The sequence below is a fragment of the Emys orbicularis genome, chromosome 8 (assembly GCF_028017835.1).
Source record: "Emys orbicularis isolate rEmyOrb1 chromosome 8, rEmyOrb1.hap1, whole genome shotgun sequence".
Taxonomy (NCBI): Eukaryota; Metazoa; Chordata; order Testudines; family Emydidae; genus Emys; species Emys orbicularis.
This window is the reverse complement of record NC_088690.1, coordinates 19,214,784-19,358,962: the sequence shown is the minus strand read 5'-3', so window position 1 is coordinate 19,358,962 and position 144,179 is coordinate 19,214,784. Positions and strand designations below refer to the sequence as shown.

Below are 144,179 nucleotides of genomic sequence, written 5' to 3'. Positions count from 1 at the left end.
TATGTCAGGCAGAAGATTGTTTTAACTGAATTACAAGCTAATACACACACACACACACACACACACACACACAGGCAAAAGATAGGCCTGCCTGAAGCCAGAAGGGACTTCTTGTGCATGTAGTGCAAGTTGGTGGCTGTACTGGAGAAAATTCTTGGACTAGAGGGCAAGAGGAGATGCTACTGAGAATCGGAGAGGCTGAGGAGTTCCTAGACAGCCAGGTTCAGGAAACACCAGTTCAAGGAAGAAAGGAGCTGGCAATAAAGGAGTCAGAGAGAGAAGAAGTCAGAGGAGAGGCCTGGCAATTCATAATGACCAGAGGCAAGAGGTGAAGGTGGCATCCTACACCGCTGGAGAAAGACAAGGTGGCCATGAGAGAGAAAAGGACAAGGAAGAATTTCACAGAAGATTTACAAAAGTTTACAAAAGATATCAGGTCCTCAACATGTAAACTGAAGAAGAGACTTCTCAAGATCCAGCCAAAGAAATGGAGAGATGTACACCTGTCGATGGCAGCTCAGCCCAACTGTAAGAAAATCAAGCTTGTGCACAAAGAGTTCTCCAAGCATCCAAGGAAAACAGACTATCTTTGTGGAGATTCAATACTCAGGAGAATCATAAGAGCATTCTGCAAAAGACAGGCACATGGTGTGCTGCCTTCCCAGAGTGAAGACATGAGCCATCACTCTAAGACTGGTTTTGAAGTTGATGTGAAAGGATGCACTGCTGATGGTTCATATCAGCATTAAAAACACTGTGCCACAGGATATCTCACAGATAGTTGATGACTTCAGGGAACTCCGAAGCATGCTGAAGAAAAATGTCCAAGTGATCTTCTCAAAGATTCTTCCTGTCCCACAAGCAGAGACAGACAGGAAGTGAACCACTGGCTAGGTAACTGGTGCAGGATGGAGGGTTTTAGTTTTGTGGACCATCAGTCCCACCTTCTAGGGGGCTGTATAGTTTGGAACTCCTCTACTTCAGTAGGAGGGGGGGGACCCAATCTTCTCAGGTAAACTTACTCAAGCTGGGTAAACTAATAACAAAAGGGGAGGATAAACCCAAGGAAGTTATGATCACTCAGCACAAAATAAAGATGTTGAGAACAAAATTAATCAAGGAACTAAAGGACTTGAAGAGAAGCAATTCTTTAGTTGCCTATACACCAGTGCTAGGAGCCTGCGCAACATACCAGAGGAACTGGAATTGCTCATCCATGAGCATAAATTTGATGTAGTTAGTACTACTAAAACCTAGTGGGATGATTGCCCTGATTGTAAGGTTAAAATCAATGGTTATTATAATCTATTTAGGAAGGATCAAGTGGGCAAAATGGGAGGAGTGGCACTCTATGTCAAAAATTGCATTGCCTGTTAACACTGAAGAAAATGATCTTGAAGGCTTACAGATCAATGCCCTAACAGATAAAGCGCAAGATGGGCACAAGTTGGTGTCTGCTACAGACCACCAAATCACACTAGGGAACACAATGACTGTCTCCTTAAGCACTTACCTATAATGTGTAGAAAAAAAAGATGCATGATAATGGGGTACTTCAATTTGTGTGACATATTCTGGAGGTCTCATGCTGCCAGTACTAAAACATACTTGGAATTTCTAAATATTCTAAAAGTTGCGCCCTTCTCCCCCAAAATTGAGGCACTTAAAATCACTAGTAACTTTTGAAAATTTAGATCTATATTTTCTGAAGTCTGTAAGTTTATAAAATAAAAGGGTTAAATTCTTAATGACTACACATGATGTTGTATTGGAGACTGTGGAAAAAAGAACCCACCAGCCACAGGGTGCAAAAAAACAACAACATGTAAATAATCCATAGATCACAGCGGGACTCATTATGGAGGCATACACCAAGGAAGCCTGACCCAGGTACCCTCAGAAGGAAAAGAATATTTGAAAAGAATCTTTCTTAAAAACAAAAGATTTAGAAACCTTAAAGTAAAAAGAATCTGATAATTCCACAGTACACTAAAATACACCACCACATTTTTCCTAATACATGAAGAATAAATGTAGTTGAATGTAACTAATTGCTACTGACCACATGTAAGCATATCCAAGAAAGAGGCCAAATGAGTCAAAAGATAATGTTAGGCCAAAAAAAAAAAAAAATTTTTTTTTTTTTTATTAAAAAGAGCAATTGTATCACATATAGATTCTGAAAATGTGTTATATTACCATTCTGCAGAGACTATAGGTAATCATACACCACAAGACAATAAGGAGATGTTTTGGAATTCCTGCCTTTCATGATTACCTTGGTGAAAAGCTGAACAGCAGGTGTGTTTCAGTGATACAACAATTATATTCATTAACTAGTTGGGTTTTACAACAAAGGATTACTCTCTGGATACCCAAAGGAAGATGTCAACAACTTCAATCTTACAATGTAAGTATAATGCAGAAAAAAATTGGGCATTAGTGTATCACTTTAATTTTATTCATTACCAGCACTATATTAGTCAAAGAATTCCACTTTGCACCAGTAACAGATATTCAAAAAATTTCCTTGTGGCCCCTAACGCAGTTGTACACTCATCCATAATTTCTGTGCAGATTAGTGTATGTGGACTTATTTTCCATGAGAGTAATAAGTATTTCTGTTGGATAGATGGAGCAACGGGTCATCATACTAGCCTTTAATTGCTAATGGTTGAAATGTGAAATTTGGATAACAAATTAAAGTATTTGGATAGTCTCAATTTTGTTCACAATGAACACTTGTTTATATTGGGAGAATATTACACAACCCTGGCAATTTAGCTAGAGATGGCACAAGATTAGGAAAGCTGATAATCAAGCCAGAGTTTTAAAATGCACTCTGAAGAGCTCATACTATGATTGTCCACACTTTGCACAATTTTAGTACCATTAGACTTTCACTTGTTTAAGAATTTAAAAAACAAAATCACCAAATTCTTACATAAAATTAAGTTACAAACCTTTTCAAAATTCATACTTTCGGCCAAGCAAAATGTAACAAACAGTTAATCACAGTCGAAATATTCTAAGAGGATAGTAAATTATTACTCCAAGGTTTATATCATGTTGCTGTGGTACTAACTGATTCATTGTCGCTTAGTTGTTCCAAATGTGGAAGCTATATCACGAAAATCACCACACAAAACCGCTCTTTCAAAAGGTTAATGACTAAATTCTGAACCCAGAATTACAAATTACAAATTACCAGATGGCAATGCTAACCAACATCCAACAAATACAATAGGCAAAAAAGTTGTGTGTGTGTGTGTGTGTGTGTGAGTGTGTGTGAGAGAGAGAGAGAAAGAGAGAGAGAGAGAGAGAGATCTATGCTAGTTGCAGTCTTGTTTTCCTGAAAAATATTCGGTGCACATAATTTAAAAAATAAATAAAAACCAACCCCAGCCTTTCTAATGCACACACATCTTTTTAAAAAGAAACTTGGTTGAAGAAAGTTATGCATCAATTTTTTCTTAACTGGAAACAGAACTAAAACCACCATGTGCCTCTGACAATGCACACAAGACGAGAAAAAAAGAGCCTGAAAGTTCTGTGGTTTGAAAGCTACAGAAATCTCAACAGCTGCTCCCTGCCTGGAGGAGGATGCCAAGGATGTGGTCCCATTGTCCTAGAGTGCAAGAATCCATAGCTCCATCACTGCACTTCCTGGGGCATTTGTTCAGAAAGTCAACACTCTGTCTGGCAGCTGCTACCACGGCTGCTTACCTTGACTGAGCTCTACCCACCAGCTCCAAGGTGGGTAGGAGACACAGAGTGGGAGTACATGCTGCAATGATAAGCATTAATTTCTTTGCAGATTTGCACCTGGAAAACCACTATTTTATAGCAAACATTGTGCATCGAACTGCTGGTCCATGGGTCTGTCCCTCTCCAGCATGACAACTTTTTCCTAAACTTGAAGAGCGACATCACCATGCAATGTTCATAAATAAGAACTTCCCTGGGCGTATATGCAGGTGATGGGGTGACAAGAGGAGGGCATGCAGTGTTGTCACTGTTCCCCATTCCACTGTTTTCAGAGCCTCTCCCCTACTTTAGGCTCACTTGTACCCTTCCACACGGCACAGCTGACTGAAGCTTGCAGCCCATGCATTTTAAATGCAAGCATCTCAGTTGCTATAACAACTTAATGGATTTATTCCTGGTGTTATTAATTACCTCTGGTGTAGTCAATTCACATCATCATGTTCTTGAGGAGACACTATGGGATACTTTCTCATCTCTTTTCAAAAGCATCTGCACTCAACTCCCACTGACATGAAAATGTTACCCACGTAAATCCCCATGCCTTGAGATAAGAACATACACATTCCTATTCTTTGAGAGCTGAGTGTATAAGGGAGTGAACATTTCTAAATCCTAACAAAGATTTCTATAATTGAATCGGTGAAGCATACACCTTCATTTCAGCTGCAACCTGGTCAAGAAGGCATTTGTAAGACATTTGAAATAGGGAGAAATCTCCTCAATGCATGTGACTACAAGTCTAATTACGATTATTAAGAGTTATACTTGTCTGGCAGGGCCAGCTAGGTTATTAATGATTCAGAGGTTCTGCAAGTGTCCTGAAGGAGGTCAGAAACTAACATTCCACCCAAAATTTTATGTGAATGCTCTTAATTATTTTCCCAACATAAGTTAAATAGTAGTTGGGACAATTAAAATTCTACTCATGATGGTTTCTAATCTTCTTGCTGGAAAATTATGACAGTAAGAAACTAAAGGTCAAATCCTGAGGTCTTGGTGCATATTTTACTCCATTACTTGACCAAAATGCATATTAACTGCAATGGCAATTTTTCCTGCATAAGGATAGGATAAGAACTGGGTAAGAGCCTGGAGCCAAATCCTACAGGAGAAAATCCTGTCCTTTCATCTGTGGGCCAGGAAGGGCCTCTGGAAGCAGAACTCTTAGGAGCATGTGGGAGAGGAAGAGTGAGGATACGGATAGGTCAGCATTTCCCAGAGAGGTTGTAAAGGAGGGCTCAAGAATATTGCAGACAGGCAAACCTCCACTTTGAAAAATTGCGAGGAACACAAGGGAGGGACAGATCAACAGTCCCAGGCTCAGAAGAGCTGCAGTAGCTCTAGCTCACTTCCCTTTCTCTCTCTGGTTAGAGATAATGCCATCCAGCAGCACAGAGACAACAGCACCCTAAGGCTATGTCTACACTACAAAATTAGGTCGGATTTATAGAAGCCGGTTTTATAGAAACCGGTTGTATGCAGCCGATTGTGTGTGTCCCCACATAAAATGCTCTAAGTGCATGAAGTCGGCGGACCGCGTCCACAGTACCGAGGCTAGCGTCGACTTCCGGCGCATTGCACTATGGGTACCTATCCCACAGTTACCGCAGTCTCCGGCGTCCATTGGAATTATGGGTTGAGATCGCAATGCCCGAATGATGCAAAACAGTGCCACGGGGGGTTCTGGGTACATTGCGTCAGGCCCCTCCCCCGCCGTCACAGCAACGGCAGACAATAGATTCGCGCCTTTTTACCTGGGTTACCTGTGCAGACAACATACCACGCCAAGCATGGAGCCCGCTCAGCTCAGCTCACCGTCACCATATGTCTTCTGGGTGCCGGCAGACGTGGGACTGCATTGCTACACAGCAGCAGCAGATAACTGCCTTTTGGCGGTAGACGGTGCAGCATGAGTGGTAGCCTTCATCGGCGATCGGGATGCTGGTAGCTGTGGGGCTGGCAGCCGTAGGGCTGCATTGCACCAGCCCCTTGCCTTTTGGCAGTAGATGGTTTATTACGACTGGTAACCGTCCTCGTCGGACAATCATGGATATCAGTCATAGTATATTATTTTCTGCCAAGTATTGTCTGCTGAGCACCCAGAAGAGGCCGAGGGCGATCTGGGTGCTGGCAGACATATGGCTGGCACACGTGGGGCTACATTGCTACACAGCAGCAACCCCTTGCCTTTAACCGTCCTCGTTGGACAATGATGGCTACCAGTCGTAGTATACTATTGTCTGCCAAGTATTGTCTGCTAAGCACCCAGAAAAGGCCGAGGGCGATCTGGGTGCTGGCAGAGATGTGGCTGGCACACGTAGGGTTACATTGCTACACAGCAGCAACCCCTTGCCTTTTGGCAATAAATAGTATATTATGATTGGTATCCATCATCATCATACTGGTACGCGCCCAGTATTTGCTGCCAAGCACCCAGAAAATGCCGAGGGCTATCAGTCATGCTGCACTGTCGTCTTAAGATGTAAAAAAATAGATTTGTTCTGTATTCATTTCCTTCCCCCCTCCCTCCGTCAAATCAACGGCCCGCTAAACCCAGGCTTAGGAGTTCAATCTCTGGGGGGTGCATTCTGTGTGACAGTTGTTTGTATTTCTCCCTGATGCACAGCCACCTTTCTTGATTTTAATTCCCTGTACCTGTACGCCATGTCGTCACTCGCCCCTCCCTCCCTCCCTTCTTCCCCTGGTCTTTAGATACTAGTTTCGCGCCTTTTTTCAGACCAGACGCCATAGCTATCACTGGGATCATGGATCCCGCTCAAATCACCGCGGCAATTATGAGCACTATGAACACCACGTGCATTGTCCTGGAGTATATGCAGAGCCTGGACATGCCAAAGCAAAACCAGGACCAGCTGAGGAGGAGGCGATTGCAGCGCGGCGACGATAGTGATGAGGAAATTGACATGGACCTCTCACAAGGCACAGGCCCCAGCAATGTGGAAATCATGGTGTTACTGGGGCAGGTTCATGCCGTGGAACGCCGATTCTGGGCCCGGGAAACAAGCACCGACTGGTGGGACCGCATCGTGTTGCAGGTCTGGGACGATGCCCAGTGGCTGCGAAACTTTCGCATGCGTAAGGGCACTTTCATGGAACTTTGTGACTTGCTTTCCCCTGCCCTGAAGCGCCAGAATACCAGGATGAGAGCAGCCCTCACAGTTGAGAAGCGAGTGGCGATAGCCCTGTGGAAGCTTGCAACGCCAGACAGCTACCGGTCAGTCGGGAATCAATTTGGAGTGGGCAAATCTACTGTGGGGGCTGCTGTGATCCAAGTTGCCAGGGCAATGAGAGACCTGGTGATATCAAGGGTAGTGACTCTGGGAAACGTGCAGGACATAGTGGATGGCTTTGCTGCAATGGGATTCCCAAACTGTGGTGGGGCGATAGACGGAACCCATATCCCTATCTTGGCACCGGCGCACCAAGCCACCGAGTACATAAACCGCAAGGGGTACTTTTCAATGCTGCTGCAAGCCCTGGTGGATCACAAGGGATGTTTCACCGACATCAACGTGGGCTGGCCGGGAAGGGTACATGATGCTCGCGTCTTCAGGCACTCTGTTCTGTTTCGAAAGCTGGAGGAAGGGACTTTCTTCCCGGACCAGAAAATAACCGTTGGGGATGTTGAAATGCCTATCGTGATCCTTGGGGACCCAGCCTACCCCTTAATGCCATGGCTCATGAAGCCGTACACAGGCAGCCTGGACAGGAGTCAGGACCTGTTCAACTACAGGCTGAGCAAGTGCCGAATGGTGATGGAATGTGCATTTGGGCGTTTAAAAGCGCGCTGGCGCAGCTTACTGACTCGCTCAGACCTTAGCGAAAAGAATATCCCCATTGTTATTGCTGCTTGCTGTGCGCTCCACAATATCTGTGAGAGTAAGGGGGAGACATTTATGGCGGGGTGGGAGGTAGAGGCAAATCGCCTGGCCGCTGATTACGCGCAGCCAGACACCAGGTCGGTTAGAGCAGCACAGCAGGGCGCGGTGCGCATCAGAGAAGCTTTGAAAACTAGTTTTGTGACTGGCCAGGCTACGGTGTGAAACTTCTGTTTGTTTCTCCTTGATGAAATCGCCAACCCCCCACCCACCCGGTTAACTCTACTTCCCTGTAAACCAAGCACCCCACCCTCCCCTACCCTACCCTCTTCAAGCACCACTTGCAGAGGCAATAAAGTCATTGTTACTTCACATTCATGCATTCTTTATTAATTCAGCACACAACTAGGGGGATAATTGCAAAGGTAGCCCGGGATGGGTGGGGGAGGAGGGAAGGAAAAGGACACACTGCACTTTAAAACTTTAAAACTTTAAAACTTATTGCTGTGGAAATCATCTAGGGTGGAGTGATTGGGTGGCCGGAGGCCCCCCCACCGTGTTCTTGGGCGTCTGGGTGAGGAGGCAATGGGACTTGGGGAGGAGGGCTGTTGGTTACAGAGGGGCTGTAGCGGCGGTCTCTGCTCCTGCTGCCTTTCCTGCAGCTCAACCATACGCAGGAGCACATCAGTTTGATGCTCCAGCAGCCGGAGCATCGACTCTTGCTTTCTGAGTACAAGCTGACGCCACTTCTCCTCTTCAGCCCGCGTTTCAGCACGCAACCTCTCCTCTTCAGCCCGCGATTCAGCACGCCACCTTTCCTCTCGCTCATATTGGGCTTTTTTAAGATCAGTCATTGACTGCCTCCACGCATTCTGCTGTGCTCTGTCAGCGTGGGAGGCAGTCTGTAGTTCAGTGAACATTTCGTCACGCGTCCTTCGCTTCCTTCTTTGAATATTCACTAGCCTCTGTGAAGGTGAAACATTTGCAGCTGGTGGAGGAGAAGGGAGAGGTGGTTAAAAAAAGATACATTTTAGAGAACAATGGGTACACTCTTTCACGTTAGATTTTGCTGTTCACATCACACAGCACATGTGCTTTCGTTACAAGGTCGCATTTTTCCTCTTATATTGAGGGCCTGCCGGTTTGGTGTGAGAGATCACTCACGCAGTGCCAGGCCACAGATTTCAGCTTGCAGGCAGCCATGGTAAGACACAGTCTTTTGGCTTTTTTAACCTTGTTAACAAGTGGGGATGGTTTAAAACAGTACTGCTCTCATTAACCATACCAAGCACCCGTTGGGTTGGCCATTTAAAATGGGTTTGCAATGTAAAAGGAGGGGCTGCGGTTTCAGGTTTAACATGCAGCACAAACCCAACTAACTCCCCTCCCCCACACACCCAATTCTCTGGGATGGTCACTTCACCCTTCCCCCCCACCACGTGGTTAACAGCGGGGAATATTTCTGTTCAGCAGAGCAGGAAGGGGCACCTCTGAATGTCCCCTTAATGAAATCGCCCCATTTCAACCAGGTGACCGCGAATGATATCACTCTCCTGAGGATAACAAAGAGCGATAAGGAATGGATGTTGTCTGCATGCCAGCAAACACCGGGACCATACGCTGCCATGCTTTGTTATGCAATGATTCCAGACTACCTGCTACTGGCCTGGCGTGGTAAAGTGTCCTACCATGGCGGACGGGATAAGGCAGCCCTCCCCAGAAACCTTTTGCAAAGGCTTTGGGAGTACATGAAGGAGAGCTTTCTGGAGATGTCCCTGGAGGATTTCCGCTCCATCCCCATACACGTTAACAGACTTTTCCAGTAGCTGTACTGGCCGCGATTGCCAGGGCAAATTAATCATTAATCATTAAACACGTTTGTTTTTAAACCATGTGTAATATTTACAAAGGTACACTCACCAGAGGTCCCCTGTGTGCCCACAGGGTCTTGGGTGAGTTCGGGGGTTACTGGTTCCAGGTCCAGGGTGATAAACATATCCTGGCTGTTGGGGAAACCGGTTTCTCCGCTTCCTTGCTGCTGTGAGCTATCTATGTTCTCTCCATCCTCATCTTCCTCGTCCGCCGAACCCGCTTCCCTGTGTTTTTCTCCAGTGAGGGACTCATAGCACACGCTTGGGGTAGTGGTGGCTGCACCCCCTAGAATGGCATGCAGCTCCGCGTAGAAGCGGCATGTTTGCGGCTCAGCCCCGGACCTTCCGTTTGCTTCTCTGGATTTGTGGTAGGCTTGCCTTAGCTCCTTAATTTTCACGCGGCACTGCTGTGCGTCCCTGTTATGGCCTCTGTCCTTCATGGCCTTGGAGACCTTTTCTAATATTTTGCCATTTCTTTTACTGCTTCGGAGTTCGGCCAGCACTGATTCATCTCCCCAGATGGCGAGCAGATCCCGTACCTCCCGTTCGGTCCAGGCTGGAGCTCTTTTGCGATCCTGGGACTGGGACTCCATCACGGTTACCTATGCTGATGAGCTCTGCATGGTCACCTGTGCTCTCCACGCTGAGCAAACAGGAAATGAAATTCAAACGTTCGCGGGGCTTTTCCTGTCTACCTGGCCAGTGCATCTGAGTTGAGAGTGCTGTCCAGAGCGGTCACAATGAAGCACTGTGGGATAGCTCCCGGAGGCCAATAACGTCGAATTCCGTCCACACTAACCCAATTCCGACCCCCTAAGGCCGATTTTATCGCTAATCCCCTCGTCGGAGGTGGTGTAAAGAAACCGGTTTAAAGGGCCCTTTAAGTCGAAAGAAAGGGCTTCGTCGTGTAAACGTGTCCAGGCTTAATTCGATTTAACGTGGCTAAAGGCGACCTAACCTCGTAGTGTAGACCAGGCCTAAGATGATGGGGGAAGCCAGAGGCCAGCTTCCTTCCTGATGGCTGCACACCAAGAAGGAAGTTCTGGTTCCTCAATATGGGGGACTAGGTGGAGGAGGGAAAAGACACCTGCTAGCTCCCTCCCAATGAAGGGGACTAAAAGCAGTGTTGTGATGGGAAGAGACCTCCACTACAGAGCAGCAAATCAGCAGCACCAACCTCCCCCATTGTTAGATATGCAACCCATATGATTAGTCTGTCATCGAAATCCCATAATCCTTTATCTCTACAAGCATTCCTGGGATATGTTAGGCCACAATATAATTCTGTGGGATGTGGACCACAAAAGGTTTAGAACTCAGGGGCTGGCTGTACAGGATGTGTGCACCCCTTGCCAAAGAAATAACGGCCAGCTCTGCATGGACCACACCTGGAAGGGCTAGCAGGCAGGTCTGATTGGGGGATGGGGGTGGGGGAAGGAAGAGGGGACAACTGTACTGGAGCCCTGAGCCCTCATCTCCTTTCAAAAGCATCTGCGGTCACATCTCACTCCGACATGAAAATGTTACCCACATAAATCCCCATGCATTCGAGAGCTCAGAGAATAGGTGTGTTAACTTTTCTAAATTCTAATAAAGAGAGGGGCAGCAAATATGATGTACAAGGGCTCCAGGTTTCTCTGGATGAGCCTGCTAACAGGCTGTCGTGTCTTCTACAGTAAGGATGCTCCAGTTGCTCCTCCTTTGCAAAAGCCACCAAAGAAATTCTACCAGTCTATTTCTCTTATTGCAGGGCCTTGATGGAAAGAGGGAGGATTCCTTCCCCTATCCCACCCTCATGCAGATATTTCCCAGCACTCAACTGAGTTACTTGGCCTTTGGAGCGGATTTGTGCCTAAATGGAGAAGCTGATTGGTTCAACAGTTTGGAATAGAGGTTTTAAAAATCCTTAAGTACCTAACTTGTTACTAAAAATAAAAAATCACAATGTAATTTTGATACAAGTCTCTTTCAAAAATTTGTCCCACTGCTACTTACTTTTAAAAAGGCGAGCTTGCAGCTGCTGGCCCACACAGGCAACAGCATGCTCCTGTAGGAGCCCATGGAGAGATTGTCCTTCCTACAACAAAATCTCTTCCCATCCACCACAACTAGCCTAGTGCAGAGGTGCAGCAGAGGCAGAGCCATACTTCATTCAGAGTAAGTTTTACCTCCACAGGTGCATAGAGGGGGCTCCTTTGACTTTCCTTTGCAGAAATTCCAAAAATCTGATCCTAAAAGACACCATAAACCTCCTACAGAAGATAAAATCTTCTACTGAGGATAACATAAATCAGTAGAGTGATGGGAACAACATTACTAATGAACCGTTCATACTTACTGTGCAAAAAATGTGCACTATAATATAATCATTGAGTAGCAGTATTCATTAACCCTAAAATTAGCAACAACAGAAATTAAGTCACTCAGAATATTTGTTTCAAATTGCTAGTATCTGTGCTGAATACAAAGGCTCAAAGTACTGTTTTTCCAAAATTCATTTGTTATACAACTCCAACCAATATCTTTTTTTTTTTAAATCTTCCAAGGATTTTCAAAATATGGTTGCGACCACACAAGACTGTCCTAAAGAATAAATGGTATATCTTGCAATATGACTGCATTTCTCAACAGCATTAATTTTTGGGTAATTTGTTTGCTCCCAAAATACAATACCCTCTAGGCACCTGTGGGGGGGAGGGGCTGGTCTCCTCAGTCTCATTAGCTTTCATCAGCAGATCCCTGCTTTATGTGTGACAGTAATAAAGTGGGAGGTGTGCCTTAAAGAATGAGAATTTGTCATGTGCTGCGGAACTATAGACTAACCCAGGAAACGGTCACCAAAAGGATACTAACATATATACATTTAAAATGGAAATAATAGGGGTGATAGACTATGTTGTGACTCTGAGGGTATATCTACATGGGGATAAAAAAAAACCACCACTGGCCTGGGTCAGCTGACTTGGGCTCACTGGTCTTGGGCACCAGGGTTGAAAAAGTGCCATGTAGATCTTTGGGCTTGGACCGGAACCCGATCTCTGGGATGCTGTGAGGGTGCAGGGTCCCAGAGCTTGGGTGCCAGCCACAGAAATTTTTCAGTCCCATAGCCTGAGCCCACAAGCCCGAGTCAGCTGACCTGGGCCAGCTACAGCTGTGCCGTGGGTCTTTTATCCCCATGCAGACATACTGTAAGAGACACAACACAGAACTCGCAGCTCAGAGAGAGATGGGCACTAAAGTTGCTTTAAGCAACTGTATAATGATTTGTGTTAGTCAAGTATATAAACTAGAGGGGGGGGAATATAAAGGAGTTTTTGCATTTTGTATGTGTCTCTGCTGAAGTGGCATTTCAGAACTAGCAGAAATAGCTTCAAGATTGTGTGAAATCTAGTTTCTATGTCTTAGTTTCTAAAACCTTAGTCTGTGTAAATAGCAGGGTGAAACAGAGAGGGTCATGAGGGAATTGTTAACTTCAGGTGTCCCCCCATAGCCTGCCTCAATACAAGCTTACAAGCAAACACCCAAGGCCACAAAAACACACCAATAAGATAAAACCTACTGGATGGAGCCAGTGGGATTGATAGCAAAGAATAGACAACAGAAGTAATTTTTAGCAGGATGAGCAAAAATGTATTGTTTAGGTTACTTATTGTGATTTATGCATAAAAATGTTTTAGACAGGGGTTCAGAAGGCATAGGTACATTGATAAGGTAACTGAGTCCACATAAAGTTATAGAACAGAGGATAAAAAATAGGTGATTGACAACAGGGAAGTGGAGAAGAACAGAAGAACACAGCAGAGACCAGAGATTTGAAAAAAAGTCATCTTGTCGTCAGAAGACGTAACTTGATCAATTACTTTTTTTGCCGTATCTATTTTTGTATGTCTTAAAACATACAAAATAAAGGATACACGAAACTGTTTAAACCTATATTGGAGCTGTCATAACTATAAAGGGAAGGGTAACACCCTCCTGTGTACAATACTATAAAATCCCTCCTGGCCAGAGACACCAAAATCCTTTTACCTGTAAAGGGTTAAGAAGCTCAGATAACCTGGCTGACACCTGACCCAAAGGACCAATAAGGGAACAAGATACTTTCAAAGCTTGGGGTGGGGGAAGGCTTTTGTTTGTGCTCTTTGTTTTGGGGGTTGTTCACTCTTGGGACTAAGAGGGACCGGACATCAACCCATGTTCTCCAAATCTTTCTGCACAAGTCTCTCATATTTCAAACTTGTAAGTAACAGCCAGGCAAGGCGTGTTAGTTTTAGCTTTGATTTCTCAACTTGTAAATGTTCCTTTTGCTAGAGGGTTTACCTCTGTTTCCTGTAACTTTGAACCTAAGGCTAGAGGGGGTTCCTCTGGGCTCTTTGAATCTGATTACCCTGTAAAGTTATTTTCCATCCTGATTTTACAGAGATGATTTTTACCTTTTTCTGTAATTAAAAATTCTTCTTTTAAGAACCTGATTGATTTTTCATTGTTTGAAGATCTAAAGTTTTTGGATCTGTGTTCACCAGGACTAATTGGTGAGGGTATACTCTCAAGCCTACCCAGGAAAAGGGGGGTAAGGACTTGGGGGGGGAGGAATTAGTCTCAAATCTGCCCAGGAAAGGGGGGGTTAGAGACTTGGGAAATATTTGAGGGAAAGGCAGAGTTCCAAGTGGCTCTCCCCTAAGATTTGGTGGTGGCAGCTTACTGTTAACCTAAGCTGGTAATTAAGTTTAGGGGGCTTTCATGCAGGTCCTCACATCTGTACCCTAAAGTTCAGAGTGGGGAGGGAACCTTGACAGGAGCATTTGTCACTGAACAGCACCTTTGCAATTCTGGGCTGCTCTGGGGGCTGGAGAGGCCCCTGGTGTTACTTAGACGACTCACAGGACCAGAGTAACTTAGGGCAGCCTTTCTTAACTGCCCTATAGACTGCAGCACTACAGACCGCAGCTCCGCCCTTGACATACCCTACCAGACCCCAGCCCTGCCCCTGACATGCCACCTACTCCAGGACTTTAAAGGGATCCTTCAGAGGTAATCTTATAGCTGTCTCCTGCATTGCCTCTGCCAAGGAATCCTCCCTCAGCCAGATACATAGCAGCCCTAAAAATTGTTCCAGCTCTTAATGCAGAAAACTCAATTGGTTCAAACACAAGCAGTAACAAGAGTTCTGAGAAACTGTTGTCCAGTGGATCTAGTGCAAGAAGAGTAGGACCCAGATTTGACAAAGGTAATGCCTGGCCCCAAAACAGCTTATCTATGATGTAGACTAGAGCTTCCAGCTCCAGGACACTAATAGTGATAGCTTATACTGTTATGCTGAAAAGGTGCTGGTGGCTACCCCCAGGCTTCTCTTTAATCTGCAGGCAAGCATGCATCTCATTGAAGCCAGTGGGCATCCCTTCATTCAGGATAAATATCAGGGGCAATTAAGCTCCTTTATGGATAGCTGAAACAATAGAACACACCACCTAAGGGACCAAATTACATGCCAGGCCAATCAAAAGGTGAGCTATGAGGCAGAGTGGATTTCCTTGGGAGCTGATCACAAATAGAGGCTGTCTGTGAAAGCAGGGGACAAGAAGAACAGCCCTGTGAAGAAGCAGAGAGAGAGAGAGAGATTCTTTTTGGCAGAGTGCTAGCTAGAAATAAGTTGGGAATTGTGAGTAAGGATCCTGTTTGCTCCTACTGTATTCAGGGAAACAGGACTTTGTGTACATTCTTTGTAAACAAACAGTATTGTACCTAAGACATACCTGATTTTTAACATCAATTTCTCCTCTTAATGGAAAGAGCCCTCAAGACCCCAAATTTTGGCTAACTGCTTGGGCCAAAAGGGAGAAGGCTGGTGTTTAGTAATGGGATAGAGTTTCCACAGACAAACTGTGACCTGATATTCCAGTTGAATCAAGCTGGAACAAATAATAGAGACGCTTCCAGAAATTAAAGACTGGCAAAAGAAATTTAAACAAGGCCTAAAACAAGTCCTGGAGACTTCTTTTTGAAGATAAAAATCTTTGTTGGGGTAGCAGCTACAAAGCATCCAGAAAGACTGGAAAGCCAATTCTGGACTTATGAGACAATGAGGTGAACAACAACCTGACTGACACGGACCAGAAGGTTTCCCACAAAATAGGGGCAGCCATGAAAGCTTTGGCCAACTTGGAACTTGTTAACAGAGATGAGCTGCAGCAAGGACTTAAGGACCATGAAGAAAAAAAAAAGTCAGCTACAGAAGAAAAGTTAAGGGACAAAGACTACAGTGGATATGGAATTAGGACAGCCACAGGACTTGGGTATGACTGTCCTATGTATTCAGTTTTCTACCGTGTCTATAATTCACATAGGGGAGAGGCTAGGCTGTCGCAGTTCAAACAATGCAAAAGTCTAGTATTTTTGAGGGGAAAACTCCCTGGGAGATTTATTTGGCTCAGTTCAATACCATAGCCCAAAGGAAATGGTGGGGAAGATGAGCAGAAAGACAAGTTTCTAGCATCCAGCTTGAGTGGACCAGCTCTGATGGTGCTGCAGAACTTACCCCAGAAAAAGGGACTGAGTTATCCAGACCTGGTACGAGCCCTTGATAGCATTTTGGAGCTAGACATCAATCTGAGCTGGCCAGGGCACAGCTGAGAGCTGGGGGAGGGAAGAGAGATTCCAACTGAATTGGCAAAGGACCTGGTATATCCAGATAGCAATGAAGACCTCCATGATAAATTGGCAATGAAGCAATTTATACAGCTGGACTTGGACTTCCAGATCACGTTCAGCAAACAGAGGCCCTCAGAGAGGCTATGGAATTTGAATCTTTCCTTGCAGCAGTGCACCAGAATAGAAAACAGCTACTGGGGAAGATGGAAGCTGATCACCATGAGCCCTGTAAGTACAGCTCTGAGCCTAGTATGTATGTTGGAACAGGGGATTCTGATCTGGTTCATGACTGTTTTGAATTATTAGAAAAAGTGTTCACTGGTTTTGTAAAACAAGAGAAATTGGCAATAATGCAAAAACTAAGGGAAGCGGTTTTGTTAAATGTTAGTGCTATTAAAAAAAAAAAAAACCCAAAACTGGCCACAATAAAAGGAATGTTATAAATATAAAGTTGGCCAGGACAGAGCATCTCAAGAGCGCAGTGAAAGTCCTTCACCCAGTTTGGGCGGGGGGGAGAAGGGGGAGAAAGAGGGGAAAGGATACCAAGCTGAAGGGGCAAAGCTTGGAGGTACAGTAGAACCTCAGAGTTACAAACTGACTGGTGAACCCCACACACCCCCTTTGGAACTAGAAGTATACAATTAGGCAGCAGCAGAGACAAAACAAGTACAGTACAGTATTGTCTTAAATGTAAACTACCCCAAAAAAAAAAAAAAAAAAAAAAAAGAGAGTGTGTTAAAAAATATTTGTCAAGATAAGGAAACTGTTTCTTTGCTTGTTTCATTTAAATTAAGTCGATTAAAAGCAGCTCTTTTCTTCTGCATGGCAAAGTTTCAAACCTGTATTAAGTCAATGTTCAGTTGCAAACTTTTGAAAGAACAACCATAATGTTCTGTTCTGAGTTACAAACAACCTCCATTCCCGAGGTGTCCGTAACTCGGAAGTTCTACTGTATACAGCTCAACCCTACAATTTTTGTTTAGATCTGGGCAGTTAAACAACAAATATGTTAAGGATGTGGCCCAGGTGAGATGAATGTTTTGTAGGCAATTGGTTTACAGTGAGCATGTTGTCTTACCTTTAGGATCAGGAACCATAACAACAGTTACATGCTGTGGTACTTTCCAGCAAAGGAAAAATAGGAGTAGTAAAGATCTGCTTTGAGGTCTCCCCCTCTTCTTTCTTTCCACTTCCCTAGTCAGGTTTGGCGACTTTTATAGCCTTCTTCCAAACTCAGGATTTTACACCTGGTTGTTGTGCAAATTAGTCTCTCTAAGGTCCACTGATATCCAGTCCATATATTGAGTCTTTGGCCTCCTACTTGGGGCATCTTCCATCCATGATCATACCAAGGGCCATCCTACCAATATAACTCTCAGGTTTCCACTGGACATGTCCATATCAATGTAGCCTTGTCTCCCTCAAACTTGTCTTCGATTGGGGAAACCTGCATTAGGTCCCTCATAACCTCATTTCATTTCCTATCCTGGAGTGTCCAACTATTTGACCACCTCAACATCTTCATTTCCATGGTGCAGAGCATGTTGATTTCTTTTCTTGTGACTGGCCAAGTCTTTTCTGAACATTAGGATGGGTTGAATTACAGTTTTATATATTCTGGTTCCACAATCTTATAAGAAAGAAGAGTAGGAGACCTATACAGTGCTGACACAAATAAATGAAGTAGAATATAGGATACAGCTCAGTTCCAGGAATAAACCCAAAGTTATCCATTAGGACTATCTACGGAAGTATCAGAGGACAGGACTTCAATGTGGCTTCCCCCAGAAACAGAGGCTATACCTGCGCAAGCGGAGTCTGGGTGAGTTGTGACAGTAATGAATTCATCAGAACAAAAATGGGCAGAGGCTGTCTCAGCCAGCAACTCCACAGAAACAACAGATGCTTGTCAGAAGCCTGTTGAAAGCAGTCCCTCCCAGTTGGGTGAAAGGAAATTAGGCAGGGAGAAAAAACTCCAAGAAGATTTGGATGGGAGTAAATCAGATTTAGGCTAATGATTTGAAATATCCTGACAGACAGATACTACATAAATAGTTAAGATTGTATAATTCAATTCAATATCTGGGATGGGTCATACAGGGAGTCATCAGGATGATGGCAGAGCTGCGATGGGTTTTTTAGGCTTGGGCATCGGTGGCTACCAGTTGGCAAGACATTGATCTAAATTAAGCAGCTCAACTCCTTAATGGAAGAAGATAGCTGAAACAAAAAAAAGATACCACTGAAGGGACTCGGCCATGTGCAAGGCTGATCAGAAGCAGAGCTATGTGGACAGAAGAGCTTTCCCTTGGGGCAGATTGAAAACATGGGGATTGTGTGTGAGAAGCACAAAAGCCAAGGGAGAAGCCTGAAAGCAGGACACAGTGAGAAAAGCATGATTAGCGTGGCCTTGGGAGGAAGCCAAGAGAGAGCTTCTTTTAGTCAGAGTACTGGCTAGAATGAAGCAAAGAATTTTGAACATGGAAAGTATCTCCTGTTTTTTTATTCCTACTGTATTCAGACAAACAGGACTTTGTGTACATTCTTAGTAAAGAAACAGGACTGCACCCAAGAAATACCTGATTCTATCATTAATTTCTCCTCCGAACAGGCACAAGCTGCAAAGCTCTGAATATAGGCTAACCGCTGGACAAAGAGGGAACAATACTAATACAGTGCCTTTCATTGCAAAAGATTAAAAAAGACTTCACAAGCTATATTTATAAGCAAGTAGGATTTTGTTTTCTGCCCAAATCCGTTCTTTTACTGAAACACCTCTCCACTTTAGTCTAAATTAAAATTAAATATACATTATGGCTTGTTTAATTATCCAATATTTTTAATTTGTGCTGCATGTAGCGGAACTCTGGAATTGCAGTGATGAATACAGACAGTGATTAATATCAGATGCTTCTTCAGAAGATACAAGAAATCCCATAACGGACAATTAGGGAACTTCTCCATAAGGGAAGTTTCTTCCTACCCTCAGTCAGGTAGTGATTTGCCTATAGTCTGAAACAAGATAGTTTATATTCACTGAAATAAAATAAAATGTTTATCCTGCGTACATGTCCATAAGTTCCAGTGGGAAAGTATGCTCTGTGTAAACAAATATTTTTAAATAGCTTTTAAATTTTATTTCCTTTAAATTCCATTGGATGACTCATTATTATAGTTGTGAAAAAAGCTTTAGAGGAATGTTCGATTCCAATATTTGATTTGTTTGGGTTGTGACCCACACACACTGTCTAAAAAATTGTCCCAGGACCCAAAGGAATTATTTAAATAAATGAATTAAAATATAAATATTTATGAATAAATGAATGAATGAATAAAAATATCACCAACACACTGACTCCTTTCAGCCACAACAGAGGTAAAATCTTAGTAGGCCAATAACATATGCCATTAAAGACTTGATTCTACGGCCTGATTTCAGGGACATCAAAACATTCTGCTTATGCCAACAGCAAATTGAAAACACAGAATAAGAAAAAGGTTACTGAGACTTCAAATAGCTCTGGGAAAATATCAGACCTGCAGTGATCCGGTTTCTTTCAAACGTTTCTCCTCCGTTAATGAGCTGTAGCTGGAGGGGGTTCAACTAGCCTTTCCTAATCACATGCTCAGAATTCACTGTGAGGAAGCAGGGACTAGGAATTCTCATTTCAGAGGCTTCTTCTGATTTAAGAATGGACATAAATAAAATAGTCCAAAAACTGGACTGGAAGGGGACAAAGGGAGCAGGGGGGAAAAAACAACACCTCAGCTATATTCACTTGTACAGAGTTTCACCTCAAATGGGAGAAGGTTTTAGGACTTCTAAGGGGAAGAGGTCTTCCTACCCTATGAGATTCCAGAAATCTGTGGGGAAGGATGAGAACCGTGAATGCAAAGAAGCCCCTATAGAGGACTGCCTTCTATATGATGCCCTGTTGTCTGGTCCCAACTCCATGGTAACAGATCCTTGGGGAGAGGTCTTAACAGGAGTTCCTAATGAAAGTTCTCAGGGTTAGTAGGGGAGGATGATGCTACGGGTAGTTGGTCTTCTGCTCTACCTCCTCCCACAGCTCTCAGCCATCTCTCTAAAACTCCAAGGAGCTCCAAAACAAAAGCTTCCATGGTACCAAGGGTGGGGACAATGGAATGAGTCTGCAGCTCTCTTCTTAAGTCCCCCAGGAGAGAGGCACTCCCTGATATTGGTAACCATTCTTATATGAGAAACTGAAACGAAACCAGGAAACACTGGACAAAAAAGACGAATAATGAATTTCATGCCATTTCAGTGGTCTTTTTGCAGATTCCTGTACTGACTGAATATTTCACACATGAATGCCTCCCCGTGGCCCCCATGGCCGCCCTTATTCCTGGCCAGAATAGATAATTTTGGGCTCTGTTCTATACTTTTCAATACACACATGGGTACTGTGGATTATGCTTAGAATTCCTAATCATGCCATGTGTTGTTATGACATGATTCTCTTTGTACATAATGCCACGTTTTTGCTTTTTCTTTTGAACATCCATGTAGGATTATTCTCTTGAGCTCTCGATCATTTTGTTTCTCTCATTTGAGCTTCTAAAATTTAGTTTCAGCAATGGATAATACTTGAGTGTTATTTACTTCAGATTCCTCTCTTCCTGAAGCTCCTGTTTTCACTATTTATAGGCACTCTTGAAAGCATGCCTATTGCAAGAAGCTCCTTAACAGACCTATCTTTCACATTTAACAAGTACTTATGCTTCTTCTGCAATAATCGGAATCTTTTTTGTAATATTTATTCCAGTGGTATATGGTCTATTTCTTTCTCAGCCAATTTCTGACTAGAAATATCTTCATGAAACCGCTCAATCAAAATCAATTGCCAGAATTTTTTTGATTGCAATGTGTTATGTTTAGTCAATGCTTTGGAAGCATACCTCACTGGGTGACCATCTCACAGAAGGAAAGCCCCCAGTGAATTTAAGCTTGTGCAACTGAGATTTTAGGGTCATTGTTAAATCGTAAAATATTTCTGTGCTGGTGCATCTATGATTTTGTTTGTTTGTTGTTTTAAAATTTCCAGAAACTTTTCTCATGTCTCATCTCAGGCCATTCTGTGTTGTTCTCAAGAAGCATTCGGGGGCAAGGGGAGGAGCACTTAATTGTGACAAATCAGGCATGAATTTGCCTAGCTATTTTAACGTGCCAATGAATCTCTGTAAGCCCTCATTGGTTGAGGGATTTTCCTTTTGTACAATTGCCTCTACCTTTCTAACTCCCAAGGTCACTGAATACGAGTTTTACATAACTATTTGCATTCAGCTTCATCTGGCATTTACTCCTCCTTAAATTAAGGTCCTTTTCATTGGCCTGTTGGTTACTTCTAAAGAAAATGTGGCTTTCGCAAGCAACATTCTTGCCTGAATCAAAGTATTCTTGAGTGACTTCACCTAACAGTTTGCACTCCCCATTCTCTCACTGAAATGTACTATAAATCATTCAGTGCCTTGCAGCCTGCCATATGCAGTATGGTGAAGGATTTAGCCTTCTCCCATTTATCTTGAACACTACTTGCTTCTAGGAAACTTAAAGCACTGCAGTCACCTCCTCCAGCTCTCTTGCGGTCGAAGAGATTCAGGTTACTTCAATTGCTCCATTGTTGTAAGAGATTCATTTTACTTAAAATAAAAGGTGTGACATACAGAAGTACTGGAAAGGAATAGATCTCTGTTTCCTTGTTCCAGTGTCTGACATGGGTCTGGGTTACAAAAGGGTATAGTCAGTATCCATGGACACCAGTAATTGCTGTTATAGTCATAGTGTATTATGATATACGAGGAATAAGGAGTTCCTGATCTCCCTCTCCATACCATTCATTATGTATACTTTTACCACATGCCCTCTTATTTATTCTTCTTCTGTCTAAAGCAGTAACAAAAATAGTTTATATCATATTATTGCATAATTTGAGAAATAGTATGTGATCATATACTTAAAGCCTGTGAGTAAATGAAAGTCAGGGGAGTTTTACCACCATAAAATTGATGTAACGGAACAGAAAATCAAATCCTATCTTTGCACATGTGTATAGGGAGCAGAGCTAAAGGGATACTGTCAGCTTCAATTTGGTCAAAAGATTATTCTTTTGTAAAAACAATCTTTATAAGATCAATAGAAATATTTTCATAATGTTTAATTCAATTATGCTTATATAATAAACTGTTTTAACTTCTTCCCCTGCAGTGCCTCACCCCCAATCACTGAAAGTGACTATGAAACTCACTAAAATTATATTGGTCTAAACTGAGCAATAAACAAAAAAGGAAACATCATGAACAACGACAAATAAATTAGATTAATATTCTCTTGCTTTTGTAATATAAGGTGTTATTTGATAATTTAGTTAAATAAATGTTTGCTTACAATATACTTCATTTTGTTAAATCTACATTAATTTCATTGTCATACTTATTCCAATATCTCTACTGATTTAATCACTAATCCTGCAAACATTTACTTTGCAGTGTTACATACTTCTAAGTATACCTGGCAATTATTTGTTGGCTAACTTATTACAGGCTTCCTGGTAGAGAAGTAGGACTCTTGATCAGGGATTTGAATGCTGAATGGGTAGGGAAGGGTGTTCCATGTATAAGGGGTGGTGGCATGAAAGAACATGCAAAGGTGGTTGAGACAGAAAAAAATAAACTGGGAAACACACTGGCATCAATGGAGATACGGCAGGTATAAGGAGCAACATGAAAAGAAATAGTCAGATAAGCAGGGAAAGGTAGAGTTACGTAGAGCTTTGTAGATACCTGATGTGGTGGTGAGGGGGAAGCAGCAGAAAGATTCAAAGTTGACCTGGACATGATCAGATCAACTGGTTAGGTAGATGATCTTAGTAGCTGAGTTTTGTATTGATTAAGGAAGGTTAGAGCGGGAGGGGAGCACAAACATCGGTGTCAGAGCGCCCAGTGAGAAAGAGGTTGCAGTAATCATTGCAAGAAAATACAAAAATTGGATGAGAGTTTTTGCTGTGTAGACAGAAAGAAGAGGTCAGATACTGACTGTGGTCTGATAATCAGGTACAGAAAGTCAGAGATGGGCCTAAGCTACAAATTTCATCAAAATTCAAGGGGAGGTGGATTTAGTCTGCTAGTTAAGCCCACTAAAGACAAAAGTCTAAGCTACAATTTCTGTAACTGGAGTGGATTCAACCTCTCCCAGTGTGTTCTTTGGGAGGCAAAAGAGCCTAAGGGAGAATGGATTCAGTATTTCAATTCAGGCCTAAGTCTAAGCAAGATAGAAACAAAAAGGATTCTGTTAGAATGGCTCACCAGAATCTAAAAAAGAAATAGATGGGAATAAAAAAAGAAATAGATGTGCTTGGATATTCCTATAATAGGCACATTAAAATAGATAAGATGACAAGGGAAAAAGGCAGGTAATTGCTATGAATGGCTTGTTTAGTGCAGACGGTATACTTGGTGCTACAGAAAAAAACCAAAGGGAAGGCTTGGTCTCTACCCAAAGGAGTTTACAATCTAGATGATTTATTATGAACTAGTCACTTATTTACAATTTAGCTACCATATCTGGAGATGACAGTGGAGAAAAAAATAAATTAGAGTGTGTCAAATCAGCACAGTGCATGTCTTATTTCATTATGAATGCAAAACATGACATAAAAGTGCAATTCTAATTTGATATGCAAATCCCTCTACACTAACCTTGACTGAATGACAGCAGTAAAGTGACAACATTCTCTAAAATTCACACCTTAATTCTGTATTACTGCTTTTCTTGCATGTTAGTAAAATTTTGAAAAATGAAACAAAGAATTATGACAGCTCTAGTTAAGAGAAAACACGAATATAGCAAAGGGATTTCTCTTCAGTGCGGGTGGCCTCTTGAAATATTTTACATTGCAGCAGATGGTGTACACCACACAAAGCAACTTCTCCCTTCAGTAGTTGCAATTAATTACAAGAATTTTAGTATCTCGTTGCCTATCTAGGCTGATTTATCATGTCTCAGCCTTCACATCAAGAAGGCAACCATCTCTGCTATCATGGTAACTAATGCTTCATGGTTCTGAAGGTACCTGTTGCACACAGAACTAAACTACATCTCTTATTAACACAAATACACCCCGAAGTATCTTCTCCATAACACAGGAATGTTAAATCCCCAAACCACTCCTAAACTCACATCTCCTATATGGCACTGAACTGAAAAAAGGTAGCTTTAGAAAAACAAATGGACTCAAACCACACGTTAATGAATATGATGCACAGCAGTAAAACAAATGAAAAAATGTACCACAAAAATGCTATAATCCGATTTAGCTTGATCAAAAAGTTACAGGAGCTACACCTCCAATACTTCAATATCACATTGCATTATTGACTAGACGCACAGTGAGTGGGTTTCAGTGGGTCTCAAACATTAAGCATAGGTACTGCAGGAAATAGAACACTGGACTAAATGGGCCAATGGCCTGCTCTAGCATATCAACTCCTATTTTCTTAGGTACGTACTAACAACAAATTAAAAAGAATGATAAATCAAGTAAACAAACAAAAAATAATCACAACATAAACACAAACTGAAAGAATATGTATTTTTCCATTGTAATTGCATTAAAAATAAATACATTTCAGATAGAACTGGAAAAAGTAACTGAAAAAAAAAAACCCCAATCACAAAAGTTATTCAAACCAGTGAAATAAATAAATGGGTAAGCCATTACAACCAGGATTTCTTGTGAAACTAAATCAACCAACGGGCAAGAAATGCGCTGAAGACCTATTAAGACAGCACAGAATATAGAATACATAAAATGTAACCATCTTTTTGTTTTACAACCTAACTCAAACAAGCAGCATAATTCTCAATCACTTCACCTCCTTCTGAACTATAATTTAAAAGCAACACCACTAACATTATTTAAATAATCTTCGTTTTACCTTTAAAAATAACTCTCAATTATGCACACCTGCATCTCCACTTCCCATGAATTTGCTTCAAAGCTTCTTTTTTACTGCCAGGTTTGGAATGGGTTTCTTGGGGACTTAAAAATTCATGAGGCGATCACAAAGGCTACCTTGGCTCACCTGTGCTCTGAGAGCGAGTGACCCAGGCAGGCTAATCTCAACATCTCAATTGTAAGAAGAGCGAGAGACACCCTTCCTTCTAAAAGTTCCTGAACGTGCCTCTTGGTGTGTCTGTATTCACACTGTCAGTCTTGGCAGGACCATCCTGGGATGGATGGAGATACTCAGCTAGGGAGCACTGCACGTCCCTGCTTGCCACATACTCCTCTCCCTCTCCAATACCGCATAGTTGGAGCCAATCAATCACTATTTGTATTTGAAGCCATTAGTGCAGCTCTACATTTCCCTGTAGCCCTGATCTCTCCTCGGGGCACAGTGTCCCTATGGCTTTGTCCCTCTCTCCCCGCCGGGGTCCCGCTTTGCATAAAGCCCCAGCCCAGGGCAGCTCCGACCGTTCCCCCGCTGGCAGAGGCTGGGGAAGGGAGAGGGGCACCGGGGCGGCTCAGCTCTGCGGGCTGCCGCCCTCTCCAGCCGCCAGCGCACGAGGGGAGCGCGGACCAGCGGGCGCCCGAGCTGTGGGAAGCGCTTACCTTTGCCAACGCACCCGCGTCCTCTTCCTCCGCCGGGCCGCCGCGCGAGGCTCTTTTGTTCTCCTGGGGAGGGGGGGTGCACGCGCTCTCCGGGCCCCCCGCTGGGGCTGAGCGTGGAGGCTGAGCCGAGGCAGCCGCCCGTTTCCTCGCCAAGCCCTGCCACCGCCACTGCCACCGCCGGGCTCGTCGGCGCTACGCGGAGCTCTGCCCAGCCGCTGGCGCCCCGGCAATGACAATGGAGCATTTGCATGGAGCGGCGGCTTCGCCTGCGCTGGGAATCGGAGGGCCGCCACCTGTCAGCGCGCCGCGGGCAGCCCAGGCCGCGCCAGCCTGACGCGCGCAGCGCCCCGGCGGGCCCCGCTCTGGGGCTCCCGCCACACCGCGGGCCCCCATTCCCTGAGGGGGGTGGGAGGAAGAGGGGCACCCAGGGCAAGCTGGGTGGGGGAGGGGAGGGGAAAGGAGCTGCCCGGGGCCGGTGGCGGGGGATAGCAGCGGCCCGGGAGCCCCGGCTTCTGGGGAGCAGAGAGAAAGAGACGCCCGGGGAGCCGGGGTAAGAGTGGAAGCAGGAGCCGCCCTGGTGACTGGGATTGGAGCCGATCCGTAGGCCTACACCTGCCTTGACGCCCCCCCTCCTGCTCCCTGTGCGGAGGACTCATCCCCTGGTTGTTTCCTCCCAGAGAAGGGTGCCCCGTGATGGGGACACAGCCTGACCCCCATAGCCGCGATGCTTCCTCCGCGCCTGCAGGCCCTGCGGTGAGAAGCGTCGTGTTCAGCTGCCAGCCCCACTTCTCTAGGCCGGGGCTGGCCAAAGAAATAAGGGCACCGTTCAATAGTGTTAGCCTCTTTAGTCGGTAACTTTCCTCCTGTGGCATCCCAAAGTGTTTAAGCGGCTCTACAAAGTAAGCACTTCAGTCACCTTGAAATGCAGCCACCTCTGCAGTGAAGCACAGCAGCCGTTTACAGTGTTGCAACTCTCCTGATTTTATTGCAAGTCTCTAGTTGGTGGTTTTTTTTTAAGCCCCAACTACTGCAGTCAAGTCAGCATGTTGGAATCTCAGCTTTAATTTTTAAGAGAAAGTTTATAGGCCTCACCGTTGCAAAGAAAATCATAAAAATCTGATCCCCATTGTACACCCAGTGGTTAAAATAGAAATGACAAATAAAAAGGACCCAGAATTTATTTTTAAAAGCTCATTGTTCTGGGGCTGACTCATAGTTTTTTAACACTTGGGGTTGGCAGTACTAACACTGCACCTCTATTGAACATGGCAGTGTAGAACATGAAGTGAAGAATACCCAAGTAAAGAACTAAAACTGCCAGTCAGCTGTATGTTTTAACAGCTTCATTTCCTAGAGGTTCACTGTCAGTCTAAAGAAGTCATATGGGTGGAATGTTGTTAAGTTGATGTGGGATAGCCCAGCCATGCTGAAATGAATTAATGGATGCCTAACTTCTCACATCCAACCCTGGACAAAAAGTTTGCCATCATTCCCCTCATCTTGCTACTTGGCCAGACCAAATTCAATCCACAGAGGAGTGAAGGATTCGTTTCATGTAGCTTTTCTGCCAATAGGAGGATTTTCTGGCTCATCTGAACAATGTTACCAACTCTTGAGTTATTTGATATTTTCCTAAAGACCCCAGCTCTTGCAGTAATGTAATTATGTGAGAATTTGAGCTCTCATTTTAAAAGAAAAGTATGTTCCTAATCTTCATCGTTGAGGAGAAAAGCTTGAAAACATGACCTAGCTCTGTCTGAAAGGATCGAAAACTAGAAGGCAAATAAAGAGAACTCAAAATGTTTTGTTTTTAAATCTCATGATTGATTGATTTTTGGTGGGGGAAGGTAGATTTATGATTTTTTGACGCTTATGATTAGCAATAATGCTGTATTTGTACATTGAAAGGTGAACACAAGGCTGCTATTTGTTAATTCTTACTCAAACACCATCCCATAAAGCCCCATCCTTCAGATTTACATGGTAGTTAAGCCATCTCCTGATTAGGTGGTGCTGTATAAAGATCTACCTATAAGAACAATATTGATAAAAAAGTTCCTAAACCATGTTGCCATAGAGAGGGGAAAAAGTAAATTTGGGGAGTAAATTCCCAAATTAAATAACTAGATTTACATAAAATACTTTAAAAGTACTTTTTACCAGAAGAAAAATATATTGCTTGCTACTGATCAATAAAAGTTGCATTTATCCCCTTTATCCTCTTGAAAAAGTCAAACTAATTTCCGCATATGGGGTAACGGTGTGTCATTTTGTTAAGTTATGATTCAGATGATAATTTCAGATACAGAATCATCTTTTTGTTAGGACAGCTTTCATGCAGGTGTCTGGAAGAATGACAGCCTATGGGAAAGTATTATTCTATAATGTCATTTAAAACAGCTTAAATGCATTTTATACTCTTATCCTAGAAGTGGTTATTCAGTTCCCTGCCAGGGAAGGTCTGATCCCTACAGTACATTTTCTAGTGCTATATAATGACGTTTTAAAAGTCCAAGGAAGACATTTGTCTTGGGAGAGTACTCCTGACATCTGTCGATGTTTTTAGCCTGCTTTTTTCCTTTCTTAATTTCATTCCATTGATCCTAGTTACCCTTTTGTGTGCCACTCTAAATAACTCTGCTCTATCCTGGGTGTTTGCCACTTTAAAATATGTGTACATGTATCAAACTTGAGTTTCCTCTCACCTACACTGGTGTAAGTCAGGAGTAAGCTAATTGAAGTTACATCAATTTTAGACTAGCGTAAGCAAGAGGAGACAGCCTATCACATCCATCTCCTAATCATCTCTTAGCTGAGAGGTCTGTAACTGAGCTGTGTCCCCTAGCCAGCACAGGTAGCAAGTAGCTCCAGACTCCTTCTTTTATTGAGGAGTTGATCAGTGAGGCAAGATTTGGTGTCTGCTAACTAGTGACCATACACTAAAATACACTGAACTAGAGCTGTGGAAAACTCTGGGATCAGTTCACAAGGAGTTCAGCAAACTTGATTTTGGTTTCTATCCACACAGGCTCTTTCACAGGGCTCTTCTATCACGACCCGGTGTTCTTCACTGCCTCGCCAGTTTATGTGGTCTCAAGATCACAAACACACACCGTGTTGTTACCCTTTCATCAAGTGTGTATTTATTCATTATAAGGCTCTATGGTGCAATACAGGCCTATAGATAGAGACGACATCCCCACAGCCTTCACTCTTCAGCCTAGGCTCACTTCCTGCTGAGGCTTGCTTCCTGTTCCTCCCAATTACATTGTTTGCCTAGTGATTACCACCCAGGTGCTTATAATCCCCCAACAGAGAAGGTTTGATTGCTCATAGCTGAACCTGCAGTCTTCTTCATGCTGTGGCAACTTCAGTGACCAGGGTGCTGCTCATCATGCCCTGTCACACAATCTCACTGTTTCAAGTTCAAATGAACCTCTGCACCTCCTTGCAAAACTGCCAAGTTTCACATGGTTTGTACCTGAAGGAAGTGAATCAGGAACTTTTCCTCCCCCTATGCCCATTTTCACCCCAACAGGCCTGGTCTTACATCCTTACCATATGTTGCCTCAGGCAGGGCCAGCTCCAGGCACCAGCAAAGGAAGCAGGTACCTGGGGCGGTCAATAGAAAGGGGCAGCACATCCAGGTCTTCGGCGGCGGGTCCTTCACTCCCTCTCTTCACTCGTCGGCGGCACTTCAGTGGCAGCACAATCGGCTTTTCTTTTTTTCCCTTCGCTTCTTGGGGCGGCAAAAAAGCTGGAGCCAGCCCTGGCCTCAGGGCATGGGTCTGGTGGCCTCATTTCCAATATCTGATTGGCCTATTCCATCTTTGGTCTGAGTCAGAGGTTGTGGGGACAGGATAGAGGGCAGACATCCATTCTCATCCTCCTAGACCTCTCTGCAGCATTTGACACTGTCAGCCATCAAATACTACTCTCTCATCTGAGAGAGGTGGCAGTAGTCCAGAATAATGTGCTGAAATGGTTTGAATCATTCCTGGAGAGATGCACCCTCTGAGTAGTGATGGAAAGCTGCACCTCAGGAGTGCAAGTAGGGCACTACCCTCCAGTGCGCAGTATCAGCAAGAGATTTTTAGTGGGTACGGGGTACCAGAAAGACTTGGGGCTAGCCCCCACTCTGGCGGGGGGGCTGTGCTCTGCTCCTTAAAGGAGGAGAACACAGCTAGGGAGGGCATTCATTCTTTAAATGGCTTTAACAGCACAATACATTTGCTAGCAAACTTAAACAAAGGCTTTGTTTAAGTTTGTTAGCATATGTATTCTGCTGTTACTTTGGTCAGGAGTCCTCAAGAGGGGAAAGGTGGTGGGGGACGAAAGGTGTTTAAACAGTGTTTTAGATTCTGTTTCTCTCCATTGGTCTGAATTATCCATGACATTCATACGGCATCACATCAAGTCCAAATCATTAGAGGAATGTCTCTGCTTGCACTGACCAGAGGATGTTTGGATTTGGATGTCAGCCCAGTTCTGCAGCCTTACAGGAATCAGGTGTTCTCAGTGTACACAGAATTCTTCTTTACAGCCAAACTAGTCTAACATGCATTTTGTTAACTGGAACAGCAAAACAAAGAAAACAAATGCCTCATTTTCCAGCTTTGTGGGTGAGAGAACTATAAGTGAAGATTATAATGCTGGACACTGATGGCCTTAAACCAGCTGCCTCAGGAATCTGCCAAGAACTTTGCTGAAAATATGTTCCTCATCTTAGCAACGGTACTAAGACTTATCACACATCTGCCCACCTTTATTCAAATGAAGCTCCTTCTGATCTGACAGCTCAGGCATTGTCAGTTTCATCCAGAACAATTTACAAACTTGGAACCTAATCCTGTAAATCCTTAATCATTTGATCAATCCCATTGAAGACAATGGGAGTATTTGCATGATTATGGACCACTTTTGTGGACTGGTAAGAGTTTCAGGAGTCTGTTCCTATAAAGGAAGTTGAATCCCCCATTGAAATGCAATGTTTAGGTACAATACCATAAAAGCAGTTTAGGATACAGTTCTATTTAAAATTTGACTTTTAATAAGTCATATATATGCTGAAATGGCTCCTCACCCAACTTCTATATTCCATATAAACAGACCAAATACTACATATTTGGGGGGGAAATTGAGTAGTTAAGCATGTTGATATTTGTATTGTGGCAAGACATATTCTCGGTCTCACCAGCCTCAGCTGTTTTTAGCCTTGGCGAGACGGGCTTGGGTAAAACAGTCCCTCTTGACTGCACAGGGGCAGTCCGTTCCTTCTGTCAGCCAGTCTTTTGGGCTTGTTTTTCTCCCTTATGGGAGGGAATGCAGCCTCCCCTCCTGGTGAGGCTCGCTGTCTTGCTGCTCCTAACCTGCTTGCAGCTTGACTCCTTCTCTCTCCCCCACCACTTCTCCCAACAGGGGAGGGTTTAAAAAGGTCTCAGGCAGCCCTTAGTTGGAATCAGCTGATCCTAATTGACCCTCAGGTAACCCCCTCCCAGCTGATCCTAATTGATCTCAGGTGAACCTGATTGACCTGTAGTCACCCCTCCTCAGTTGATAGGGAGGAGGGCCTTTTAACCTTCTGCGACTGTTTTCTACTCCCTCCTTGCAGCTGTCTGTCCTGAGTTTATCAGAGTATATACAAAGTAGCGTGTCAGAGGGGATGGCGAGAGTGTGGGGGCCCTGGGCTGGCATGGAGGAGTCACATGGAGGGTCATGTGCGGTCATGGTGTCCCTCCCATGAATGCAGTACCGGCAAGAAATGATTTCTGCTTTCACCACTGCTGCACCTCCACCACTAGACTCCCCCCACTTGCAGAGTCTCACAAGGATCAGTTCTCTCTCTGGTCCTTTCCAGCATCTATATGCAGCCACTTGATAAACTGGTCAGACAACAGACTCAAGTGCCAGCAATAAACAAAGGACACAGCGCTCTACCTATCCTTCACCACATACAATTACCACCAAGGCGGGCTAGTGTTTGGATAAGATCAGCTCACGGATAAAGAACAATTGGCTGAAGTTGAATCTGAGGAAGACAGAGGTGATGTTGGTGGGCAGAGGACAGCATTTGAAGAGTTCTCAGTATGGTGCAGTCTCCTTTGATCAAAGAAACACACTGCGATCGATCAGTTCAGTCCATAGTTTAGGCATGCTCCTGGATTCCTCATCAGTGCTAAACTTGCACGTACTAGCATCCATGAGTAACGGTTTCGACCATCTCCAGTTGCTAAGAATCTCCATCTCATCCTGGTGGATGATGACCTGGCCTCAGTTATTCACATCTTCGTCACCTCTCAGATGGACTATGGCAATATGATATACCTGGGCATGAAGCCTTCAGCCCTTAGGAAATTCCAACTAGAATAAAACACCGCAACACGTTTCTTCGGCAACAATGGCTACTGTGAATGCATGGAAAATGTCCTCCACTCTTTATGCTGACTTCCTATACAATATCAAATGGAGTTCAAGGTCTTTCCTCAAGGTGTTCTAGGGCCTGAGCCCAGGTTACCTAAAATATTCTCTAAAGCTCTGGGATGAAGACTGTGGTCAACAACTGACCACAGTCAGTTGAGCTTCTCTGGCTCAATGGAACTCCCTATAATAAGATTAAAGCTTGTGCAGGAGACAGTATTTTCTCAGGGGGCAATCTGAGAATGTGGAATGAACTCCCCACAGGAACTAAGGACCATCACAAACCTCACCACTTACTGCTCCAAGTGCAAGGCACATTTCTTTGACCTTGCTTTCTCTACCATAAATACATAGCAACATGTATATTAAAAAACCCACTGCCAAAACAAGACACCCTACCACATGTACTCCTTCCCCCAGGGAGAGGATGAGAGAACAAACTTGTGACAGATATTAGTCACGTTGTTTAAGGCGCTACTGGAAGGAGCTGATATACCATGGTGATGAGCATGGTGTAAGAACCTGTGCAGAATAGAACAGAACAACTGATTACATTAAAGCACTGTCAAAACACGGCAATGATTATATGTGTCTTCTATTAAAATAGAAAAGTAGCAAAGAAAATTTGTTTTTTGAATGAAGTTAGTATTAGCAGTGTTGAAAATAAGAGGAAATGAGTAAAAGAACAGCCCCCACTTCTCTGATAAAAAAAAGAGGAAGAGCTTTTCTCTCTCTCTCTGGGTTGGGACAACTCACCTCCCCAGCGCTCCCCCTCTTTACTGGCTAATTAAATGAGCTTGCACCATATTGGAGAATTGGAGGTGGGATCAATAGAGAAGCTGATTCCTGACTGTGCAGTTTCTTGGGCTCCCACCCTTCCCGCCAGCAGGTGGAGCAGCAGCAGAACTTCATGGGAAAAGACGTGTCCCCTTATTTGGCTCTTCCACCTTGCAGTCTGGCCTCTTACAAGATTCCCCTTCCCACCTTGGAGAGATTGGAAGAAGGAGACCCCTCACCACCAGGTAAGAGGAGAGGCAGGCAGAAGCAGAGACAATCCTCTCTCCTACCAGATCTCCTTCAATTCAAGATGGAGAAAGAGCCCATGGCAGAAAAATGGTCTTGTTAGCCCTCTGTCCCCTGAATAAAGGTGAGGTTAATGCAGTAGTTCTCAAACTTTTGGACTGGTAATCCCTTTCACACAGAAAGCCTCTGAGTGTGACCCCCCCCCCCTTTATAAATTAAAAACACATTTTTAAATATTTAACACTATTATAAATCCTGGAGTTGATGCAGTGTTTGGGGTGGAAGCTGACAGCTCATGACCCCCATGTAATAACCTCCCTGTTTGAGAATCCCTGGATTAATAGAAGGCAACGGAGTCATACGGCATGAATGGGGAAGGACAGTAAGGAGAGAAAAAGAAAGGAAGAAGTGGAGGGAGGCCAATGGAGAGCATGTGGTCTCCCATCTATATCCATCCATCACAGTGCAGCTGAAATATGTTGATGAAGTCCATGTATAGGAGTACAGTGCAATTAAATGGGGTATAGCAAATGCTCTCTATACTCCCATGATAGGGGGATGACGCTTACTTTCCACCTTTGGTGCAGGAAGTAGTACAACTGCTGTCTTTGATTTTGGGAGCTGTGATAGAATACAAATTAGGCTGTGCAGAAAGGTGAGAGGGACAAGAGGATGGCATCCATTTCAGAGAAACATATTAAAAGATCCGTTTTAGTAACGTACAGGACATGCCTCCCATCCTCTCAAAAAGTTCAATCAGAAGCAATACATCAGAATCTTTTCATTTTCACTAATGAATTAGGAGACCTGCTGTGGATTTCCAAATCATGCATATAAGCGAATATGCAAATAAGTATGATCATAACATTCAAGGCAACTCCACCACCAAATGGGTTCATTTATTTGGACTAGTGGAATTTAGTTTGGTTTATAATAAAATATAATTGTATTTTTATTAAATAAATTGCAGAACACTTACTAAAATAATACCTTAAAAAATATACTGCAATTTTTAAAATATTCATTGGTTTAGTTCTTCTGAGCAACTCTACAACAACAAACCACTGTCTGGTGTCTGAGAAACCCCACACAAACTAGCATGCACAAATGTCTGGCAGCAGCCATGAGGCTGGGGTGTGTGTGTGTAAAGTATGGGAGAGTCCCCACCATCTAAAGTTAGTGAAAAATGGGGAGGTGAGAGGGTGCTGTGGAAAATTTCAATTTTTGAAAGAAATTTGAAAAGAAATATTTTGGCTAAACAACAACATATTTTAATTTGGAAGTGATGCTGCAGTGCCTCTTGGGAGTTGTAGTCCTATGGCTCAAGCTCCCATTCTCTTCTATAGGCCAGGCTTCCTGGTCAGATTAGGATGCTCCTTGGTCTTCCCTCTTTGATAGTGGGGGTGATGCATCATGGGAGTCCACAGCCATGGTTCATGGGAGATTTAGTCTAGCCAGCTAGCCCAGTCCAGAGAAGAGAAGAGGGTCTTGAGGCAACCAAATTACAACTCGCATATGGCACCATGGTGGCATTTCCAAATTAAAATATTTCAGAGTTCTGATGACAGTTTTGGGCTGAAATATTTCAGTGATTCTGTGTTCGGTTTTTCAATGAAAAAAAAAAATCAAAATTCTGTGGGAAGATAATTTTTCATCACAAAAATTAATGTAGTTGAGACCCCAATTTTCCATCAAACAATTTGATGGAAAATTGTCTAACAGTCCAACCATCCTCAAAGCATCCAAGAGGCTCTGGGATGGGAGAGGTGAGAGAAAGGATGTTCCTTCTCCATTTCAGCAGTCAGGTGGGAGAATTCAAACTTATCAGTCACCTACTAGCTGACGCGAAAAGTGGCAGCACATAGGACAGCCTCTGGTAGGAATTCTGTTCCTTTCCTTGTAGCTGTCTTGGAGTGGTGGGGTTGACTGGTCTCACTTGGGCATTCCCTCTGAAAAGGGGCTCCCCCTCATCATTCATCTCTATTTGGATCTCGTGGGTTTAGTCCTCTGGCTCATAGGTATTTGGTAAAATTTCCAGACCCATGGATGTTGGTGTGGGTAGGTGGGAGAGATAAAAGAAAGACTGGGGTAAGTTAGAAAAGAGATATGTGGTATGGAGAGAACGTCTGGAGTTCACTGGGAGAGGAAAGCTATGACATAAAATATGTGGGAGTAGTTAGAAAAATCAAGAGTGCTAACATCTTACACATTTTTGTCGAGGAGGTGGAGGGAAAGGAAACGGGATATTTTCAGGGCTTTCAGGGAGAAAGAATAAGGTAGGTCACACGTAAAAAAAAAAAAAAAAAAGGCAGCTGTTTCCCCACTCCCACCCTTACAAAAGCTGAATGTACACAAGCACTTTCCTTTTGCTGGGAGCTCAGTTTTATAGCGGTGAACGAGCTGGTTGTTTCATTTCAGCTATTGGCACCTTTAATTTATGCAAAGTTGTTGGGATTTTTTCCCCCCAGAGAGAACATGAGGAGTCAGAGGAAGATAAGGATGTTTTTAACCAAGCAGGAACAAGCATCAAACGAGGAATAATATTTTTGCCTCTGCTGCGTGCTGCACAAAGGTAGCAGCACCATATGGAGGTCTTGCTTTTTAATAAAAATGAATACATGAGAGTATATTAATTTTTTTTAAAAGGAAATGCAGTTTGATATGGTTACCCCAGCTGTTCTATAGGGCAATGCAGAATCTACCAGTTTTGGTCTGCATGGTTTCAGAAACCCAGGGTTTGAGGTCTGCAAGAACCCACAAACTTAAAATGAAATTCACTTGAAACTGGGCAACCTGGAAATATTGACCAACAAAGGACATCTGGGGTGAAATCCTGGCCCTGTTGAAGTCAAAGGAAGTTTTGGTACTGACTTCCATGAGGCCAGAATGTCACCACTGGAGTTCTGTTAGTGACTGAAATTTATGGTGGTGGGTTATCTGATTGTTTTATTTTGAGTCATTGTATTATGAACTTGTGGCAAAGATACCTAGAATTTGAGTCTATTAAAATAGAAATGCAAATAAAAAGAAAGAATACAAATGGCTGTATTTGCCAGAGAGATTATATGTGATCATGAAGGGGAGTGGAGAAGTGGTGTGGCTAAGGAAAAGAGATGCATTCACATGTGTAACTCCTCAATCCTGCCTGTCACTCAGGCCCATAACCTGGAGGTCATCTTAGACTTGTACCTTTCTCTTGGGCCTCATACCCAGGCTATGTCTAAGTCTTGCCGATTCTGCATAATATCTCTAAGATACAACCTGTCCTATCCATCCACACAGTTATGCTCATCCAGGCTCTAAACATCTTGTACCCCTGTCAGGAGTCTGATTTGTCTTGTGTACCCCAAGTTTCACCTCTCTTAAAAACTCCTTGTTTACAAAATCAGACATAAAATACAAAAGTGTCACAATACATTATTACTGAAAAATTGCTTACTTTCTCATTTTTACCATAAATTAAATCAATTGGAATATAAATATTGTAATACATTTCAGTGTATAGTATTTAGAGCAGTATAAACAAGTCATCATCGATATGAAATTTTACTTTGTACTGACTGCTAGTGTTTTTAGGTAACCTGTTATAAAACTAGGCAAATATCTAACTGCGTTGATGTACCCCCTAGAAGACCTTTGAGTGCCTGCAGGGTACACGTACCCTGGTTGAGAACCACTGTCCTAGCCCATTGCTCTGATCAGGTCACTCCTCTCTTTGTATCTTTCCACTGGCTTCCTCTCTATTGTATCAAACATAAGTTACTTGTCTTCTCTTCGCAGCCCTTCATAGCCTATCCCCATCCTACATATCATCTTTCATTCAGTGTCAAAAAGGTCAGCTCCTCCCTCTGATTAGCCCATGATGCCATTGCCACCATCGCTTACTTGTTACATTGTCAAACAAGCTGCTTTGTAGCTTCTCCTATGCTGCCCCTCTCACTTGGAAGGAGCACCCCATAAACATCCCCAAAACCAGTGCATGATCCTCCTTCAAACTCCCCTTTGCTGTGATACCTGCAAAAACTTGACAATGGTTAAGCTGCTGGTGTGCAGACACCACTGCTTGTCAGGCTGACCAACACAGACCATCAGGCTGCCTATAATCCATCTGTTATTTCTTGTTTTATATTTAGCTTATAAACTCTTTGGGGCAGGGGCTGTCTTTTTGTTCTGTGTTGTACATCACCTAGCACAATGGGGTCCTGGTCCACGACTGAGGCTCCCAGGCACTATGATAAAACAAATTATTAATAATAGAGCAACAGCAACTGAATATGCCAGTGTTTTTTGTTTTAGGGGGGGGTTTGCATGACTTTTCACGGTTTGATTTTTTTTAATGTAACAGGGTTGTTTGATAAATAAACACTTTTCAGTTTCTAAGCGGGACTGTCATACTAGGGAAGCTTCAAAGTGATGTTCAAAGTACAAACAGGCCTCAACAGGAGAGTTGAGTGATTTTTTTGCATTATTTTATGCACTATTTTGGAATATTTGAATGTTTGGGTTTTTTTAATAGTTCATTAGTTTAGAAGGCACCTTTATGGTGTGGGCAACTCTTTGTTCTTGTGGCAAGATTTTTTATTAAAGATTTAAATATTGTCTTGCTCCTCCACCTATCTGCTCTTTCTACAGGAGCCTATAAGCCAGCAGTAAGAATAGAATACTGAATGTGTACAAAGGTGTTGATCTTGTGCACTCTGAAGTCAGTGGGAGTTTTACCCCATAGATCTGAATCCTTGTCCCATTCTTCTCTGACCTATATCTAGCCTTTTTTGGGAGGCATGATCAGGTGATTGGAGATAGAATAGAGACTGTTTCTCAGAGGCAGCATACTTACAAAGGACCAGATTTTTGTCATTTAGCCAGAATGTTTGGTAATTCCTCCACCGCCTTATTATTTGTTTACATTGTGCACTAAGTGTGCATAGCTTCTCCTCATGAGCACTCTTGCTGACACTCTCAGTGCCTGCCCCTCAGCTACCTCGTGTCGTTAGCTGACAAGACCATCAGATTCAGAAAGCTGCCTCATCCATGCTTAATATGGATACAAAAATCCGTGAGAGGGACAAAGAGTAAGCAGGGTCACAGCTGACATACTGGTTGAGAAAGATGCTGGTGAATTATGCTAATCCTCAATATGGGGGTGAGGAACTCAGCTGGCTAGTAGCCTAAAACCAAGAGCTGGTTCTCTGTATGTGAGCTTGTAGCCCAGTTTATAAAGCTGTGGGTGGAAAAGCTGGTCTATTGGCTAGATGTTGGTAGATTTTGTGGGGGGAAAAATTGGTTTTAACAATATGTCTAATATCTCTCTCACAAAAGAGCCAGGGCACCAGGTCCCTGTATTTTACTAAAGGATCAAAATAAATCAAATTAATCTTAATTTATATGAACTGATTTTATTATTAATGAGTACGTGTACAAACAACAATGCCCTGGCATTCAAGGCATCTTTATCCATTAGGAAACATTTCATTTTAATATGCATCAGTCATCTAGCAAATGCCACTTAATTTCATTGAATATTATTGTTTTATATTAAACAGACAGATAGCTGTACTTTGAAGCAATATTAAATGCTAAATCCCTCACTTACACTCTCCATTTAAGACTTTGCACTTGCACAGATGTCATTTAGGGCAGAATTTGGCCCTAAGAGACTAATTTTTGCCCTCAATGATAATATAGTTGAGTTCTTTTGAAGCTACTTATTTTGTATACGTGATCCTCCATTAGGGATTCCACAGTCCTGGTTAATATTACATATTCCATGTTGGTTAAGTGATAATATTGTTATTCTTTTTTGACCTAGGTTACTCAATTTTCAGGGTCTAGCAAGTTGTTTCCATTTGGAGGAGAAATTGATGGAGTCAGGTATTTCTGAGATGCAATAACTTTATTTACAAAAAATGTACAAAGTGTTGTTTCCCTGAACACAGATCAAATCAACACCACAAGATAGTTTGTTTGCTCACAGTTCCAAGCCTCTTTCTGCCAGTATGCAACCCAAATGCTCTCTCTCCTCTAGCTTTTTTGCTCAGGGTCATGCTACCAGGGCTTCTCTAGCTGTGTCTGGAGCCTCTTTAGTCCTTCTATATTTTTGCTTCTTCTCACACAAACGCACACAGATTCACCAGTCAAAGCCACAGCCGCGTGTATTTGTTATATTAGTCTCCAAAGAAACCTGTTAGGCCACATGATTAGGTTTCTACTCAAACCTGCCCTGTTTTGAGTGGTGGCTCCTTTTGTTTCAGCTACCTAATTCCATAAAGGAGCTTGATTATTTTTTTACATTTGTCCTAAATGAAGGGTGTCACTTATGCCCATCAGCTTCAAGGTGGTTTCACCCAGCATACTGGGAGAGTAAAAATCCAGTTTATGCTGATGAAATATATATCTATATATATCTATATCTATATATATATATCTATATCAGTAGCTCATAGCATTATTTGGAGTGGATTGATCAGCCAAAAGAGAACCCCACATCCATAATGCATAGTCACTGGGACAGTTGAAGGTGTTGTGACACATTTGCTAATATATTCTTGTTTGGGTTCATGTTCATGGTGAAAAGTAAAACAGATTTTTAATTGTTTTTCTCTTTTAATGATGACGTCTGTTATTAGTAACATAGGTAAGGAGGGTATATTTAGTTATTGGTTTAGTGCATTGATTTTAGTGTGACAATATCTTGTTACACTTATTTTTAAGATATTGAATGGCCCTATAGGCGTAGCTTTATTCACATGAGTGGTCTCCTGAAGCCTGTGAAATACTTATGTGAATAAAGTTACTCACATGCATAAGTGTTGGCAGGATCAGGCCTTCAACTTGCATTCATATGGTTTAATTTTGTTTGGATAGGGAATTCACTATTAAGCTTCTAAAGAATTACAGCAAACAGTGGGTCAAATTAATTTATTCAGTGAAGTTACACCAAAGATGAATTTGGCACAATCAACTATTTAAAAAAATAACACTGTAAAACATACCCTGAAAGTATCCTATTAAAACCCAAGCCTAGTGTTTTGTTAGAGGTGTGAAAAAGCATCTCAAGTTGGCAAAAAACGTCTGTCTCTCACTATAACTGGCCAACAAAATGTAAAGCAGATTTTGAAAAGAACCAAAAAAACCCTGCCAGTTTTCATCCTGACTCATATTAGATCCCATCAGAAAGAGGGAATATAATTGTTCTTAACTACAGAGGTTCAGACAGGTACCTTATAACAGACAATGAGTGCAATGAATAGGCAATCTGATGACTGTAAAATGTTGCAATATGGTAAGTGTCTACCCAGGGCCGGCTCCAGGCACCAGGCAACCAAGCTGGTGCTTGGGGCAGCACCTGGAGGGGGGCGGCGCGGCGCTCGGGCCGCCGGGGAGAGCGGGGCCACAGCCGGGCTCGCCGCCCTCCCCCCGGCGCTCTGGCCGCCCTCCCCCCCGCGCCCTCCCCCCGGCTGCCGGGGGGAGAGCGGCGAGCCCCTGCTGGGGCTCGCCGCCCTGCGCTCTGGCCGCCAGGGGGAGAGCGGAGCCCCCGCCGGGACTCGCCACCCTCGCCCCGGGGCTCCGCCCCCCCTCCCCCCGGCGGGAGAGCGGAGCCCCCGCCGGGGCTCGCCGCTCCGCCCCCCCCCCCGCGGGGGGGGGGGGGGCGGCGGCGGCGGCTTTTTTGCCTGGGGCGGCAAAAAAGCCAGAGCCGGCCCTGTGTCTACCAGGACACATCTTGTCAGGCATTGGCTGATTAAATGGACAGGCTCAGGGGCAGTGCCCGAATTAGGTGTGGAGGCAGCCACTCCTCTTTGTCCTGAATCACACAAGTAATTCAGGAAGAAAAACAGATGATTACAAAAAGAGTTCAGACACAAACAGCAGCTATTTACAGAGATAAGCACAACCAACTCCCCAACCACCCCTGAACTGTGGGAAAGAACAGATTCAAATGACCATCTGAATTTTGGGTCTCAGGCACAATCGTAAGTATTTGTTTTGCCAACATAAAACATTGTGCAACAAAAACATTCTGCTCTCTTAAACACCAGTGTTTTCCCTTAGATTAAGTACTAGTACAGTGAAGTGCAGATAGACTATTCTATGTGTCCAGCTATTTTATGACGGACAGTAATGAAATAATTGGGAGCATAATCTAGTACACATCTTTACTGGAGAGAGAGTTTTAAATGCTGCACTGTCAAATTAAAAATTACAGGACAAATTATGCTTTCATTTATACTAGTGCTACAGATTCTGTAGCACTTGGGGCATTTCACCCATCATGGACAGTGACCCGATACTGTTTTGTGTTTCTGGTCACTTTCACTTTCTTGTTCTCCTGGACTAGCACCATGTGCAGTGTCTCAAAGAAGCATCTACATTAACATATCTCTTTAGATGTATTGAATTTAGATCTCTGTAAAGGCTAATGCAGTTATAACCCTGCTAATGCAACATTGTCAGAGCAGCTGCTTCTGCAAGCTAGCTAAGTGGTTTTGAGAGCAGTCTGTTACAAATTAACATGGTCAGAACAGCCTCTAATTCAACATATATTTTTTAAATCCAGCCAATAAGAAAAAGGTCAAAAGAAGCCCAACATTACTGTGACATGCAAATAAAATGCAGCTTGTATCTGTATGATAGCACATTTCAAAGTCCTAATGATGTGAAGAACAGGAAAACAAGCAAAAAAAAATCAAATCTACAATATTTCCCCCACATTTAGAGGTGATTTTATGAAGTAATTTGTCTATTCAGATAAAACAATGAGCATCTGAGAGCTCCAAATCTTACTGTTTCAGTGGGAATTCAACAAGTTCACCTCGCAGAGTTCTGTCAGATCTTCACCTCTCAGAGGAAGATTGGTCTGACGTCACCATTAATGCCAAAGCAACATTAATTTAGTCATGTTAGCCACTGTCTTTGGGAGGGGAGAGTGACATGAGGACTGGCTTCTCTTCTCCAGCTCCCAACTTTACAAACAAACATTCTCTCCTCCCAGGCATTCCAGCTGGAAGAGCTATCACTGGGTAACTGGGAATGGGCACAATAAAGAAGAAGAGGTGGCACTTCTGCTCACTAATCCACATCTCCAGGTGAGAACCACTCAAGATGGGTTCTCTTAATTCCAAAAGAGAGGGGACAGTCCAGGCTCAGATCATTAAAAAGTCACAGTCACCTACAAACTAGACCTCTTCTGTAAGCATTTTCATGAAAGCGATTGCAAACTATTCTGTAAAGAACAGCATCATGTATCTAGAACATTCTCCTGACACATCATCAGGCAGGCAGAGGCCCAGCTAACCATTTCATTGCCAGTATTGTTCTGGCCCAGATCTGTGCCAACCTTGAAGTGCTTAGAGTAACTTGAAATGTTTCCTTCAAACAGTTCCAAACTGCACCATGTCTCCTGCCCATTTCTACATACATTTCTCACTGCTAGCTTGCCAGCTTTGATTTGGCAACAGTAACAGTCCACACTTGCTCTCTGGTCACATCCATTCTTCACACAAGCGTGCATAAACTGACAAATGGCCAGTTTCAATTTTAAGTGAGTTTCTCCTCTGAAAAGCAGCTCGGTAGTATCAGGAGGTTCCATGTCTGACACAAGATCAAATTCGTTCAATGCACAGGTAAAGACTCCCACTGAGATTTTTGAAAAATCGGACCCAAAAGTACAGAAAATGAACTAGATGTAGAAAACAAACTGCTCATTTGCATTCACAAGTGACCCCTCCAGTATCGAGCAGAGCCACATAGGGCATTATTGTGATTAAGAATTGAGGGAAAAGATGCTACAATTATGGGCACATTGAAAATGAAGATAGATACACACTGGCAATTGTCAGTGTGTAAGTAATACCTGTTCTACAGATAATCAGGAGACCCCATTCTCCAAAGCTGGCCATTTTATATCTTTCGCCACAACTAAAGTCACCCACAAAGCCTTTGTCTCCTCTTCTTTTCCTCATTTGTTTTTCTATTCACCCCATTCCAGTAGGGGACAGCATTATTCCATAAACCGTCAAAACTGATTTTCCAATGAGTTTCTCAATCCTATTCTCTGCTTTCCTGATGACAGCTCTGGCATGAGAAGCTTCTGATGGGTAGTACTCAATTGGAGTCTCACACAGACAATTAATTATCCTTAAAAAAGTGACTTAACAGAATGACACCTGCCAAAACCAGACAATTTCCCACTATCCAGCATGTTGCATATTTCCACTTGGACTCACCTTGAAAGAAAATCATTTTTGCATATTCTTTTGGTCTTCCTAATGTGCAGTTCTATTGTGAAAAAATGCTGCAACGGAGTTTTTGAAAACTATAGCTTCCAGCATATGGATCAAGTGCTGTAAACAAAATGTTCTTATTATTGTATAGAACAATTGACACTCACATCAGTGAGTATGCAGTTCTTACAAGACTTGACCGAATGAACGCCCATTCGCATGTCCAGTAGAAAGAGGACTGGAAAATTATTTTTCCCTTTCAACCTCAGAGGATACTTCTGAAATTCCCATATGAGGAGGGTTTCCTTTTCCCAAATCTTATTGGAATAGTGTCCTCAGTTTAAATAGGATGTCCTGTAATGGGAATCATTTAAACGGAAGCATCAGTAGCTAATGTTCCACTTGCTTAGCTATATTTTTAATATTCGAGAAGTACATTCTTGAACTGTATATTTTTACAAAATAATATGCATATAGAGCCTGCTCGAAAGCCTACTGAAGTCACGGGGAATATTTCCATTGACTTTTGGATCAGGCCCATGGAGTGTTTCAAGGTTCTCCTTGTACATAAGAGTCCCTGGATTGGAGTTCAGGAGCAGAACAGCAAAACTCAGGTTTAGGTCTTCTAGCCCCAGGCCTAAGTACTCATAGACTCCTATTAATACAATCAGCAAAAGTATCAAAAGATTTTTTTAAATTTTAAAGCAATTAATGTAACTAATGTAACTAAAGTACTCATAGACTCCTATTAATACAATCAGCAAAAGTATCAAAAGATTTTTTTAAATTTTAAAGCAATTAATGTAACTAATGTAACTAAAGTACTCATAGACTCCTATTAATACAATCAGCAAAAGTATCAAAAGATTTTTTTAAATTTTAAAGCAATTAATGTAACTAATGGGAGATAGGTTACTTAGAGCATAAGCCCCTTGGAGCAGGGACCTTCTGTCTTGTTCTGTGTTTGTACAGCACCTAGCACAGTGGGGTCTTGGTCCATGATTGGGCCTCCTAGGCATCACTGCATTACACATAATAAATATGATTAATAATACCAGTTATTAACCATTCTAAAATTAGCAGACTTCTCATTTGTCCCCTTTCTGCCTAGTCTTCAACTTATTTGATAAGCGACTTTGTCTTTAAAACACTTATTCAGAAATTTTGAAAAAAGATTCTGACAGCAGCAATCAGTGTAACTATTGCTCTCTTTTACTCAGAGCAGTATTTGTTCTCTTGTCAGCATACTGGTTAGGCTCTAGGGTCTTGTAGCTTATCTGTTGGCCATGCGCTATCAGTATGTCTTGTAAAGAGCAGTACTTTTCTTAAATAAAATGAGTTACGTACAGGAACAGCGCTAGCCATTCTCCCAGCCAGGGCAGAAAACATTTTTGCCAGCGCCTCCCTCGCAAGCAACCAACAAACCCACAGCCAATCAGTGGAACAAAACATCCAGCCCATCCAGCAGTGTGGCACTGTAATGGGGTTTGGGTGGCTGAGCAGCCTAGGGGTTAGATTGCCAGGTACTCAGCCCCTCTCCAACAGGCCTCAGCCCGGGCCCTATGTATGGCAACCCCTGAACAGGGGGGTTGGTGTCCCTCCCGGCAGGGAGTCAGAATCCACTGCCCTGGGCTACTTCCTACCAGTCCATTCAGTTTAGGGCATGTTCCCTCTAGTCCAATCTACCAGGTAGCTTGCTTTCCACAAGACTCCCTTTGGGGTCCAGACAGCACCTTGCTGCAGTCCCAGTCTCCCTCGGGTGAGGCAGCCACAAGCTGGTGAGGGCAAGCCCCATAATGTCTCTGGGGCTTGCTCAGTCAGGTACCTCCCATGCTGAGGGGTCCTTCATAGACTCCCTTGGCTAGGAAACCAGTGCTTACTTCCAGGTGGCTGCCCTGGCTGGCAGGCCAGTCCTCTGTCCCTTCAGGCAAGGAGACTGCTAGCTCCTGCCTCTCCACCAATCAGCCCTGAAGTGAGCCAGGCTCTCTTCTTTTATCCCCCCTCCAGACCTGGGATTGGCTGCAGGTATAGAGGGGTGGGGCTCGCTGGCCCAAAGGCTTTGTTTAACCCCTGCTGTGCTGGCTGGCAGTTTCTCTGCTTCACAACAGGCACCCTCTGGACGCTGGCACCCAGGTTGGCCGCCCTGCTTGCCCGCACTCAAAACTGGCCCTGGTTACATAGATGTGCATGGAACATTGATTTAATCACTAAGAATGCTAAGATTTAATCATGTAGAATAGATCTTACTATTATTTGCAACAGAAATTCAAAGTCCATTTCTCAGGGAAGGAGCTGTGATTGCCTAGCAAAAATATCTGAAGTTTGTGCCTTTTCTTGTCTGATTCTTATGGGAAGTTAGCCCTGAAAATGAAATAAATCAGTTGTGTGATTCTTTAAATTACAGATAAACCAGCTAAAATCTATGCAAGTTTAACAAGGAAGCATTATTTCTTTATTTCTTTTCTACTCCATGATGCCACCTGCTGGCCATCATGTACTTTGATTCTGGGAAAATATCTTGAAAGAAAGAGAAAGTACCTTGAAAGAAAAGAGGCCTTCAGCTTCCTTGACTATGGGCAGGGCTGGCTCCAGCATTTCTGCCGCCCCAAGCAACAAAAAAAAAAAAAAAAAAAAAAGCCGCGATCGCTCCTAGAGGGAGTGAGGGACCTGCCGCCCCCGAATTGCCGCAGGTGCCGCCCCTCTCCCTTGGCCGCCCCAAGCACCTGCTTGTTAAGCTGGTGCCTGGAGCCAGCCCTGACTATGGGATGCTGGTTCCAGGAAGAAGATCTGCTGGAAAGAGATGGGGTCCACGTGACCCAGAAGGGGAAGAGAATCTTTGCACCTATTGAATCGCCAATCTAGTGAGGCGGGCTTTAGAGTAGGTTCAAAGGGAGCAGGTGACAAAAGCCCAATATTAGGCAAGCATAAAAGAGATGTCCTTAACACAGGGCTAGATGTTGAGAGGGACGTGGAAAATTACAATAGGGTCATAGGAGCAGGGCCGGTGCTACCATTAAGGTGAACTAGGCGGTTGCCTAGGGTGCCAAGATTTGGGGGCACCAAAAAGCAGTGCCCCCAATTTTTTTTTTACAGCATTCCTCCCCGAGCGCGCGGTCGCTGCTCCACTTCTCCCGCCTCCCAGGCTTGCAGCGCCAATCAGCTGTTTGGCGCCACAAGCCTGGGAGGAGAATTAGAGCAGGGGCAGCGTGCTCGGGGAGGAGGCGGAGCAGAGGTGAGCTGGGATGGGGAGGTGCCGCACGGCTCCCCAGGCCGGGGGGGTGGGGAGCTGCCACGGGGATGCCTCAGGGCGGGGGGGGGGAGCTGCCGCAGGGCTTCCCACCCCAGCTCACCTCTGCTCCGCCCCCTCCCCGAGCACGCCGTCGCTGCTCCACTTCTCCCGCCTCCCAGGCTTGCGGCACCAATCAGCTGTTTGGTGCCGCAAGCCTGGGAGGAGAATTAGAGCGGGGGCGGTGTTCTTGGGGAGGAGGGGGAGCAGAGGTGAGCTGGGGTGGGGAGCTGCCGCACAGCTCCCCGGGGGGGAGGGAGCTACCGCGGGGGGGGCGCCTCAGGGCAGGGGCGGGGCGGGGAGCTGCCACAGGGCTGGGGGGGCGCAAGGTGGAAGTTTCACCTAGGGCGCAAAACTTCCTTGCACCGGCCCTGCATAGGAGCAACGAGGGAAATCAGTGGAGGAATATGCAAGGAGTATGGGGAATAAATATGAAGAACTGGAAGTATTAGTACATAAGCTGAATTATGACTTACCTGGCATCACAGAGACTTGGTGGGATAAGTCTCATGGTTGGAATATTAGTGCAGCAGTGTATAGCTTGTTTGGGAAGGAGAGGCAGGATAAAAAGGGCGGAGGTTTTGCATTATACATGAGGAATATATACACTTGTTCAGAGATCCAGAAGGAGGTGAGAGGCAGGCCAGATGAAAGTCTCTGGGTAAAGATAAAAGGGATTAAAAAAATAGAGGTGATGTCATGATAGGGGTCTACTGTACCCCACCAGATCAGGAAGAGGAAGCATTTCTAGAACAACTAACAGAAATATCCAAAACACAAGAAGAGGTAGTAATGGGGGACTTAAACTACCCAGACATCTGTTGGAAAAGTCATCTGGCAAAACACAACATTTTCAATAAGTTCTTGGAATATACTGGGGACAACTTTTTGTTTCAGAAAGTGGAGGAAGTAAGCAGGGGGACAGCCATTTTGGACTTGAATCAGACCAAAAGTGAAGAATTGGTAGCGAATCTGAAGGTGGCAGGCAATATGGGTGACAGTGATCATGAAATGATAGATTTCATGATTCTTAGGAAAGGAAGGCCTGAGAGTAGCAGAATAAGGGCATTGGACTTCAAAAAAGCAGACTTTAGCAAAGTGGTAGGTAAGGTCCCCGGGAAGAAAATCTCAGGGGATAAAGGAGTGGAGGAGAGCTGGTGTTTTCTCAAGCAGACACTATTAAAGGCACAACTGCAAACTATCCCGATGTGAAGGAAAGATAGGAAGAATAGTAAGAGGCCAATATGGCTCCATCAGGAGCTCTTTAATGACCTGAAAATCAAAAAGGAATCCTACAAACAGTGGAAACATGAACACATTGCTAAGGAGGAGTACAAAAGAATAGCAAAACCATGTAGGGACAAAATCAGAGAGGCTAAGGCGCAAAATGAGTTATACCTAACAAGGTATCTAAAAGGAGAAAAGAGGAGTCTCTTTAAAGTATATTTAGATATGATAGAGGTATTCAGGTCAGCAGGGCCTGATGAAAATCATCCTAGGGTACTTCAGGACCTAGCTGAAGCAATCTCAGAACCATTAGCAATTATGTTTGAGAACTCCTGGAGGACAGGTGAGGTCCCAGAGGACTGGAGAAGGGCAAACATCATGTCTATCTTTAAAAAGGGGAACAAAGAGGACCCAGGGAATTATAGACCAGTCAGCCTCACTTAGATACTCAGAAAGATACTAGAACAAATTATTAAACAATCAATTTGTAAGTACTTAGGGTATAATAGGATTATAAGGAATAGCCAGCATGGATTTGTCAAGAACAAATCATGCCAAACCAACCTAATTATCTTTTTTGATAGGGTTACTGGCCTAGAGGATTGGGGTTGTGCTAGGGTGTCCACCCCACACAATGTCTGAACAGGTAAAATTGGCCAATTGGAGCAAAGCCAGGGACTGATAAGGCCTAATGGTTGATGAAACCTGCTTGGGGGAGGAGCTGGGATAGGCCTATAAAGAGAGGAAGTTGGTGGTTGGGGAAAAGGGTAGCTGGGAGCTCCACAATCACCCCCTAGGGTGGAGAGGATTTAGCCTGGTACAAGGAGGAGTTTTAGAGGGAGAGTAGGTTCTGGGATCCTGCCTTGGACTACAGACTGTGGTAAGAAGCCAAGAGGGGTGAACTAGCCCCAAGGAGCCAAGGAAGCTCCAGTGGTAAACCCAGAGGAGGGCTAGAAAATAAAGAAGAAGAGAGGTAAGGAAGAGCCCAGGGCAACAGCAACATGGTAGGAGCTTGAACAAATCATTGTTGCTGGGCATAGGGTCCCTGGGTTAAAACCTAGAGTAGTGGGCAGGCCCAGGTTCTCCTACCAGCTACTGAGAAAGTGGTACAGGACCTGGCCTTGGACTGGAAGACTGTCTGGCATGGCATGTGGAGAGCAGATCCATTCGGCATTTGAATACCTGGAAAGGGAGGTGACCTCAGAGGAGGGCTGAGTTATTTAGAGGGAATACTGTGAGTCCTGGAAAGCTAAGGCGGCTATGGCATGAGTAACTGTCAGAATATGTGTGTGGGGAATCTGGCCTGAAAGGAGCTAATCCCCAGGCATGGCCACAAGGAGGTGTCCCAACAATGAGTGAACCACATTACAAGAGGGAAGCAGTAGACGTGATATATCTTGATTTTTAATAAGGCTTTTGACAACATTCCAGACAATGTTCTCATAAGATAACTAGGGAAATGTGGTCTAGATTAAATTACCAGAAGGTGGGTGCACAACTGGTTGAAAGACCATACTCAAAGAGTAGTTATTAATAGTTTTCAATCAAACGGAGGGATATCTAGTGGGGTCCAACAGGAGTCGTTCTCGGGTCTGGTACTAGTCAATAATTTCATTAATGATTTGGATAATGGAGTGGAGAGAGTATGCCTATAAAATTTGCAGCTGACACCAAGCTGGGAGGGGTTGCAAGCACTTTGGAGGACAGGATTAGAATTCAAAATAACTTTAACAAATTAGAAAACTGGTCTGAAATCAAGATAAAGAGAAGTGCAGAGTACTTCACTTACAAAGGGAAAATCTAATGCACAACTACAAAATGGGAAATAACTGGCTAGGCAGTAGTACTGCTAAAAAGGACGGGGAGTTATAGTGCATCACAAATTGAATATGAGACAACAATGTGATCGAGTTGTGGAAAAAGGCCAATATAATTCTGGGGTATTAACAGGATTGTCATATCTAAGACACAGGAGGTAACTGTCCCAGTCTACCCGCTCCGCAGCTGGAGCGCCGGAGTGGGGCAAACCCCAACCCCACTCCCCGGCGGGAGCTGAGGGTCGGATTAAATGGTCTGATGGGCTGGATGTGGCCCGTGGGCCGTAGTTTGTCTGCCCCTTGCACTAGAGGATGGCCCTGGCTCATGTGACGAGATGGAGACCTCCTGGAGTACAGTCAGAGGGCCTGGGTGGACCCTGTGGCATTCAGCCAGTGCATGGGGTTGCTGACCCTGCATGCCCCTTGTTTGTTCTCCAGGAGGTGAGGGCAGCCTTGACCCCCTACGTCTCTTGAGCGTGTCCTGCAGGAGGACGCTTCGTGCCCATCCCTGACCCTTGGCCCTCCAGAGCCTGTCATCAGAAGTCCCTGCCCCACAAACTTCCCTGCCTGCCCTTAACATGCCACCTGAGTGGGCTAAATACCATCCAGCTGGTCCATTTCCAAACCGCAAGTGTGCTTCTTACTATCCACTTCCACCCCCTCATGGCCCACCACACACCAAGTGGCAGGAGCTGCTGCCACCTGTGGATGGTGGGGAGTCCCAGTGGGCCAGCCTGTACTCCACTCTGGTTCCATGGACTGCTGGAGGCTCCTTCATGGAGGCATGAGCATGGGTGTGAATGTGGCACAGTCATGGAATCCCCCAATGCCTGTCCCTTCTGCGGCAAGAGCATAGCCCTGGCTCATGTCACCGGACTCTAAGACCTCCTGGCCTACAGCCAGAGGGCCTGGGTGGACCTTGTGGCACTCAGCCATCACGTCTGCATAGTGTGTGTCAGGTTACAGCCCTGCTTCCAGCTCCTCCAGAACTTCTTACTGAGCTTCTGGCTGCACTTTCCCCCCTCCCTTGTTTATCCTTGCACACCCTATCCATGGCCCCATGAAGTCATGAGACCGCTTCATCAATGTCCTTCTAGCAATGGCCAAGAAAGCCATCCCCCAGACCTGGAGGAGGAAGCTCCAGGGTGAGGAGGGGTGAGGGAGCTCTGTCTGTGGAGGCTTATTGCCGATCATTTCTCCAGTCACACCTTGGGTAGAGTTCCTCTGGATGGTGTCCACTGACTCCTTACACACCTTTGAAGAGCAGTGGGCACGGTGAGGGGTCCTCTGCTCGATGTCCCCTTTTGGATCCCTGATTTTTAACCTTTGACCTTAACTCCTATTCCTTGTTGGTGGGTTCCGCCCCCTCCCCCCCCATTCGTTGTCCCAAGTAGTCATTTGTGGCCTGGTGCTTCCTCCTCTGTAGTTGAACGGGCAGGCCTTTAGCTTTGGTTGGGCCTCAGCCTGCTGTTTCCAAGGCCTTGTCTACACCCAGCCGCTAGTTCGGCGGCTGGGAATCGAAGTTCCGGGTTCGATTTATCGCGTCTGGTCTGGACGCGATAAATCGATCCCGGAAGCGCTCGCAGTCGACTGCGGTACTCCAGCTCGGCGAGAGGAGTACCGCGGAGTCGACGGGGAGCCTGCCTGCCGCGTGTGGACCGCGTCTGAACCGCGGTAAGTTATTCACGTAGCTGAAGTTGCGTACCTTAGTTCGAAGTTGGGGGTTAGTGTAGACCAGGCCCAAGGTACCACAGTAGGTATAAACCTTCCAACTTCCTCAACAAACAAGGCAGGGGTCCTACACAATCCTGATTTCTCCCCACAGCAGATCTGCCCAGTGCACTGAATAAACCTGGGGTCCTGCAGAAAAAAATAGTATGTGGTCATGTAATTAAAGACTGTTTTATAAGGCATGTGCACAAGGGAGACCAAGAGACTCTCTTGCCTTCAGGCAGCCGAGAGAGAGGGGAAGAGGAAAGGAAGAGAAAAATACCCTCCCTAGCTAGCACAGAGCATGGTGGTGGAGGGAGGAAATTGTATTAGATGGATTCAGCCAGCCACAAAATAATGAGATTACAATGGTCTGGCATTGGTGATTAATTTGTCTTTTCTGATTCCATTCACTGACTGAGCATCTCTTTAGCTCTTCAATCTTGTCCTATGGAAGGGGGAGTGGAAATCCAGCATTTAGTCTTGTCACCATCATCCACAGAACCGTAGTGGTCAATTTAGCAGCATGGAACAATCTCACTGGCTTTGGGTTTCTAATTTTCAGCCTAAAGACACTATCATCTTGTATTAACCCTGATTTTTCTTCTTTTACCAGTAGAGGATTTCTACTTCCCTCCCCCGCACACACACACCTTTTCCTCCTCCCTCCCCCACAAACCATTTGCTGAAGAAATTAATAGCAGGTTTCTGAGTCAAGCCAATCAAGCTTTTCTGAGGAGATGTTTTCTGATGTGGGAGAATACAGCAGCAGTTGATGCAGAGGAGGCTGGGTTGGTGTAGATTCCAATCCTTTTCCATTGTACCGTGTATGAGAGTGGATGACAAACAAATGACTAATACAGTGTGAGACTGGGTGCTCAAAAAATGGTCCAGCTTTTTCACCAAAATAAATGGGAGACTTTGAAGTTGTTCTTAGAACATGATCTCAAGGTGCTTTTTGTCCTCTGAAAGGTCAGACCAGTACTCTTCTGCACCCACTCATGGAGTTTTCAACAACGGTAGTGTATTGATGTGACAACTAAGCAGGAGGTCTGATCTGTGAAGTTCAAGTCCAAACATTGCTCACATTTAGGAGTCCTAGGAGCCAGGGTTCTTGTTCAGGCACCCCTCTAAAGGTAACACTCTTAATATTTACCACTGAGTGTCTAGAATGATGCAGTTCATCACTTTACCCAGCCTACCTCTCCTCTCCTCCATAGAAACATGTGCCTATAAGCAGAACTGCCCTGCGCAACGTAAGCAAACCCACGTTAACCACCCAGACTTTGTGCATAGGCAACTGTCTCTCCTGCACTATGTTCTCCCCTGCACAAGCTCCCCTGCGGGGCCAGGTAACTGAAACAAACAGTCATTCAGCGTGACACTTTGCTCCACACATGCAGGCCTGGATACAGAGTTAGAGAGAGGAAATAATCACTGCAGCCTTAGCATCCCTCAGCATTTCATGAGTCCAGCCAGAGTGTTCACAAAGAGCAGCTATGGCCTGGAGCACAATAGCAACCCAAGCTGGCTGAGCTGCTGGCTGGCCGATGAAGAAGAGCAGCACGGAGGGAGACTCAGCGGGGTTCAGTCCTTTACAACCTGTGGGTCCATGTTTTCATATTCAGCTGCTCCCCTGCAGCATCACCTATCTGCACTGAGGACGTGGTGATGCTACTCAGTCCTGGCTGCGGCGCAAGTTTTCAGGTAAGTGTTCTCATCCCACTCACCTTTATATGCAAGGGAAATATACGGACCGCAGAAGTTAGAGATGGAGAACGCTAATAAGACCATCTTGTCCATTCTCCTGGCATGTAGCTGCAAAGGCCTGAGAAGCATCTCTAGTGACATTGCTCACAAATGAGTGAAGCGACTGAGCTTCCACTGTGGGAGGATGGCCTGGGAGAATCCTCCATACTTAGGGGAGGTGGGAAGGTGGGTTTGGCCCCCATCTCTCCTCCACTTCCCACTGCTCTCACCTGGGCACACAGATGACAACTCCTTTTCATATACCCGTTGAAGTCAGCTAACATACTCCTCAATTGGAGATGGTTATATTAGAGATAGGCCCAGGAAGAGGGGTTTTGCCTCCTCCACAAGCAAAGGCTGGGAAAATGTTGTCCACAGCAAACTTTCAATACAATAACATTTTAAAGTTTGGTATGACTCATGTTCTTCTTTCCTCCTTGCTTTGAACACAAAGGCTTTCCTACACTTCCAAAAATGTGCATATCTTTTTAAAAACAGAATTGGATAAAGAGGTGTGTATAATTTCCTTAGCACATGACGTTTCAGCCCAATGACAATCGCTCTTAGTTATGTGCGTCCCTGGGCATCATTAGCTACTGAGCATACTGGGCCAGACTGGTGATCTCATTTACTCAGTGGAGTAATTCTGGTCAAGCCAGGTACTGGACTTTCACCACTGTAACCAGCGTAATTACTGCTTTAACTGCAGTCAAGCAGTAAGTTTGAATTAAGCAGTGCACAAGTCTTGTACGGAGATTCACAGCACTGGAAGGAAAGATGACTGTACAGAATGTCCTCCTCCCCTTCATGAGCAAAAAGAAACGTTTCGCTTTGCAAACTGTGAAATACTTCACACTGTCTCTATGGGGGTTTCTTCTTTCACACACAACTGTGTGCACTACAGAGTGAATTAAGCAGCCACTAGATGGCAATATAATAAAACACACATAGGAGAAACTTGTCAGAAAAATGATTAACTGGAGCTATAAACATTCTCTCCTGTATATTTTCTGCTTGTTTTCAGTTACAAGGCAAGATGAATAAGAGTGTAGGTTTAAGGTTCACCTAAGTGACCCTTCAGTAGATGCATAGGGTCCATTATGAGCCCTCAGGGGGTAATTTTGTTTAGCCATGTTTATCTATAATTGCACTAAACTCCCATACTTGTGTTACTATGTGAGAAAAGGAAAAAATAGCTCAGTTTTTGTCCAAACAAATGCATTTGTTAGATTACATTAAAAAACCTTACAATGTCTTATTATAGAATAATTATAATAGACTTTCAAATGAAAAGAGAAATGCCAAAAAGGCAAAGCAAACCTACTCTAGGTTACAGCTATCATGCCACCAGCATCTTTGACCTCCTTGGTGCCTAAGGAATACTGCATGTATTGTACATATGACGCCAAGTTTGGCTCTCAAATACACACACGTAACCTCTTTGACTTGAGTGGAGTAGCACATGTGAACTGAAAACAGTATTTGTAAATTGGCCTTCTCTTAAAAGGACCCACAGGAATACAGGAACCCGCCTGAGGGAGAGAGGTCTTATTTGATTGTAATAGTCAAGAAAGAGGTGCATAAAGAGGTATTTATCCACATACTTCTCTTGTATTGTTTACATCAGGGGACTGGGAATCAAGACACGTGGGCTCTATTCCCAACTGCAACCATTGAACCCCTGTGACCTTAGCAAGCTGCTTAAACAAAAATATGAAGCTTTTCCCTGCAGAAATACTGCTTCTGTTCTAGCCAAAGACACAACTGGACGGGCAAGGGGGTGAAAAACTGAGCAGTGGTGGTTGGAACCGTAGTGCCTACATAAGGCAAAAGCACGAAAAAATGTTTCCAAGGTGCTGTAGGGGTATATTCAGAATAGGTACTACACTTTTTTAAAAAGATACAGCCTATACTCCCCATAGCATTGGTCTCCACAGTTTACCAAAGGAGCAGCATTGGATCCATGGCCACTCCTCACCTCATCTGGCCATGTCCTTTAGGCATGATTAAGGACAGTGAACCGTAGAATGTTGGCTGTACGCTAGGTGAGAGTGGGTTCCCTGTGTCACCTGGGATGGCCACCATTTGGCCCTGAGTGGTCTATAAAGGAATTTCTAATTTGAACTTCATCTGTGGACTAAACATGGCAGCCATATGATAATCTCTCAAAAGGAGGAATGAAGAATAACTTTTCTCTTGAAAAATCCTGTACAGAGAAGGGTAGTTTTTGTGGTCAGAACATAAAGATCACTAGCACCATTCGAGAATAAAACATGGACATATGTTGGAGTAGTCACCTCTGCTTGATTCTGGACTTTTCTCCATCTGTGACTCAGAGAAAAGAATGTTTCTATTTCTCAATGTCCATCCTCACTTCATCACATTTCTTACTGAATCAGCCAGTTGGGCAAGAGGCCAAGTTCTTCAGCTCTGCATCACTGAAATCAAAACGTATTGATCTGAGTCAAGCCTTTAGGGAGGTGACTAATTATGAGTGGGGTTTAAGGACTAAAGAATTGCAGAATATATTACCCCGTTGCTGCAAACAAGCCCATTTTGATAATCCTACAGCTATGTGTGCTGAGTCTCATATTACATCTAGGGGAAAATATGTGGTGATTTCATTGCAGGGAGCATATGATTACAGCCAAAATTCTTAAACTGCAGTCCATGGACCACTGCTATCTCATGGAGCACTCCCAGGTGCTTCTCTAACTTGGGGAAAGCACACGTTGGTCTTCACCTAGTGCTGCTTCCTGCTGGATGTAGACTTGTTCAGGGCTCTTTAAAAGGTTTCTGGAAAATATTTTGAGCAACTGAGGTAAATCAAACAAATCCAAGCAGCTCTCTGCATCCAGTACAGCTGATTTTGGGTCTTTTGGTGTAAATTCATCCCTGACCAAATGGGTGGATGGCGCAAAACTTGGAAAGGTGGCAAACACAGTGGAGGCTAGAACCAAGCAGCAAAATGACCTGGAGAGATTGGAGTAGTGGGAGCAGAAGGCAATGACAGATTTGGTAAAACCCTGCACCCAGGTAAAGGAAATTAAAAGCAGAAGATGCGAAATAAGAGGATGTAACCAAACATCCTCACCCAGCGTAATAAAGCCAGGTAGGGTTTTGTTTTGTTTCTTTAAATCTTATTTCCTTAATTCTGCCATCTAGTGACGTTCTCTATATAACCAAGCAGTATAGTTACCACAGAAGAAGTACAGGATTCAAGATTGGGTGTCCATGAGAGGATATATTAAGAAGTGATCCACAGCCACTGGATTAGATTATACTCTGGTAGTGTTATATATAATACAGGACCTCTGTCATTTTCAAGGTTAAGGGAGATGCGTAAGCTGTGAAAGTAAAATTCTAAAGGCTCTTCTCTTCCATTTAAATAATACCATCAGTGCTCAAGCAGCAAAGGGAAATGGAATGGAATACGTTGATTGTCCCTTGGAAATTGTTGGTTCCAAAAGCTAAGCAGAGATACTATACAAGTATGGAAGCACACAAGTATTTAAATATAACTTCAACAATAAACATTTTATTCACAAAAATAAATACAAAATTACTCTGCTATTGTTATAAAGCACTGTTTAAAGTTACATTCTGAGAAGCGAGAAATAATTACTTAAATAACTGAAAATATTCCAAAAGTGAAAGCCACATAAAAAATTTAATTCACAGCTTTGGCAAGGAATCCCCCCCCCCCCAACATTCTATTGCATACATTCAAAGTCAAGGATAATTAGACAAAACAATGACTCAAACTGAACAGACTAATAAGCCACAAATATACAGAATACATGAAAAAGCAATTTCCTGTTACTTTAAACAATTATTGTTACTTATAACATCAATTGCAAGAAAAAAATAAAATGCACATCTAATCTTTAAGTGCAAATGACCCGTAACAGTAATAACACCACATTTGATTAATTAATATATTTTTAACATAACTGGTCTATACTCTTGAATGCTATTCAAAATTAATTTGCAAGCCTTTAGTTCTAGGATTTATAGTTATTTACTTCAGAAGTCATATATGTTCCTCCTAGTTGTTTGCTAGGCAGTTTAAACTGATATGTTTTCCTGATGGATAAATAACCATACCACAAAAATCACTCTACAGAATTTGCAATCTTACTGACAGTCTCAGCATTGGCAAATGAAGGGACTTAAAAGTGAATTATTCTTAGCAAAATTTGAGGTATATTGATAGGAAAGTATTTTACTGCCAGTACCCATGCTGTACTTTTTCTGGGCCAAGTCATAGCCTATGGTACATCTATGGTATAGTGCCCTCAGGATCTCTGCAGCACACCTGTGCTCCACGGCCATGATTTTTCCACTCATCCTGAGAGGACTCTTTTTTACCTCCGAATATAGATGGCTGCCTAAGTGCTAAGCCATCTCTTTACTGGGGTGGAGTTCAGGAGTCCACTTACCCAAGATCCATATATGGTGACTGAGGGATACTATCATCCAACGAATGAAGATGGAGGTTATCAAGTTGAAGAAGGCAGAAAAGAAGAACTCTTTCCCTCAGCCACCCTCCTTCCCGGTTCCATTCACCCAGTTCCCCACAGGATGATGGCTGTCTCCCTCTTCCTGACCACCTCTTTCTCCCCATCTTCCTATTATCCTTGGCCTGCAGTAACTTCCCTAGGCTAGAGGGGTCAGACTCCATGAAGTTCTGCTCAGGAGGAGAAATATGGAGCAGGAAACACATTTGCTATAGCATTTTGTCTCTTTTCCATGTCAGTCAGTTTCATGGCCCCTCACATCTGGGTGGGGACATATCCTCCCACTGATGGGTGATGTGATGAGTCTTCAAATATGTTAAGGGCTGTTATAAAGAGGATGGTGATCAATTGTTCTCCATGTCCACTGAAGTTAGGACAAGAAGTAATGGGGCTTAATCTGCAGCAAGGGAGATTTAGGTTAGATATAGGAAAAACTTCCTAACTATAAGGGTAGTTAAGCACTGGAATAGGCTTCCAAGGGAGGCTGTGGAATCCCTGTCATTGGAGGTTTATAGGAATAGGTTGGACAAACACCAGTCAGGGATGGTCTAAGTTTACTACGTCCTGCCTGAGTGCAGGGGGCTGGACTTGACTTCTTGAGGTCCCTTCCTGCCTTATATTTCTGTGATTCTGATTCCCTCCACCTCTCCTCATGGACTAGGCCACGGTTGGCTCAATACAGAGCCGTTTTATACTAGTCTGTGTGGTGTTACTTCAGCTACTCCTTAAACTTAAACATGGCGGGAGATTTGGCCCAATGCAACCAATACAGGATTTCAGTTTCCTATATGTCCCTATCCCAGCTGCTGAACCCATGTTAAGATATATGTATATTTGTAGGGTATTTAAGTTCCATTGTTGCACATGCAAATGAGATCCAGAAACACCCTCCCCCCTCAAAACAACCATGCTTGCAAATATGATTTCAACACAGCATTTAGAGTATGGGCCACAAGATGTGCACTTAGAAGATCAAGGTCCAAATTCACTACTGGCATAAGCAGGTGCAACTCCACTGTTCAGTGGAATTGTGCTCACTTACAGAGGTGAATCTGGCCTCAAATCTCTGATGGCCAAACGTCCACCCTGAGATCAAGAACAAATAGCTATTTGAAATTTACAATTGACCTCTAGATGGATTTACCAGTTGCCGATTCACAGTATGTGTGATCATGTGTGCTAAGTATGTGTGATCATTCAGCTGACTGGGCCAGAATTCCTGTACAGAGTGTAACACAGACAATCAAGCAAAAACAAACAAACAAACCATCAAAGAAAACAATAGCAGTAGGCTCTCCATTGAATTTCTATGCCATTCCCTTTACAGCTCTCTGAATTCTGAGCTAATGTGGTGAATCATCCTTCCAAAATTACTTTGTAACTGTATCTGCTTATGCATAAAATCTACTTGTCCATCCTTATAATTAATAGACACTAATGATTTTGGTCACTCTTAAAATGAATACATTGCCAACTGCAGGCATGTTAAATGTTGTGAGGCTGTTGGTTAATGTAGAAAGGGTGAATTTAAAAACAATTATCTGAGGTGACATGCCAGATATCCAATTTCTGTTAAAGTACAACAGAATGAGGAAAGATTGAAGGAGACTCATTAAGAGTAATTTCAAGAAAAGAATTACATAACTGCTGCCAGCTCTTAATCCTCACTGTCAAAGAAAGGCATGGCACACCCCACTCGCCTTAGCAGCAATAATTACAGGGGATTAAAGGAGCACAGAGACAGAGGGGAGCAGATGGTGGATCCAGGATATGCAGGTGTTGCCTTTTTACAGAAGAGTGTAGAGATAAAGAGTGGGATTTAATGTTTTCTACAGATGATGCTAAAGATGTAGTAAAATGGGATGGTAGAGATTTCTTCTGCTTTACTCCACAAGGTCAGGGAAAGAGTCACTTTTGAGCTATCAAAAATATAGGAATTTAGAGGTGGTTTGGAGGTTGTTTTAGCAAAAGAAGGGATTAAACATTCAACACACAAAATAAGGGATTAAAAATTGTATAAATTGTACAGCGACTGCCCATACCAGCTCGCCTTTCCTCCCTTAATTAAACAGAGGCACCCTCAGAATTTGCAGTATTCCTTTCACTAGTCGTACAGAATTCTTGCAAATACTGAAGCAATTAGTTTTTAAAGGATGACCAGTTGTTATGCATGGTTGGGTAGGGGGAAGATGGCTGGGACCATAAAAAGGCACACCAGACTAAGGGCTGGATTTTCAGAGGCGCTAAGTATTTGAAACACCTAATGACTTCAACTGGAGCTGTGGGCGCTCTCCGCTTCTGAAAAATCAGGCCCCCCAAATGCTTCCAAGCCTGCACTTCAATTTGAGCACACTGGCCATTGGATGGCAGGATTAGCCAAACAACGTATAAATGGTAAGGCACAGTGTTTCTGAGTTTAGAGGCATTGCAGGGAGGGAAATTAAGGAGGCTGTAGAGAGAAGGGCAAGATGGCACATGTGATGCTTCCACACTGGAACTTTTCATTGCAGTGACACTTAGACATGTTATTTCGTAGTGATCCAAACAAGATCAGTGGTAGACATCTCAGCTCGTATTAGCCTCTTTGAAGTCAATGGGATTACTCACATGCGTAAAGCTACACCTGCGCTTAAGCGTTTTGCTGGATCAAGGCCTCATAGCAGTGATCAACATCAGGATTTGCAAAACTGCAGTGATCTCTTCATTTACTTCAAATGCTATCCGCTAGTTTTGGTAATATGAAAATTTTGCACAATACCCAGAGTTTAAAACAAAATGAAACTCAATGAGATACGCCATCTTTTCAAATGTCTGTTATTTCAGTCTTCGTAATGAACTGAATCCCTTCTGCCTCCAGCACCAAGTCAGAGCAGCCCGGCTTGTGGCAGGGAATTCTTTTGGGGTGGGAAAGGATCCTTCCTCCATGCCATGGAGTGGGTGATACAGTTGCTCTGTAGCAGTTAATCCACTGCTGAGGGTGCAGCAGCTCAGAACATTTCGGCATCTGGATTAACAGGAAACAAAGACTTGTGGCTCTGCCAGTCCTGCGACTGCTCCTCCCTTCCCTCATCCTCAAATCCTGCTGCACAGGTACACATAGGGAGTCCCCACAGAGCTGGGCTCCACCGTACTCTGGGATGCATGTAGAACCGATGCTGGGCTCCCTCTGCATAGCAGAACCATACCAATTTCACTGCCTGGGGCCTTCAGAAGTGATGAAGGAAGATCCAGGATTTCCAGGAATAGCCGTCAGAAGGGCTGCATTACAATACCTAGGTTTGCTTGCCACTCAAGTGATGGAATGCCATCCCTCTTGGAAAATTGTCCACACAAATTCCATGTGGTGAGATATTTGTGCAGGAAGGGATGAATTTCATTCTTCATGTGTTGTCTAACTGGGCAGCTGGCGATTGATATATTTACATGGATGTTAGTAAGAGCTTTTAATTTATTTTACTAATGTTATCTTTAAATTCCAGTGTCTAACACCACATAGAAGATTCAATCCTTATGGCATGTCAATGAGCCAGACCAAAAGCCCACTGCAATCAATAGCAGTCTTTCCATTGACTTCAGTGGTCTTTGCAACAGGCCTTTGATTGCCTAAATTCTCAAGTGACTAGTGATTTTGGGTGCTCAATCTGAGATACTTGATTTTCAGAAAGCACAAAGCACCCCAACCTGTGAACATCAGAACCCTTTAAAGTGTCATGTCAGGCATCTAGAAATAGAAACCCCCAAAATCAGTAGTTACCTTTGAAAACGTAAAAAATTTGCTCAGAGCCCTTTTACTCTATAGCATTTCCTATTGTTCCTGGTTAAATAAAGTTCTACTACACAGCTCAAAGTTTTTGTTGTTGTTGTTTTTAAATCACTTATGTTGCTTTTGGGTAGATTAAATTTTTGAATAATATCTAAACTTAATACCCTTACATATCTGAATACTGCTTAGAAGTTCTTCAAAATAATTAATTGAAAAATTCTCAATATAAAAATAATTAGTCATTATAGAGTAGAAAATACATATTTGGTTTAAGAATAGGTTTGGATTTTTATTTTGTTTTGTAATTTATCATAGAAAATTTAGGTGAGACGCAACATCCGGTTTCCTCAGAGACCCTACTTCTTACCCAGTTTTTCAGCTGGGTTCATTGAGACATAAAGAGGTGAAGTGACTTGCCTGAGCTCATACAGAGAATCTTAATCCCAATAGGATTAAAAATATAGGAAAGACCCTTTGGCTCCCAATCATTACCAGTTTGCCATTTGACCACACTAGCTTCTTAACATTTTCTATAATGTGCTCTCATGAAATGGGACTGAAAAAATGGTACTTTATTGTGGTACCTTCACTACTAAAGCCTCATTTTCAAAAGGGGCCTCCAAAAATGTGCCCATTTTATTTCCGGGTGCACTATTTTGCCGAGGCAAAAACCCACAAAAATGGGGAGGCTATAAAGCCTTCCACAAGAAGTCTGACTCCTGTTATCTTACTGCACTAAATGTATATCTCTAGCTACTGAAACATTCTCTTATTTTTGGCGATGCTTTATACACTGTTGTACTACTTAACACACTTTCCCTTGATTGACAGATATAATTTCCCTGTAACTATCGACTCCCAGTAGTAGATGCCTTCATTTTTATTTAAAAGAGACAGTGTAAGGGAAGCCAGGCCTAACCCTCCCCCTATATTGATAAACATCTCACTTTCAAGGATTTACTTGAAGGATGTCAAGTACTTTTTTTTAAGGTAATAATTGCTACAAGCTCGGTCTTCTTTTTTACGTATTTAATTTAATGTAGATTCCACCTGAACGAACAGTGTATACTCACTGTTACCCATCATAAATATGTTGGGGCTTTGTGTATGACACTACCCGGCACAAATGAGTTTAGCTAATGGATGCATTGGTTTCTATAGGAGCATTGTTTTAGACATAAAGGTATTTAAACTGGAGAAGGAGCTCTCATCACATCAGCCTGAGATGAAGATAATCTCTCCTTATACTATATGAACATATATAAATGGGATGGGTGCTGCACTCCTAAGTGGTGAACGCTGTACAAACAGGTGTGCGTACACACAGGGCCAGTTCTAGAGGCGAGCAAACAGGGCAGTTGCACAAGCTGCTAACTGCCTGGGGGCATTGTACAGCTGCTGCTCCACCTTTTGTTTGTTTTAGGTGACTGATTCTCCGCTCCCCTCCCCCCCCCCCCTTTTTTTTTGCTTGGCTGCTCTGGGGGTCTGCGTATGTGCTGAAAACATTTTCCAGCAAGACGCCTCAGGCCATTACAGCGCACGCATGTGCGCTCCTCCCCACTATGAAAGCCTGGCCACACCAGTTAGCTGAACAAGTGGCTTCTACTTTGGACAGACCATTGCTGTGCAGAACTGTCCTCAAGAGGACTTTTTCCACCTTTGCATTTAGGCACTACAGAGCTGCTCATGCAATGGGGAGAGATCAAGCACGCCATGCTCCCTATGTGCAGCCTGCTTTCATTTTCCCCCTTCAGCTGGGGAAGCATGGGCTACTCCAGCCCTAGGCCTGCAATAACCCTGAACCCTTCGCTGCTGCAGCAGGTGGAAGTTGGGGAAGAGAAAACACTGCCTTCTCAAAGAGCTTTTTTAGAGGTGTTTGGCCTCTGCCTGCATCCTTACCTCTACTGAGAGTTGTGGTTCCATTGCCAGATGGGTCCTTTGGCACTGTGTGCTGGGACTGCTGTCTGCTGCGGTGTGGTGTTGGGCAGGCACTTCTTCTTCAGTGCCATCACCCAGTTCCTCAGTTGCAATGGGCTCTCCTCTCCCAGAAAGGGAGGGGCTTGGTAGCCATGCACATTTGATGGAATCACCAGTGGTCCAGGACTGCTATAAAGCTGCCAAAAGCCTGTGCCAAGAAAGGCCTTAGACTAGGATCTGGCCTAACAACGATAAGTTTAAATAAAATGCCACCTTTGCAATCCTTGTCATAAGACCTTTCAAGACCAATTTTCTCATTTGAGTGTCTGCAACAGGACACGGTCAGAGAAACATGTAGAGTAGGCACCACAAATAGCTAATTAAGTACCAAATACTTGAAACAACGAAATGAGGAACTGAAAGCCCTAATCTGAGGTTTTTAAATTAGGCCAATACGTGGAATTCTGTGGAGCCAAAGTGCTGATTTATGTCAGTCAAATGTAGGAGCGGCATCCAACTTCAAAATGTGGGCATTACATGTTCACTATTCTTGAGAGTTTCCTGTGGGGTGGGTGGGGAAGATATTGGCCCTTCTAAAAAAAAATACTAACAGTAGCAATCAGGTAGAAATATGGGACTATGCTGTGATGACTTAAGTTTTGGTCTCTGTTGTCTCTTGTAGTTTAATGGTGGTGGCCTGAAATTGTGGCATGTATGGTACAAAAGTTTTAACAGAGTTTTCATATTTAAGGCTATTTTTGATAAAGGGATTTAAATCGGAAGAAGTATCCTGAAGAAACCCCATGTCTTTGAATAAACCATTTGTGTGAAGATGACACATCACTCTAGAATTTTCTGTTAAAAAAATATCATTTTCATTTTTTTTAATTGATGTTAGCCCTAAGTAATAAAGGCTCCTCTCAGGACTGTCTCCATCACTGAAAGTGTCATCATGGTCTGAAGGTTCTGAAAAGCCCTCAGAAGAAACAACAGAAAGGGATATAGTTTTGCTAGCTTGGCTCGGATGTTGATCAGGTAATATTAGAAATGCCTGATTTCCCACCTCCCATGATCTAGAGAAAGGATCTGTAACTAAGGAATCTTCACCTAGGAAGCATCCATTAAATGAACCACTTAGATTATTTTGCTCTTCATAAAGCCCACTTGATTTGCAGTTACTGATAATTGTAGCATACTTAACATTGGACTGTCTCGTAATTCCTTCACTGACTTTGTCATCATGGGAACTCTCAAAAAGGCTGTTACTGAAATGGCTGCTAGAACAAGCCGAGTCATGCTCAGAGTCTTGAATCGTTGTGAACATTGAATCAACTGCTAATAAATCTTGCTTGTCTTCACTTTTCAGTGCTTTAGCAACATTGATGTCTTCCAAAACTATTTCTGGCTCCAGAAGAAGAGGCCCAAATGATATTGCTTCAGGATGCTTGATAAAAAGATGCTCAAAAGTTTCAGGCTAGAAGAAAAGACATATTTTAATGCTCATCTATCATTGAATAGCTTTATTTCAATATGAAGTTACTGTACTTAAGAGCCACAGATGAAAACTAGCATATTTTAATATAAAAAGTACATTGATGAAAAACAAACAAAACCTAAGTCTGCTATGTGGCAGGGTATCGAAGGGGGGAATTGGGGATAAAGAAAGCAAGCACATGCCTGTGTCTTATGTGTGCAGGGAAGGGCTGATCCTGGAAGGTGCTGAGCATTCTGGCTTAATTCAGCAAACTCCATTAATTTCAATGGCACTATTCATGTCCTTAAAATTAAGCTAGTACTTTAGTGCTTTGCAGGATAAAGCCTTATATGCTACAGGAATTTTTGGCATTTTATTTCAATTGCATGAACAATTTGGCATATTAGAAATGAATCAAAATAATTTTCAAAACTGAAATGACTATGCCTGTTATGATTATACTGTACTATCTAGAGTCAAATCCTACCATCCAATAATTTTTTTAGGCTCTTCACCTGTAAGTAAGGTCTGCATGTTTGAAATTTACACACACACACACACACTTATTTTAGGGAAATGCCTCCTATCCTACATCATAAAGGATGGGAAATATATATAAACATTTCAAATATACCGCAGTATAAATTGATAATAGGAAACTGGCTTTCCTATTTACTGCTAAGAAAAGTTCACTTTAAAGTGTATACCCACTGATGAGTTTAATTAAGACAAATGAAAAACAATTAGTTAAAAACAACAGATTGTATTTATGTTAATAAACCATACAGATATTATATCACAGCAGGAAACCTTCCAAAGTAACGAGGAATATTTCATAATGCTTAGACCGGTGTACATTATAAGAAGGTATGGTACAATTTTATCTATCTTAGGCTAGTGGGTGTTTGTTTAACCTAGAATAGCCATCACCATAGCATTTAAGGCCCTGATTTAGCAAGGTATTTAAGCATGTTTTTAAACTACTCACATATTTAAATGTCAACACTTGCTTTGGTACCTTGCTGAATTGTAGCCTAAATGTTGATTTGGGATAGCTTCTGCATTGCTTGCATGCTCAGAACTCCCATGGACTTCAAAAGTACTGTGAATATGACATTTAAAATTAGCAAACTGATTACTGAAATGAGCTGCAGACAGTTGCTACAATGCATATACCAAGAAATGTCTTTAATTCATATTGAATGTCCCTTGCTGAAATTTATCCTTCCCTAAGGCAGATCACCTATGAATCCAGGTAGGAATGTAGGAACTGTTGTAATGAATCAGACCAATGGTCCATCTAGTCCAGTATTCTCTCATCAACAGTGGCCAGTATAAGATACTTCAGAGCAGAAACCCCACAGTAGGCAGCTGTGGACCTCTCGGCAAACACGTTTCTTACTGACCACCATTAACTAGAGGTTGACTTAGGCCCTGAAGCATGAGCATAACTCTGGATATGAGTTCTACAGGATCACATTAAGAATACTGCCTATCACTTTTTATCAAATATCAAAAATTAAATGATCAAATACCACTTTTTAAAATAGATATTTCAATTAGTAAATGTCACTTTCTGCTGAATCAAACATGTCACTAAGTAAAATATATTAGATGAATATACAAATACAATGAATATACAATCTCCTGAGAAAGATGCAATACCATAATATAATGTAAATAATGACAGAGTAACATGTGTAAATATCACTGTAAAATATGTTCTCAACATGTGTGTCATATGATTTGTGCAAAAATATCTTATAGCAGTTAACATAATTCTATGAAACCAAAAGGGAATACTCATGGCCTCAAGTGGCACAGAGTAAAATTTAATTCACACTCATTTGCCAGACACAAGGAGACAACAAAATATGCTCCCCTCACAATCCTGCAGTCCTTAGGTCCTGCTTAATTTTACTCACTGGGAATAATAATTGAGGTCAATGGGACTACTCACACTATGTAAAGTTAAACATGTGCATACATCTTTTCAGGGATAGTGCCGTAGTCATTACTCAGCCATATCTCCCTTGGAAATCATTTGGAGCTTTAGATAAGTAAGGTCTGCAGGATTAGACCCTATGACCCAATCCTGCAAACACTTATTCACATCCTTATCCTTAAGTACAAGAGTCATTTCACTGGAAACTCAGTGGGATCACCCATGATCTTAACATTAAGCACGTGTACATTTTGCAAGATTGCAGTACAGACGCAGGATTTACCCATCCTATGCCGTACTGCATTAATGATTAAAAATGATAATATTTTGTTAAACTAATACTCCATAAATACAGCCTTGCAGTATCAATCACAGAACATACTATATTAAATACACACATTAGTAACCAATTATTGAATCTAGTTAATCTTGTATTCTGACAGACGTATCAAAAGAAAATAAGAGTTACACATGGCTTCAGACATAAGGACGTTAGAGGTTTCTAGTGCTGATATGTGGAAGTTTTATTCAGGCAATGGGTATCAAAGCTAATGAGAGTTATAGTACAAGTTCTGCACTTCGTTTTTCCCACTGGAAATTGCATTCACATAAATGAGGGAAGAATCTAGCCCCAGCTGCATAAATTCCTTCTATTTTCAAAGGAGTATAGACCCTGGCCTTGGATGCACATGGAATCAGAGATGCACAACGGTGCTCATCAGTATGGTTACATCTACACTGCAATAAAAATAACGAGTTTCAGAGTCTGGTGAATTGACTGGTTCACAGGGCATGGTCTGCAGGGCTAAAAGTTGCAGTGTAGACAGTCAGGCTCAAGCTGCATCCTGGGCTCTGAGACGCCCCTGCATTGCAAGGTTTCAGAGCCCGGGCTCCAGCCTTTGCCCAAATGCCTAAACTGCAATTTTTAGCCCCACAGCCCAAGCCCTGCAAGCCCAAGTGAGCTGACCCGGGCCAGCTGCAGCCATGCCATGAGTCTTTTATTGCATTGTAGACATACCCAAGTGACCCATTTTTCACTGAGATTAATAAAGTGTACGAAGGAAGCATGCATTAAATATATAGACTGTATTGCAGTACAAGCTGTCAAAGGTCACATGACCCTTCAATTTCCCATTCAGCACAATACACTTTATATTCACATGCATAACTTCTTTCTCCTTAGCTAGGAACCCAATGGGACATAAGAATACGGAATAATGTCATAGGAGTATAAATCCTTTACTCTCCTTTGGCTGTTTGTAAATTAGTCTAACTTCACTGATCTTAATGGACTTACTCCTGATTTACACCAGCGTGAGAGGAGAATCAGGCCCACAGTCCCTGATCCAACATGCGAGTTATTGGTGCCTGTGGTGATAAGTTTCCCTTTCTATATATAGCTAAGTTAATTAAGTAAATAAAAAGGTCTCTGTGCAACTCACACACTTCCTCTAGCAATGCACAAATCTTTGTTCAAAGCCCTACAGCCATATTTGATACTTTTCAAAACTGTAAAGCATTTTCTCCATTGCTGTCAGTATAGCAGCACTGTGGTGCTGGTCCACCACTCCATGTATCTAATGGAAAGAGTCTCACTGACTTCAGGGAGCTTTGGACCAGACCCTATATTATATATTTCAATGAACTTTGTTTAATATTAAATGATATTCTTTGCATTCTAACAATACAGCAACACTTTAAACAAAAAAGAAAGAAAAGACTTTAATATAATAAGTAATAGGTTAGCTACAAACAGGAAATGATGCTAAATGGAGATTACACTAAGCAGAAGTTGCCATACTAAGGGTAACAACAGATTTGTGTACACACACACACACATACACACAGACACACACACACACACACACACACACACACCCCTAATGTCAGACACTGTTATTAAAGTGGCTGTGGGAATAGCTATGTGTTTAAATGATAGTGAGTGAAGTACCTGTCTACACAACATAACATGGACAATGGTCCTTGTCAGAGAAAACTAAGGCAGAATGAACACTCTAAATTATTTCTGCAAATTCTTTGGACTAAATTCTGCACTCAGATGCATGTGATCAGCTCCCATTGACCTTAATGGGAGTGCTGTGCACATCCAGATGCTGGGTTTGGCCTCCTCAACATGCCTGAAGTCAGTGGAAATTCCCAAAGCTGTTCAGCATCAGAATCAGGCTAGTTCTTGGGTAAACAACCAATAACTCTGTTAAAAAAATATTTTAAGTTGATAACTGGGCAAGTCTTGCACTTAACTAGCTGAATCTCAGACCATTCTGATATTTCTGCTTCTATGGCTCCATCCTCATAGGTGCTGGGCATTCTCAACTCTTATTGAAGTCTAGGAGATGAAAGTGTTCAGCCCTTTGCAAGTCAGAGCCTTAATAAACAGGTCACTAAACAAAGGTTAAAAATGTGATTTAAAGCAAGATTTTTGCCTACATGTGTAGCAAACCCTGCTCTAGGCTGCAATATGGCAACTGTCCCTGATTTTGCATGGGCATCTTAAGTTTTGAACAAAACTATTTCCAGGACTATCTTTAAATCAATCATCATGTATTGTATCTGTGTTTCCTGTCTTCTGAATGTAAACAGAAAAATCTTGTAACAATTCTGTATATGAAGTCTGGGAGCTGGCACAATGGTTCAGCAGGAAGTGATCATGATTAGACTTCAAAGAATGTCCATTCTCTGTTTAAATGAAATGAAATAAAATAAAAGATGAGAAAAGAAAACTTCACTGGGAATGAAAATTAAATATTTGAAAAAAATCTAAACAGTCGTGGGTCCATTAGATGCATTTTCTTTTTGAAATAATAATCCTGAATTTTTAAGTTACTGTCTCAATGATTACAGAATAAGTGTCAAATTCTGGAACTGAGGGACAAATTCTCAGCTAGTCTGAACTGGTGCATGTCCATTTAAGTCTGTAAATTGGCACAGCACAACTGTAGCTGAGCCGGTTTGCACCAGCAAAGAATTTGGCCCTGGGTATGCACATGTGCCCTCCCCGCCCCCCAACTTCAAAGGGTGTCATACAACTAATCATCTGGTGGCAGGATTTAGCTCTACTTCACACTAAGCCTGGACTTTGACTCAACTTTGAGTCCTAGCCCCCACTTCCATCCACACAAAAATCAGTTTGACTCAGGTCAGCAAACATACAGGACCTGTGTCCTGGCACGCTGCTGGAGGAGTGGGTCAGAGCCCAAGTCCTGCTCTGACTCGAGTCCAAGCCCTATCTTTTTGCAGTGTGGACGCAGCTCATGCCGCAGACCAGAGACAGAAGGTCCGCATAAAGCAGTGTGAATGCATTAACATGGCTGTGAGACCTGGGTCCAGCAACTGTAAGCCCAAGTTTACAATGCCGTGTGGATGCTCAAGTACAGGCTTGGAAACACTGGGTTACACAGAGTGTAAACATACCCTAAGATTGCCCATGAATTTCAAAATAGGTCTTGATCCGAGGTTCTAGCCCACATCCAACTGTCAGCTTTCTACAGCTGAAGAAAACTGCATTTTGCCACTCTCAGTGGCTTCAAGATCTTGTGTTTGATTATTTGGATAATTCTTAACAGTTTAACACTTTAAACTGAATGTAAGAGTGTGAAACACATAAACCATATTAAAAAAACGTATCACTATGGAAACCCCATACCTTTTGAAAATTAACTCCTTGTGCCCAGGAGCAGTTCTTGGGGTTTGGAACATCCTCCCAGAACAGTTTCTTCATTCTGAAATGTTTAGACAAAGTATTGATTTAGTGCTGAATATACACATTGTATATGGCAGTGCTCAAGACAGAAATATACAACTGCTCACTATCAGGGTAGTACAAGAACATAAGCAGAGACGGGTAATGGCCTGATTTTCAAAGGTACTGAACATGGGCATCAGGGCTGTCTCCAGGCACCAGCTTAACAAGCAGGTGCTTGGGGCGGCCAAGGGAGAGGGGCGGCACGTGCGGCAATTCGGGGGCGGCAGGTCCCTCACTCCCTCTAGGAGCGAAGGACCTGCCACTGAACTGCTGCCGCCAATCGCGGCTTTTTTTTTTTTTTTTTTTTTTTTGCTTGGGGCGGCAGAAATGCTGGAGCCGGCCCTGATGGGCATTCAGAAATTTCTAGTTCCCAGTGTTGTGTTCAATCCACTAAACCAGAGGTTCTCAAATTGGGGGTTGTATTGGGGGGGGAGGCATGAGGAGCTTTGGGGTGAGGGGGAAGCTTGCTGCGCTCATTTTACCCACAGCAATGAATAACTAACAAAGCTGATTCCTCCAGACATATCAGTCCGCAGACGGTGCTGTGCATTTGACTCTTGATGGCACTCTGCATTGTGACGGATTTCTGCTAAGCTTGCCTAGCAAATGTATACAAAGTCGTTGCCATCTGTACGTTAATCCGTTTGCTACGATGCGGCATGCACATTTAATTGTAAGCATCGACCACGATCGCAGTTTTGCTTTTATTACAATGGGTTACTGGCTCATTCGTGCAATTCATGGAATTGCTCTGCTTCAAAAAACAGGCACACCCATCACACTAGTAACAACGGTGTGATGCCAGTAAGCAGGATCTCACTTAAAGGTGACATTACTCTATACTTAAATGGCTCTGTTTGAATCAATGCCTTATAGTTTTTAATATGTAGTGAGAGTTGCATGTTGATTATTTTTTATCGATATATCTACTTGTCTAGTGCGGGGGGATAAACTACTGCAGACACAAAGAAGGGGGGCGCAATCAAATACGTTTGAGAACCATCACACTAGACTATGCTGTCTTTCAGATAATGTACATCTCAAATATATAAATGGTGCCAAAAGCTAACTAGGTATGAGTGTTTCTATAGGCACACACTTTTTAAGCTGCAGTATCTTCTTATAAGCACATTTAGGGAATCATATGTGAAAATAAACAACATGCCTTTGTTGCGAGATCAGCAAAGTTCCAAGCAACAAAACGAAGGATGAAATAACTATTGGTAGAATCACATAGAGGCCTGCATCATTCCGTTTTTCACTCCTATCTGAAAACGAAAGGAATCTGTTTCACACTATTTGCAATATTTTTCCAGTCATCGGTCCTAACTTTATTGCAATTAAAAATATCTATAAATAGAACCATTTAGATAATGATCAGTATGCATACAAATCGGAAACAAATTACTCGACTGTACATTAGTAGGTTATACATGCCCTTAAGTAAGTTGTACTGTGTCACTCCTGACGTGTGGACAAATACATAGGAGGTGAAATTACTCTAAAAACTCAGTGGCTCCCATGTCTCTGTGGGATTGTCCATTGTTCCCCTGTTACTCAGAATCATCACCACGGCAAACAAAGCAAAGGGAGTAGCCCATACACAGAAGAACCATGGGAATACAGGACCTCAGAAACCCCTTGGGACTGTCCCAACATATGCCCCTTCCCTGCAGAACACTGTCCCTTTTGAAAATGTGGGTGAAATCTTGAAATGCATTATGGTATTAAATTAAATGTACAGACAGTGCCAGGAGAAGTTGGTGGGGGTACTCCACTGACTTCAACTAAGCTATGCCAATTTATACCAACGTGACTAGTGTCAGTTATACTTCAATCACTGTGTTTTCACCACTGTTTTCTTGATGTTTCTCATAAAAAACATGAGCAAGAGTCCATATCATATCCAAATGGAACTTTTACTAACCAGCTGCTGCTTAATAAAAAATAATTAAGATCATATTGGTCACCTTTGATGAATTCATCAGTCGTTTTGGGGTTGCCTACTCCTTCAGGGGATATTGGGTACAGGCTAAACTGGTACTTCTCAATAAGAATAAAATGATCTGGAAAGAAGAAATCAGGCTTTTGATTTAAATTCCAATTTAGTAAGACTATAAAATACTAGCCTCTAGAGAGGCTTTGATCTCATGCAACAGAGGCTCAAGGCAAGCCCACAGGAAAAAAACAGCTATTTCCTCTAGTTTAAACCTTATAATTTTGGATTCAAATGTAGACCCAACAATCTATTTTGGATATATTAGCAATTTCTTCTTATGGAATTATTAGCTTTTGATGAAAAGGTTATAAATATTAAAGCCACAAAGCTTTAGTAAAATCTGGATAAATAGTAGATATATGTAATATTTATATTTAACATACATTCAGCATATATTGGTGTTAGCATAACATATATAACTGAGCTTTCCTCTTTATCACTTCCTCACTAGCCAAATACAAACCCACACATATACAGGATGTAACAAAGATGAAGCATACTTTTTCCCAAGTTCAATATGGTAATGATGATACTTAAATGGATGTAAATCAGGAGCAACTCCATTCAGATCAAGGCAGTTATATCAGCATAAAGCAGGTGCAAATGAAAGGAGGGTCAGGCCCAGAGTATACTATATGGAGATTTGCGCAGATCTGAACTGACTAGGCTGTAGTGCCTTTGTGTGCAGCGACTAAGGTGTGCATGGCCTTGTGGACCAATGCCTATGTGACACAAGGTGATGCAGGACCAGGGCCTGGGTTTTTAACAGCAATAAGGACCAGTCAGCAATTCTGTATCAGCCCCGCTCATTAGCTCTATAGTTGACCCTCAACTGACAAGTAAGATCCAGTACAGCCAAGAGCAATCTTTAACACTCAAACTATTCTTTCATTAAAAAAGAGAAGGATACCACAAAGAGGCTGGATTCACGTACCCAGAAAGTACAACCTTTCACCACACTGTAACACAGGTAAAAAATACCATGTGTGTTTATTTTCAAGTACAAACTCACCATAAATATAGTATTTGCTAATATTTGGAGCAACTTGTATCCATTTCATTTGTTCTTCCTCATTAAGGTTTTTCCATTCGATAACAAAAGACGTTATCACATACATTTGAGGTGAAAGTGTCCAGGTCAGAATTACACAACTGCTGTTTACTGGATAAGCACTGAGTGACTGCACGATATTCACTGATAAAACAGTAAAAAGCATGATTAAAATGAGATCAGCTATACCAAATCAGAGTTGGGTTACACGTGCTGCATCTCAGATCCCAAGAAAAAGACTATAATGGTTTAGGTTCTTTGTTGTTTATTTTTGCATCTCCACTTAAGTCAATGAAGTGACATTGTTTTACACCAGCACAGGACTTGTCTTCACGGTGGGGTAATGCGCTCTACAGAGGTGTGATTTCTAAAGCACACCAACATGTTGCACATTAATTGGTCCTTTCAGATTCTGCCAGTGCACACTGAAGGTACCCTAGTGTGTTTTAACGTAGTTCTGTTTGAAACAGCACTACATTAAAGCACACCAGCAGCGTCTACATGGACCGATTAATGTGAAAATTGTTAGTGCACTTGAGAAATCACACCCCTGTAGAGCACATTAGCCCACCGTGTAGACAAGCCCTGAGTATCTGGTTCCAGGTGTTAAATGGATCAAATCTGTGGGTTGTGTTCCCACCACATTTCGCATCGAGTTCTCTCCTTAAGCAATATTCCTGTTTTGAGCAATATTCCTGGTTCTTACCTCAATCTTTCAAACCTTCACCCCTTAGTTGAGACATACCGTAATAGCTAAAAACCATCAAAATGTAGCTAGCAAAACAGAGCATAAATCTATGGCTCAAGTGCTGTTACACTCTTCTATGGAACAGGGATAAGAACCTACGTGGCCAATTTCCATCTCGAGCTCCTGCTGCTAGTTGCAGCCTTTCTGAGGTATGTTCATGCACACCATCAACCAGACTTTGACCCATAAAAAGCACATGCCTTTAACTACTATTTTACAAAATTTCAGCTCTGCCTATAGGTTGCAGTAATGCTTCCCACAACATTTAAATACAGACTACCGCCTAACAAGGCAGAGTCTGGGTGAATCAACAAAGAGGGTGCTCCTATGAAGTGTAAAGTCAATAATGAGTAAGTGAGCTGTCAGAAAATGCTGAGTCAATGGAAATCAAAATGTTCAGGGGCGGCTCTAGGCACCAGCAAAGCAAGCACATGCTTGAGGCAGCCCATTTGCAGGGGCGGCAGGGATCCAGCCTGGGAGCTGAGAACCAACAGGGGGCCCTGGGAGCTGTAGTTCCTTGGTTAGCTCCCTGCCTATAGAGCCAGCCCTGGAGCAGGGAAAGAACTACATTTCCCAGCATTCCCTTGGCCACTACCAACAGGAAAGAGGGGGAGGGAGTGAGGAAGCTGAGACCTCATGCTGCAGTGAATGGAGAGCTGCACTGTGAGTAGGGATTCCATATTTTAACATTCAAAAAATAGGACACTCCACGGGGAGGGAGGGTAGCCCCACCCTGCCACCATCCACTCCCTCCGACTGCCCCCCACAGAAACCCCAACCCATCCAACCCCCCCTGCTCCCTGATCACCCCCTCCGGGGACCCCTGCCCCAACTGCCCCCCAGGATCCCACCCCCTATCTAAGTCCCACTGGTCCTTGTCCCCAACTGCCCCCTCCCGGGACCCCACTCCCTATCTAAGCCTCCCTTCTCCTTGTCCCCAACTGCCCCCTCCTGAGACCCCCCCAACTTCCTCCCTAGGACCCCACCCCCTACCTGTCCCCTGACAAACCCCTGGGACTCCCATGCCTATCCAATTGCTGCCTGTCCCCTGACTGCCGCCCCCCGAACCCCTGACCCATCTAATCCCCCCTTCTCCCTGTCCCTTGACTGCCCCCCCGGAACCCCTTACCCCTTCTCCAACCCCCCAGCCCCCTTACCGTGCCACTCAGACCAGCATGTCTGGCTTCGCGCAGCGCCAGACACGCTGCTGCATACATGCTGCCGTGCTCCCCTGCGGAGCCACAGCCCCCTCCCCCCCAGCACCTGCCTTCCAGATTTGAACACCTCAAAATTCAGGAGTGCTCAAGCTCAGTTTGGGCGGCTGTTACTTCATTTCTCCCAAATCAAATATACTGATCCACTGTAACTTGCTGTAGAAAAAGTAGGATAAAATTGAGCAAGAAATGCTTCCCAGTGGTTATTAGGACTGGAATTGCTATTTTCAACAGCCATTGCCTTTTGTTTGTTTGTTTGTTTGTTTAAAAGGAAGACAGTGATATTGCATTGGCAAATTCCCCATAGAAAGAAAGAGTGGAACAAAAGAATAATAAAGGCACCTCAACTTTTCCTCATTTATGTAGGACAGTCTTATAATATGCATCCAGATATCCTCCAATCACACAAGCTGAAAATTGTTCCACTTTACTGCAGTTCTGTAACCATATGGGAACCAATCCTGTCTGTGTTCTGTGCACACCCAAAATTCCTGCTGAATGACCCGCCCTGGGAGCGAGTTACCAGTGACCCAGGGCTGCGGCGGAAGGAGGGTGCAGGGCGGGGGGGGGGGGGGGAGGGAAGGAGAGCCCAGGGCTGGGGCGGCAGGAGGTGTGTGTGGGAGGCAATGGTGGGGGGGTAGGGGGAGCCCAGGGCTGGGGCGGCAGGGGGGTGCAGGTGGGGGGGTGAGAGCCCAGGACTGGGGCGGCAGGGGGGTGCGGGTCGGGGGGGGAGAGCCAGGGCAGGGGGTGCGGGTGGTGGGGGAGAGCCCAGGGTTGGGGTGGCAGGGGGGTGCAGTGAGGAGCCCAGGGCTGGGACGGGGGGCAGCCAAAATTTTTTTTGCTTGGGGCGGCAAAAAACCTAGAGCCGGCCCTGAAAATGTTCCACAGGAATACGTTGATTTCATCAAAAGTCTTGACAGAAGAAGCAGGCCGGCTGGCGAGCCTGGTTTCCTGCCAGCCCACCTAGCTCCCTAGTTCCCCCACTGCTCATCTGCCGCGGGTTCTCAGAAAGCTGGGGCACGTCAAGCTGCTCAATTTCCTGGGATCTCCAGTTCCCCTGCAGTCCACAGGGTAGGCTGCCAGGCTATCCAGTTCTCTGGGTCCCCCACACTCACACAGCAGGCTGCCAGGGAAAATGAATCCCCAGCTGGCGAGGCAGTTGGCAGCCAAGGGAGCCAAGCAGTCCCCGAGCTGAGCAGCCAGGGGTCCTGGGATGCATAAATTTCAGAACCACCAAAACGTTCCCGCAGTGGGAATGTTTTGGCATTGCCGAAACAAAATATTGGGAAATTTCAGTTCTGTTAAAAAGCGTTTCAAGCTTTTCATTCCTATAATAGCAGAGAAAGTCATCATAAGATGTACATTTTCCTTGTTAATAAAGATTTCTTTGTTAAAAGAAAACTGCCAAAAGGCACAGTAGGCATTCCGAATGTTAAACATCTTCTGAATGCATCAGTGTTATTACTAACCTGTTATTCTTACCTGTGCTCATTTGCTGTGACAGAGTTAAATTAAAATTCATTGAGGAAGCTCCAACTGAGTTAACAGCTAGAATTGTAATGGTGTCTGCATCCTCCGTCCATGGATATGTGTAGGTAGTGCCATTGGTGACATATTCAGTCCAAGTGATGTTTTCTGAAGTGTGATGCTTTACAATATATCCGCACACACTGCATAATGAGTAATTCTTCATCAATGGCTGCAGGAAACATCAGTATATTTTAGCTGGCTGGGTTTGATTTTCACTGGGCAGTAGAGAACAGCCTTCTAGTTCTGAGAGAGCAGGACCCTAAATGATACCCATCAGTGAGACTACTTTCCTTATACCTAAAATATTGCTGTCCATTTAAACAGGCTAAAGTTTTTCCATAATCACTGACGCCTGACATCTCTACTTACCATAGCTCCTAAGACAAGTGTGATCGAGGAAATGCAAACCTTTAATTTGCTCTGGTAACTCATTGTTTTATCTTATTATTTTTAAAGGATGCAGAGCCAGAAGGAATTGCCATGATCCTAAATTGGGGACGTTTTTTCTGTAAAGGAGGCTCAAGACCAGATGCAATAATGCATGCGAGGCTGCAGGCACAGTTACCATGACTACATGTGCAAATAAGGGTAGTCAGTCAATCACCTAACTAATCATTTGCATGTGCAATTACACAGTTTGCATGTAGAGTCATAGCAATTGTACAGGGGATGGTTTACAGGTGCTAGAACAATTCTGCACACAGACCTTGGGCCTCCTTTTCTGAGAATCTGGCAAATGGAGACTAACATCTTTCAATATAACTTGCATTCGTTGTTTTTAAAGACTCCAAGTCATAGAGTTTAAGGCCAGAAGGGCCTCACAACCAAAATAAGCCCAAAGGAGACTAGATTCTGTGCCACAGGCAAAGAATAGGAGGGACTGAGGTGCAACAATGCCCGAGGGTCCTGCAATGGCAGGGAAATGAATAAGTGAGGTATACCCAGATAATCCTGGAAAGCGAACCACATGCTGCAGAGGAAGGTGAAAATCCCCAAGGTTACTGCCAATCTGACCTGGGGGAAATTCCTTCCTGATGCCACACATGGTGATCAGTTAGACTCTGAGCATATGAGCAAGAACCAACCAGCCAAGCCTTGGAAAGAGAGAATTCTCAGTGTCATCTCAGAGCTCTGGCCTACCCTGTCCATGGTCCCATCTCCAACTGTGGCCATCTAGATGCTTCAGAGGAAGGAGACAAAATACATCACACCAGAATACATGGGAGTGAGGGGGGAAATGAGGGGACTGGGGATCCCTTCCTGACCCCTGCAGGTAGCCAGCTGAAGCCTTTGGTTTTTTGGCACATGTAGCCAAGCATCAGACTCAAGTGCAATATTTACCAAAAAAAAACAAACAACTTTTTAAAATAAATGAACAGTACATCTTTGCAATTATATTTTATAGTGTATTGCCTGGTCAAGTCTTAAGACATCATGATTTGATTTATACATATGATATTGGAGCTTCTATTCCTCCAAACTGCTGCGATTCAGTGCAGCCCAGGTGGCAAGATTTGTCCCAACAGGAAGGAGGGTGAGTGCTTTACTCTCTGGATAAAATACTGTCCTTCCTATCCTGGGTGCTGAGAGGCTGGGAAGAGGAGCTGGCCATGCAGTGATTCTTTAGCAGAGCAAAAGGACTTGTTTGCTTTGAGAGGTGGGGATTATGTGCATATGGGCTGTGTGGGTGATGAACGAATACGAGCAGCACATACCCCATCCAGCCTGTGCTACTGATTGCCCCAGGTAACTGCGCTTAGGGTAGGGTCAGATCCTATTCACCCAAGATGGGCCTCTGGTGTGACAACCAGGGCAGTTAGCTGGGACACCACCAAGTGTTCTGTTGAACTGTAAATCTGGAATCCTGCCCTGCTGCTGAATGAAAACGACTGCTGACTGAGTGAGTGAACGGAGAGTCACTGTGACCTCATAACCATCCAGAGCAACCACAGCAGAGGGAAGGATTCTGTCCTATTAATAGAATACTATGTCTTGTTGGTGAGTAGGGAAGAAAAACAGCTCTGCCAGCTCATGGTAGAAAAGATTTCAGTGTATAAGGAAAAGGGAGAGAGAACTGCAGACAGAAGTAAGGAGAAGAGAGAAAGATATGGGAGGAAAAGAGATAAGAACTGTATTCTGATTATATTGCAGTATGGCCACCAATGTTTTTTAGGAACCTCTACTACCTGACAGCGCTGCTGAGTGAGAGGTGGTAAAATTAATGAAGCTGTGTCCTAACTATTCTGTCTATAAAAGGACCATGAATAATGAATGTTTGAGTCTGTCATTCAGGACCGCACGTGCTTGCTCGATGCCCACCTCCAATAACTCCACCAACACTTTTGAATCATGCATCCCACAAAGCCATCAAACTGTGGCATCATCCATATCATGAGTGAGAAACAGAGACAGTGAGAGACAGAAGCTGAAATACAATTCTTCATACCTTCCAAACTAAAGTAACATTTTTCTGCTTCCTTATGGGATCTTCATTAATAACTCTCCAAAATTCAGGACCTCTCAGGGGAGCTGCAAAATTACATCCATTTTAAGAAGGAGAACAATGTCACACATGCATAAAACTATAATCTTCAGAGTGTATTTATAAACTACACGCACCTTGAATATCCTGTACAATGGTATACGCTGGTTTACTCCAATCACTCCAGTAACCTAATCCATCTAGTCCACTGCAGCGCACCTGAACAATATATACAACACAAAGGTCCAGTACCTTTATCATGACTGATCTTGTTGGTGCATTTGAAACCTCAAATATCTGCAAAAGAATTAAAAATACTTAGAATCGGAACACCACACAGTTTTCTAGGCATCTGACTGAGATCTTAACTTCTCGAACTGGTAAATTCAGACCTCCTGCCACTGAGTCCAATGAAAGACAGCTCACTAATATAATTTTGCCACAGAAAATAAATTCTAATGCAAACTAAAATACTTTATCATATAAAATGAATTCAACATACATTGGTTGATTGACATGGACTTTGCATGCACAAACACTGCAAGGATGAAAACATTATTTTGTATTAAGTATAATTGTACCTCCCATAATATTTCTTCCCTGTTCACAGAGTACCGAATCTGAAACTTAAGATCGCTGTTCGGAAATGCTGGGTTTGTCCAGCTCACATTCAGCAGCCCAACATTCTTGGTGATTTCTGCCTTAACGTTAGAGGGAGGAAACGGCTTCACTAGAAAATTGAAGAGAAAAAGGCACTGAAATGTAGACTCTGAAATTTCTAATTGAAGCCAATGGTACTTAATATTCTATTTTCCCCCTCTACATTGGACTGCATCGTGATCTTAGCTACAGCAATGCAAATTCTTCTCTGATATCAGGGGTTATTCCAGATTTTCTCTGGCTTATCAAATCAAAATCTTCTCAGTTTAACATCTAGTACACCATACAGGTTCGCTTACTCATTCACTACAGATGTAACTAAATTGTAATTGACAAATTGAATATCTGTCCCTAGGATATTGCCACAAATCAGGACAAAAAGTTGAAATATCAAAACTTTCCACAGAATGAAAAATTCAGAAAAATTTCAATTCAGAAATGTCAAAACATTTCATTTTGGTTTATCATTGTTTCATGTGGGGACAAGTCAACATTGGTGTCTGCATCCATTTCAGGTGCCATGCTACCTCCTGGAGACTCTACTACAGGGAGCTTGCAGTGGGGCATCATGGAAGATGAAGTAGGGCTAAGGACTGGGGGCCCAAAGGGGAAAATGGGGGCATGAGTAACCCAGAATTACAACTCCCATGATGCACCGCAGTGGCTCAGGCAAAAGCAGAAACTAATATGAAGTCAACTTGAAATTCAATGTTTTGATTTTCCAAATGGAAACCTCTGCCAAAATTGCTCTTTTCCTATGGAAAATTTCGATTTCAACAAAGCCCCATTTTGCAACAAGAGAATGTTTTGTTCAAAGTTCTTTGAGCAACCCTACTAAAAAGCAAGAAAAAAAGCTGAAGAAAACAACAGGGTAAGGAGAACTAGAATGACCACTTTGTTAGTAGTACGGTGCAGAGCGTGCTTCACTCACTGTAGCTCAACAGCTTTATCTTATCTCCACTGTGTTTAGAGTGATCAGTGTGTAACTCAGACTTTTAAAAACTCTTCAGGCCAAGTATATCTGAAAGCCTTCATTTGCCAGCACGCCTCAATGTACAATGTGTATACTAGAAGTACTCTCCTCTGCCTGAAAACTAATGGATATTTGATCTGTTAGATCCCACTAAGAACTTACATTACTTTAGTAACTTGCAGCTGCTGCATTGGCAAGTGCAAGATTCTTTTGGCATGCTGTATAGGCAATACAAGTACAGGACCAACACAGCCCCGCATACTCCACTATGTGCAACGGTACATGCATATCTGAGAAACAGCACCGAAGGCCAGGATTACAATATGTCAGTGTTGCTAACGTCAACTTCAACAGAATCTGCAAACACATTTGTCAAAACAGGATGAAAAGAGTGAATAGTGTTTTTGAACCACAAAGGACCACCTCCTTGAACTGCACTCATTTAAATATGTTTGAATGCTCAAAACTATTTGTGAACTCCAAAAATGGCCACATTGTTAGCCCACACTGTCACTGTATTATCATTCGTTAACTCGTTGCTCTCTGCAGTGCTTGGGAAAACTAAGTACAAAAAGCAAAATGTAAAACACATTTCTACGTCCCAAAACCCCTTAGGGAAGAGGTATGGCCATAATGTATTGGGGTTTTTCCTTGGGCAATTCCTTTGGTCATTGTTCCCTCCATTTAAATTTTAGCTCGCAATGGAAGATTTGGTCTAATTTATGCTGAAGTCTTACTATCTGTGTGGATTTGGTCTAATGCTCCCATAACATAATATTTTACTCTGTTCTATTCTTGCTGTGCTTTAGCAGTCTAGTTGGAAAAAAGAGAGAAGTGCTTGTTCCAAATATTGACTAGAGATGGTTGGGAAAATGCTAGTTCTGCTTTCATATACTGTGTGAAAAATATTTGGGCAGAAATTTTGTGAAGCACAAATTTGCCCCTGCAAAACTCTTTTTCTTTTGTCCTTTGGAAAACCTACATGGGGCTTAAGACTTAGGCCTTGGCTACACTGGCAATTCACAGCGCTGCACTTGCTGCGCTCAGGGGTGTGAAAAAACACCCCCCCTGAGCGCAGCGAGTGCAGCGCTGTAAAGCACCAGTGTAATCAGCGCCTGCAGCGCTGCACTCTCCCTCGCAGCGCTGCAAGCTATTCCCCTCGGAGAGGTGGAGTACTTGCAGCGCTGCGAGAGAGCTCTCGCAGCGCTGGCGGCACGACTACACTCGCGCTTCACAGCGCTGCCGCGGCAGCGCTGTGAATCCGCGAGTGTAGCCAAGGCCTTAGATGAGTCCAAACTGTAAACCTTCTCTTTGGACTTTGCAAGGCACCATTCCTGAAAACTCCAAGCAGACATTGGTTTGGCCTGTAGCCTCAAGACAAGTTTAAGCAAAGTATTCTGTTAGTGTTACAGAAGAAAGTTTGTTGAACCTAGGGTGACCAGACAGCAAATGTGCAAAATCAGGACGGGGGGTAATAGGAGCTTATATAAGAAAAAGACCCAAAAATTGGGACTATCCCTATAAAATCAGGACATCTGGTCACCCTAGCTAAACCTGCAGTCTACACCTGTATCAAAAAAATCCACTTAAGAGATACCGCTTGCTGCAAAGCCGCTATGGGGAAACCTTAGGAAGGCCCTGAAATAGCAAAAGCACTTTAGTACATGAAGAATCCCATTGGTTTTAATGGGAACACACACATGCTTAAAGTTACATGTGTTTAAATGTTTTGCTGGATCAACAATCTAATCTACCAGGGAGTCTAGGACCTCAACTGTACAATGAAATGTTCAAGGTAATAATATGGGCCACAAGGCCTTCACAGAAATGTTTATTCATTGGTGGGGGTTAATTTGCTGTTTTGGTGGTTTTTTTAATTCAAGGCTAGGAGAAATTTAAGGCACAGACTCTTTATGGTTCTTATGTCAGTCTGGCCGGGCAATCAGAAAGAAGTCAATCACAAAACATCGGTTTTCACTGCCAGTTTCTTCTCACATGCCAAAACTGGAGCCCCCAAAGCAGAACTGTCGAAAAGCTCAGTTCCCCAGTATCACTTTTGAGTGCAAACTTTTTTGGAGCACCTGAATTATTAACCTTCATAGCAAAGAATTAAGAGAAGATCTGAAAATATACAGATGCACAGCATAGATATTAAAACAGGAATAAAACCCTATTCAACAGGTAGTTTCAACAGGTATTTAGGGATAGATCAGTTGTTAAAGGAGTAGGTAGCACATAATTAGGGATGGGGGGAAAGGTTTGAGGTTTTATAAGCCTCTTGAGGCATTGTTTAGGGGCCTAATATAACTCCCAGTGACTTCAGAGGGATCTGGATCAGGCCCTGGCTTAGCAAAACTAGTTCTTGTGTGTGAAACTTTTATCCTTAAATTTAAACCCAAGTGTTTTGTAAGGGAAATTCACAATTAAAACAAGTTATTCTAGTGAATGGAACTCTGTGCAGGGATACATTCGTACTCTCCCCCAAAAGCTATACTGAGGTGAATGAGTGCCTCTGTGTATAGTATTTATAGTTTATTTTTTCAGTAGTCTCTCTCCTCTTTTCTATTTCTGCTCCTTTTTTAAAGCCTCTTCTAAGCAAACGTGAACCCTGTAACATTTGAGTGAAAGTCAAACTTTCAAATCCGTGGGGCCCAACTCACCCATGGTCCCTGAAGTCACTCCAACATGAGTTTACCACACCATTTCTAAGTGGATTTGTAATTATTCCCTCTCCTTAGTACTAATCCTGAAATATTAGTTGGGGTCTGTTTAGAAATATACATCAGAAGAAACACTGTGCAATGAACATCTTCAGCCTGTGAGTGAAACTAGGTGATCAATTCTCTTTCAGGTTAGCATTATTATTTTCGTTTGTACTACGCCTAGAGGCCCCAGTCAGGATTTTAGTCCCACAGTGCTCGTCCTTCTACAAGCACAATAAGAGACAATCTCTGACCCCAAAAGCTTTCAATGTAATTTGAGACAAGGTGCAACAAGTGAGTCTGACAAACAAAAGGAGGGAAGGAGAAATAAGAATTATGGTTACAGAAGTAATAGCCAACTGCTCGGTGATTCCTTGTGGCTCCAGCTAAACTTCATTTTCTTTGTATTTTTTTATTTTTATCTTTTTATTTATTTAAAGGACATCAGCTACCCCGGGCAGCCACAAAATGTAGACATCCGTGCCTGGGTAATTTCTTGTAAACATCACAGCAGAGGGGTGTCTGGAGGAGGGTTTGAAGAAGTAGTCAATAACCTTTATGGACCAATTCAGGCAGGCAGTTCCATGCTTAAAGGCAGCATGGAAGAAAGTGCAGAGACATTTGTAGCAGAAGGTAACAGACAAACAAGACTGACATCACTGGCACAGCAGAGGATAGGGACAACACAATCAGATAAGAGCAAGCACACAGGGAGAGGCAGAGCTATGGAGGGACTTCAAGGTAAGGTCGGAGATGATTCCTTCCTTCCCGTACCTCTAATAATTGAAAATGCACTTTTTTGTGTGCCATGAATTAAAAAAACCCCCACAAAAACAAAAACTAACAACCTTTTTTTAAATCCAACCTTTCTTGTAAATGTCTCTGCAATAGCCACAAATTGATAAACAAGTAAACACTGGTTCTTTCAGCTGAAAACGTATTGTGCGAAGATAAGGCCTAATCCAAAGCCCACTGAAGTCAATGGAAAGGGTCTCGTTGACTTCAGTGGTCTTACAATCAGGACCTTGCAGCTCCTTCCAGAATCTGAGCTATCCAAAAGGTCACGAAGAACACCTCCACCTACAGCATATAGACATTGCTGTCCAAGACCACTACTGGAAGAAAAAGATATTAAATAAATCTTTTGACATACCCACATCTGCTGGAATGACACAGGTTGGTGGGGATTCAAGTGTTCCTAGTTGGTGCTTTATCTCTATCCACATGGTATATCCAGATAAAAGAAAAATAGGCTGAAATGTACACTCGTAATAATGATTCCTCTGTAAATGGCATTCTTTTACCTCCGACTTTGGAGGAATACTTGGAAAGTCAGAACAATAGATACTATTCCTTAAAAAAAGATGAAAACATTCAATTAATAATTTTCAACAAAGAGCTGTTTCTGTTATGAATAAAACTCCAAAGAAAAGTTAAGAAAACGCTGTCATGCTGAGGCTTAGAAATAATATTGATTGGAAATCTTGAACTTCTCATGCCATGTTTTAAGCCAAAGTCATAACAACATTTCTTTATAAACTGCGCACTTCCCTTCCCCTCTCCAAAATTACAACAGAGGATCACCCTTTTCAAAGTAACATTGAAACATAAAAAGGAAATGATACTTTCAATTAAACACAGGAAAAAATATTTTATCCTCTTGGTGTTCTAGCCATGCTTACAAAATTAGAACTATTATAATTATTCTTAGCGTTTGAGGGTTTGCTTGGTTTAATTAAAATTGCACTGCGTGGCTCAAGGCAATATGGTAATGAGATACCAAAGATTTTTCCTCTAGTTTACCACTTCCAACCCAGCCCACGCCTGACTGAAAGCAGTTATCCGATGGCTGTTGTTGTGGCCTATGTAAAATAAGTTGCTGACCTAGAAGACAGGATTTTCACAGCACTTGATCACCTACACATTTGCCACTCATTAACTGGCAACTTTTTGGGTAGTGTGGGCAGAGAGGTAAAGGAGTTTGGGCCTGATCCAAGGCTCACTAAAGTCAATAGGAGTCCTTCCATTGAAGTCAGTGGGATTTGGATCAGGCCCTGAAAGGCCCCGTGGATAATGAATTACCTTCTGAGCTCCAGAAGTATTTCCTCCAGAGCACAGTTGAGAATGCTGGCACTGTAGTGTTAGGAGTTTACACTTTTTTTTTTTTTTTTAACTTGATGTAGGGATTTATAGGACTCCCTCCTCCCATTTCTGTAGACTCTGACCACTTCCCATGTCTTTAAAAACTGAAGCACCATGAACAATCTCTTTCCTCCTTCCTTCCCAGCCTCCAGAAGAAATGGCATAGAGAGTTCCTAGGGGGGGTGAGTGTGTGCGCACACGTGTGCTGGGAGGGGGCGGGAGAAGTGATGGAATTACTGAGATAAAGTTGAGTCAAAATAGGATTTGCACATTTAGTTCTGAGTGTGCATGGGCTCTCTCTCCTCCCGTGACAATGAACTTCATTGTCTAGTTCCAGCGCCTGTGGCAGTTCTGTTGCCTGCACTCAAGAGCCTCTCCCTAGTGAATGACAGTTTCATTGGGCCAGTGGAATGTAGCTGTGGTGGGAGGTCATGATCATAAAAAAAGAGCCAACCTCTTTAATAGCTAGGGCCAATCGCACAGAGAGCTTTGACTATCAATAGGGCCATACCAAATTCATGACCATGAAAAACACATCATGGACCGTGAAATCTGGTCTTCTCCTGTGAAATCTGGTCTTTTGTGTACTTTTATCGTATAGTATACAGATTTCATGGGGGAGACCAGTGTTTCTCAAATTAGGGTTCTTGACCCAAAAGGGAGTTGCCGGGGGGGGGGGTCACAAGGTTATTTTAGGGGGGGTCACAGTATTGCCACTATTACTTCTACACTGCCTTCAGAGCTGGGAGGCCAGAGAGCGGTGTCTGCTTGTTGTCACCCAGCTCTGAAGGCAGCACCCTGCCAGCAGCAGCACAGAAGCAAGGGTGGCAATACTATACCATGCCTTCCTTACTTCTGCACTGCTGCCTTCAGAGATGGGTGGCCAGAGAATGGCGGCTGCTGACTGAGGGCCCAGTTCTGCAGGCAGCAGTGCAGAAGTAAGGGTCGCAGTACCACAACCCCGCCACAATTCCTTTTTGGGTCAGGACCCCTACAATTACAACACTGTGAAATTTCAGGTTTAAATAGCTGAAATCATGAAATTTACAATTTTTAAAATCCTATGACCATGAAATTGACCAAAATGGACTGTGAACTTGGTAGGGCCCTAGCTATCAGGACAAAACATCTTGACCTGGACTCTCTGTTGAATGGGGAAACAGTACAGAGAGCAACGACCTGTTCACAGAAACTAGTATTGCTAAGCATATAGGCAGCTGCATTTGATACCACTGAGATCTTTTCTCAGGAGTGTGGCTTTTCTCCTAGATACGAGTTGGAATAATAAAGCCCAGAGATCACAAATGCATGGATCACCCTAGCCAAGTCTCTTTGGATACATGGAGGACTTCCGTTTCCAGAGCTATCAATTGAGCACTTTATAAGAACTTAACATTTGTTAAAATAAAGAAATAAAATAAGGGAGAGAGAGCTTCTCCAGCCAGTGTGGTGGTCAGTGCTTACTCAGTTATCGTTTTTCAGAATACAACCCCGTGATTCTGTGCCCCATTAGAGCCCTTCTACAGCCAACTGTCTTGTTGATTTCTGACACCAAGTATGTAAGACACACTTATACAGAAGATTTCCTTCTATGTCCCAACTACCTGTTCAACTGTAGGAAGGGAAGTAAGTTCTTCTCCTACTCTAGTAAAGACAATCGAGAATGTGGAGGTGAATTTAGGACATAGCAAAAGCACTAACTGGAATGGCCATTGGGACAATACAGAATATCAAAATATGGCTCTTCATTGCCATGTATAAGGTGCATTAGACCACACTATTCAACCTTTTGATGCTGCACGGTGGCTTAAAGACCCACAAAAAGTAGAATACTAACACCTGAAATGTCTGACAGAATTTTTCCCTCGTTGGTTCCCTCTTCCACACCCCTTGTACCTTTACCCCTCCCTTCCTTCTTAGTTATGTCCTTTTCCTTTCCTTCTCCATCCATTTCCCCTTCCTCTAGACCCCTCCTAACTTTCCCATTCTCTTTCACTTCCTTCCATCTCTGTATTTCCCTCATTCACTCCTTTTTAGATCTCTTGTCCTATACCTTCCCTTTCCCTCCTCTTCTGTACTTCCCATCTCTTTTCTCTTCCTGTCCCTTCTGCCTCTCCTGCCTGTGGTGCAAAGGTGTTGATCATGTAACTCCAATCCACCAGGTCCACTCCACTTCTTCTATTGGAGCCCTGTTCCCTCGGCCTGCAATACATAAAAGGAGTGGGGAATGGAGCAGAGGGACTGTTGGGAGGTGGGAACCAAACAACCACCTCTCCCCACTGGAAGACCTCCTGGGGACATAGTGCAACAAGAGAAAACAGCTAAGGGCTTGTCTACATGGGGACACACAGAAAAGTTTATCCAAATTAACTACAGGTGTGAATTTAAAGTGGATTTGTTAAACTCCATTAAACCCATGTATAGACCTTCTCAGTCAGAATTAATGTGGCCTTAATTCGGTTGAGCTTAAAAGTTAAACAAGCCGTAAGAAAAGAGCCAGGAAGTGGACACGCTGATGGCAGAAAACTTGAGGAGTATGTGTTAGAGGTAAACATCCTGGTTCAGATCCTCAGCTGGTGCAAATGAATATAGTTCCATGGACTTCAATGAGCGTATGCTGATTTGTACCTGCTGAGGGTCTGGCTCCCAAAGGGCAGATTGATGTGTGATGGGCGATTCTGCCTAACTGGACACACATGGCTGGAGCTCCATGAGAATGAAATCCCCTTTAGAAACCTACCCGATAGGGTAGTGTTAAAATAAATCCTGACAGGCTGCCAGCATCCATACCTAGCAATCAGATTCAGATGAATCACAGAGTGGGAACTGGGTGTGGGGGTGGTGCAAAATGCTAATGTGGCTAATGAAAAAGAGGAATGTTTTCAAATTTTCCCTAAGATACTAGAATTTGGATCCAGGCCTGTGCAGCTCAGGCTTTTTGAGCTACCCACTAGAGATGTAACTGGTTATTTAATTGGACTCTAAGAGGTACATTTAGTTATTTCTCCTGTTAATGTCAATAAAACGAATGCATATTAAATCGCTACATTCTGTTCTGAAGATTTACCCCATCATTCTGGATTTTTATTAGATGGTGTGTGCTGTTTTTGTTGGCGGTGCTGATTTGTAGAGGAAGGTGGAATAACAGCCCCATCAAACAGTGAAAGGGCAAAATATGGCATCACACTTGAGTGTAGAATGGGATTTTATTTGCCACATTTTAATTACATCAGTGATTGTGAGGAAAATAGAAACTAGCACAACAGATTCATGCTTCTAGCAAAAAAACAGGAATGATGCAAATACAGCATGTTTAACTCTAACCTTTAGACTCCAATTTTCAGGATGGCCTCGTATACCCCCAAAAGGACACTGATAAGCACTACCTAGCCATTTCTATATATTAAATTATCTTCACAGTCTTTCTAATATCACTACCTTAGATTATTAAAACAGAAGGAATTTTTCAAATCAAAGTTTATTCTTAAATATTTATGGTGGCTGCTTAAACCTGGCATTTCATTCAGTTTGGGCAGTGAAAACAAAGTGGTCAATTTCACTTAGGTTTCTAGCTTATTGCTGGCCAGGTATATTGTGTGTTCTTGTTCACAATGTTGCAGGCAAATGTTGAAAATAACAAAGTTGTCTGTTGTTTTAAAGAACCTGGAAATATTGCCATTAGTCAGATTTTTTTTAAATTTATTTTCTATTTTAGTTATTCTCATACAAAATGTTTTCTTCTCATTTAGATTTATATTTTTTTTAAATAAAACCTCAACAGAATCAAAACAAAAACAAACAAACAAACAAACAAACAAACAAGAAAGCCGGCATGCACTTATACACCGTGTTAGTGTCAATGCCTGACCTACGCATCAACCTATAACGAGATTATAGATATTAGGAAACACCATTTCTCTCAGGCAAATTTATCAGACATGTTTGAGACCAACATGGAAAGATGAGAGAAAGAAAGGGGAAGAGCATGAAAAGGTATTTATTCCAACATAAGTGACTCTAGCAGGTAGTCAAGGCAACATTTAGCCCAGGAGTCAACTAGTCACAACTAGTCCCAGAAAAGGTTTCCATATGAAATCCTAAGGGTTCTGTTTATTGTTCCATCCATCAAAGGCTTCACTATAGTGCCCATCACTTAGTATTTATGGTCCAATCCTACAAATACTGTTGAGTTCAGTGGAACCACTCACACTTCACACTGTGGGGCCCAATTCAGGAAAGCTCTTCACTTAAATCCATCCCTATTCAAGAAAGCATTTAAGCTTTCCTGAATCGCGGCTTAAGTGTGTGCAGGACCGTAAATGCTGATTTAAGCTTCTTTGCCAAAAGGATTCTCACATATCCCATCTAGTCCAGTAGGGAATAAATCCAATGATTTCTGCTCAGGGAGGTTTTGTTTTTCCATTTTATTTATCCAAGTACTAGCGCAGTTATAGGAATCTTTTGTGTTTAAAATTATTAGACGATGTGAGAGAGACCTTTTCATAGGGCACTCCTGGCACATAGGTATGAATGGTGCATCAACTATACCACACATTTTTCCCCTAGTAGCATTGCTACTCTGTCCAAAGGACAGACAAAAATGAAAGCTTTGGGGACCTAAGGAAGAGACAAAAACATGTGACGTTCTCTAAAATTATTTGGTACCAGGGGATGACAGGAAAAAGTAACCATGACTGCAGAGAAGAACCAATGGCTGGAGAAGCTGATGTAGGGGAAAGGGTTTAGGATATACGAAGCATTGTTCTAACTTCTATGGTGAAATGGTCTCCACTTCTGCAAGTAGGAAACCCACCTCTTAGGCCCTACCTAGTGTGGATGGTCAGAATTGTTTTGAATTAGGAAATAAGGGGGAAACCGCAGGAACAAGAGGAAAACTGGGTCTGAACAGAACCTTGCTTCCCCAGCTCTGCAGCAGGGATTTGAATTCTATTGACCAAACGTCTCTATGCAAGAGACCAAATTTGTTACACCAAAGAACATCTAAGAAGATTCCAGTATCTGGCTTCTTCACTGGCATAGCGGAGATCAGAATTTGGTCCTAAGCTTGCATGTACCTTCCAGTTCAAATATAAGCCTCAAGGGCCAGGCCAAACCTTCTGAAAATTAGACCATGAATATTAGTAGCAAACTGAAAACTGCTCCAGCCACTAAAGCTGTTAAAACTGTAAAGTAACAACCTCTTTCTGAACAAGATCTTTTTCTTTTGGAGTGAGCCAAATTCTGCCGTCATATATTTAATCACCATGTATGTGTAAAGTTGGGTGTAATTTAATATACATGAACAACTAGACTCAGTCATACAAATTATGATTCAAGCAAATTTTCCCATTGTGAAAAGCCATACAAATCAAAATCCATTGTGGCAAAGCAAGGTGGGCATTTGTATTGCAAAACCGGAACAGAGTTTGAAAGAAAACAGAAGGCTTAAAAGGTATATTCGTTTGCTCTGCCAGGACTCAGCCCTACTGCCTGTGGAATCAAACCAAACTCTCATAGCACAGTTATTTAGTAATATTTTCTGCTTTAGTTTTGAACATGTTTTGTCCACATTTTCAAAGTTGGCCTCCAAAATTGTGTCCACAAGTTTTGCAGGTGCTGAATAATGTGCAAATACAACCCACACTGGGTACTTTGAGCTCTTATGACCTAATTTGTGCACACGTGTGAGATTTGCTGGAACCTGTGGGTTCCATTTTGGAAGCCAGCTGGAAGACCAGGTGAAAGTTTGATCCACAATGGCTCAGATTTTATATTCACTTCTGTGGAGCATCTATTACTGCATTAATATTTCCAAAGTAACAGTTTCCAAACAAATATAATACATTAAAAACTATACACACCTGTAGTATTTTAACTGTAAAGAACTCCCCACAAGCAATGTATTTGTGTTTGCGGACCATCTGCAAGTCATTTTAGTTAAGTACCCATCAGTTTCACATGTGATATTGATATTGACATCTATTTAAAACACATTAAAAATATTAATACAAATAAAGATACAACTGTTAAGGAGACAAAACTACGCATTATAAATCACTGTTGTCTGCAAAAACCTTCTTGGAATCATAAACTGAAATGTTCTGACTTGAAAATATCAAGTATACTGAAGTTTATAAAAAAAGTGAAGTCATCCGGAATCTTACCTACTACATATAATTCAGCATATCGATGATGACATTCCCTGTTTTGATTACAACAGTATAATGCATTATAGAAGAATTTTCCTCTAGGTTTTGTTGCACTCAAGTTGAAAAGAGTAACTCTGCTAACACGATCATTCACAAGTGTATACTGTCTCTCTGGGATTTCTTCTGCTAAATTCAGCCACCAAACAATCTTCTTCGACAAAATCATCTTGTTTTTATCATTATAGAGGCAATGAAAGGAAACATTAGAACCAACACTCGTCAGTATCTTAGGAGGGAGGTACATGACATCTGTTACAGGGAAAGGGGAAAAAAAACAGAAAAAGAATCTTTAAGCGATATGAAACTTCACACAAAAAGGTAGCTTTACAAAATTATAGGACAATCAAAAATGCTTATTTCTATCAAAATCTTGCTCCTAAACACAGGAGTCCAACTCTTACAATTTAATGAGTGTTACATGGGTACAGGGACAGCAGCAGAAGAGACCCCCGTGACTTATTTTATCATTATTTATATCTGTTTGAACATATATATCTGCATGGACTTTCACCTTTAATATCCTTACTCATGATGGAATAAATGAGATGGAACAAATGCAAGGTAACATAACATACTATATAATCTTACACATGTAGTACATTTTCAGGAGGGTGCACCTGTGTTGCATACACAAACATGCAGTTGTACAACTGGATGGGCAACTGTGTTGGCAAGTGAAAAGGAAACGCTGGGAAACTGCAAGCTGCATGAAGAATTAGACATTATACTTCAGTGTGTTGATTTGAACATAAAAAGCCTCTGTCAATAGGTGTTCTTTCAAACTTTAGAAAAACAGTAATAATTTCAGTGTTGTGACAAGAGTTTGCAATATAGAACAGGCCCATCTATAGAGCACTTGTCATGCAAAAACACATACAAAATATATTGTACAATCACACACCACAAAGGTGCATGTGCTCTCAGTTAACAATGCATACATCATGGTGAGAAGATTCATATTTTAAAGTTTACTTTGAAAAATCCATCCATTATTTGGACCTACGCAAAGAGCATATAATAGGCTGAAGACATGCATCAACTGAACAATTCTCCTTAGTATCTTAAGGAATAATTACACTCATAATGGACCAAGATGCTTCCAAAATACAGTCTCTAGAACAGTGGTGCAAAGCACTCTCTCTTTGTCATCAGCATAGACTTTCCGATTAAATACAGATCAGAGCATAATGCTAATCAGTTGTATAAAAATATAACTGCCTGGTTTCAGCATTTTGTACTCCCAGTGTTAATGTGCTTGCATGAATGCAAAGCAGCCTCTTTGTTGCTACCAACTATCCTGCTGGTTTTACTGTTCTTCCATTGGTTAATGCTAACATTAGCCATTGGGAGAGTAGGCAAATTTGAGCTCCCTGCAGAGAAGAAATTACTTTCTTTAAGGTTGTCATCATGCTTATCACAACATGATTTTTGGCCAGTGAAATGTGTTTAATACAATTAATATCCTACAATAGAATATTAAATAGAGAGAATATCTACTGAATCTCAGTGTTTTCCATGAACTGTACATATTTATATTTTTATCTGTGCATACAATCTCTCTGAAGGCATGTACGTATGTACACACACACACACACCATGTATAGAGGTACAGTGTAAGTTTCCAAATGTGAGTGCCTAAAGTTAGCTACCTAATTCCATATTTACACACCTAAGTAACTGACCTAATAATCAGAAGATGCCAACTCTTTTTGAAGACCACTCCCTCTGAAAAAATCAGGTTAGCTATTTGGGTGCTTAATTTGAGGCACCCAGTTTAGAACATTTTGACCAGTGTTAGTGGAAAGCACACTAATGGGCCCACTCCACTGTCTCCTCTTTGGCCTGGGCTGCCTGGATCGCCTTCATTCATCTCTGGTGGGCCTGCTCCTCTGCCTCTTTGATGGCTTTCTTCTCTGGCATTCTGAGCTCTGCCATCTGCACCTGGTGCTCATACGCCTCCTTGTCTCTGCAGACCGGTAATTGGTCAGCTCTACCAGAGTGGCCCTCTCCTGTAGGGAAGTAAAGTCTGGCTGGTTTCCCAGCCCTGCGTCCTCTCTCTCCTTCTGCTCAAAATACTTCATGAGTGAGTTTTTCAGATCCTCCGCTGATTTCCCCTTGTGGGGTAAACCATATTTCTAACATAAGCTCCCAAGATGCTTTTTATCCATTGTGTCCAAGGATTCTAACTGGCTCATTTTCCCCTTTCTTTGTTCTATTTCTCTTAACCCAAAATAAACAGAAGAAAATAATAAACTTGTACTTTGCTCCCTTGCTTTTGAGTCCGTTACAATCTGTTATTGCAAGTGGTTGGAGCGTGAACCTCCGTTCACAGATATTGGGGTGCAATTTCTGCAGTGACTATGCCCCTATAATGTTCTTGGGATCACTCAGGCCAGTAAGGTGTTGTCACCCCCTGCTTTGTAACTTAATGATATGCTGCTATGGCTCAGCATTCAGACACCAGTAGCCAGCCAACAAAGATTAGGTCCCACCCTGGCTTCCACCAGCCTACTTAATTCTTGTAGGGTAACCTCAACAATCCCTTCTGGTCCCGAGTCCTCGCAGATCCGTCTCCCTGAGTTCTTAACTACCAGACACACAGACTTTTCCCCTCTGGTTCGTCACCCCTGAAGGTGTGAAACTTGCCCCCAATTATCAGTTCACTTTGGCACATACACTCCACACTGTGGCACAACAGAGACCTGCTTGAGGTAAAAATAAACAAAAACTTTATTTAATAGAAAAATCATAGATTCAAAGATAAAATAGTGAGGAAAAACAAACACATACAAGTTACACAGAAAACAAAGATGCAATCTCTGGCTTTACCCTTTTACATTAGCTCAATTCCCTTTTCTAACACAAGTTACCTGTTGCCCCAGAACATTTTCCAAGTGTACCCTCTGTCCTAGAGGGGATCCAGTGCTTCACAGACAGCACCCTGCTTAGACTCTAGTCCTCTATTTCTGGATAGCCTGTACTCCAAATACCTTCCCTTTTAACTGCATTTGCAGGTTTGTTATTTTCCCCCCCTTGTTCTCAGACTATGGAAATTCCTGGTTATACAGAGCACCGTTTTCCCAGCCGTGGGTTTTCTTTTCAGTTTCAATATTTCCCGTTAACTTTAATGGTCTGCCATTGGCTCTTCCGGGCTGGACAATGGTAGGTGTTTGGAGCCGGTGTCCTGTAAATACCTGGCCTGGCCCTGCCAGATTGCCTCACCACACTACGGGGAGGTGATGCTGTAGTTACTATCGTTACAATTACAATTTGCGACACATATATACATGCATGCATTCAGAACCAGAACCTATATACAAATCTCCTAATGACTATCAAGTTCAGGACATTACAAGATTTCATAAAAGATCTTACTTGACATGTTTTGTATACACAATAACATTGGCTACAACCATTTGATTCAAGTGCTTATTTTCCGGGTTTCAGACCCCTGTCTCCCCTTGGGGTGTCTGGACCTTGATTTTCTCTGTCTCTCTTTCCACACACATACACTTATATAATTCCTAGGAGGAGAACTTTAGCAAAACAGGTTGAAATATCTCCTTTTAAAATAAGGGAAGAACAGGGGAAACACACTGCAAGAAAATTGTCAGCATCCCCAGACTGACCACACAGGACAATTTACAATACAGTGTTGCTAATTTCTGCCTTCATTCTTAAACAGCAAGTAAAGTTTCTGGCCCTTCTGGCTGCAGAGAAAGCTTCAAAATGTAACCCCAGTGCATCCTAAAGGCTCAAAAAGAAGAGGCAAATAAAAAGAACACCAAATCTATTATTTTTACATAATCTCAAGATTTTAAAGCCAATCTCATGATTTTTGGTGAGGCTGACTCATGATTTTTGAACATTTGAGTTTGGAAACACTGGTAACATAAATGAGCGATCAAGATGAATGGATAATGACTTGCCAAATAAATTCTCTCTCTCACTGTAGACTTTAACAACAGAATACAAGAGGCATTAAGGTATTTTCTTTCAGTGGAACCCCCTTTGAGCCAACCCATCTGATTGGCCTCAGAGGAGCCACTACCATGCAACATGTCAGGAATCTGTGCTTTCATAACTCAAGTTACTCGCTTAATTGATGTGTGTAATAAACTTCTGTAATTTTGAATTTTACATGCAAGTTTGTGCCAGTTCTGAAACAGATTTACTTATACCGTCTGCTAAAAAATTGAGTTTAAATTGCATTACTTAAACTTAGTAAAGGCTCCTCACTGAAGACTGGGAGGCTCCTCTGAATACTCTGTTTTGGGTTGGCATAATGACAATGGAACCTTTAAGTGTAGCCAAATTTTGTTGCACTATTTATAGCATTTACTATGCACTTTTGTTGCCTACATGTGCTGTAGGATTTTGTAGTAGAATGCATATAGACACTTTATCCATGTGCAATACATATCAAATAATATATGCACACATTTATTTCCAGTCCTAACAATGGCTATTTAAATTATTGTAGAGGACATACCTTCTGTGTTTAAATTATAAGGTGTGCTCCAATCACTCCAGAATCCTGGACCATGAAGACTCTTGCACCGTACTTCAACTAAATATGAAGAACCAACCAGCATATTGCCTATGATGAGGGAGGTTTCTATGACAATCTCAACCACCTGTTAAATTAGATCAGAAGCCATTAACTTTATTATTTTGCACCACTTCAGAAAAATGAGAGAAATCAAAGGAAAGAAGCTGTTTATTTTGAGGGTTAGTAAGCCTGCTCAAAAGCATTCAACTTTATCACATCTAAATCAAGTAGGTTAGAAGTTACATACGCCAGCAGAAAACAGCTACAGTATTTTGTTGTGTGCTGTTAAATAGATGCTGCTTTTCACCCCCGAGATAGCTGCATTGTGACAGTGGGAAAAGTGATTCGTTAATAGAACTATATACCACACACACATAGAAATCCTAGCTCCACTGAAGCCAATGGGAGCTTTGTGATTGACTTCAATGGGACCAGGATTTACCTGTTGACAGGGTTTAGTGGTCTGTAGGTGAAACCCATACTATGAGGGGGGCGGGTCTTTGTCCCTTTCTCGTGGCTGCTCCATATATGGGTTTATGAGTCTGCTACTGCTTCCAGCTAAGCAACTTAGTCCTTTTGCTCATTCAGCAAAGGCTAATAATTTCAGTGCTGTAGATCCTGAATTCAAAGTCTGCTGTTGACCCAAGCAGGTTTGGCGAAATGAGCACTAATAGCTGCCCTGAGATTGATTCTTCCCTCAAGTTTTGCGTAGACCACGGCCACTGTGGAATCTAGACAGACAGTTGCAGCAGAGTCTCCTTAAATACAACATTAGAATGATTTCATCTTCAATAAAAATAAATAAATAAAATACTACTAATAGAACAAGTACACTCACCTGCCAGGCGTTTTGAGTAGCGTTCCCAGAAAACTTCACTTCATACTGAAGCGGATATGGTGTTAGTACTGGGTTGGACCAACAGATCTTTAACTGTCCTTTGTCTGTCATTTCTAGTCGCAGGTTCAATGGAGGTTCAGGCTTTACTGTAAAAATATTAAAACCAAGCTTCTATTTTATGTTACAGTTACCGTCAAGGATTGCTGGCCAAGATGTTTGTATTCACCACCATTCAATCAGTGACCCCTCTCTCTTTTAAGTCTTGTCCTTAAGCTTTATGTTTTTAGAAGTTACTCTACTCTGATTTAAATATACTTACAGCAAATAATAGAAGCCTAAATTACTCTTAAAACGGAATAGCCAGCAGTATTTTAGCAAACATGGTTAACTATTGGGTCATGTTGTTGCAGAGATGACTGGTGCCTGCTGGGGGGTGGAGGCACAATTTAAAGGTTCAGCCCCCACCAGTTTGTGTCACACACACCCTTACCCTCAGTGGCCCCTCTCTGCAGCTCAAAGGTGTTAGCTCCAGTGGAGAGGCAGCAGCAAACAACTGCTTTAACTCTGTGGGGAGAGGCAGTAGCAAAAGCAGTGGCTGTTCCTGCAGCTCCCAGCTATTTGCCGCTGCCTCTCCTCACGACCGCAGCTTCCAACTTGCCGGCTCCAGCAGCTGCCATGCAGGGAGGGGACCTGGCAGCATCATGTGAGCGAGTGGAGCCAGCAAACCCTGGCAAAAATCTGGGGGAAAGATGATCTGGGGGTCTCAGAGCTTGCCTGCTGGGGATCAGGGCTGAAGGCACAAGCCCCAGCAGACGTGCCCCAGCTCTCGAATTTCTGAAGATTGTCATATGCAGCTCGGAGGGTCAGTAAGTTCTGCCACTCCTGGTCTAGTAGTTGCCTTAAACCAGAATCAGCTTCTTGCTATCCAGGGTCCCAATTCTACAAAGCACTCAAACACACGCATAAATGTTTTGCTGAATGGGAGCCGGCTTGTAAAGTAGTCCCATCCATTCTACTATTACTAGGATTTTGGCTATGAAAGGTGGCCTTATAGGAGAGCTGAAATGAAGTGAAGGAAAATGAGGGCTTTGCAGGACTCTAACAGAGATAAAGAGGACATTCCAGAGGGAGGAAATGGACAACTACTTATGAATAATAATCATGCTGGGTAAAAAATCAAGAAGCTTGGATTCTACTTTTACCAGGTACTGAGTAAATTTATTTATTGCTGTTCAGTGATGACTGTGGTTGGCCTGTCTTTTTGGGTACATTTGTTAAGAAAACATTGAGGTTCTCTCACTCAGGATAAACACCTTTAATAAATGGTGTGGCATTATGCCCCATATTCTTTGTGGTAATATTATTATCATATGAGTATGGAATAATTATGATGTATTTTGCGCAAGATAAGGCATGCGAGATATCATTGGAAAGGTTATGATTTACTGAATCTGATTATCCTACTTGTATGCATGTATCATTTTGGTATCTGAAGTTAGGAGTATTGTCTATGCATCTATTACAAATGTGTTTACCCCTGGGGAACAGCCCCTAGACAGAATGCAATCAGTCTAGATGGCTGGCTGGGAAGGGCCATTAGAGAAAACAATAGGTCTTTGAAGATGCTAATCTCCCACCGGAAAGCCTTCCAAAGGATGCTACTAACAGCCTCCGAGTCATGGCTGCTATGGCCCTACAGAGACATATGACCAAGTCACTGAATACTGGACTTCATTTTGGAATACCAGTGTTTTCCCACTGACCGGGCATGGGAACAAACTGGGAGACAAAAGGTTCCCGCCATATGTAAAAGCTATTTAAGGCAGGGGAGTGACATAATCATTGTTTATTCTTCACTGACTCCCCGCCCAAGAAAGAAGCCTGCTGGAAACACCTGAGAAACAAAAGACTGAACTAGGGGAGATGGGCTGAACTCAGGGTAGAGGGTTTTCTAGCCTGTAAAAGGAATATCTAGAGTTTTAAAAAAAGAACAGGAGTACTTGTGGCACCTTAGAGTCTCTAAGGTGCCACAAGTACTCCTGTTCTTTTTGCGGATACAGACTAACACGGCTGCTACTCTGAAACCTAGAGTTTTAAACTGCAAGTAAGAGCAGCTTGCTTTCAAGAATCTCTGCAATCTGCCTAAAACAAAATTTAGGGTGAGAATTTGTTATTTATATCCAATTTCTTTAGTACATTGATCTTAGATTGTGTGTTTGTTTTATTTGCTAGGTAATCTGCTTTGCTATCCCTTATAAGAACTTGAAATCTAACTTATTTTTGTTTTGTCTAAAACCAGTGTATGGAAATCATACTTGGGGCAGAAAGCTATGTATATTCCTCTTCACATTGAGGGAGGGGGGCAAATTTCATGAGCTTACGCTGTACAGATCTCTGTGCAGTGCAAGACAGTATAATTTTGGGCTTACCCTCTAGAGAGGGGGTGTGCACAGGGCAGTTCCTTAGCTGAGCCTTCCCATGCAGAGCTGATTTCAGCGTCTGGGTGTTTCTGTACCTGGGTGTGTCCCTACCTGTATGTGTGCTGGTAAAGTGCAGGCTGCACAGCAGTACAGTGTAAAGGGAACCCAGGCTGGTGGGTCAGGCGGGCTCAGTGGTACCTCAGTTTCAGGCGGCACGTCGGGGGGAACCCATCACAAATGGTATTTTTCAGTTTAGAGTAAACAGCCAAGCCTGTGTCTGTAACCTGGAAATGAGGAACTTCTGAGTTTTGTAGTCAGTGCTTCAGAAGGCCATATTAAAGGCAATACTGCATCCTGCAATTCGATCTGCATGCGCAGACCCCCTGAGCCCACATGCAGCCTCTTTGATTTTAATGGAGCTCTGGTCAGAAACAGGAGTCCACCTGCATGCATCAGATTACAGACTTGGGTCCTTAAATACAAGGGGGTCATTTTCTGATCTGCTTATGCTACAAGTGGTCTCACTGAAATCAATAGGAGTATTCAAGGAGTAAGGAACTACTTAGCTTTGATGACATTATCAGTACCTAGCCCAAATGTATCAATATTTGAGTCAGTGTAAACTAAATAGTTAGGGCCAAATTTCGCAGTCTGTGTGTGGCAGCTCTAATTCAGTCCACACTTTGACTAGCTTCAGTGGAGACGGGCAAGAGTGAAGGATTCAGAATGTGGTCCATTGCTTTAAAAAACTTTATTCTGCCATTTTGATGACAATTTCTTTATGGTAGTACAGAAGCACTCTTTTTAAAAGACTGAACATTACCATATTGTAATCTAAGTGGTTGCATGGGTAGACAATGTTTTCTCATTTTGTTGCCATGTATTCTGTTGCTATGGCTTGTGTGTGCAAAGCAAACAACTCACTTAGCTAATATTCATCTTTTTATTTTAAAACTCATTATTCCTTTTATCAAGCTCACTAATGGCAGAACATATTATTATTAAAAATTATACATTTCAAAAATGACCTCCTGACCTTACTTATTGCTTAGAACATATTTCATGAATTAGATCTGTGGTCACCTTTAATATTGGCAGATGCAGCTGTGAAACCTAAATTGATCCTGTTGACATAATTCAAATGAAATCAGTATGTAATCATCAATATAATCACCTCATCTCCAAAAATATTAATTTCATTTGCAACTAAGATGAAGCGTTCATCCAAAAGGTTTTTAATTCTGCTTTCCAAAAAGTAACATTAACAAGAAAAAACCAAACAGTTTTTCATTATAGCTAAAAATGTCCCAACTAGTCAGAAAATATTTATCAACCATTAATTATGCAGACTGGATGGCAACAAAGTAACATCAAATGTATCTGTCATCTGATTTCACTGAGCTGATGGGCTGGTGAAATAGCAGAAATAAATCTTCCACTTTTAAAAATGCGGAAGTTGTACCTTTAATGAAGGAAGTGTCAAAATGAGAGTGAAAGAGTATATGCAAATACTGCTGATGAGAATTTGCAGGTTTATTTTTAAAGCAAATAGCAAAAAGTTTATTTTCTGTTACAAATTAGGTAATAATTATGAACCAGACCATTGTTCTCCACATATTGATCTACCTTCCTGCATTCAAAGTGAATGCTCAGGTGCCCCAAGACATTGTTCCTCCTTCTACCTAGATTTGCACTGAAGAAGGGCGGAGACTAGGAAGGCTGGGGGGGTGGGGAGGGGGAGGGAGATACACATCAGCCTGCAGAAGTTACCCTGAAGAATTAACATAGCTACAGCTGAAGTCCTTGCAAAAACTGACTAGTCACAAAATAAGGACTTCCTGTTATTGCTTTCTATAAAAAAGGTGTACAATAAATTGAAAACTTACCAATATTTATGGGTCTGACCGACATTAAAGGTGACTGAAGAAGTGTTACCCCATTTATGATGTTTAACCATGTAATATAAGTGTAGTTGAGTTTCAGTGAAGGTATGTGACATTCGTACTTGTCAGACCCATTGCAGTTGCAGGGAGTAACCATGAAATTGCCTTTTAGAGAACCTGTAGACATGTCTTCCAATGACAACTCTGATCTATATTGGAAAAAAAATAGATCAATATTTAAAAAGCATCATGTCCTGGACAATCTTCTGCATATTCCATTAGATTCACCACTTTGGATTAAACAGTAGAAATAGTACTGAAAACAGCAAAGCACAAGAGACAGATCAGTCTGTGTGCATTTTCTTCAGCTGTACCTTTGGGGGCGGAGAAGGAGCCTAATGAAAGATATTTCTGAGGCCTGATCCAAGAACATCAAAATTGCCAGACTGGGTCAGACCATCTACTCCAGTATTCTGTCTCTGACAATGGCCAGAACCAGCTGCATCAGAGGAAGGTTTAAGAAATCCTCCATTTGGCAGCTGTGGGATAATCTGTCACTCATGAAGGGCTCATCCCAATCCCTAATAGTCAGATGCTGATTAAACATGAATTTTTATATCTCTTCCAAAATTTATCGTTAAGTGTTATAATAATAAAAAAATCCTGAAGTTATTCAGGCAAAACCAGAATTTTGTGTGCGCAACAAGCTGCAGAATTTGGTCCATGCTTAGGATATGTTTCTAAATTACTTATCAACTACACGATTATAACTGATATATATTGTATATACAAATCACAAAGAATGTACTCTAAAAATCTAACTTTACGTGATTACTTCCAAGATGATGAAGCATTGTTTACTTTGAAGGCATACCATGTTTATTTCTTAGATAATTTGACTTTTTCTTAGCAAAGCAAATCTCATTTAATCCCAGGCATTACTAGTACTATTGCTTTGGACTGGCTCATGGAAAGTATTTAGTAACTAACTCTTTAGTATTCTGTTTTGTTTCTTTCTAAACTGAAGTGCAGCCCAAGAGACTACTTCTGGCTGAACTCTCCAGATTTGTTTTCATGAATTTTTCACATGTTGGAATACTTTCCTTTAGAGATTAGCATACAAATGAAGATAGTCTTATTACAAAAATATATGGTTTAATAAAACCTTCCAAAATTTTCAACAGAAAGCACTTGAACTGCTAACAAGAAATAAAGATGTTTATTTAACAAAAATAGTTGGATCAATTTTTCCAGTGTTGAAAGAATACATTTATGCTTTCAGAATTTTTTTAAAGGAAACATATGCAATATTTAGGACATATAGAAATATATCAGCTGTACAATATATTACTGTTGATATGAAGTCTTATGGTGCATACAAATGGAGATGTGTGCTGTCACACTGCAATTTAGGTCAAAACTCATTCAATTCTTACTAGTACCTGATTCAGACAGGCATTATATCACACTTCTAAAGCATATGTAACAATGTTCCTTGGGTCACTTTCAAGAAATGGCATCAAGACAACCCATTTTACAAACTTGAGAGGGCAGTCAATATATCTAATGTACACATCACTACACAGGCCCTCGATACATATATTTACATACACACACACAAGTTGCACTTAAAACACCTAATTCTCCACTCCCTTGCATGTTACATTCATGTAACCCTAATAACTGCAATTTACACTAGTGTTACACAGGGGAAATCAGTCCAAAGGTTTCTTCCATTTTGAGCAATATCAGCAGTATTCCTATTTTAAGTGTAGGAAATCTCTCTGAAACAGAGTATCTTTTAAAATGGAAGAAACTTTAGAAGTGAACCACTGCATACATTCAGTGGTAGACAGAATGCATGACTGTCTAGTACAATTATTTTAATGGCATGACGAGTAACAAAGCCACAGGTGAGTTATACAATTCACCACAAATGAGTGCCTTTCTATGACCTTGAGCATATCAGCAGTGAACACAGGGCCCTGAGAGCAAGGGTGAAGAAGTGATGTCTCTACACAAATGCGATAAGTATGGGAATAAACAGGAAGAACTGGCAGTATTAGCCATAAGCTAAATTCTGACTTATTTGACATCACTGCATGACCAGGATATTTGTATAGAGGAATATAACTTGTTCCGGAAAGACAGGGTAGGAAAAAAGGATGTGCTGTTGCCTTATACATCAAGAATATATACACTTGTTCTGAAGTCCAGAAAGAGGTGAGAGGCAGACCAGTTGAAAGTCCCTGGGTGAAAATAAAGGGGGAAAAAACAGGGGTGATGTCATGCTAAAGGTCTACTATAGAACACCAAATCAGGAGAGGAAGGTGGATGAGGCATTATTAGAACAGAAATATCCAAAACACAAGACATGGTTGTAATGGGGACACTTTTATTACTCAGATATCTGTTGGAAATTTCCTCCACCTTCTGAAACAAGAAATTGTTTCCCAGTACATTCCAAGAACTAATTGAACATATTGAGTTTGCTATTTTACTTTTCCAAGGGGGCAGCCATTTTAGACCTGATTCTGAACAAGAGGGAGGAATTGGTTGTGAATCTGAAGGTTAATGGCAATGTGGGTGAAAGTGACCTTGAAATGATGATTTCAGGATTCTAAGGAAAAGGAAAGAGTCAGAGCAGTAGAATAAGAACAACGAACTTCAAAAAAGCAGACCCTCAGAAACAGAGAACTAGTAGGTAAGATCCCATTGGAAGAAAATCCAAGGGAAAAGGGAGTTCAGGAGAGCTGGCAGTGTCTTGAGGAGACAACATTAAAGGCATAATAGCAAACTATCCTGATGTGAAGAAAAGATAGGAAGAATAGTAAGAGGCCATATGGCTCTATCGGAGTGCTTTAATTACCTGAAAATCAAAAATTAATCCTACGAAGAGTGGAAAAATGGACAAATTCATAAGGACAAGTACAAAAAAATAGCACAAGCATGTAGAGACAAAAACAGAAAGGGTAAGATACAAAATGAGTTCCACCAAGCAGGGGAAAGGCAATAAGAAGAGGTTCTATAAATATGTTAGGAGCAAGAGAAAGTACAGACCCACTACTCAGCAGGGAAGGAGAGCTAACCAGAGATGGCATCAAGAAGGCAGAGGCATTTAATGCCTATTTTGCTATAATCTCCACTAAAAAAGGTTAATTGTGACCAGATAGTTAACACAATAATATTAACATCAAGGAGGAAGGAACAGAAGCCAGAATAGGGAAAAGAACAGATTAAAAAAATATTTAGAGAAATTAGATGTATTCAAGTCAGCAGAGCCTGAAGAAATTGATCCTAGGGTATTAAAGGAACTAGACTGGTGCAATCTCAGAACCAGAAGCTGGGAATGGGCAACAGAGGATGGATCACTTGATGGTTACCTGTTCTGTTCATTCCCTCTGAAGCACCTGGCATTGGCCACTGTTGGAAGACAGGATACTAGGCTAGATGGACCTTTGGTCTGACCCAGTATGGCCGTTCTTATGTTCAGAGTGTTCAAAGAACAGCTATGGCCTGGAGCCAACAGCAGAGTAGAAACCCAAGTGCTGTGTTGCCGACTTGCTGATGAAGAGCAGCATGGAGGGAGACTAAGCAAGGTTCAGCCCTTTACAATCTGGATGACTTGGATAATGGTGCAGGAGAGAGTAAAATGCTTTACAAAATTTGTGGAGGACACCACCCTGGGAGAGATTGCAAAATAACCTTGACAAATTGGAGAATTGATCTGAATTCAACAAGATTAAATTTGATAAAGACAAGTGCAAAGTACTTCACTTAGGAAATAAATATATGGAGATATACCTATCTCATAGAACTGGAAGGGACCCTGTAAGGTCATCGAGTCCAGCCCCCTGCCTTCACTAGCAAGACCAAATACTGATTTTTTTGCCCCAGATCCTTAAGTGGCCCCCTCAAGGATTGAACTCACAACCCTGGGTTTAGTAGGCCAATGCTCAAACCACTGAGCTATCCCTCCCTTTGAAAAGTCAAATGCACAACTACAAAATGGAGAATAACTGGCAAGGCGGAAGAGGATCTGGGAGTTATAGTGGATCATAAATCGAATGAGTCAACAATGCGATACATATGACACTCCTTTCATTATGTCCCAGAATATTAGTCTTTTTCGCAACTGTAAGACATGGGAGATAACTGTCCCTTTCTACTTGGCTCTGATGAGGCCTCACCTGGAGTACCTTGCCCAGTTCTGGGTTCCATTCTTTAGGAAAGATGTGGACAACTCGAGAAAGTTCAAAGGAGAGCAACAAAAATGATAAAAGATTTAGAAAAGCTGATCTCTGAGGAAAAATTTAAAAAACTGGGCATGTTTAGTCTTGGGAAAAGATGAATAAGGGGGAACCTGATTATATATTTGAAGACTGTTAAGAGGACGGTGATAATTTATTTTCCATATCCACAAAAAGTAATTGGCTCAATCCATAGCAAGGGAGATTTAGGTTAGATATTAAGGAAAACCTAACTATACAAAGAGTTAAAATCTGGAATAGGCTTCCAAGGGAGGTTGTGGAATCCCTATGATTGGATGTTTTCAAGAACAAGTTAGACAAACACCTGTCTGGGATAGTCTAGGTTTTCCTGGTCCTGCCTCAGCACAGGGGAGCTGGACTAGAGGACCGCTCAAGGTCACTTCCAGCCCTCCATTTTTAAGATTTTATGAAAGCTACAGGATTAAATAGGTCTCTCCTTCCAAGGAAGTTGTACCATAAAAGGTAGAGGCAGCTCTCTGACAATGATTTCATCTCCATCTTGGTAGCCCTCTTGTTACTAGCATCTTTTCTGAAGTATATTTTCAGAGTCCTATTTGACTGACGTCTATTCTTCAGACCTGCTCTGTAATGGACAGCATGACGCACTTTTTGTTCATGACGTCAGACCAAGCCTGTAATACTTGGGGGTGGGTGAATCAAAAATCCTTTTTTTAATGCTGAAACACTTGAGCTGTCAAAGTCCATATGTGAACCATTGAGGAGCCTATAACAAAACAAGGCCATTATTTTCATTGCTTGTACGGCCTAAATATGAGAATATTGGCACTTGTTTCTGAATTGAGGCCTCCCAGAGAGAAACAAATGCCATGAAAACATACTTTTAAAACTGGGACTGTTTTCAAACTATTCTGGCCTGTATGCGAAAGGCAGTGAGCCAACAGGGGAAGCTACCCCTTTACCAAAACATGAAATAAACAAGTCAGTTATTCCTTCGGAACATCAGGCTTTGCTAAAGAAAACTATAATTGACCTTCACCCCTGGGAGAAAAAAAAAATACTACCACCACATGAGGAATGTTAAATAAGTTTGCTCTATAATGGCAAAAACAATAGCAAAAATACTACTGATAGTCTTTGGAGAGGAGAATGAACGCATTAGCAGTAAGTCAGTCGATAATTTGGAGGAGATGTGTAAATCAACTTACTCAGGGAATCTGGAGTAGAAAGCTGACAAATTTCTTTCAGGGTAAGAATTACAGTAATTTTTTGAAGTGCCAGAGAAAATGATCCTGAAGAGAGCAGAGCATACAGAGACCTCAAACTTGGGTAATGGTGCAGCTCAAGGCAGTTGTTAACACACTGCTAAATTTCCCAGACAGGGAAGAGCTTCGTCTAGAAACTGGAATAAAACTTTAGATCCTTGCAAAAAAAAATCAGAAAATCCATGTTTTCCTGCACTGCAGGATGAATCTGCAAAAGGATGCAAAATGCTTTTGTACTTTGCAAAACTAAGAGGGGGAAAAAACAGAAAACAGAAGTCTCATCTTTCTACCCTCTCTCAAAGCTCCACAGGATACTCCATAGGCTGTCAGGTCCTCTTGGCCCCTTTGAGAGTTTCTTCTGCAGATTCCTCTGGCCACCCTCCCCCCAAAAAAAATCAGTTCATCAAGCACTTGAAGCCTTCTGAATCTCTCTTGGTTTTTCTGGGGTGCTCCAGTATGTGTCTCCTTGCTCCCACTGTGTCTTGATGTCTTTGCAGCTCTTCTCACCTCATTTTCTACCTCTTATATGACTCATCACTTTCACTAACAAGGTGTAAGAGAGTTGTTTATTTTTCTCCTCTTTCAGATGTGGAAGCACACCCCTATCACAAAGCAGTGCTGGGCCTGTGCACCCATTTCACGGATGATTTTTTCCAGAGAGGCACGGCTAGCAGAGAACTCTCGATTACTGGCAGAAATAGGACATTTCTTCTCAAAGATATAAGATGGTCTATCTGTAGACTACTACTACTAGCTGATTCCAGAATACTTCACAACTATTAGAATACACCACCACTGACATGCACCCATCTGTGGGTGGTAAGAGAGAGCCTAACAGCACACAGTATGCAACATGGCAGCAGCAGGAGACCAAATTTTAGCCATGAGCACCAGGGAAAACCTTCTATTCTTAAAAAGGGGACGGGAGTGTCATGAGGCCTTTAGTCATCCAGGGCCTCTGTTTTTAAGCTCTTATTTGAAAAATGCACAGAGTGAATTTATAGTTCTGAACATATCTGCCTTGGTGAGCCTTTTCAGCTCAGCTGGGATTTGAATCTGTGTTTCCAGGGGGGCTAGGCATGCCTAGTCTACTCATCTATCCCCATCAGCTAAGATTTTTCTATTTAGTGATGAACCCTGGTTGGAAAAGAACAAAAGTGGGAACTATTTTTAGATGTTATGGTACTTGAGTCACAGAAAGCATAGAGTCAAGTATCAGAGGGGTAGCTGTGTTAGTCTGGATCTGTAAAAAGCGACAAAGAGTCCTGTGGCACCTTATAGACTAACAGACGTTTTGGAGCATAAGCTTTTGTGGGTCTATTTGATCTATTTATAATATAGTATCCATATGAGACCCAATTAAGAGTCAGATCCCACTAGGATGTAATAAGAGACAGTCTCTACACCAAAGAGCTTACAATCTAAACAGATACAACAAGGGGTGGGAGGGAAGTGCTATTATCCCCATTTTACAGATGGGGAACTGAGGCACAGAGAGATTAAAGGATTTGCCCAACATCACATAGGAAGTCTGTGGTAGAGAAAGGAACTGAACCCAGAACTTCTGAGTCCAAGTCTATTAGCCACAAGACCATCCTTCCTCTCCATTGTTAGTGGAGACTCCCCTACCTCAAGGTAATATGGAGAGCAGAAGCAGGTGGACTTCCAGATGAGAACATGGTTCCTTACATGAGTACTAACTGTCTGAAAATATTAAATGAAAAGGGAACGCAGAAACTCAAAAGTGCATAAGAGATGTATGCCATTCAATCCAGCAGTAGCCTATAGAGATCAGTGTGCTCTTGAAGTCTAGCCTAACATTCACATTTAAATCACTGATTTATTCATTTAGTTTAAATATATTAAAAAGAGACAGCAAAGCTCTAGGTGATGAACATATTTTACCCTCCAAAAGCATGTTTGGAACAGTGGTGACTTCTTTTGTGTCTGTAAGAGAGCTACAGAGTGGTTAACTCTATAAGATGCATCAAAAATTCTAGTTTTTATATTAGGTATGGTATTAAAAATGACAAAGAAGAATAAATGTCTTAAGGAAAGAATATGATAAGAGGCAAAAACACAAGCAGGCAGAGCTAAAAATCAAGCATTCAACCTTAAAAAATTATGGGTCGCATATTGATTGAGGACGCCTTTGACTTAGTTAAAATAAAATAAGCAGTTTAATAAATATGAGAAAAGGACAGAAAGGACAGGAAATACCCTGTGTTAACCATTCAAGCCCTGAACATATACCTGACTAATATTTTTAGACCACATTTTGATAGGACTGTATGGAATTAAGAACAAATGGGCATGTAGTATATTATCCACTTGTACTGACTAATGCTATAACTGTGTTTCAGATCACAAATACTACTGTAAGACAACAAACCCATAGGACCTTTACTGGTGTTTTAGGATATCCTTATAAATGGGAAGCTTCCGATATATTTTACTTACAGAACATATAAAAGATTAATCTTAAATTCTCCATTCAAGTACGACTTCTTGTTAGACAATTTCAGGATACAAACGAACAGTTCTAGGTCTCCTTTAGTCCAACATTGAATGTTCCAGCTTAAATCTAAATTTAAAAAGGTAAACATTTTCTGAACCACATTGAAACCAAAGACATTTAAAGAAATAAAATAAAATTTACCAGTAAGTCTTAGAATCATAGAATATCAGGGTTGGAAGGGACCTCAGGAGGTCATCTAGTCCAACCCCCTGCTCAAAGCAGGACCAATCCCCAGACAGATTTTACCCCAGTTCCCTAAATGGCCCCCTCAAGGATTGAGCTCACAACCCTGGGTTTAGCAGGCCAATGCTCAAACCACTGAGCTATCCCTAGTATGGAAAAAGATTTAGGCTCCTAAATCCAACGCCTAATGCAGATTTAAAACCCAGATTTTTAAAGGCATTTTGTGATCTGGTAGTCTCTTACTATAGAGAATGTACAGAGCTGGACATAAAAATAACAGGAGTACTTGTGGCACCTTAGAGACTAACAAATTTATTAGAGCATAAGCTTTCGTGGGCTACAACCCACTTCTTCGGATGCATATCCGAAGAAGTGGGTTGTAGCCCACGAAAGCTTATGCTCTAATAAATTTGTTAGTCTCTAAGGTGCCACAAGTACTCCTGTTATTTTTGCGGATACAGACTAACACGGCTGCTACTCTGAGAGCTGGACATAAAATTCATGTAAATTATAATCACACAGATTTGTTTAAATAATAAAACTTCTTGTAACTAGTGACAATTTTTAGTGGAGGGAGTAGGGGGCAAATGGGGTGTGTTAAGTTTCTGATATTCTTTAATCTTTTTGCTACAGTTCATGACTACAACCTCTATGCAGCATTAGAAAGCAATACAATTATTCGGATTACTTCTTGAAAAGACCACCTGACATATGAGGCAGTGCTAGAAATACAGGGTAAAATCCTGACCATACTTAAGACAATGGGACTTTTGGCATGGCCTTCAGTAGGATCAAGATTTCACACAAAGATATTGACTTTTTTTCCCCACCAGGTACGTTGTGCGCCGGGGGCGGGAGGAATAACCAACCACATTTCAAATGACAGGATGCAAGATAAAGTCACTGTGGATGATGGAGGTGGGGACAAGCGTTGCTCTCTCAAGCTAAAAATCCATTAAAAATGTCTACATCCTTATCTACAATTTATATTTTTTTTTCAACATTCCTCTGACGACCTAATTCTACCATGATGCTCACAAGGAGTTAGCTGACTAATAAGTGGTAAAGGTAAGGGGGAGGGGGCAACTGAGGATAGTTACCTATATGGCTAACAAAATGGATTTATATTATTAAGATGTGGCCATTCACCACTTCTACCTCCTTATTTGCATGTTGTTCCCCTTTCCCTTACCTTTTGTCTGCCTTTCTACATGGCAAGCTCTCCAGGGCAGGAATTTTGCCTTCATTTATGTTTGTACAGTACCCCGCACAATCCAGGCACAAATGGAAACAAATAATAGTATTAGGAAAATATTTGAAAAACAAAGAAAACGTGATGTCCATTACTAAGTCACTTTAAATAACTACACTACAAACCTACCTGTTTGCTGAGGAGCTAAGCTACTTATTTTTGAGGACGTAAATTTTTTTGTTTCCATGCCTGCTGTGTACAAAGAACAATTTGCATGTGTTTCACCCCAAAGGCAACAGAGGAAACTCTCTTCAGCCACCAGCACCAGAGAGTTGGTTTCAGCAGTTCCATGCTCTCTGTGCAACCCAGGACCGCTCGCTACAACACCAGCAGTCAAAGGAATGACAGAAGTCTCATTCGGTGACATGCAAGGCAGCATAAAGCTCGACGCTGGAATCTGATGTACCATACAGTGAGCAACTGCCATTCGAATAAAATCTGGAAATACAAAGAAAGAATGAAGGAAATGAGTTACACTACTTGGAACAATGAAAACAGAGCAGATGCTGTTCTAAAGAAACAATTGTGATTAGAAATATTGGACAAGAATCTCCAAGTGCCAATCACAACCCCCTACCCCACCCCAGAGCCTGCACCCCAGCCGGAGCCCTCACCCTTCCCACACCCCAACCCCCTACCCCAGCCCAGAGGCCCCCCCACACCCTGAACCCCTCATTTCTGGCCCCACCCCAGAGCCTGCACCTCCAGCCAGAGCCCTCACCCCCTCCCACACCCCAACTCTCTGCTCCAGCCTGGTGAAAGAGAGTGAGGGTGGGGAAAAGCGAGCGACGGGGGGGGATGGAGTGAGCAGGGCGCAGGGCCTCAGGGAAGGGGCCTCAGGGCAGGCTGTTCAGTTTTGTTCGATTAGAAAGTTGGCAACCCTACTAATTAATGTGTTTTACAATAATACATGGCCAGTTAGGTAAATAGGCCCAAAAAAAGCATTTTCTACAAAATGAGATCTAGTAAAAGGTGATATTTTCTATCAAACTTAGATGCCTTGAAAATAAAACCCTATACAATGTAGGAGCACACTTATTACACTACATGGCTACTGTTCATAGATCAGAGCTTGAAGTGGGCTAATAATACTTCTGATAATGATAAATAGGCCTCTTTGAATTAAAATAGCTTTAGTTATTGAAATGCACGTAACTGATTTGTATGTGTCCTTGTTTTTAGTGTAATGCCTAGAAAATGTATGAATATTTTAAACAGTTTATTACATACAAATTCATTCTTACTGAATGTCTTGCAAATGGACCCCACAATAACAAAAACAGGAGAGAGAATTTGTGTCTTTTGCCTTCACAGGCACAATCTGATTTCAATTTATGTAAATATTTTAGCATAGTAAACCAATGCAAAGTGAAAAATAGGTTTCTAAGATGATTAAAAGTAAACTCATGTTATTACTTCTGTGTCTGAGATGTTCAATTTCTTTGGATATACACATTTTCTGATCAGCAGAACCCTCAATGGTATTTTCTCTTGTTTAACAAGGCAGAGTCTGTGCCTTGTTAAACATCAGCTTCATTAGGTTTCCTGGCTCCATGTAGAGGATTCAGTTGACTGAACAGAATATTAGTGCATAATCCATGATGCGAAAACAAAATGAGGGACATGACTCCTATGGGGCAGGACATATAGCTAATATGCTACCCATTTTACAGCTGGCACTGAAAGGGGATTTCAGTTTGTTTTATACATGCATAGCTTAATTTTGAAGGACAAATCACACTGCAGATTCTCACATGACAAACTAACCAAATCCCATAAGATCAGTGTGCCTGCCATTACTATAATATTTTTTTCATTAAAATGTAAATGAAATGAATAAGCTACAATAAAATTGCAATAATATTATTTAGCATAAGATTATATATTTTATATCCCTTAATAAACACATAATATTTTTTATAAATCAGTAGGCTGCATTAAAAATATTCACTTGACACTGATATAGGAATTTATTTACAGAACAGGTACAACACAAATAGCAACAGTGAAAGCTGTTGTACACACCAACCTACTTAACAGTGACTAAAGACCAGGGTGGATAAAAATCAGTGATTTAAAAAATAATTGGATTTTTTTTTTTATTTAAATCAGGTTTTTTTTTGATAAAATGCTTTTTGAGGAAAACACCTATCTAAAGATAGTTTTAATTAAGATATATTATATCTCATCAAGGAATAGGGATTATAAATTCTAATTCTATAGTATGAGACAATATATTCATGTAATGTTTAAGAAAAGTTTTGTAAATGAGTTCCAACAGTTCATGGATTAGGGACCCAATTTTATGGGGTTCCACAGGCTTCTGTATAGATTATTTAGGATAATATTTCTATCTACCCAGTGGGGTTCAGTGCTCAGTCTAGAAGATACCATCAGAGATGCTTAGTTTTGCAGTTCTCAAACTGTGGATTTGTGTCTCCAGAGGTAACATGCTTGTTAACAGCAAAAATGTTTTTAAATAAATAAATATATAGAGATGAGAAATAACAGACCTCAACTCTATTGTCCCTTTACAAATTTGTGTACACAGAGTCAATCCCTTACCTCTCTCTAAAAGTGCAAAGTTTCAAAAAGTTCAATGAATAGAAGATTGTTGGGGGCGGAATAGATCTGGACAAGGAGAAGAAGTCTGGAGATAAATGTGAGATGCGAGGGACATATGCTTGTTTTATTAAAATATTATATGTTTGCTGTTGAAGAAAAAAAATCCAGAATACATAATGTTGTTGCTTTAGTTAAATAAAACAATTTAAATATCTGTCTGGTGATTTTCTCCTCCTAAAACAGCATGGCAAGAAAATCCTCCAAATATTAATAATTAACCTGTTGAATAGGAGATATTTATGAAGCCATTGGGAGGTGAACTATCTGCTTCAATTACCTTTGGTAAGTGAAATAACCAAACAATCATTCATTTTCTGATATAGCTGTAAAACTAATCTGAAAAGTTTTCAAAATAAATCACTTTAAAAATGTATAGTGTGTAGGTTTCATTTTTAGAAGGTACATCTATCTCTGAGTTGTGAAGAATATGTATTAAGGTTATAACAACCAACAAGAATGAACTTTTATGTAGAAAACCATGATGAAATTGAGTCTTCCTGACTAGTGATTTAAATTAATTTGATTTAAATCAAATCCACCCTGCTAAAGACAAACAGCTCTGTCTCCCAATGCAAGTCCCCTGAGCACTCCAGTTGCCCTGTTAAAAGATACTTCTGTAAATGCAGAGAATTTTTAGGTTATATTAATTAAGTCTCAACAATGTAGTGACCCATTTGATATTGAATGAATAAAGACATGAAGAAATCCTAAGAAAACCTACAATTGCTGCAAAGATCTGAAAGATACAACTTTTGAAACTTAGATTAAAATATCTGGTTTATCTTTCATCAACATCTTTGAAAATTTAGAGGGACTTTTGCCAAATAAACAAAAATTACAGAAAAAATACCAACATTAATGGGTCTGACAAAATTTATGCACGTCTGATTTACTCTACTCTGTTTATTTCTTCTATTTTAGAAAGGAAAACTGAAGTCCTCATATTTGAACTATTATATTTACCATGAATTGAGCAGTCATTACAACAATTTTGTATATGAAGCAGGGGGATTGGTTTAGTGCAAAAACATACCTAATAAAATAAACACTTTGTGTAAAATCCTGGCTCCACTGAAGTGAATATGAGTTTTGTTACGACTTCATTGTAGTCGGGATTTTACCCTCAGTTGTTGGTATTGTCCAGATTGCCCATAAAATTCTAACCTGTATGAATGCTAGTTATACTGACTGCTCTAGCCTGTCTTGATTAACTACATTAACTAACTGTATTACAGTTGCAAGTTTACTATCAAACATTTTTTTAAAAAATGGCTGTGAACTAGATATTGATCAGCTATCATTTGCATTGGTTTTATCATCAGAAAGTTATTGTCCAGTCTGTAAGGTACGGTGCATCCCACATTTTCATGAGAAATGAGGGCACTGAGCATCTTGCAAGATCAAGCTTTTACTTTGTCAAATCAATGGCTACAGAATTTTTTTTTTTTTTAAACAGTTTCAATATCATTGTCTCAGGCAACTTACCCAAGTGCAGAAACACAGTCAAAAGTTTATGCAAATACATCTTGTTCTGAACAGTGGATCTAAAAAACAACCAAAATTTAACAAATTAAGAACTGACTGAAGACATCATTTCCATTTCAGAGGTACATGTCTATTATTCTACTTGGATCTTGGCATCTTCTAAAAGAGTATTCTTTAAAACTTCTGAACTTATGAAAATACATTGCCTGAAAACATCAGGAGTCTGTGTAATTCTGAAATTTAAAAAATAGTGCGCTTTATTTAAATAAATGTTTGCTCCTTTACAGGAAGGAAGACAGATCAGATAGCATCATAACAAAAAAGTAACACTGCTTAGAGTACTGATTAAATATCAAACAGCCAATCTCTAACCATTACAATTAGGAAGCGCTCTTCAGTCCTCATGTATGTTCTGACTCACATGGGGCTTATTTCCTGTTCTTCCTCTTCAAGGTATTGTGAATCCACACAGTTAAAATGACTGTGAGATAATAATTTCCAAAATACAGCCCACATTTGAGCACCATGATTTCTGCAATCCATTTTCACCCACGAAGTAGTAATTTGAACTTAGCTAAATACTACAATTAAAACATAATGGATTAGTAGCTATGTAAGATTGCTTGGTAAAAATCCCAAACTACAGCTGTCTCACAAATTCTACTAAAACCCAATTACAAAACACATTTATAATTATGATTGAGGTATCTACTATATTTGCATAGATATGGATTGTTCAACAGAGGTCTTGGGTTTTCAGTTTAAGACTCATACAACTTGATTGCATAGGCGCCAACTCTGTGGGTACTCCGGGGCTGGTGCACCCAAGGGGAAAAATTAGTGGGTGCTCAACACCCACCAGCAGCCAAGCTCCCCTCAGCCCCCGCCCCACTTCCTCCTCCCGGCCTGAGCGCGCCACGTCCCCGCTCCTCCGCCTACCTCCCAGCGCTTCCCACCCGGCTGCTGCCAAACAGCTGTTTGGCAGCGTTAGCACGCTCCGTTAGGGAGGGGGAGGTTTTAAAAAACTTGAATGTTTAACTAAATTCAAAATTCAAAAATTCATATGCTTGTTTTGTTAAAATATTATATGTTTCCTGTTGAAGAAAAAAACCCAGAATACATAATGTTGTTGTTTTAGTTAAATAAAACAATTTAAATGTCTGTCTGGTGATTTTCTCCTCCTAATACAGCATGGCAAGAAAATCCTCCAAATATTAATGATTAACCTGTTGAATTGGAGATATTTATGAAGTCATTAGGAGGTGAACTATCTGCTTCAATTACCTTTGGTAAGTAAAATAACCAAACAATCATTCATTTTCTGATATAGCCCTAAAACTAATCTGAAAAGTTTTCAAAATAAATCACTTTAAAAATGTATAGTGTGTACCTTCTAAAAATGAAACCTACATCTATCTCGGAGCTGTGAAGAATATGTATTAAGGTTATAACAACCAACAAGAATGCACTTTTATGTAGAAATCCATGATTAAATCGAGTCTTCCTGACTAGTAATTTAAATCATGATTTAAATCAATTTGATTTAAATCAAATCCACCCTGGAACAAAGAACTTTATTATAATAAAGAAAACAGTATCATTGCTAACGCTAGCATCGGTCTTCTTTGGCCTCACTGTGGAAAGGTAAAACTTTCTGCAGCCCCCACTGTTGCCTGGCTTCCTGCTACAGACTTAAGAGACAACAGACTCACACTTATCCTGTATAATCAACAATCAATCTTCAACAAGAGTTCAGTTCTATATCCTAAATTATAAATACAAATGAGTCACTGGCTTTATCAGCCATCCAGATCTGATCGTCTACTGACCTTGAGAAAAGTTTAGTTCAATTGATTCACTTGAAATATCAAATTCCCAAAAGAAGTAGACTCCAGTCCAGTAGGTTCAGAACACTTCAACAGGATTATCTCCTTTCATTAAGTCTGTGGTGCCAGTACTCTTCCCACTAGGGCCATTTCTTCTATACTGAGTACCTTGACTACATAGGATTTTGGTTTGCAGCTACATCTGTGACAAGAGCTGAAGATGTACAATTTAAAACTGGATGAAAGAAAAATCAGGGTACATTTTGGGCTGTATCCTAATGATCAAAGAAGAGAGCCCAAGATCTCTTAGATTTAGTGTTTCACTGCCTCTACTTAAGATAAGATTTACCCTGCTGGTTGATAGTGTTGTTCTAATCTGTCAAACCATAAGCAGCTGAGCTGGGCTTACTCTGGGGACTGATGTGGGATTTCCCCTATAGCTCTGCAGAGTTAATGTAGGGTCATATTAACATAGAATACCTATCTATCAGTACTTTTCCCTCCACTAGTCCATCCTCTAATAGGTGAACATGAATACTGGAAGTAATATACTAGCTACAGCTCTTTCTCCAAACGTGTCCAGAATTACCATAGACCTATAATGAAAATTAACCATTCTTTTCTTTATTTCTAACAGATAGAAATAAGGGGGTGTTATGTTTTATATGATATAATCACTAACTACTAATAGTTCTGTGTAAACTGGATCACAAAAGGGAAAGGGGGGTTCCTCTTTCACAGATGCACCAGGAATTTGTGGTTAGTAGGCCAGCTGTTTCTCAGCATGAGAAAACAGCCCCTGAAGCACAGAAAATATATTATGTTTGTTGTACAGTATCAGGAAATCAGACTTATATTGCACTGAAGTACATAATTATTGTTACTATCCATATTTTATAGGTATTATCACAATTGTGCTATAAAAGTATCTCATCTTGACGCTGGCACATCTTGATCTCCTGGTAGGAAATTCCACGGCCAAGAGAACAGGTCCTGACCCAAGTCCCTAGAGTTTCCTCATGAGGACTGTCGGTCACAGAGTTCCCATCAATAATAGCTGCCACAGAGAAGAGGCTGACACACAGATATCTGGGCCCAATCCCATTAAAGGGCTTAAAGATCAGTGCCACTACTCTGGGTTGCATTCGATTCTCATGGTGCTACTTCAAAGTAGATCATGGAGCATCATTGAGATATGTGCTCTCATTTGTCCCTCTTAGTACATATACCACAGCTTGATGAACTAGGTGCAGCTTCCATGTTGCTTTCACAGTAAAACCTAAGGAGAACACTAAGCAGGTTGACGGTGATCCCCACAACTAGATCCGTAACAAAGAAGAAAAGTCATACTTGTCTGGTTAGAGGAAGATGACAAAGGAATTTCTGGTCACTGTTTCCATTCTGGGTAACCAGTGATTAATCAAACAGGGCTTTGAGACCAGGCACTAACATGACCACCAATGGACAGACGCCCTGGACAGAAAATGAAGTCACAGCTCCAGTCAGTTCCTTAAAATGTTTGCCTTTTCCAACTACCATCACATCCATCTAACTTGGATTTAGTTTGGGCAGCTGCTTTTTATCTTAGTTCCAATAACATTTAGAAACTGGGAAACAGCACTGTGCACATTTGTAAAGCAAACAGAGCTAGGGGTCATCTGCAGATTCACTGAACTCCTCCAGAGCTCTGATATAAGGGTTGGGTAAAAAAGGATGACAGGACTGAGCCCTGTGGGATTCCATAGAGGGGCACACTTAGGGTAAGGTAGCAGCTGCTGCTCCTGTTGTGTTAGATTGGGCCCCGAGTTTAGTGCCTTTTCCCCCCTAGTGTGAACAATTACTTTTTTTTTTTAAATGAAGAGGACTAAAAAGAGTTAAGGGGGAAAATGCAAATCTTCTAATAACAGTTACAGAAGATAGGGAGCAAAATATAAGCACTCTGAGATAAGCGGGTTTGTTACTTCCTTACTTGGAAATGAAGAGTAATTTTTAATGCCACAGACCTGAAGTTGGATCTTTTATTGTCTCTTACATAATTCTAACCACAATTAGTTAGCGGAGAGGAGCAGGGGGAAATCAAACAACTACGGCAACAACAAATGCTACAAGTCATGATCTCTAAGAGACAAAGCAGCACCAGATACTGCAGGAACACTACTGACTACTATCACAAAGGTGCTTTAAGTATTTCTAGTCTAGCCACCTGCTTTTCAGTCACTTTTCAAGCTGAAATTTTCCAGCCTTGGCCTCTGTCCAAATAAATTAGTTGGCACTCGGGCTTTATAAAGTGCAATGTTCTGTGGCTTGCCAGAGTAGAGAAACAGGCAGAATAATCAACTTTTCTAAGACCAGGTTCTTCAGGATCCGGGCTTTATTTTGCTAGTGATTTATTTAAACTGGCTAAAGATTGACCAAGCTGGGCTCAGAAGACCCAAGAATCTCTAAGGGCGGATCCCTGCAGAAACATAATTACCTGAATATCAAGTTTCAAGTTTCTCAGTTTTCTTGCATTTGCTTACAAAAAAAAAATCTAACAGCTGCTAGTTAATGAGAAATGGGAACATAATACTGTGAGCACACAAGCAGCCCCTGCCTTCAAAAATAAAACTCTACCACAGCTGCTTTTAAATATTAAATAGACTTTAAAAAAAACCCCAAAAAACATAGAACATCCTAGAAATAATGCTTATGCATAGAGGCGGCAGGCTTGATTTTCAAAGGTGCTCAGTATGTGCAGCTCCCGTTGAGGACCCCCAGGTCTTGCTGAAGTCAGTCAGCACCTCTGAAAATCAAACCACTGGATTTTTATTAGATTTATTCATTTTTGTATATGTTCTGAGCAAATGAAATACTTTGGAAAATAGTGGTGAAACTGATTTTTAGTGAAAGTTTTTCTTATGGATTATGCCAAAATTTTAGTCATAAAGACCAAGGTCCTTCATTTCTCCATACACTAGGTACTATACAGTCAGCAACAGAGCAAGTACCCCACATCACTTCACCAAAGTGCCTCAGTTCTGAACCTCAAGAAACTAAAGGGCTACCCAGCCTACATGTTCATTCAATACTTAGCCTCTCTTCTAAGACTGCCAACAAGAGCTCCAACTAGTCCCAAACATGGTAGTGGGTTCTCTGAGGCCACCTATTTATTAGGCCACCGGCTCATTTCCTAAACATCTAAAGTGCTGTAACATAACTCTCATTTAACATTCCACTCCTTGGAATCCAGGCCAAAATTTGATAAAAGAATTTTTGCACTTTCTACTCTGCCTTAAATAAATATTCTCTATAATCTATAGTTTATATCGGCTCATGATGCAAATTCACTGAAGTGACTGCGGTTTCACAAATATTGGTTATTTTAAAGAACTACTAGAGAAAATTGTAACTATTGTTCTTTGCAGGCACAAAATGTTTCCTTCGGCACTTTATTCTGCACTATTGAATGCGTTCACTTTATTCCCTCTATGCAGAGCTGCTGTAACTATTTGACATTTGAAGCTTTCCTGTATAGCTGCACGTGGTAGTTAAGGATTTCTCAGTGTTTTCATTATAAGCGCTATTTATAACTTGTTTGTCAGTAATGAGTGGATTAAATTTCATGTTAAGTACTGTTTTGTCATTATGGACCCTAATGGCTCCTATAGTGTCAGTGATTCACAGATTAATGAACTGTCTACTGCATGTTCATTGAGACTTGTTTTCTGGTGACTTGGACATTAAACCTAACAGGAAACAGGGGGGGGGGGGGGGAAGAGTCTGTGGCCTTCTGGACCATGCTAGCCACAGACGCTAACTGTCTTCGTGGAAGACTGACATACTATCTAATGCAGAAACAGGTTTAAAAAAAAATCCACAGGTATAAGTTGTAGTTCTCACTGGAATACTTACAGATATTTTTAATTTTATATCTCTAAACTGCATATGGGTCCTTTCCTACTTTCCCCAGTACTTTTCCCATCAATACTAAGGGAGAAAGAGGTCAATGGATCACATAAAGGGCTCTCTCTGGCCAATTCCTGTAATTGATTTGACAGGTCACTTTTAGATTACAATTTTGTTAAGAAATTTCTTCAGTGGCTAACTAAGGAGCAAACAGCACTGAATGTGTACATCTTAAAAGAGCTGCACTACCTCCATTCCTCTTCCCTATAACCCAGACTAACTGTCAGTTACCTCTAAAAAGCAGGTGAGGAGCAGCGCAGCTCTATAATCAAGAACCAACATTTTCTAATTTGGGTGCCTACAATTACGGGTCTAAATATGAATTTTAGGCACCACAGTCAAGGTGGCCTGATTGTTCTAAGATGCTGAGGAGGCATAACTCCCATTGACTTTCTGGGAGATGTGGATGTTCACTACTGAAAAAAAATCAAGTCACCTTTATGGATATGCCTAAATTAATAATTTAGATGTATAACTTTAGGCAGCCAAGTTCAGACATTTTTGACAAATGTAAAAAGCCAGGGCACACTTATAGTGACTCCCAGCAGCGTAACTTCTGACCAAGCTATTTCTGAAAAAATATTTTTATATTTTTGTTTATAAATAATCACAGTCTATTTTCATAGAAGAAAGGTCTTTCTGTACAGATACCGATCCCCCCCCCCCCTTTTTTTTTTTTCTCGTAGTGTGCATGCCCCACATGATGCAAGAAGAGTTAGCCATAATACATTAGGGAACCAAAAAAACAAAAAACATCATGGAACAGGCCACCTGAATACCCTGAGAAAAATACAGAAAAAGAACCCCCCACCAACCACAGTCCCCTACTTGTCACCTACCACCCCACAGTGGAACTCATACAGGGTCTCATCAAACAATTGCAATCCATATTTGATGGGGGCCTTATCCTGAAATTTTTTCCAAACCTCCTCTTCTGGCCTGCAAACAACCTCCCCCCAGTCTCGTCATCAGAAGCATGCTCCCCACAGACCAGGACACACAAACTCATAGAGGCACCAGACCTTGCCAGAACAACAGATGCAAAACCTGCGGACACATCTCTTATGCTACAGTGATCAATACCACCCCCCCACACACACTCACACCTTTCAAAATCCATGGGTCCTACACATGCCTAGCACAACATGTGTACCACCTAATCCAGTGCATCAAATATTGCAACAACAAGTATATAGGAGAAACCAGACAAACCCCTACGCTCTTGAATGAGCTCACACAGAAACATGATAAAAGTCAAAGACACCCTATCACCCGTGAGTGGATGCTTTTCACAGCGCAAATCACTCCATATCTGACCTATTAGTCCTCGTCCTCAAAGGAAATCAGCACAACGCCTTCAAAAGACCAACATCGGAACTTAAATTCATAACTCTGATAGATACTAAAAATCAAGGTCTCAGTAGAGGCACTGGTTCTATGGCTCATTACAACAATTTGTAACATACTAATGCTCTTTTTTCCTATGACTGCAGAGGTGTTAATTGTCCACTTAAAATTAAGTGGTTTCCTGCAACATGTGTTATTCCCTTATGTTTAACAATCTGTCCCACCTTGTAGTTAGCTGGTGACACTCTGGTTATTTTTCAAAACCTGAAGAAGAGCTCTGTTATGCTCAAAAAACTTGTATCTTTATCTTCCACCAACAGAAGCTGGTTCAATAAAAGATATTAATTACCTCACCCACCTTGTCTCTCTCATATCTTGGGACCAACACAGCTACAACAGTGCAAACAAAAAAGTAAATATGCAGATCTATTCACTTTCATTTCCAAAGTCCTACTTATACCCTTTTGAAATTATTTCAAAACTGTCATTTTATTGGCTGTGGTTTTTACAATATTAGCAACACCTTACTTTTGCCTTAGATTGTTACTCAGAAAAAAAAAATCAAAAACATAGCCTAATAGATTATAAATAGAAAATAAAATAAATCAGATCATGGGCTCTATACATATATTTGTATTTTTAAACCATATAAAGAGAAAGAGAGAGAGAGAGAGCCAACTTCAGACTTCAAATATATCTCTTTGGTTAACGTCTGTTGCTGGGACTAATTCCAGGAGAACTCAACACATGTTGGCAAACATCTGGCTCCTTGTGGAATTAAACTCAATAGCAAAGTGGACTCTGACTGTTTTGTTAACATTTTACACACTCCAGCGTTTAAGAAAGTATGAAAGAAAGTCTATAGCAAGCTGGTCAAGAAGGTGCAATGCAGAATGTCTTTGTTCCACAAAAACCAAGCTGCACTTTTCATTGCTATGAAGATAAAACGAGGCAAGCTGAATTCACATTTGGTGAAACAAATACAAATACAGTTCAGTTTTCCTCCTCCATCATTTCCTTAATTGGCTGCTAAGAGAACTGGGGCTGAAGGCAGTTTGGAGGAGAACCATCACATACTACTGATATAATATATCATTATAGTTTTTAAGACTATACACCAGGGTGCTGGAACAGTTTTTATAGTGGGGATGCTGAGAGCAATTAAACCAAACCGTAAACACTGTATATAACGGAAATCTCTTCAAGCCAGTGGGTGTTGCAGCATCCCTAGCTCCAACTCCTGTGATATACACATATTCCAGTAGTGCCAAAAACAGACATAGAAGCTACTCTGTCTATAAACAAGAGCCACCCTTACCTATGGTGCCCATAAATTATACTGTATCTATTGTAAACTCAGGGTTTGAACTTGGCTATATTTCCAGGGTATTTTCAGGTTAAGAAGTACAATATTACTTTCCATCAACTCTTTTGTAATCATAGTTCTTAGAATTTTTAAACAAGCCCAATCCTGACTTCAGTCTCAGGCTGGGCACGCTACCACATGGCTGAAAGGACTGTGTCAAACTCCCTGACTACCTTTTCCCACACAGATAGTGGTGCAGACTTCTCTGAGAGAGGTAGAGAGTTTGCTAGAAGGCAGATCCTTAGTTGCACTTCTCACGAGTCCCATCTGTCATGAAGTATTCAATCACCTGGAGCTCCTGCCTGACAACGGTCCTACAGCTGGACAAAAGTTGCCCATCTCAGAAAGTGGGACTTGCAGGGGGGTTGTTTTGTTGGAATATGGAGCAGTTAAGTAGGTCCTAAATCCTGGCTTCATTGACCAGGCGGATCCTCATTTGAGGAAGCAGCAGCAAGCTTCTTTTAATGAATGCGACTGCGGTGGCTTCCCCCCACCTCGCTCTCGTCCGGCGAAGGGGCAGTGTCCCAGGTTGGGAAGCATCATGCAGACACCACGTTAAATGCACGGACTCCCCATGACACGGCTGCTGCCCGCAGAACCGCTGCCGTGTGGGGCTCGCCCTCCCCAGCCCCACGTTCCCGCCAGGGCGCACAGCAAGCGGGGGGCAGCACGTACCTTTCCCAGGGCACTCAGCCGGGCTCGCTGCGAAGTCAAGACGTCTTTGGGTCGGGCGCCTCAGCCCGGTGTTGCGGCCCCTACTTCCGCCCGGACTCTCCACGCGTGTCACCCCGCGGGGACCATCTCTCCTGGGACGCCTTGTCCAGCCACCCGCCTGCTGCCGGGCGGAGCGAGCTGGCAAAGCCCCTTCAGTCCACGCTCTGCAGCGGGGCGTGGGTCCAGCCGCCGGGAGGAGGAGCAGGGAGGCGGCCCGCGGGGCCAGGCGGCGGCTGTTCTCCCCACCTGGGCAGCGGGAGCAGCTGCTGCTGCTGCAGCTCCCACTGCCGAGGCGGGAGGAAGCGGCCGCTGGCCAAGCGCTGGAGTGAGCATCACGTGGCGCCCGGAACATGAACCCCCCGAGCCCGGGCCTGCTTCGGGGAGCCAGCGCGCACGCTGCCCCTTGCCGGTGGCGTCTGGGCTGGCTGCTGCCTCTGTGCGCCCCCGGCCTCAGGCTCAGACCCAGCAGCCGTGTCCCAGGGCTGCCCCGCTCGGACCACACCCAGCCCAGCCCCTGGACCAGCCAGAGTCACACCCAGCCCTGTTCTCTCCCCCGCAGCGTGCAGACTGCCCGCCCGGCTGGGCACGGCCCGGCTGGCACGCTGAGATGACTAAAGACAAGCACCTCATTTAACCCTGGGCCACCCCACTTCAGAGCGCGCCCTGAGCAGCTGTCAGGGCCTTTCCCACTCTGTTAAAGGGGGAACGAGGGAGCTTTTGTTTTAAACGGGAGATGTTAAATGTCTTCTTTAAATACAGCAAAATCCCGCTCCCTGTGACTGGCATATAACCTCCCAACCCAAACTCCATCTTCACCAGACCTCAGCCACTGAGCTAACAGACTGGTGTTATTGATTGGTATTGGGGGAGCGGCTAGAGGCCCTTGCTAGAGCTGTGCAAATAACTGATCTTTCAGCTTGCTGGCAATTCTGGGGGAGAAATAGAAAAAAAATTGTTGGGGGTCAAATGAAACATTTAGTTTGAACCCAAATTAAACTTTTCATTTTGAGCTTTTGGGTTTTTTTAATTTCAAACTAATGTTCAATTTCAATAAAACGATTAAAAGTTGCTTCAAACTGACAAATCGAAACGTTTCATGTCAAAACTGCAAAAGCAAAAGGCTTTGATTTTTTTTGCTGACTTCATCTATCCAAGCCAATATTTATGAGCCACTGACTTGTGTTTTTTTAGTTTATCTAGCTGAGGCATAGGCGTAGCGAGCGCCCTCCGACCGGAGGGAGCCCCGCAAGGAAGGGGGCCCCTAAAAGTGGCAAAATAAATACCGCATTCCAGTTTCTGCATTGTAAGGGGCCCCGCCCGGACATATGTTCGGAGGGGGCCACGTTCTTTGTTGCTACGGCCCTGAGCTGAGGTTAGAATTCACTTAATGTCTGTGAGGAAACCACACTTAAATTCAAATAAATGAAGTCAAGGTAATATTTTTGGGTTTTGAGGTTTCTGTTTTTATATTTATTTCCTTAAGGATTGATCACAAACAGCTGACTGCCAATAATAGTTACTTTCAGAGGTGTAGTATGGTCCTAAGACATTAGGGATACAAGATAGGTGAGGTAATATCTTTTATTTGACCAACTTCTGTTGATGAAAGAGAGAAGCTTTTGAGCTACACAGAGCTCTTCTTCAGGTCTGGGAAAGGTACTCAGAATGATCAACACTAATATTTAAAATGTAAGCATTTGCTTAAGAGTGTCTGGTCAGTTAAGACACATGCTATTGATGCTGTTCCTCAGTCAGATGAGCACAGAAATGCTTGCACAGGGAAGCGTCCACAAATGTTTGTGTATTCATCTTTGAAATTCTCTTTCTTCAAACATTCATGACATTAATGCTGGACTGGGTGACTGGGCAGGGAGTAAGAGGGTAGAAGGAAGAGGGACAAAAAACCCACACAATGTGAGTTTGGCCAAAGCAAATTCATTTAAAAAAAGGGAAAAAAAAGAGTAAATATTCATAGATTATTTTTTTTTGCAGTATTTCCCTGTGTTAACCATGAATAAGGAAGCAAATGTATTGACAGTACTTATCTTTTTCCTAATGCAGAGTGGGTCTGTTTTACCTAAATTGAGAATCTGCTGGAAAGAATCAATGCTGTCTGAATCCATAGTAACATTTATAAAGAATTAAACTAATGTTCTGTTTAAGTATTTTGGTTAATGATTTTAACCAGGCAGCATACACAAATATCCAATTACTAATGTAAAAAGAGATATGGACTAAAATCTGGGGCCTAGAACAGGTTTGATGTTCTTTAGAACGCCCTTGTAGCAGATTTCCAATTAGAACTAATCTCTGGACCACAGAAAATGTTTTAAAAATAAGAATAATGTTTAGCCTGTAACTCAGCCAATGAGCCATTAGGTTGAAAAATGTAGATAACTTTTTCCCATTAATTTCTAGAACACTCATTTCTATGAACTGTCTGGATGCTGAGTGACTTTTTTCATCTCTCCTTTTACGGCCTCTTAACTAATAACATTTGCTATAATATTGCAGACATTTGTGGAAACAATCCATACATTTATTTTTCTTTTTACTTACAACTCTGCTTCAAATTGGTGAAACCCCACTGGTAGCAAAGAGAAAATTCAGTACCCAGAACTGAATTTAACTATGAATTTAACTTGAATGGTTATAGTAGGTTTTATAAATGCTCTAATTTGTAATGCCCACACCTTTTGCTGAAATTTAAAAGGGGGAGAAAACCTATAGATTATACAATATATAGTTCCTGGTTCTAAAATGAATGATGAAAAACTGTGGAATATACACTGTACTTTATCAAAATGACATGCCATATAGCTATATTTAGAAGTCACCTTCAATTAGTAACCCCAGCTCCGATATGTAAATGAAGATACCAAACAAAACAAAACAAAACAAAAACCCAAACATAACTCTGTTTTATTTTCTACCCATAAGATGTAGTCTTTACGTATAGTATCCTTTATAAATAGGTATTTATTCTATTAACCCATATATCATCAGAACATACATATGAATTGCCATACTGGATCAGGCCCAAGGGCCATCTAGTCCAATCATTCATCTAGTCCAGTATTCATTCATCTGGTCAGCACCAGATGTCTCAGAGGAAGGAGCAAGAAACCCCGTAGAAGGCAAATAATAAAAAAAAAATGAACAGTAGGCAGATATCACACAACGCAATTTTCATTGAGACAAATACTAAAGCCACTGCCTTGTATGGAAATTGTACTTGAGGTCTTTATTCTTATACATGTATTTTTTCCATTACATTAAACCTTTTCCACAACTTCCATGGAAAAATATCTGGAATCTGTTCAACTACTGCTAAAGTTCCTTCCTTGCCAATCACTCTTTCCATCTCACCTCTCTCTCTGAATCCAGTCACTACCCCTCCTTTTTCACCACATCATATTTATGCTTCTTGTCCTCTCCTTACGTTTTTCACAACTTTGCCACCTCTATCCACTCTTGTCTGTTATCATGTCACCTCCTGCCAATGATACCAGGCTTTACTTTCCAGTTGTCCACTTTTCACATCTGTCTTCAATCCTTCTTCCTGTCACCAATATCATATTAAAAAACCCTCTCTGAACTAGACCACCCTTTCCTTCAAATTCCTCCTCAAGAGCCACTTCTCACATAATGCATATCGCCATTCTTAGCGGGCTAATTTCTTGGGTAAGAGGTATGGTTGGGGATAGTGGGTTATATATTAACCTTTTAAATTGTATATTTATTCATCTCCCCTACTTATTGCTTGTCTTCTTGGATTGTGAACTCTTTGGACCAGGAACTGTGTCTATGTGTATGCAAAGCAGCTACTAAGCATATTGTAAGTAGTACTACCTTAATACCAATCAAAAGTAATGGATACAATAATATCAAAGCACCAGAATTAAATAAAAGATTCAACACTGTTAGAAAAGCAACCTGTATTATTCCTGGGACATCAAAGTAATATGAGCTTTAATGTTTGATGTTGCTTGTTCTTGTACTTTTTCTCTGCATAAACATAATGTAACAACTGTTAAGAGAAGCAGTAAATAGAGAGAAGCAAATCCGAGAGGTGAGCTGTGGAAAAATGTTTTGCTAAATTATTTTTGCTTTTATTTTTAAAAGTAATCTTGTTGAAAAGAAAAAGCAGTGTGCCAGGGGAAAGCACATTTTGTCCACCTACTGCAAGCTATTTTACAGCCTCCTCTTTGTGTATCTTTTCTTAGTAAGTGGGCTTGAACATAATATCACAGTGTCTCCGGATTGTACAAACAAGCCCACTTCAGTCATATAAACAAACAAACCTACTGGCTGATTTTAATTTGTTTATTGACTTTCCATAGTTCATGATCCATGTACACAGAGTAGTGTTATCTGACTCTGTACTCATTAAAATAGTCACCAACCGTCACTTAATAAAAATTCTATTTTAAAAGTATTCTTGAATTCTAGTATTTAATATGTTTTATTGTTATAGTCCCCCTTACATTATTGTTTTAACTAAAATAACTTTAATAGTATTTTCTATAAACATATTTATATCCCATTACCCTTTCTTTGAAACCTTTATCTTGCCATCCAGCATACTCTGTACTGTCATGCCCTTAAATATTTTTATCTTCATCTTATGTGAAAACTAAGGGGAATTTTTAAGACTTATTCCCCTCCCTTAACAGAATATTTAACTTATTGGGGCAAAGTCCCCCTAGCTCCCAGTCTCCACGTCTAACTAACGGATCATCAGTTGCACAGCAAAGAATTTATGGTTGTTGTAAAAATACAATCCAGAGCTTTTCACAAAAAGACAGGGCAGGGGGAATGAAGCAATGTAATAATATTTCCAAAAAAGAGTTGAAGCAAATTATAAAGAAAGAAGGCCTGAAACTTCTATATGAAAAGCTATGGCATCATTCCCCACGTAACGCTGAGATAAAACAAGTTTTCTGAAAGTATTTTTACCAGTTCTTCCTCAGCCTCCATGTTCAGTCTTGAACTCTCTCTCTTGAAAGATTAGATAAAATAGAACAAGCCTCAAGCAGCCTTTCAAACAGTTACACATCAAAGAATGTTCACTATGAAATACCAGATTCCAAGTGTTATTGCAAGGCAATTGAGAAGACTTCAATGGCCTACGCTTACACTTTACAAGGGATTGAGAACAAGAAATATCTGGCTCTAAGCAAAGGTTCACTAACAGAGCAAAGTCTCAGAGCACTTTATTCTATTTAACCTTGATGATATTTTTAATGATGTGACATACAAACAATCTCATACTTTACACCAATTCCTTTGGAAATCGGAGAGCATGGCTGTCTATCGTTGTATCTAAGCACTGCACAAAATTAAGCAGCAGAAGTTAAAGGGATGTTGTTCTCTCTGACCTTCTCAGGAAGAGCAGTATGAATATAGTTCTATATTCAGCGAAATATTATGTTAATGAAAACAACAAGGAGTCCGGTGGCACCTTAAAGACTAACAGATTAATTTGGGCATAAGCTTTTGTGGGTTTACCACAAAAGCTTATGCCCAAAAAAATCTGTTAGTCTTTAAGGTGCCACCGGACTCCTTGTTGTTTTTGTGGATATAGACTAACACGGCTACCTCCTGTCCTGATACTTGATATTATGTTAATAGTATGCTGTAGTAATATTTGCTGTGGAAATGCAGTGTCAGATTGTGCCATTCTTACTTATGTTGAATAGTATTTTTCACCGTGAATAATTCCATTGAAGTAATTGTCCCCTGCCACAAAACTGATTGCAAATAGCCTTGAGTGCAATTTCAGCACCCAGCAAGCCTAACTCCATGGCACACAAGAATACTTGAGGAAATATGCCCAACTAACATTCTGAGGTGAACAAGCGAACAAGGGCCTTGAGAGGTTAAGACTAAGGGGGAATTCTAGCCTCCCAAATCAGTGCAGATTTATGTTGCCCTCGGCAGCAGGTGCAAACAGGCAGCATGACCAGACAGAAATTGGCACCTGCTGAAAGGAGCAATGAAGAGAACCCCTGACCTGAAATGCTCTGCTAATGGAAATCCTGCCTTGTGCTGTTACTATTCCTTGTGCAACAAATACACCAGACATGATCTCTACTCCCCCTCACTGCACAAGTTGTTGGGTACATAGGCAAGCCAGGTAATGCAATTCCACATGAAGAGGCCTGTGCTTCATCTCAAATCATTATGTTGTGCATCTGATACTGCATACCATCAATACTAGTGGATTTCAGTCAACTTATTGCAGTGGCAGTTGTAATTCCAAATCTCATTAGTTCTGTTTTACAACTGCAGTTAATTTACTGTATCAGTTAATAGCTGCATATTTCTTTTGCACAAGTGTGCAGTGAAAAACAGTGGGTACTGCTTTGAAGATTTATTTTTTTTTAAGTTTACCTGTATTGCATGAGTGGCTTCCAAACTGGGGATGAAACATTCTATTTAAAAAAAAAATCTGTTTAGTTCTGAAATGTTCATCTACATGATTTTGCTTCATGTTGGGTGGGATTTTCAAACCATCTAATGGATCCCCCTGAAACATCCATTTTCATTATATGATAAATGCAAAGAAGGGCACTTCCTACTATGGGCTATTTTAATTCAGTAGATAATTTTGATGCTATAAAAGTTTTTTGTACTCAGTCTGTGGCACCCAATTCTGCAGGGCTGGCCTTACCATGAGACCAACTGAGGCGGCCGCCTCAGGTGCCAGACTCGGGGGGGGGGGGGCGCCACTAGGACCCAGAGTGTAGAAAATTGTGTCTGCTGCTGGTGCATATGTATTCTCTCTGCTCTAGATGCACAGAGATGGTGGAGTGCTGTGCTGGAGGAAGGAGGGCACAAGAGACATAACAGGCAGGCAGGAGAAAAGGTGAGAGGGAATAACAGAAAACAGCAGGAGCTGCAGGGAGAGAGAGGAGGAGGAGCCTCTTATGTACCTTTCTAGCACCTCCAGGAGCCTGGACTGATTAACACCAGCTTCTCAGGGAGCTTCCTGTTTCCTGCTGCTTCCCTGAACCCACTTGAGGAGAACAGGCAGTCAGCTGAAGTAGTAGGAGCCAGTTAGGCCCTTAAGATGCTGATATCTTCCCTCATTCAGGCCCTGCTACCAGCCTGCTTATTTGTCCCCTTCAATTGAGTGTTGAGGGCCACTATAGCAGGCACAGAACAGCAGTCATGAGTGAAAGAAGAAAACGCCCCTCTGGGGCAGCATTCAGAAAAAGAAAGAAAGCAAAGGAAGCTTTTTATCTAAGCAGGAAGGAGCTCTCTTGAGATACATAGACACAAAATGTTCACCATGAGCCTTCCAGCCCCAGTGAGGATGTGAGTGGTGAGGAGATGCTTGATCTTCCAGTTAGTCAGAGTGCAGGTGACCTGGCAGCTACTGCAGCATCTGTATCTCCATCTCAAATGGATATAACCATGCACATTCCTGAAGAAAAGTGTAGATCAGAGAAGAGTGTGGTGGAGGCGCAAGAAACAGCTGCTGCTGAGTTTAGTTCCTTAAGTCTAGATGATCCAGGACTGTGGACCCACTTGAGCAGTAGCCTGAGGGACTTCCTTGTACTGCATGGGCCACAGCAAGTGAAAAACTTCATTTTCCCCAAAGACAATGAAAATAGAAGTTTCCATCCAACACATTATTGGCATGAAATCCTCAATGGTGACAAAGTGGAGAGGCCATGGCTTATGTACTCAAAAACCCAGAATGCTTTATACTGTTTTTGTTGCAAACTCTTCCAGTCTAATGTTCCAGCCACATTGGGTTCTACAGGAACAGAGGACTGGAAAAATCTGGCAAGCCATGAGAAGGCTGCAAATCACCAGAGAGCATTCCATAGGTGGAAAGAGCTTGAGATGAGACTAAGGTTAAAGGCCACCATAGATGATCGCATCAAGAGAAGATTGCATCAGAGTCTCTTTACTGGCAAAATGTTCTGAAAAGGCTCATTGCCATTGTGAGAATGCTTGCTACCCAAAACCTAGCACCGTGTGGCACTTCAGATCAGCTGTATATGCCAAACAATGGAAACTTCCTTAAAATTGTGGAGCTGATGGCGGAGTTTGATGGAGCATCTAAGAAGAGTCACTTCCCAAGAAATGTACACACACCACTACCTTGGAGAAACAATTCAAAATGAGATCATACAGGTACTGGCAACAAAAGTCAAACAGAAGATTGTGGCAGATCTGAAGTCAGCAAGATATTACTCTGTTATTCTGGACTGCACACCTGACAACAGCCATATGGAACAAATGACTTTAATGGTGCAGTACCATGAGAGGAGTAGAACAGGAAGAAGGCAGAATTGAGGCCTTTCAAAGTTTTGGCCCAAGCGAGGGGGCCTGGGGGCGTCATTTGAGCTCCCCGCCTCAGGTGCCAAAATGTTGTGGGCCGGCCCTGCAATTCTGTACAGCTAATCAAGGTTTCACATTAACAATGGGAGCACGATCAGAAACCCAGTTTGTGATAGATAATTTTTGGAGTTGAAGGCAATGACAAATAATTGGGTTGAACTCATTTATTTAAATGTTCATGAACCCTCAGAGTTGCTGTCAGCAATCCCCAGTGCAGATTAGAAATAGCGCAGGAGGAGTTTAGGCATGTTCTGCCCAAAAATGCATGCCCTTTCTTGAGGGATTCATCTTCCATTATTCCTCGAGGCTGTACATACATTACAGTCCTGTGTCTTTATTTGGTATTATAAACTGGCCCCAAGTTGCAACTGTGGGAAAATGCAAACACAGACTAAGATTGTTTTGGAGCAAAGTCAAACTAAACACACCTATTTTAACCAGAAGAAAGTAGAACTGAGCAAGATTTATTTTTTTTAAATGTACTGGATAAGAACATATTGTATCAGACCAATGGTCCATTTAGCCCAGTTTCCAGTCTTCTGACAGTGGTCAGTGTCAGATGTTTCAGAAGGAATGAACAGAACAGGACAATTTTGAGTAAGCCATTCTCTGTTGTCTAGTCCAGAAGGCCCTTGGAGACTTAGATACACCCAGATCATGGGGTTTCATCCCTGATCATCTGGCTAATAGTCATTGGTGGACCTATTCCCCATGAACTTATCTAATTCTTTTTTGAACCCAGTTATATGTTTGGCCTTCACAACATCCCCTGGCAATGAGTTCCACAGGTTCACTGTAAGCGGTTTGAAGTACTTCCTTTTGTTTGTTTAAAACCAGCTGCCTATTAATTTCATCAAGTGACTCCTAGTTTTTGTGTTATGTGAAGGGGGTAAATAACCACTTCCATATTCACTTTCTCCATACTATTCATGATTTTAAAGACCTCTATCATAACCCCCCTTAGTTGTCTCTTTTCTTAGCTGACCAATCCCAGTTTTTTTACTCTCTCCTCATATGGAAGCTGTGCTATCTCCTTAATCATTTTTGTTATCCTTCCCTGTACCTTTTCTAATTCTAGTATATCTTTTTTGAGATAGAGCAACCTGAATTGCACACAATATTCAAGATATGGGTGAACCATGGATTTATATAGTGGCATTATGATATTTTTCAGTCTTCTTCTCTATGCCTTTCTTAATGGTTCCTAACATTCTATTAGCCTTTTTTGATTGCTGCTGAACATTGAGCAGATGTTTTCAGAGAACTATCCACGATGACTCCAAGATCTCTTTCTTGAGCGGTAACAGCTAATTTAGACTCCAACATTTTGTATTCATAGTTAGGATTATGTTTTCCAGATGTGGATTACTTTGCACTAAACAACATTGAATTTCATCTGCTCTTTTGTATCCCAGCCACCCAGTTTTGTGAGATCCCTTTGCAACTTTTTGCAGTCAGCTTTAGACTTAACCATCTTGAGTAATTTTGTATCATCTGCAAATTGGCAGTGGATCTAGCACTATCAAATATATCTGTGAAATTAAATGCACAGTGGTGGCTTTTGACTAGGAATTTTATTCTGTTTAGTGTGTAGATTGTACAAGTAAATCTTGATGGGACCTACAGAGTTAAGATAACTTAAAGTAACTAAAAAGCATCAACAAAACGGAATTTCTGTTTTTTCTTCCCTATAAGAAATCCATTCTTTTCTATAATTCATATATTTGATATTCATCTCAACAGGCTTAAAGCTCCTTGTCACCTTGCTCCAAAAATCCATCAAATTCTGGCCAAAGACAGTCACATATATATCATATATAACATATGGACAAGCTAATCACTTGGTTTATGTAGGAAAGGTTAGAAGGATCTAATGAAAAATGGAAACCTGATTGTCAAAGGTTATCTGTGCTGTAGCATCCGATCTGCTATGTTAGCAAAGTCGTATTCTTAAAGAGTTTTTGACACCTCATGGAAAGTGTTGAGAAATATATTTAGAGGCTATTCTACAAACATGTATTAACCAGAAAACTTGTTTGCCCTAATTTTCAAACCACTTAGACACTGGAGGTTGGAAACTGGGAGCAGCTCTTGAGCCTTCTGAACAGAGAGGTGCTGAGGCGGTGGTATTCAGATCCAGTCACGGGTGTAGGCTAGGCCTCCCGTTAGAAACAGGAGTAGAGTTTAGGCTTGGATATACTTCTAGCTCAGGTAGGGGATTCTTTTATCCCTGTTCACATAGGAGCTAGGGGAGAAGAGGAGGATCCCCTTTAGCAGGAGAAGAAACCTAGCTTCCTCCCAGGCATCCACAGAAACAGGAAGGAAAGGAACAGAAGAATCAACCATGGTTTCTTCCACAGCTCCTCTTAAGATCTTTTCCAATTTTCCTCCTCTCGTTATCTTGGGGAAAAGAGAGACTAAAATATTGGATACAAGAATCCTCATCTTCCTTACTGACAGTTGCCAGGGAGGTGGGCATAGGCTGAGAGTCTCCCTAAGAAATTCATTTTTTTTGCTGAAAACTTCTTTAGTTTCATGCATGAGACAGCCTGGAATTAAAACAAACCAGAAAAGAACCAAAAATAGTTTTAGTCTGAGATTTTTCAGAGCACCCAGAAGATCTGGACCCCCAATTCCCATGGATGCAAATCTTTTAGGCAACTTTGAGAAAACATCTCAGCCTTGAGTATTAATGTGTCCCATTAGTACAGAGCAAATGGGAACTCCAATTGGGCAAAATAGGTAAGAACGTGGCAATAAACAAATGTCAACTCAACTTTAAACCAAAACACCCAAAGTTCTGTGTTGCTTCCCAGGAAAGTTTTCCAAGCTCACGTGGACCCTGATCCTGCAAACTTTTATGCAAACGAGTAGTCCCACTGAAGTCACCGTTTGACTGATCAGAGTCATGCAGTGGAGCTGATTCTCCTCTTGCTTACACCAATGAGGGTGATTCCTTTGGAGTCAGTGGAAACTGTGGTCACTCAGCATCTCTGGTTTCAAGTCACGCACTTGCTTCAATGCTTAAATATGGGTTTTGAGTGGGCCTTTTCCAAGGAGCCAAGAGAGTTAAGTGCTCAACTGTCACTGACTGTCAATGGAACTTGGGCACCTAACACTCTTGGACTTCTTGGGAAATACTGGCCCTAGTTGCCAAGTTTTAGATCGTTAGTTATAGGCACCATTTTGGTCTTTTGTGCCTCAGTTTTACCAACTGTAAAATAATGGTAATTAGTTACCTACACAGGTGTTGTGTGGCTTTACTTTCTAATATTTTAAAGCATTTTGAAATCCTCAGATGGAAAATTTGTGTACTATATACAATGATTACACTATAACATTTGCAGCCTAAAACTATTGTTGCTACTCAGACAACACTCCCATTGGATTCAATGGAAGTATTGCCTAAATAAGGAACGAGTAAAGACTGCAAGACTGAACCCATGAAGAGTAGAAAACTATATGGAAAATCCAATCATGTTATTTGGTTTGTTAGCAGAACATCTCATTCTAACTGGCTTACTGTACCATGCCAGGTTCCTAAAGCCAATATGTCATATGCCTTACACACGATGTTTTTGTTTGCAGCCAACGTTTAATAGCTTAATGCTATTGCCCTCGCTTACTCCAGAATGACACCAGTGTAACTCCATTGACTTCAACTGAGTTAATCCAGATTTACAGCCTCATAACTGAGAGCAGGATTCTCCCCCGCACCTATACTGAAGGATATCTAACCGAGTCATTTTGTTAAAGAAGAATGAAAAATATCACTTTCAACTTAAGAAACAATTGCTGGTATCCAAGTGCGCATTTGTTTACCTTCTAGGACAGAATCATTCATCGTTAGCTGTCTACCCCTCATTGACAGTGATTCACCCTGGAGGCATACAGGAATGAATCACAGTTTACTAATGACAGAGATGCTAGCAGCAAAGTAGGGACCTTCAAACCCTGACTCACTCTCAAACTTATTACGCCACTATCAAGAGAAACAACTTTTCAACAACACAGGCTTGAAATAAGATCTCCAAATTCTACAAGGAGCCGATCCAGTCCTGTTCCTGTTGAAGTCAATGGAAGTTTTACTTTTTACTTTGGTGATAGCAGGATTGGGCCTGCTAGTGATTGATTACTTCATTTTTACTGCTCAAGGATTCAAAACTCTTAAAATAAATTTTAAGAAAGTTGCCCTGCCCTATAGTTCACATAGACACCATGATCAAAATCAGGTCCGGATAACTAAAAATATTACCTATGAAATAATAAAAATCGAGGGCCTCATTTTCAAAGGTGCTGAGCACCCGCAGCTCCCATTGACTCCAGCTAGAGTTGTGGGTACTGAATGAGTGCTTCTAGAAAAAAGATCCCATTGTGTAGCTTTAGTAAACTCTAGCCCCTCTGTCCACCACTAAATTAATCCATATATTCTCAGCCTTTGAGCCAGATAGGTAGGTGTCTTTTTCCCCCCTTATACAGGTATGTCTACTAAGACAATATGCAATATTGGTGTAGCCGTATTGGTCCCAGGGTATTAGAGAGACAAGGTGAGTGAGGTAATATCTTTTATTGGACCCACTTCTGTTGGTGAGAGAGAAAAGCCCCAGGAGCTGAGACTTCAAGGAAACAAAAATACAAAACAAAACCACAAAAGAGTTGGCAATACTGTGATAGCAGCTCTTTCTCTCATATCCATACCTCACCGCATTTGCTATCCATGTGTCTTTGACTTTTAGACTGGATTACGGTTTAGCACTCATAAGCTACACCAGGTGCAGAAAGCGTTGCCTGATGATGCTATTCCTGCTATGTGGGTTGGAGTGTGGAGAAGTAGAGAGCTCGCACAAAAAAACTAAGCACCCCTCTACACAGCATGGCATAGAGCTCCAGAACAATTTAGTGCTGCTCAGTGTGGAGGTGGGAAATCTAAGCAGGCCATGGTTGTGAAAGGGACATGACCAGTAGATTCATGGTCCCAAATCCCATATGTGCATGCACACACATCCGGTGCGGAGAAGCAGGGAGATAGGGACCCAGTAGGCCACATCTCGTGCACTTCCCCATATCCAATTGTTATGACCATCATAGTTATATAAACACCTTTGTATTACAATAGCATCTATGGGTCTCAATGAGGATCAGGACCCTGTTGTTCTATTTCTTGGACTGACTGAGATTTCTGTTAATCTTATTTTGGAGTCTGAAATTTACATACATGTCCTTGCCCCATTTTTCAACACTGAAAAAGAATAAGCTGCATGTAGGCAACAGCTTCTGGCTCATTAGGAGTGTCAGCATAACGTATTTATACTAGGATAGGACTACTACCCATTTTCCAGGAAAAAATCCAGGCAGTTCCTATGCTGTCTGCTGATGACTTCTGCCCTTGTCACGGTTATGGGGGCTATTTGCGCTTCTGTCTCTATTCTGGTCTCTCTGAGTACATCTGATCAGATGCTAGGCCTCCTGCCCGACCTGCTTTGGGATGGAATTTCACAATTCTTCCACTCAGACTGGGATCTGGATACAACACCCCCCTCTATGCTAACTGGTTATTACTGTGGAGATCCAGTGGAACATGAGCAACTCTTCCCTGTGGGAGCTTGTGACCAGAGCTATACAAAGGTGTTAAAGAACCTTCTTAAAGCAAGTAGGCTTATTTAGCAAATGGAACAAAGCATCTGAAAAAAAATTAAATTTAAAATGAACCACCACCAACGTACACACATGTTTAGGCTCATCTAACCTTGTGCTTCACTACAAACTAAGGCTACAGCTACACTGGAAGCTAGGGCTGTGATTCCCACCTGGCGTAGACCTACTTGCGCTAGCTTTCATTGAGTCAGCATGCTAAAAATAGTAGTGCATCCCTGGTTGCATGGGCAGTGGCATAGGTGCTGGAACTAGAGGTGCTGGGAGCTGCCGCACCCCCTGGCTTGAAGTGGTTTCCATCCTATACAGGGTTTACAGTTTGGTTCAATGTCTCTCAGCACCCCCACTATAAAAATTGTTCTAGCACCCCTGGGCCATGGTGAATGGCAGCACAGGCTAGCCGCCCCCTGAGTACAAACCTGCCTGGACTCCATGGGTATGGCTATGGGGCAGGTAGCTACTCACCACTGCCCATGCTATCGCAGCGAGGCTACCCTTGTTTGAGCTAGCGCACTATGGGAACTAGCACAAGTATGTCTGTTCGAGCTGGGAGTCACACACCCTGCTCTAAGTGTAGATGTAGCCTGAGTTAAATGGGTTTCCCTCAAGTTAAAGGAACAGAACAGGGCCCACCTCCATTCTTTTAGCAAGCGCTGGAGTTCTTGGGACCTAGCCTGGTCTCAGTTTGCCTTCCAGACAGTATGCACCCCTCTCTGCTCCCCCCCACACACAGGAAAATTCCCTTTTCTCCAAGCCTCCTTCCCCTGCCCAGTGTGCCTGAATCCAATCACCATATCACTCAATGCTTTTTTGTTACAGGGCCTACGTGTGAAGTCTTCCTTCAGCTCTGGTTTTTCTCAGTTGGGCAGCCTGGTCACCTAAGATAATGCCCCTGTGATGGTTGGTCCATTGTTTGGCAGTTAGACCAATCACAGGGTCTTGTGACATATGGTGGGTGTTAGGAATCAGGGCTTGCAGTAGATCCATACTCCAGGTAACCTACCGAGCACAGCTGGTCTACAAGGCTACCTAATTAACTATACCACCTGGATGGTTGGAAATGCAAACAGGCTCTTAAGCCCAGCAGCTGCAGCTCAAAATGTTTGCTCATAGCTGAGATAGCTCCTGTTCCTGGCCAGCTTATTCCCATCCCTGTTCCTGCTTTGCCTTATGCCAGGCTCTGACCCTCCACTCCCATTCCTGACCGCTGACTCCTGCTCTGACCTCTAGGCCTGATCGCCCACGTCCCAGTCATATGACAGTGAGGAAATATAAAACTGTTTTCTTCCCATGATGTTCCAACCCTCCATCTCAGGTATCCTACCAAAAAAACAAAAAAAACACATTTTGGGGTCTAGATCAAGATTTATTACTAAGGATCAGCACATTTATCACAGCCTCTTTGGCAGAATGCTGGGTAAAGTTACACATGTTGTTCCTTGTATAACTGAGGGGTAAAAAGGAACTGCATATACCCCATTGCAACCTGCAGGTTCAATACACAGTCATCCTATCCTTACCCTGCAGTCTACTGCTGTAGCTAGCATTTAAAAAATAAGTACATTCACTGTCATGTCAAGAGTAAAGAATTACTGAAAGTCACTTTCTTCTAGCACTGAGCAAGGAATTTTCTTAGAATGAGGTAAACCTACTCGATCTCCACTCTGCCTTTTTATACAAATAAGTAATAATAATTGTAGTGCCAGGAGTCCCAGGCATGAACCAGGAACCCATTGTTCCAGGCACCGTACAAACACAGTTCCTGCTCCAAACACATGAAATACAATACAAGAGACAACAGGTGGATACAGACAGTCAGGGGGAGCATAAGGAAACAGTGAGGAAATGTTGGACAGAGCTTTTGCTAGAACCTTTCCCTTCCCCAACCTTCATCTTATCTGACTTTTCGCTAGTTTTAAGAAACTGCATATATATCCTCACACACGGCTGCATGATACCAGTCTCCCAAGGTTGACTTATTATTCCACATTGAATACAGTCACTAACAGAGGGCGCGGTTAGAAAGCGGTATCTGGCAGAGTGTTAATAAAAGCCTGATAAAAAAAAAACCACCACCCCTCGGGGGGAAAAAACAAAACTAACTGCCACTGTAATATAAGAAATATTCTCCCCGAGACATTTACATACAGCTATATTTTTGGGATGTTCACTGGGCAGAACTGTGTGCAGCCAAACATGATATTTTTAGCGTGCAGAGAAAAAAATTAATAGGACAGAGCCCTAAATGCATACACAAATGCATATTGTAATAGAAGCTATTGTTGCCATATCACCTTAAGTTTTCTGAGGCAAGAAAATATGTATAAAGGATGAAGTAATGGAGTGATGATTCAAGACGCATAAGGAATCTCAGAGGATAACATAGAATTAGATAACTATTCATGACACAAGTGTAATATGTTTGACTCATGTACTACTGTAATTTCCCAGTTTTGCATCATGCTTTCTTCCCAAATTAATAACTGAAGTCAATAGCCAGCATCAAGCCTCTAGGTTGTTTAGCTTTCTAATCCACCACGCTTCAGTTGTACCCATGTAAACTAGTTTCAAGTTTAGTAAATAAGTATATTTTGGATTATATGTTTAAAGAAACAAAAAAGGCAGAAACGAAACGGAAAAGGCAGAAACCGGACAGCCTCCTGGGATTTCTTATTTAAGCATTTATCCTCTTCTGGATGCATGCATCCCACTCCTGCTAGTGGATGTTACATCTTATCATCATTAGAAGAAAAATGTATTACCTGCAGGTCAATGTCGCAATTTAGTCAACATATTACATTTTTAAATGTCTGGAAAAGTTATTGTAAACAAGGTAACTCGGAATATACATCTTTTGCTTCTTTATAAATGTATATGTAACATATACAATTTTGTGGGTTATTGCATGTATAGTGTACTATATTATGCTGAGGAAAGATGCTCTTTTGGGTAAAGCACTAGATTGAGACTGGATGCCTGAGTTCCTAGCTCTGTCACAGACTTCCTGCTGTGACTTTGGGGGAAGTCACAATTAGTTTCTGCACCTCAGTTATTTGCCTGTAATATAGGCATAATATTCCCTCCCTCAGTCTTGTCTGTTTAGATTGCAATCTCTTCAGAGCAGGAATTTTCTCTTGCAGTGCATGTGTACAGTGCCTATCACAATGGGGGCACTGATCTCAGACTGTAGGCATTCTCATAGTATGATTCTACTCAGCTTGAGGGAAGTGAACAGTACTAGGTATTTTGTCCTTACAATCTTTAATACACGTCCTGGTCATGACAGTCAATCCACCCTTTATCTTTCAGTTATACTTCTATGGAGTCAAACTTATTTTTCTTTGCACTAGATCAGAACACAAGCATTACATGCAGTCCTGTGTACAACTCATCTGTTTACTTCTCATAGTCTCCTTCAAGAACATAGCATCCTGCAGTGCATGTTGCCTTTTGTTCTCCCTCCCAGTGGATGCAGAGCCTCAGATTCTCTCTGCCCCATAACAAACTCTTGCCATTGCTGATCCAAGAGCTTTTTCCTTTGTAGCTCCTGACACCTGGGCCAGCCTGGCTATATGTAATATCTTCAGTTATCTTCTAGCCGATTTCACATCTTGGAGAAAAATCTCTTTTTTATTTCTTGCCTCTAACTCTTAAATTTTCCTTCTTTTTCTAATATTTATAGCTCTCTACAACTAACCTGTACAGGGAGTGTCCTTACCCAGTATGGTTTCAGACTCTACCACGGCCTCAGTTTCTCCTTCCTGAGTTAAGAGACTTCACACTACAGGTGTTCTCAATACCATTCTCTTTTGGGGCATGATTTATGACCATACAATACTGAAAGCCTTCCAGCCCTCTTCCCTGGGGCTCAGTCTGCCTTTTCAGTTTATAAATGGGCTTCAGTATCCAGATAGCTCTCCCTCTTGGCTCAAAAGCATTCCAGTCCTTTATCAGGGCATCCTCTTTCATAGAGCCCGCCCTCCAGGTTCATAGTCCTCTGCAGTCCTCCTAGCTGGAGTTTCTTACCCAGCAGCCCTTTCTCTCAGACTCCAGCATTCCTAGCTGGCTCCTGCTTCTGGCAGGATCCATTCCCCAAACCCTCCACCTGGGTGCTAAAGAGAATCTCTTTTGATCCCTCACTCAGGAACTCGGGCTACTTTTTCTGTTTCCCAACAGGCCTGGTTCTTAGGCTTGGTCTACACTTGCCCCCCAAGTCGAAGTAAGGTACGCAAATTCAGCTACGTGAATAACGTAGCTGAATTCGACATACCTTACTTCGAACTTACCGCGGTTCAGACGCAGTCCACACGCGGCAGGCAGGCTCCCTGTCGACTCCGCGGTACTCCTCTCGTTGAGCTGGAGTACCGCAGTCGACGGCGAGCGCTTCCTGGTTCGATTTATCGCGTCCAGACCAGACACGATAAATCGAACTCGGAACTTCGATCCCCAGCCGCCGAACTAGCGGCTGGGTGTAGACGTACCCTAAGTCACATACTCCCACCATCTGACTCTAGTGTCATTCCCATCACTTGGGGAGGTAGGCTAAGCCTGACACAAGGGAGGTTGAGCTCCGCCCCCATACCCCTTAAAAGCCCAGCTCACCCTGTGACACTTCCCGTCACTTACAGGAAATATGCTACACAAAACCTGGTTGTATTTTATTGTTTGCCTCCCACATTTCTTTCCATCTCAGCCAAAACTCCCTGGCCACATGCTAACAGCTCACTGATTTTCTAATCAGAGAAGCAGCACCTTCCAACACAGAAGTAACAATGGTATACAAGAGTGAAGCAACAAGGAAAGTAAAAATTTAGCACTTACCTGTTCTTCTCAGTCTATTAGGCAAACACTCGACACTCACAAATCCTTGGAAAAGTTTTCTACATAGAAGGGCCTGAGCACAAATTTATTATTAACTCATGATGGAGGTTCTCATTAAAACATGTGCAGAGTTGCGTAAGTTATGACAGAAAACAAAGCATGCAATGCACACATGATGCCAGAATAGAACCTCCCTCCCACCCCCCCCGGAAATCTGAGAGGGTAGAAAGTTCCAGTGCAGAGATGCATACAAATGGAGGGCTAGATTGTGCTGTTTAAGGCACTGTACTGAGTAAGGGGTGGTATGATATTGCACTACCACAGGAGGATGAGATGCATAAGGAAGGCTTGGTGCTTCAAGAAATGCAATGCCTGCCAGTTCTCCCCTGCTGTGCTGGGTCAATAGAAGGCAAGGGAGGAATTTATGACATTAATTTATGGGGTGCAATATATTCCCTCCTGCTCCATGTGGTGAACATCTCTAGTACAGCACCTACACTCCCTCCTCCCTGTTCCGCCCCATGCCACGTGCCCAGAGCAGTGATCTGGGGAACCCTGACACAAGCTGTGGGAGGAACCCTTGCTCCTTTCTGTGCCCCCA

At 42.1% G+C, this 144,179-nt stretch overlaps 1 protein-coding gene across 1 annotated transcript; it reads right to left on the bottom strand.

Moving 5' to 3' along the window:
- Positions 1–64,059: 64,059 nt before the first annotated feature.
- LEPR (leptin receptor) lies at positions 64,060–115,589 on the bottom strand. Its single transcript, XM_065409368.1, has 18 exons — positions 115,550–115,589; positions 111,569–111,877; positions 109,947–110,070; positions 101,996–102,201; positions 97,690–97,835; positions 96,792–96,936; positions 92,255–92,548; positions 91,952–92,069; positions 85,102–85,301; positions 80,195–80,343; positions 79,751–79,910; positions 79,578–79,660; positions 77,084–77,300; positions 73,601–73,783; positions 72,560–72,655; positions 71,755–71,857; positions 70,491–70,566; positions 64,060–64,881 (listed from the first exon to the last, which is right to left on the bottom strand). Exons 1-18 carry the CDS (start codon positions 115,587–115,589, stop codon positions 64,060–64,062), a joined length of 3,471 nt encoding a protein of 1,156 aa, XP_065265440.1.
- Between the last annotated feature and the right edge of the window lie 28,590 nt (positions 115,590–144,179).

Bases quoted from the DNA above. Each gene is read 5' to 3' on its own strand.
- LEPR (XM_065409368.1), bottom strand. From the start codon at position 115,589: ATGTATTTGCATAAACTTTTGACTGTGTTTCTGCACTTGG. The intron at 111,878-115,549 runs GTAAGTTGCCTG...TTGTATTTCCAG, and splicing joins GACTGTGTTTCTGCACTTGG to ATTTTATTCGAATGGCAGTT. The intron at 80,344-85,101 runs GTATGTCAAAAG...TCAATTTTCTAG, and splicing joins TGTCATTCCAGCAGATGTGG to TGAAGCCGTTTCCTCCCTCT.